The sequence below is a fragment of the Ambystoma mexicanum genome, chromosome 7q, assembly GCF_040938575.1.
Source record: "Ambystoma mexicanum isolate Mex_15411 chromosome 7q, UKY_AmexF1_1, whole genome shotgun sequence".
Lineage (NCBI taxonomy): Eukaryota > Metazoa > Chordata > Amphibia > Caudata > Ambystomatidae > Ambystoma > Ambystoma mexicanum.
In genome coordinates, this window is record NC_090941.1 from 732,944,452 (window position 1) to 733,088,630 (window position 144,179).

The window sequence follows — 144,179 nt, forward strand, 5'->3', positions numbered from 1 at the left end:
ATTGATATCCTTTCAAGCACAAAGGCATTCAGGCGCACATCACACAGGGGTCTACACAAAGTGTATCACCTGCCTCTTGCTCCTACAATTGAATGGGAACCAAGGTTCGAGCCTGGCTAACTCCTCAATTCGCTGGACACTAGCTTTCGATCTGCACATCATTGTTTTATTGACAGTGTATGCAGTAGACACTACAGAGCATACTGTGTTTTGTTTTTATTCGTTGGTATTTTTTATTTTTGTATTTATTATTTGTATTTATTCTCTGCAATGTCAGGTCAATATACCGGTCCTACACATGTAAAGTCATGTAAAACAGTATTTCACCATGTGTGTTTTATCTAAATGTAAGGTTTTTAGGTGCACACAACTCCTGCAGCCTAAAAGGGTATAGGTGCAGTACCCCACTGACTGAATACAAGTCATTTACCACCTAAGCTATCTAAGGATGTGACATAGAAGCACTTTTAAGCACATAGGTAACAAGGCATCAGTTATTCCTGTCACATTAGTAAGCTTGTAGATTGGTCACACATCTGGTAAACACTCAATCAGGTGTCAACTGAGGCCAGTAGATCACTGGGCTTCATTACGAGTCTGTTGGTCTGGAAATAAGGGTGCCGGTAGCAATGTACAGGCACCCTCTCCAGATCGGCAGACTATGGGCCTCATTACGACCCCGGCAGTAGCCATGCCAGTAAAAATTACTCCCCACTTCCATTCGAGTCCCATAGGACTCAATGGGAATCGGGAGGCCGGAAGCACCGGCACCATTAATAACGTTGCCGGTGCTTCCTTCAATGTCGGCGAGCGGGTGCCGTTCTGCCCACCAGGTCAGACCTGGCAGGAGGAACGGCAGCCTCCCGCAGAACTCGCAGTGTGCCGGTCCAGTAACAACGGTGCTAGTAGCTTATCGGCACCGTTGTCACCGGACCGGCATACTCATAATGAGGCTCTATAACTCTGCTTTCCAGGGCCTGTGCGCCCAGCAGGTCTCACCTGTCGGGCGCAATGGGCCCGGAAAGCAGAGTTGTCACAGAAGCACTTGCCATTAGCAACGGTGCCGGTGCTTCCGAGTCCCCATTCCTGTGGAGTTCTATGGGTCTCCATGGCAATGGGGACTTACATTTTCCGCCGCCTGACTCCCCGATCCGCTGGGACTACTAATGTCCCAGTGGCACCGGGATATCATGTGCTGGAAATGGTGCTACAGTCCGGCAGCAACCTGCTGGTAGCACCGGCGAGTTACCGCCGGACTTGCAATGAGGCCCATTGTTTGATTCTCCTCCCTTGCAGCGTCAACACAATTATCACTTATTTTTTGTTAGGTCATGCATTAGGTTGTAACAGAGTTTTTTGAAGAATGCATTTTCAGACAGATATTTATTTGTATTTATTTATTGTTCACTTGTTAGGTGCTTCTACAGGAAGCAAATACTGTTTCAAAGGGCCAACAGGGCAACAGTGAGGGCACAGGGGATGATAGAAAATGTAATAACAACAATAATAAATAAATAAATAAATAAATAAACCAAACAAGATAGTGGGGAGGGGAAGACAAACCTACTATGCCTTGTCAGAGTTCAGAATGTGCAAGTGTAGAGGGGGGGGTGGTATGGGATAGGTGCAGTGGTGCTCATGGTGAGCAGCAGGTGAAGTGCTATGGAGAAAGGGTAAATGCAACCTCAAAGGGGAGGGTGAGCCAAAGCAATTCCAAAGGATGGACAGCAGATGAGATGATAAGAAGTGGGAGGTCAGGGCCTCGAGGGTGCATAAGGGCCCTGCACTTCAGTCAAGCTTCTGTGCGATGAGCAGCAGGGAGAGGGAGTGAAGGAAGAGGCGAGAAGGAAGGTCTTGAGGCTTTTCCAAAACTTAAGGAGGTCCTGCTCAAGACAAAGAGGGAGGGGGAGACTATTCCAAAGAAGAGACCCTGCTGAGGAAAGAGAATGACCACCTGTTCTCTGTTTAGCAAACCGCTTCACACGCAAGGAGTTAGTGCCAGAGGAACGCAGGTGTCTAGAGGGGGAGTATTTGGTCAGAAAGAGTTGCAGATAGAATGGTCCCTGGCCCCAGACAGCCTTGTGGATGATGCAGAGGGATTTGAATTTAACCTGTGCTGCTATCGGGAGCCAGTGGAGGCTTTGTAGGGCAGGACAGATGCGGTCCCTGGTCTTGAGGTCAAGGATAAGTCTTGCTGCTCTATTCTGGATTAGCTGGAGTGGTCGCAGAGTGGACAAAGGTAGATTAAGGAGGCTGCTGCAATAGTCAAGCCTGGAGAGAACCAGATCCCGGGTAACATTGAGTCTCTGGGAGAAGGTGAGGAAAGGTCGAATTTCTTTCAGAAGGAAGAGCTGAAAGTGGGACTTTTTGACAATGTCCTGAGTATGAGGGAGGAAGGAGAGAGAGGAGTCGAAGATGACTCTGAGATTCCTGGCTTTCCGAGGAGGGAACCGAGGGAGGACCCATGGATGAAGGCCAGAGAGAAGGGAAGAAGTAGGGTGCAGGGATCCCAATAGTGAGAATGTCAGTTATGCTGGCATTGAGGCAGAGAACATTAGAAGTGCACCAGGCCTGGATGGCAGAGAGGCAGTCAGGGATGAAGGAGGGTGCAAGGGCTTCTGTAGGAAGTTTGAAGAAGAGTTGTGTGCCACACTAGTATGGAATTCTGAACTTTAGCTTGCATCACATCTAGATAGAAATGTTATTCTTAACATGCACCACACCTAGAATTCTGAACCCTAGCTTGCGTCGCATCTGGATAGAAATGTGACCATAGCATGTGCCACACTAGTATGGAATTCTGAACTTTAGCTTGCACCGCATCTAGATAGAAATGTGAATGTCAGCATGACCGCACCTAGATGGAATCCCTAATTGCAAGGACAACAATGCCAACTAACCAACCAACTAACAATTCCATCCCTCTGCATACACCTCTCAAACGCTAACCAAACACAACCACAAGCCTAAAATGCAGCAATCCACACAAACTTCACAACAATGCAACAACAAAACTAACCACACATAGACTTGCACAACAGCACATGACGACTACGGACTGTAAAACACCCCAAGCCCAGCCAACGGACCCACCGGGCTGATGCTGCCAACATCACATCACTGCTCTCTTGCACTTTTCCAGCTTATCCCCACTAACCCACCCCTCTCCTCCCCTTTTTCAGAGCCGCCAGAGCGCCAGGGGACCACACCGGTGGTGATAGTGCGCGGTACAAATGTCCTTTAACATTAACATTAACATCTGCATAGCATTGGAAGTTAGGGGAGAAGGAGGAAATGAGGCGTGCAAGCAGAGTAAGGTATATGTTAAAGAGCCACGGTGAAAGAATGAAGCCCTGGGGGACGCTACTGGTGGAGGAGGAAGTAGGGGAGAAGAAGGAACCCAGTATGACTTTGGAGGAGCGATCGGTTAGGAAAAAGCTAAGCCAGTCCAGTGCCCGCTCCGAGATACCAAGGGTGTTATGGTGCCTTTTTATGAGGATGGAATGGTTCACTGTGTCAAATGTAGAAGAGAGATCAAGGAGGATGAGGACGACAGGGGAGTTGGAGTCAAGGGATGTGAACAGTTCTTCACGGGTGTTCAGGAGAGCAGTGTCCGTGCCTCTGGATGCTCGGAATCTAGACTGATGGTCATGAAGACCATCAACAAGTTCAGTGTGGGAGTTAAGTTGGAGGAGGGCCAACTTCTCAAGCAGTTTCCCCGTGAAGGGGGTGATGGAAATGGGGCGATAGTTGGCCGATCAGGTTCTTCTGATGGTTTTCTGAGGAGGGGACGCACAAGGGAGTGCTTGAGGGAGAATGGAAAAGAACCAGTGGCAAAAGAGTGATTAAAGAGATTGGTGAGAACAGGGGCGAGAGAGGAAATGTTATCTTTGATGGTTCTGGATGAGCAAGGGGCAACCGGTTTGGTAGAGAACTTCATGGAGTTGACTACTCTGGTGACTTTGTCCGGAGAAACTGGGGCGAAGGAGGAGGGTGAGTGGTCAGAGTTTGCAGGGGGGGTGGAATGGGTTCGGAGAGTGCGTGACTAGGCTGATCGGTATGTCCTGGGTTTTGTAAGTTAATTTATTGGCGAGTGCATTACAGAGGGCCTGGGATGGTGTAGGGGCAGAGGATACTGCTGACGGATTGGCAAGTTCCCTGCAGATTATTAAGATTTCAGCCGTGTTGTTGGAAGCACCAGATGCTCGTGCCTGAATGTGAGCTCTTTTTTTTTGCACGGATAGATAGTCTGTATATACAGTAAACACCAGGCTTCATTCTTGTCAATGCATACAAAAATAAAAGTGCACCGTTAGGCAGATTGTCAGTAGTTGAGAGGAACTTGCTGAGTCCTATTTTGCTGAAGCACCTATACTAAAGAACATGCAAAGACATACAGTATATGTTTATGTTGCATCTGTTCTGTAAAAACTGAATTTTGGGCACAGATCCCGTGAGCCAGGGATGAATGGTCATCTACCCCCTCCTTCGGAGGCGGACCTTCTCTGTGAACCCCTTCTGCCAGTGCTGGGAGAACTCCTTAAGGTACGCAGGTTCCCCTCTCACTTGCTCACACTAGACTGACTGAGAGTTATACAGTAGTATCCCTGCACTTCCTTTGCACTTGCCACCTGCTGGCCGTTACTTACTTTGGTATTACTTTCCCTGGTACTGCAATGTCCCTCCCCCCTCCCCTGCACTTACGCGATATAAATGACACCTGGCCTAGTAGGATCGTTGTCTGTCCTCCCTTTGTTCCCCCTCCCTTGCCTCGTCGCGCCTTGAAACACTTGTGAATAGGCGCCTTATAAATGCCATATCATGTCATATCTATCAAGAGTACTTTGCACTGTCCCTGCACCTCGTGCTCCAGAATCGTTTTTAATGGGCTGGACAGCCAGAATTGTCATTTTCTAAAAACGTATGGGTGCCTTTTAGCATAGAGTAACATGTATTCAAATACAAATATTACATACTCATTGCTGCCAATTCCTCGAAGAAGGTTTTGTCTTGAGGAACCCTTCAAGGAGCACCACGAGACCAGGGCGGTTCCTGGAGAGGCCACTGCAAATATTGACTTTTAACAGGTGCTTTGGCTATGGTTAACTGGTGCCTTCTGTTCTGCTTACACCATTCAGGTGCAGCTGATTTCTTGTCTGTGAACAGCATGTCTATAAAGTCCTCACCTGTCACAACACCCGCCTCATCTTATTTACATCATGGATCATTAGTGACAGTCTATAATTTAACAGAGGTACAGTATTACTGTGCTGTACATCTTCAAAAGAGTCAAATCAACACTGCACAAAATATAAGTCTTCTTTTTTGCCCTCTCAGGTTACAGCCCATTACAGTGCACCCCCGCCTTCCACCAGGACACTACTAACTCCTCCCCAAAACACATCGCTACTATACTGTATATATATATATATATATATTCAGTGAAAAAACTTTGTTAAAGGGACGTTATGGTTAAGTTGCGCTACTAAAAACCTATGAAATTCAGTGAAAATAACTTTGTTAAAGGGACGTTATGGTTAAGTTGCGCTACTAAAAACCTATGAAATTCAGTGAAAAAACTTTGTTAAAGGGACGTTATGGTTCCAAGTAAAACTGAAAAACCCTTGAAATTCGCCAGTTATGGTAAGCTAAGCAACCATAACTCGCGCCACCACCGTGCACTGCTAAGACTATCACCCAGGACATCAAAGATGACATCACAAATGTCATTGATGACATCACTGATGACATCTCATGTCTGGCTCACTATTTTTTCTTTTGCTGACTTATCTAGGCCACATGGTTTTCTTCAGTAACAGTCAGAAACTAAGAATTTTATTTTATTTGTAGACGTATCCTTCTAGTAGGTTCTTACAGTAATTCCCTTAGAGTACAGTCACATCATATGAAACATATACATATGGGAAAACACAAGCTTGAAAGACAGCAATCCTTTTTGTGCATAAAGATAATCACTAGACTTATGAGCACTTTCTGATAGTTTTTTTTTTTTTATGGCTGGACTTTCCCTGTATATGGTCATATTTGTATACATTGTACTCACACTACTTTCCTTAGGGTCCAATCACATCAAGTGATACATATACATAGGGTAAATAGCAGCTTTGAAACAGAGCAATCATTTATTTGCATGAAACTAATCAGTTAAGTTATGAATTGTTTCTGCTACTACTTGTGCTTTTTTGCTAACTTCACTTTCCCTGTATATACCCATATTGGTATGTGTTCTTGTGTCTTTGTGTTTTGTCTATAGTAATGCAATTATGTAATACATGGGTTTTATTAGCTACTTATTACATATTTCACAGTACACAAAAATCTATTAAGAAAACAATTATCATTTCATTATTCAACATATTAACATTATGAATATCATACCTTCATCTTGTACGCTGCACACAATGTTATGTTTCTGTATGAGTAGCTTAGTATACTAGATAGAACCCCATAATAGGATGCTATTTATATCAATGCATCGTTCAATGCACTTATTAGGGTATATTTCTTGCAATGATTCTTGACACTTTTTTCGCAACATAATAAGAATCCCTTCTACACATATTTCATGAGAAGTACATACACATGTGATGTCATCAGTGATGTCATCAATGACATTTGTGATGTCATCTTTGATGTCCTGGGTGTTAGTCTTAGCAGTGCACGGTGGTGGCGCGAGTTATGGTTGCTTAGCTTACCATAACTGGCGAATTTCAAGGGTTTTTCGGTTTTACTTGGAACCATAACGTCCCTTTAACAAAGTTTTTTCACTGAATTTCATAGGTTTTTAGTAGCGCAACTTAACAATAACGTCCCTTTAACAACGTTTTTTTCACTGAATTTCATAGGTTTTTAGTAGCGCAACTTAACCATAACGTCCCTTTAACAAAGTTTTTTCACTGAATTTCATAGTTTTTTAGTAGCACAACTTAACAATAATGACTTTGACTTTATATACATGTCATATGGAACTGACTAGATCTCTTCTTATGAACTTGATGTCCGCGAACGTATTTAATGTTCGCGGACATGTTCGGAGAACAGTACCACTACCTAAAAACTGTGGGGGGGGTGGTGGGGTATGTTTGATTGTTATATCATAATATAGGAATATTTAACAAATTCAAAAAGCAGCACACAAACACATTATATATAGTAATACATAAGAAATGTAACCCATATATGTAACACACTAACCATTCATTTAAATACAATATGTTCTGAAATGGAATATACCACAAGAAGATAAATTGGCTTCCAACATAATTACCTCACAGACACAACAGAACTGAGAACAAGACCAGACCCACTGAATACATAGGACTTATCTTACCAGAAATAGTAAGTGTACTTCATTTTACTCATATATTTATAAACTTTCTGTATTAGATTAAAAAATATATTATCTTTTTTTTTTTTCTCACAGAAATGTCTAGTACTCTGGAATGGCTAGAGGACAATTTCCCACGTGACGAAATGTCACAAGATAGTGAAACTAATGGTAAACACTTTATAATATAAACCATTTATTTATTATTTTTTTTATATACATTTAACATATATATTATTTTTTTGTACAGAGCATACCAAAATAGAAAAAACTTCAGAAAACCCTGTTATGGATAACAGTCTTCACAATATAGAAGAAAAAATGGATGTATTGTTGGTTGATTTTAATAATTTAAAAACTTTTGTAGAAAATCATTTCAAACCAAAAACCTCGTACCATTGCCCCACATGTACTTGTCCCTCCTCACCATATCCCAGTCAATTATCCCCAAACCCTCTCCATAATCCAAAACGTTTTGATGAGACTTCCATCCCTTCTTCACCTAATACCAATCATGTTGAAACCCCAAATTCTCCTGTTTTTGTTTCTGTTTCTGCCTCACCTTCTCTGTCATAAATTATTAATATATGTTAAATAAAGTTTAATTTTTATATTGTATTGTGAATAGTTTCCGTTTTTTTTTTTAAAAACAATAAAAGTGTCCGCGGACAGTGCGAGTGTTCTGAAATGTTCGTACATAAACGAAAATGGAGGTGTCCTGAAGAACACCACACCTGTTCGTACTGTTCGCTAGCAAGTTGAAACTGTTCTAAGAACACACGTGGTGTCCTGAAATGTTCGTAAAGAAACAAAAATTAAAGTGGTCTAAAGAACACTATATCTGTCCGTAATGTTCGCTATCAACTTAAAACTGTCCTAAGAACACAATTGGTGTCCTGAAATGTTCGTAAATAAACGAAAATGATGTGTCCTGAACAACAGTACAACTGTTCGTAGTGTTCGCTAGCAACATGATACTGTACTAAGAACACACGCGGTGTCCTGAATTGTTCGTAAACAAACAAAAATTAAAGTGTCCTAAAGAACACTATACCTGTCCGGTACTGTTCGCTAGCAAGTTCAAACTGTTCTAAGAACGCTATTGGTGTCCTGAAATGTTCGTACGTAAACGAAAATGGAGGTGTCCTGAAGAACACTATACCTGTTCGTAGTGTTCGCTACCCAATTGAAACTGTTCTAAGAACACAATTGGTGTCCTGAAATGTTCATACATAAACGAAATTACACGTGTCCTGAAGAACACTATATCTGTCCTTACTGTTCGCTACCAAGTTTAAACTGTTCTAAGAACACACGCGATGTCCTGAAATGTTCGTTTCACGTGTGACGCACTTTTAATTACTTCAGAACCCGAACAGTGTCCGTAGGACATCAATGCGCATGCGCTTACCAATCTCCGTGCACTTGGTGTCCTGCGGACAGGCGCTTCCTTCGCGGACTAGTTCGCGAACGGATCATATGACCGCACCCACGCTCATCGTGTGTCCTGAAATGCGGACACTGTTCGTGTCCCCGAACAATTTAAAAGTACATTTTCAGTTAATCCATAATATTTTTCAATAAAATCTCACCATGGCACAAGTCCCACATAGCAATCTTGAGTTTCTATATACCTTTTAAAACTTTCTGATCCTTTTATTTGTGTTCGATCTGTCCGCGGACAGTACGCATGTCCGCGAACAACGCACAAGCACCCCTATAAAAGACCACGCCCAAGAGCGTATTCCCATTGTGTTTCTGGCTATTCTTCAGAACACAGTGATTTTTGCTGCCACCTGCAGACTACACCATCATCGAGATGGCATCCTTGGCTGCTGAACTGCCGCTTGGTGCTGCACCTGCTTCAGCACCACCCCCACCCCCTCCACCACCACCACCTCCCCAAGGGCCTGAAGAGGGGAACAGGAGTGAGGATGTGGAGGAGGAAGAAGAGGATGATGAGAATGAGGTAGAGGAAAACCCTACTACCCGCACTAGGCGTGAGTCTTGGGTGTGGCGGTTATTTACCATTCATGGTAATGTTCCTAAGGCTTGTGCGAACCGTGTTACCTGCAATGAGTGCAAAATGATACTCAGTCACGGGAAGCACGGTAAGTACAGCTTTGGGACCACTGCTATGAAGCGACACCTGAGGTCATTTCACTCTGGGGCTATTCGCAGGGTTGTACCTTGCGAAGAACGTAGCAGGTTGATTTCCTCTACTTCATCCTCTGTTTCTGATCCTGTCACCACAAGGACCACCTCTGTGGGACAGCGTCTTCCTCAAGCTGCCTCACAGGCCATACAGAATGCTGATGACCCTTACCTTTTGAGGGTCACAGTTGTATGTATGTACTGTGCACAGTACTCTGCAGGGGGGAGCGACTTCGGAGTGCTTTTGAGACTATCGTCTCAGAGCACGAGAAGACCTGCTCACTACCCAAATAAAACACACTCTACATCTTCCTCTCTCAGCTCGCCCTTTCTTATCCCTCTGGTTGGTGTCCCCCCCTTTACCCTCCTTTACCCTCCTCTCCTAGTGTGTCGTGTCTGAAAAACCAAAATAAATACAAAATTACAAAAATAAAAAAAAAATAAGGCTCTTTTCAGAGCCGCCTTTCCCAGTTAAAAAATAGAAGTGAAAATAAATGAAGCAGGGCTCTTTGTATTTTTTAGAAGTCCGCGGACAGTTCGCGAACATTAAAAAAATTGGGTTGCTACTCCATCACAAACATTGTAATTTTCTCTTGAAAGAAGTGGTGGCTCTGAAAAGAGCCTTTGGGTGGTGTTTGTAAGTCAAAAATTGTAAATGCTTAACATCTACTTCAAAATCGTTGTTGTAATTCCAAAAAAGGTCGCAATGCATTTTGTACATTTCTCAGAAAAATCTGATTGCCAGCATAAGTAAGATGGACTCCATCTCTGCGAAAAATGTATGTACTACAAAACATAATATTTTCATTGTGAAAAGAAGACATGCCAAAATCTCTTAGAAAGGCACAAACAGCCTTATTAACATTGCGCCTTGCTTTTTCCATTTGTGGACCAAATGAAGAAGAACGAAGCCACATTTGTCCCTGCGCAATCCGTGAAAATATCACTTGAGAATTAGGAAACATGTCCATAACCTTCCTAAGTCCTTCTTTCATAGCAAATTGCAAAACAATTCCAGTCACATGTCCTAAACTGTTCCCTCCACAATGGATTACAATTATGTCTGGATTTTGCTCTGTCTCCAAAGTAGCACAGAGAGGTAGCAAGTCCAACCACTTCATTCCACGTACTCCATGCCAGTGTACTTCCACATGTGGGAATCCAAGATCTACAGCTACTCCACAACTTTCTCCATGCACCTTCAACCAATGTATCCACGAATCTCCTAAAATCCAAACAATCTGTTTTCTGAAACACACAGCCATAGCTATCTTTTGTTCTCTCAGCAAAAAGAGTATCTGAGAAAATCTCTCCTGGCACAACACACCCACCAAACTTTCCTGACCAATCCCTTTCAGTGCTTATTCTCATTTGCATGACTTCTGAACTCAAAAATCCCCGGATGTAACTCCAGATGTCCGCGAACTACCGCCATGTCCGCGGACATATCGTAACATGAACAGCCCTTCTACCATTTCCACTTCACTCTCTCTGCCATTCCCTCATTGGATGTACCTAAAAAATCACATGACTATGCACCAATCACATTCAAGACCTCTACATCTAACGGCATCATCATAGATCAGCACTGCAAATGTACTCTCAATCTCTCTGAGTTCAAGTGTCATATCATTGGCAAGCAGCATCTACCAGAAATACTGTACAAGTCTTCAAGATTTCTACTTGCAGCTCCATGCATATCCATATGCATGAACACAAACTTCAGGTATGCATATTTTCTGTATAGTAGATGAACACATTTTCAAACAGACTTTTACCTTGTAAAATCTGTAAAATGAATTTACTGTACTTTTTTCAATTTCCTAAAATCAACTATCACTTATAAACCTTTATACTATTTACTTTCTTTATACACACACACTCAAATCATGTTAAACTAACATTTTTTAAATGAAATATATAGACTACATATATTCAAACAAAATTGCCTGCAAACACAATCTATGTTTAAACCTTTATAAAAATACTTATACAATTTCATATTTTTTGTTTTTATTTATTTATTTACTTAATTACTTTAAATTAGACATGACATTGAGGCGCTATTACCTAGAACAGTTTACTTACAGAAATAGTGGTATTCACTAATATATTATACATTTCACAAGACATAGTAAAGATATTTTTTTTTGCTACAGTTAGTCATTCAATACAATTTGTTCATTAAGAACATATCATATGTACTGAACTGATGCAATGTATCTTATGTAAATAAATTAGTTTAATGGTTTTACAGAAGGCACTGAGGATTTCAATTAAAAAAATCAATATCTAAATTAAAAACAGTGCTATATACAAACAAAGTTACTAATTTGAAGCTTTTACAATTGCAGTGAAGACCAGTTTCCTGAAAAGAAGCAGCCGAATTCGAAGAAGAAAGAAAAACTAAGAAGTTACCTGTTAATTTAAAAAAAAGTAAGTAAAATATCACCATAATATTTGTATTATTAATCAAATATACTATAACGTTAATACGAGCTATTTCGGTTTCTAAAAATAGAAATTTTGTACCATTTTGTCCAAAAATTTCCATGTCTTAAACAGCGATTTACAGCCAGAATGGCCCACACATTTCTATTTTTGGACACACAAATTACCCAACTGAACCACTACAATTTTCATATTATAGAACAAACAACTGTTTAATTGTATACATTAGATTTACTATTTGTACTTTTCCACACCACTAGCTTACTTTTTTTTTATCATCTGAACCCCAGTTTAGTAACACATAAATTCAAGAATACCTATCCCTACTAGTTTTAGTTCCCAATGCACAATCACACACCATTACATACATCTTTATCATCTTACTCAAACACTCATGCACACAGCACACATACATTCCAGAACACCCCAACCCATATCTTCTTTATTTTTTTCAACAGACCCTAAAGAATGCCTACCAAAAGTCAAGTCCGTAGAAAGCAATGCAAAAGTAGAGCAAATTAAAATAAAGGTATCCAATATAAGCATCCATCTCTAGCAGAATTTGTAACAAAAAGTTGAAACAAAACAGCTAATACAATCATTTAGTGAAACACAAGAAGTTTCAAGTACAACAACTTCGCTTCCTCTATCAAAATGTAAAACAAACCAAAAAACAATTAACAGAAAATCAGCTATCAGTACAGATAAAACTACTTCTTCAAATTTTAATATAGTGCAAAGGAAGCATACCAAGAAAAGTATTTTAGCCAAAATATACCGTCACAAAGTCCTTCAAAATCTTATAAAAACAGGAGAGAAATCAGGTTCAAAGCTTAAAACCTATCGTAGGAAATTAATCTTAGAAGCATTGATGGACAGTGCAATTCTTCTCAAAAGAAATTTATTTATTTTACTGTTAAACAAAATGAAACCACTAACAAAACTAATAACTAAATTACAAAAAAGACTTCTCAATAAGCGAAATATCAACAGAAAGAACTTCTTAAGTATCAGCGGAGGTGAATGGAATCACACTACAAGCACAGAACCTTATTTTAATGAAGAAGCGTACAAACAAAAGCAAACAAATACAATTGCCATACATAGCAGTGGTCGAGGTTATGAAAAAGTGAATAATACCATAATGGAACAAGAAGTACTTCTTACAAAAATATGCCCTGAAAACTGAGAATTACCCCTCCATTCAACTGAATCAGAACGTCTAGTGTAGAAATGGCCATGCACGTCAATGTGTAACATTCCCAAACAATGTTTCAAATCTTTACGCCAATTCCTCAATAAATATGTAAAAAGCAAAGACAAAATCAAAATTAAATTACTGCAAAATATAGATACCTGTCTAGTGCGCAAGTACACAGGACTACAAGGACATTCATTGGCCTGCATTACAGGACCTACTTGTAAAACCACTTTCCATGATATCAAAAGGATATCAACACATCATTCAACTATAAGAAATCTAGTCTATAAACTGTACTATGCTAAAAGTCCTGCTTTAGCACTAGCAAAGTTAAATAACATCCTTCTACATGGTACAGCAAAAGACCTACTTGAAGAAATTCACTATATCCCGAAAAAATATTTTGGAAGTGAAAGCCATTTACAGAATGAAATAGCTTTAAACCAATTAAGCAACAATTCTACACATGGCAACCTTTTGCTAAACACATACAAAAAAGAAATACTAAAATTTAAAAGTACATCAGCTGAAGTACCAAACCATGTATGTGTATGTTGCCGTAGAATTTTTTATAAAAGTAACAGAAAAACTGTGGACCTATCATACAAAATAGAAGACAATGGTTTGAATTAGCTCTCTACCTTGTAGCAGAAAACAAATATGAAATAACTGATCCCTTAATACTTTGCAGTTATTGCACTACAAAACTTGACAACAACCAAACTCCTTCACGTTCTATCACAAATAATTTGGAATTATACCCAGTACCAAAACCTCTACAACAACTTAATTTATATGAGAGCATCATAATTCAAACAGTACACCCATTTCAAGCAATAATACGCCTTCAACCAAAAACAGCAAAATTACCTCCCTCTGAATTGGTAAAAGGCATTTGTGGAAAAGTAGTTTATTTACCATTAAATCTAAAAGAAAATGTGCATACTCTAGGAGTGCAACGTCCAATGCAGCAATCTTTAATTATATTAGTAAATGGAGTACCTACAAAAGACAAAAAAATATGGCAACAGCTGGTAGATTTATATAAAGTTAGACAAGCCTTCCAATATCTTAAAGAGAATAATGAATATTACAAAGAAATTAATATTGAAGAAAACTTGAAAGATACAACTGAAATAATTCAAGAAACACAAGAAGCTGGTCAATTTGAGCTACTAGATCCTGCTACAATATCAAATACTTTAGACCATTATACAATTCATCCTTTGCACTGTAATGACACCGTACAAGATGTACTGGAAACTTACCAAATGCGTCAAACAAAAGGATCGCCAATCAGTATATGGGAAAAAAGTATAGAAGCACGTGCTTTTCCTCTACTCTTTCCTACTAGCAAAGGAGGAAGGTATGATGATAGACCTATTCAAATATCAGCTTCAGAATACCGCTCATTACAGATGTATTCTGAAGATCCCAGATTTAGACAAAATGTGGAATACATATTCCACCTACTCTTTGAAAGTGAACTAGCAACTTTATGTTACGGAGTTGCACACATATTAAAATCAGGATCACACTTTCAAAATATGACAGCTACACAATTATTAGAGTAAGTGCAACAAAAGGATGAGGTTTTACAATCAAATATTAGAAATCTATTAGCAAATATGCGTGGTACTAAAGAGTACTGGTTTCGACGTCATGGAGATGTACGTTGTATGATCAGAAACCTTGGCCCACCCACTTGGTTTGTTACATTAAGTTGTGCAGAATATGCATGGGAAGATTTACATGATTTCCTACGCATATCAAATAAAAACAAAACAAACATAGATATTCTAACACCTGGAGAACTTTGTTCTTTGGATCCTGTTAATGTTTCAAGATATTTTCACCATCGCTTCATTGCTATGCTACATTTTATTTGTAATAAAACTGTTCCTCCCCTTGGAGAAGTGCAACACTTCTTTTGGAGAAAAGAATACCAAGCCAGAGGAGCGCCACATATCCACATGCTTTTATGGATTGAAGATGCTCCTAAATTTGTTCAAGACAGTGATGCCACTGTTTTACAGTTTATTGAAAAATATGTCACTTGTGAAATTCCATCAGAAGCCACAAATAGTGATCTTCATGCACAAAGTTTACAATTTCAAAGACACAAATGTGGAAAATATTGTCGTCGCAAATACAAAAACAAAGGCAAATACTACACCAAATGCCGATTTGGTTTCCCTAGACCAGTTACAAATACAGGTCAAGTAAACAACCTCATGTCTTCAGTTAGACATAGTGTTAAAGGTAAGTTACCTAAAAATACATATTACATAAAAAGAAAAGAAGAAGAAAAATAAATCAATGATTATAATGCAATCATTGCCCACTTATGGAATGCAAACATAGATGTGCAGTACACATTGCAGACAATTCTACTGCAGTTGCCCGATATGTCACAGCATACTTAACTAATGCAGAAACGACAGAGCTCCAAGACCTCTGGAATGACCTGTCATCAGATAAAACAGTATCACAGAAATTATACAGCTTGGGCATATAAATGCTCACCCATAGAGAATGTGGATCTTATGAAGCAGCTGATCGTTTAACTGGTACTTCATTGTATGGTAAATCTGAAAATATAGTATGGCTAAGTCTTGGTCCAGCTAAATCTAGAAAAAGAGTTCTAAAATCATATGAAGATATAGAAACAACAGCCAACCATGATCCCAACAGCCAAGAAATTTTAATAAACAATTTATTGGACACATACTACCCAAACAGAAGTAATACTTTGGAAAACATGTGTTTATACCAAATAGCCCACAACTACACATACAAAAATAATATGAAACCTGATGAAAAAAAAGGTAAATATAGAGTGACAGACTGTGAAGGCAGCTTAGTTAAACTCACTAAACCAAATTTAATTAATCATATCAAATTGTCATTGAAGACTCCTCAACATAAAGAAGTATATTACATGTCCCCGCTACAACTCTTCAAACCATGGAGAAAAGAAGAACAATTACTAGTTAACTATGACTCATATGAGGATGCTTTCAAATCAAATGAAAGCACTATAACTGATGTAAACTTTACACAGTACAAAACAATGTTGCACAATGAACAGCAACATGAAGAAGAACTCCAAGCCCAACTAGATAAGGATACTCCTGACAGTAGTCAACCTTCTGTAACAGGAAGCCAAGAACCACTGGGAGAACCACTAATAACAAATGAGGCAGAATTAGCTATGATAGAAGTAGAAAACACCATGTGTCAGTATGAAGATAAGGAAGACTTACCTATACTACAATCAAAACTAAACAATGAGAAAAGTAGCATTTTTCAAGAAGTAACAAAACAAATTGCACATGGTGTAAAGCATGAAAATAAAGAATGTTCCTGCCATAATTATAAACCTATACTACTGTACGTCAGTGGCGAAGCTGGTTCTGGCAAAACATTCCTAATCAAAATCATTAGTAAGTTCCTTCAACAATTGACAAACAACAAACTGTCAGCTGTTGTCACTGCCCCCACAGGTTTAGCTGCCTACAACATAGGTGGTGTTACATTACACCGATTACTACTATTACCAGTAGAACACCAGAACAAATTAGACTATTACAAACTTTCTGCAGAAGCTGCAATGGAATTACGCAGAGTATTGAAACAAATGAAAATGCTACTAATAGATGAAGTGAGCATGGTCTCCAACCTGATGTTAGCTTTGATTCACCTCAGATTACAAGAAGTACTCAAAACAGACTATGAAGAGCTCTTTGCACGAAAACACATTATTGTTTTTGGAGATCTGCTTCAATTAACACCAGTAAAAGGTGAACCTATTTTTAAAACATTAGGGCACAAACTCTGCCGTAAAACTGTTGGCAGCATTGGAAATGTCAACCTTTGGCAACATTTCCAATACAGAGAATTAACAGAAAACATGCGCCAATCTGCAGATCTAACTTATGCCAACATTTTCAAAAGTTTGAGAGTTGGTATACTTTCTAAAGAAGCAGAAGCAACATTGAAAACCCGGCACATTAATGCACTTTATGGCGATAATGCATGTGCTACAGATGTTATGGAACAATTAGCCCACAAAAATGTCAATTGTATGGCCTTAATGCCAACTCTTGCAAGCTGTCTCAAATTCAATGAAATAATGTTAAGTAAAGAAATGCAACCAATATTGGAAATTAGCGCCACAGACAAACTAGATGTACATGGTATGACACTACCCATGTGTGACCAAGCCACAACAAGACTAAATAATTTAGAAAAATCAATCTCAAACACAGCAGGCTTAGAAAAGATGTTAAGATTTTCCTTAAATTGCAGAGTAATGCTCAAACGTAACCTTGACATGGACCAAGGACTAGTTAATGGAGCACTGGGTACAGTTGTTGGCTTTCAAACATACCCACGTGACAACAAAATTCAGTTTGTCAATATACTCTTTGACAAACTTTCAGAAGTAAAACGGATAGGACGCTCAACAGCTAGATTCCTTCTCTTCAAAGATATGTATGTACACAGAAAACAATTTTCTCTAACTCTTGCATACGCAGTCACGATTCATAAATCACAAGGTCTTACCCTAGACAAAGCAATGATAGATATTGGTAACACAGTCTTTAAAGACGGCATGAGCTACGTAGCACTATCACGCTTACGTACACTTGACGGTCTATTTCTAATCAACTTTGATGCAAGTAAAGTAAACGCTGATATTCCTTGCATTTTAGAATATAATAGACTTCGCTCACTATACACTCCCCATCTAAACACATATTCTGTTCCACAAAAACTAAAACGTTGTAAAAGAAAACTAAATCAAACAGAAATGCAACAGGACGTCACTGCAAATCCTCCAAAGAGAGTAAAAGAAACTAATACTTCATCAAGTACCACAAACAAAAAAGAATCAATTAGAGAAAGAAACCAGGTACTTCTTTAAAGAAGGAAGACAAACTCCAAAAAAAGCAGTTAGATACAGAACTACCTGGACCATTTAAATTCTCAAATATAGTTGGTGTAAGTTGCTATGCAAATGTAGCAATGAATATTCTATTTCAATTACCACCAATTGTTGACAACATGTACTTACACAGTACAGGCCCTTTGTGTTTGCAAATGTTAGTACTTCACAGAAATGCAGCAAACAATTCTGACAACACATATAGTGTTTTTGGAATAAGACCACAATTGGACTACTGTGCTGGAATGGTGAAATTCACTATAAACTCACAGGAAGATCCACAAGAATTTCTAATGTACTTACTATTAGTACTGGAAAACAAAAACATACCTATAAATGAAATCTTCCAGATTTCATACATGTGGAAACATACATGCACTCTGTGCAACAATGTGACACAAGAAGAAATTCCCAATGAACGCTTCATATATATATCAATACCAAATTGTGAATCCATTCCATTTCAGCAACTTGTACAAAATGCAAACCATGGTAGATTATGCTGTACCTGCAATTCAGATAATCGCTTCACGTTAGTAATACAAACACATAGTAAATACGTAATGCTAATGCTTCTGCGTTACAATGCAGATGGTACCAAAAACAACTGCAAGCTGACTGGATTCACACATAGTCAAATATCACTTGGTAAGAAAACCTTCACAACAATAGGTATAATCTACCACGCAGGAGCCACAACCAATTCAGGGCACTACACGGCATATATAAAAAAGAAATGTGGATGGTTTGAATGTAATGATAGTACCATTACTCTAAAGCAGAGATTACCAGCAAATCTTACAAACGCTTATTTGATGTTCTTAAAACCAAAATTTGATAAATAAACTGTATTTAAACCTTTAAGTAAATTTGTGTTAAAAAAATATAAACTGTTAGAATACTGCAAAAGCTATCTAACTGCTCAAAGATTCTACAACAACTAATCAGATAAATGAATACCACTAAATTAGACCAAAAAATACACAGTTAGAATACGCCAATTGGTATCTAACTGTCCCAAAATTATAAATTTGTGTTAAAATAATATAAACTGTTAGAATACTCCAAAAGCTATCTAACAGCTCAAAGATTCTACAACAACTAATCAGATAAATGAATACCACTAAATTAGGCCAAAAAATACACAGTTAGAATACGCCAATTGGTATCTAACTGTCCCAAAATTTAACAATATCCAAATAGATAAATCAAAACCACTAAAATATATTAAAATAATAAACAGTTATAATACGCCAATTGGTATCTAACTGCTCCAAAATTTTATAATATCAAAACAAATGAAGAATTTGTTACTGCTCCAAAAAAATACAACAAAGCAAAGTATAAAGCATTAGCCAGAAACAACAAGTGAACACTGAAAACAAACAAACAAATAAACTGTAGCATAACAGAAAAAGGGTTTTGTTTTAATCCAACATGGATTTTTTTTTCTCCCACAGACCCAATGATTTTAGCAACAAATACAGAAACTGAGCAAATTGCACAGTACTCTGATTTGTACTCTACTAAATATGAGGGTCGAAAAAAAAATAAAAGTATATTGCTTATACAATGTAATAAGTCATTACAAAATACTAATACTAACATGCTATTTTCTTTTATCACAGAAATGAAGAAGAAAAACATGGACTCCCATTACTAGACCAAACAGTAAGTATACAATAATAAGGACAACCATAGCAGCATATCACATCCATAGTATCTAATACCTTTGTTCCTTATATATTTGTTTTTCACCCAAAGTTATAAGCAAATATGAATGTGATATGCTGCGGTGGTTGTTGCCAGGGCATAGAGTCTTGGGTGCATGGCCAAATGGCCATGCACCCAAGACTCTATGCCCTGGCAACAACCACTGCAGCATATCACATCCATAGAGTCAAACATTTCAACTATGATCTATGGGAAACTTTTTATGTCTGCGAACAATGTGAGTGTTCTTAGAACACTTTGAACTTGCCAGCGACACAATAATAAGGACAACCATAGCAGCATATCACATCCATAGTATCTAATACCTTTGTTCCTTATACATTTGTTTTTCACCCAAAGTTATAAGCAAATATGAATGTGATATGCTGCGGTGGTTGTTGCCAGGGCATACAGTCTTGGGTGCATGGCCAAATGGCCATGCTCCCAAGACTCTATGCCCTGGCAACAACCACCGCAGCATATCACATCCAAAGAGTCAAATATTTCACCTATGATCTATGGGAAACTTTTAATGTCCGCGAACAATGTGAGTGTTCTTAGAACACTTTGAACTTGCCAGCGAACAATACGGACACCGTTTTCAGGACACCCCCTACGAACATTTCAGAACAACGCAATAGTTCTTAGAACACTTTCAACTTAACAACGAACAATACGGACAGCGTCCTAAGGACACCCCCTACGAACATTCCAGGACACCGGGAGTGTTCTCAAAAACGTCTTCAGAACACCCCCATTTTGTTTATTTGCAAACATTTCAGGACACCGCGGGTGTTCTTAGAACACATTCAACTTGACAGAGAACAATACGGACAGCGTCCTCAGGACACCCCCTACGAACACTCCCCGGACACCGCAAGTGTTCTTAGAAGCGTCTTCAGAACACCACCATCTTGTTTATTTGCGAACATTTCAGGACACCGCGAGTGTTCTTAGGACACTTTCAACTTGACAGAGAACAATACGGACAGCGTCCTCAGGACACCCCCTACGAACATTCCAGGACACCGGGAGTGTTCTTAGAAGCTTCTTCAGAACACCACCATCTTGTTTATTTGCGAACATTTGAGGACACCGCGAGTGTTCTTAGGACACATTCAACTTGACAGAGAACAATACGGACAGCGTCCTCAGGACACCCCCTACGAACACTCCCCGGACACCGCAAGTGTTCTTAGAAGCGTCTTCAGAACACCACCATCTTGTTTATTTGCGAACATTTCAGGACACCGCGAGTGTTCTTAGGACACATACAACTTGACAGAGAACAATACGGACAGCGTCCTCAGGACACCCCCTACGAACACTCCCCGGACACCGCGAGTGTTCTTAGAAGCATCTTCAGAACACCCCCATTTTGTTTATTTGCGAACATTTCAGGACACCGCGGGTGTTCTTAGAACACATTCAACTTGACAGAGAACAATACGGACAGCGTCCTCAGGACACCCCCTACGAACATTCCAGGACACCGGGAGTCTTCTTAGAAGCGTCTTCAGAACACCACCATCTTGTTTATTTGCGAACACTCCCCGGACACCGCGAGTGTTCTTAGAACAGTTTCACTTTGCTTGCGAACAAAACGGACACATATTGAGTCCTTAGAACACCCCCCCAGTCAGTTTATTTAGAACATTTCAGAACACCCGTGATGTCCGCAAACAAATCGAACACAAAAAGAATGTCTAACACATAAAAAACACAACTTTCATCCTATCTCATACACTGCCACCCTCCCCAAACACTCCTACACACCAACACACTCTACAAAATACACATTTTGAACAAAGTTTCACCGCGCTGTCCGCGAATGTCCGCGAATCCAAGATGGCGGGCGCTACCGAAAAATCTGACGCGCTTCACGCTCCACGCCGTCCAATCAGCGAACACGTTGCATGTCCGCGAACATCACGCAAGACCATTGGCCAATCAGGACACTGTCCGCGGAGCGAACAGGGAAGTGTGTCCGCAAACCGAACACAGATATCACTAATTTTTTTTTACCTACTTTTTGGTCATTTTAAAAAAAACTACTGGACGGATTTTCACCAAATTTGCAAAAGCACGCTTTCGGGACCAAGCCGCTGCTCCTGGTCCAAATTTGGTGGAAATCCGTCCAGCGGTTTGGGCTGTAGGCGCGAGCAAAATTTATTTCCCATTCAGTCTATGGGAAAAAAAAAAGTTTTGGGACCCTCCCTGTAACTTTGCCCCCCCTGGACGAATCCTCACCAAACTTTGCAAAAAAATTCAGAGTGACCCAAATACTTTTTTGCAAAGTTTGGTGAGGATCCGTCCAGGGAGAGCGAAGTTATTAGCCACCCAAAAAGTGCTCTTCCTATGGAAACAGCAACTTAACCATAACTACATGGCCACTACCATGGCCATGTAATAAAATGCCTAACAACACTGCACAAAATGTAAGGAAAGCTGTTTTGTACCCCTTCACATTACAATGTTTTGCTGTTTTGGTGGGTGATCCAATTGGAGTCAGGTTCAGCCTTCACCCACATGCGGGTGAGTTGAAAGACATTCTTTGTTGTACTGTAGACACATTCGCTACAAGCACAGCACATAACTCCTCCCCACCCCCACCATCCCTAGTTCACTGCAACTGTAAAGCCTAACTCATATTGCAGGATGCTTTTTCCAACTCAAAACCTGCAGAGCACGTGGATGACTTAGTTTGCAATTTTACCCCTGTACAAGAGGATATCAGAGATTCCAGCTGGGATAATGTTTTCTCATCATCTTCTTAAATCAGTGATCTCACACAGGGGCCTGCAAATAGAACACCAAAGTAAAGTGAAAGGGAATGAAAGGGAGGGTTCATGTTCAGAACTATGCGAACAAACACCGAAAACCACACAAGAAAAAGAAATGAAAGAACTGAATCTGCCCATAGCCTTGCATTAGAATAACTGATATTTTGGAAGGAAGAAAGTAAACATCTATAGAAAACAATAACACCATTGTCTGAAATGCTTTTGAGTCTCCCCTTCTGAATAGAAAGGGTTTGCATGTACAGGTCCCCCCCGAGCCCCCCATCCCACAGTATAGAGTGAAATACTGAACTGCCCCCAAAGCACTTACTTATAATGATGCTTAATTATCCTCTTCTGTGGGTGTGGTAGTAGAAGGCAGACTGCGTGGGGGAAATTCATATAGTTACAAGTCATTGCTAGATTTCTGTAGTGGGATACCCAGAACCAAAAACCGTACTTTAGCTTGACATTAATATATGGCCAATGGTTTTAGGCATTGTTGAGTGCAAGAAAAGTAGAGGGTACATCAGGTGATGTAGTTCACATGTTTCAATGCAAATTTAATACATTTATAGTAATCTTCAAAACAGGCCCTTTTCAATTAGATTGGACTGGAGGAGCGGTACACATGGTGTGTAAAAGTCTGGAGTTTAATTGTTTCATAGAATACATGTAAGTACAGCCATACTGCTCCGTGCTTCAACAAGGGCCTATTGCCATTTTCATCTCAAGTATATAGAAATTGCGCATATGAAAAGATTAAGTTCTCTCAATTTTCTTGTGTGGTTTGAGGTGTTTGTTTGCTTAGAGCTGCACATTAACATTCCTTTTGCAAGACGCCAGAGGCAACATACAGCACTTTGTAGGAGGTTAACATCTTCACATAAGTGGGACAACCTAGCCCAAGGACTGTACCCTTTGCCAAGTTGAGCATACAAACCACAGTAGAACATACACATTGTATTATAAATGTTATTCTGCATTCTTTAAAATCTGCAAGGAGCTGGCCAACCCTGCTGCAGTCTCCACCTCTCCTGTCCCCTCTCAGGCCCTCTGCACGGCACTGGCCTCTCACTTCATTTCAAAAACTCAGGACATCCTGTCCTCACTCTCCTCCTATCACCTCCCCCCTCTATTCCCTGCTCTCGCTCTGGCCCTTCTGCAGCCACCCCTCCTCCCTCCTTCTCTGCCTTTCCCCTCTTTTCTGCTGACGAGGTTTCGAGACAAGTCCGATCTATGAAAGTCTCGTCAAAACAGGTCCACCCCTGTTCCTCCAAAACTATCAAGGACCACATCCACTCCCTGGCTCCTGCCCTGGCTGACTTCTGCAATCACTCCTTCGCCTCAGGAGTCTTCCCTTCCCCCCTCAAGCACTCCCTTGTGCACCCCCTTCTTAAGAAACCCTCCTCCGACCCCTCCTGCCCAGCTATCGCCCAATTTCTATCACTCCCTTTCTGGGCAAGCTCCTGGAGAAACTGGCCATCTCCCAACTTAATCTCCATGCTGAATCTGTTGGTAGTCTTCATGACCACCAGTCTGGCTTCAGAGCTGCTAGAAGCACGGAAACTGCACTCCTGAACATCCGTGAGGACCTGCTCTCTAACCTTGACTCTAACACCCCTGTGTTCTCATTTTGCTCGACCACTCTTCTGCCTTTGACACTGTCAACCACACCATCCTGCTCAACTGTCTCCGTGATAACCTGGGTATCACTGGTCAGGCTCTGGCGTGGCTGACCTCCTTCCTCTCCAATCGACCCTGCCAGGTCCAACTGGGTTCCTTCCTCTCTGACATCTTTTTCTCTACCTGTGGTGTCCCCCAGGGTTCTAACCTCTCCCCCTGGCTGTTCAACCAATATCTGGCACTTCTTGCTCACCGCATCGCCGCTCTCTGTCCCTACTTTCAGTGCTACACGGATGATACCCAGCTCATTTTCAGCCTATCCTCGGCCTCCTCTTCCCCCTCCCTCATCTCTGACTGTCTGTCTGTTATCCAGGAGTGGTGTGCCACCAATGACCTCTGCCTTAATGCCAGTAAGACTGAGATTCTACTTATCAGCACACCCACTCCCTCCTTCCCTGCAGCTCTCTGGCCGGCCTCCCTTGGCCCTCTTCCTGCGCCTACCTGCAAGGCAAAAAACCTTGGGGTCATCTTCGACTCCACACTCTCTTTCTCTCCTCACATATCTGACATCTCCAAGAAGTCACACTACCAGCTGCACCTCCTCAGAGGGATCCTTCCCTCCCTCTCCTTCCCCCAGAAGCTCACTGTCTCTAGAGCCCTGGTTCTCTCGAAGCTGGACTACTGTAACAGCCTCTATCTAAATCTTCCTGCATCTACACTCCGCCCTTTGCAACTTATCCAGAAGAGGACTGCGAGACTTGACCTTGGCCTCAAGCCCAAGGACTGTATCTCTCCAGGACTGAAATCACTGCACTGGCTCCCAGTGGCTGCGAGGATTAAGTTCAAAACCCTCTGTATTGTCCACAAGGCCTTCTGGGGCCTTGGGCCAAAATACCTTCAACTCTCTCTTCCTAAATATCTTCCTTCTCGAGCTCTTCACTCATCCACCTCCAACTACCTCAGGGTCAGACGCTTCTCCAAGCAACAAGCTGGGGGTAGATCTCTCTCCGCAGCAGGGGCCTCCCTCTGGAACAGCCTTCCTGCCTCCCTGAAAGTTGAGGAGAACCATCTCCGGTTCCGGAAGCACCTCAAAACCTTCCTCTTTGTCTCCGCTTTCTCTCCCTCTCTCCCCTGCTAATAACCACTGAACCTGCACCGAATCTGCTACTGGACCACTCACCGATCTCGGTCCTTGGCCCAGCCACTCTTCCCTTGCACTGCCTACCTGCACCACGGGACTGTCTCTGTATCCCACAGCCCCTTCTCCCGGCACTTACCTTGCACTTGCCACCAGCTGGCCCTATTATTTATCTTGTATTCTACTAACCTTTACTGCACTTTCCTTGCACTTGCCACCAGCTGGCCCTATTATTTATCTTGTATTCAACTTACCAGGTACAGCACTTTCCCCCTCTCCCCTTCCCCCTGCACTTTTCCCAGTCCCCTCTACCCATGCACTTGCGCGGTCTGAATGACAACTGGCCTAGTAGGATCGTTGTCTGTCTCCCCGTGTTCCCCCCCGCGCCTCATCGCGCCTTGAAACACTTGTGTATAGGCGCGTTACAAATGCCATATCATATCATATCATAATGTTAATGTTAAAGATATTTATAATGCGCACTGTGACCACTGCTGTGGTCCCCAGGCGCTCTGAGTACTGTCACAAAGCCAATTGGACCCCCCAAAGGACACAACTCAAGGATTTGTTCCACAAGATATATTTGGGACTATGTATAATTAATGGCAACTTAAAATGTGTCTGAATGGCAAAAAGCTTTCTTAATTCAACATGGTTCCCCAAAGGTCTCTTCTCTGCCTCCCTCACAGTCTCTCTTGGTGGACAATATCTTGGTGGGTGAATGCCCCTCACTGAGTTGCCATTAGTTGGATAGATTGCCAAGGTATCTCCGGTATCTCAGGTATCTCAGGTATCTCCGGTATCTCAGGTATCTCCGGTATCTCAGGTATCTCAGGTATCTCCGGTATCTCAGGTATCTCCGGTATCTCAGGTATCTCAGGTATCTCCAGTATCTCAGGTATCTCAGGTATCTCAGGTATCTCAGGTATCTCCAGTATCTCAGGTATCTCAGGTATTCTTGTTGCAGCTCTACGTTATTATTGAGAAGATTCCTCAGCATCTGCATGAGGTGTGGTTGGCCCAGAGGGTGTATAGGTGCCTGATTGGGGTCTGATTCACATCCATACCTTAGGGTCCTGAACCTATGATCTCCAAGCCCATTTTACTCCCCTTCTCACCATGGAGGAAAGATACCTCAGGGGCAACGCGTTTGTCTTGGAAGCAAGACAGCGTGGAGCAACACAGGTTTGAATCCTGATCCCGCACTTAGAAACCGCTCGCTGTTATTAAGTGCATTATAAATTAACAATAAATAAGCTGGTGCTAATTAATGACTATGGGTCTGGCACTAGACCTCTTATCTACCCCCACAAGGTAGCCACCATCTAACCTCCTCGACACTCAACCAAATGCTTGTTTCTCCTCCCACCTTTCCCAGAAATAAAATAGGCTTGGGTTGTCTTACTCGCTGTCTATCACTCTCCCTATTCCCCAAGGGGCTTCCCATGGATCCCCCACTTTCACATTCTATTTCTTATTCTCCCCTCCAATGTCTCTCCTTCCCCCTTCCACCAGAAGAGAGGAAAGTAGAAAAATGGGGTTTATATTCCCACTCTTTACCTCCTAAAACCTCGCTTGCTTCCTTCCCCCTCTTGACTAACTCCTTCATACTCTTCCAGTGTCTCTCCTCCTCCTGCATTTACAGCTATAGCATCACCTCCAAATCCTCCTTCACGGAGCTATATATTTATTCACCCCTAATAATGTCACCTGTCTTAAAAATCATCTGAAAATGATCACCTACCTAAATCTCGACCCCATAAACTCACACCAGACTTCACCAAAAATGTGAGACCCAAATCCACCAGTAATGAAAGAAATGCCTCAGCATTGTGAATGTGGCTTTGAAAAGGGGCAAACCCCCCTTCACCACCACATGAACCGGAACTCCCTCAAACGCCCGAAAATACTCATTTCAATCCTAAATATGAACACACCGCATTACTCTGCACATATATTTATCTAATCGATTACCATTCACGTGTATTTGGATGTAGATGCCAATGACCACTAGAGGGCAGTAAAGCCACACGAGAAAGGCAAGCACTCACAAGTAGAACGGAGCAGGACATTTCGGCGCGGCCGGTTCGGCGCGGGCCGATTTGCCGCACCCAGTTCGGCGCAGGAGCCGGTTCGCGCGCCGAACCGGCCTCATCGAAATTAAAGGATTAGAAGCTGGGTAATACTGCCCTTCCGCCCCTCTGCATGTCTTTTCTTCCTTCTTGCCACAACCAGCAAACACATTACATTTTACACTTAGAACTTGCACAATCTGGTCAAACGGGAAAAGTATGATATTAGCACTCTATGAAGACGTATAAGAATTGTGCACTATTCCTTCAGTTATTTAGGGATATTGGTAGAACGATTGTATGATTTACACCATCATTCTACAGCACTGCAAAGAGGATGGATGGGTTTAACTCCTTTAGCCTTATGTTAAGATAAAAACCTTGGCATGTGTGATGAGAATCAGAGGATTAAAGAAGCCTGGGTGTTGCTTAAAATGATGGGGAGCAGTGCACATTAACACATGAAAATAATAGCATCTGTGCTAAATGAGATCACTAATACCAGGGCCAGAGAAGCAGACCGGCAATCGTGACATTTACTAGTGGTGCCGGAGAAGACTCTGTTTGCAAGCAAAGGTACCAACTACCAGGGGCGTTGCTAGGGGGGGGCTGAGGGGGCTATAGCCCCGGATCTTTTGGCTGTAGCCCCGGATAGAAGTTCAGGAGCTACACCCAAAAGAATAGCTAGCCCCGAGTCCTGACAGCCTGGACATTAGCTTAGCCCCGGATCTTTTCCAGACCTAGCAACTCCCCTGCCAACTACCTTTATCTTGTGCTCTTTGTTGCATAGCATAGAGGACACAGAACTAGATAACCGCCGACAAAGATGTTGATCCATTATATTCAACGCCCAATGCATTTTCTTTCATTGCACCAGTCTGACAAAAGTATTTGTTGATGTGGTTTTAAATAGAGGAAGCACAGCATGGGCAACAAAGCAATGAAACTTAAAGCAGCGGTCTTTGACAGAGAGGCCGACCGAGGGTGTGGAAGGCGCCGTACTGTGGGCAAGTTCTCATGGGCAGGCATGTACTGCCGCGCCAAAACATCCGAGCGCCAAAACGTCTCGTCGCCAAACTGGCCCCGCCACACTGGTTGCGGCAAATCGGCCTGCGCCGAACCGGCGGTGCCGAAATGGGGTGTACCGCAAGTAGAAATCTCAGTAGGCCAAGCTGCTTAGTTTTCATGGCTTAAGTCTGTTTTTATATTTCTAGTGTTACCTTACCCTCTACCCAAATACGTAAAGTGTAAAACTGGAAGAGCGAAAGCCAAACTTTGTTTTCAATAATAATGGCACCTTAAAATCGGGAAACACCTACTTTGTTTCTGATAAAAAGTGACAAATTCAGGGTTGTGTTCGCTATCATTGACAGCCGAGATAATGAGCTAATGAGAACAAGGGGCGACCTTCAATCCTAACGACACTGTTACGGGCAAACAAGGGACTGGATATCTCTTGCGCCTCCAATTCCTCCTGCACCTCCAAACCCTCCTGCACCTTCAGCACCCCCTCACCTTCATCCCCTCCTGCACTTCCAATTCTTCCATCACCTCAAACTCTTCTGCTCCTCCACCCGTTGCTCCACTACTACAAACTCCCCCCCACCCTCTAACCTGCGTCGGTTGATAGTGGCACCCACCCCCCTCTGGCCTGCAGCAGGGTGCAATTAATGTTACCTATTCAGGGAGTGGTTGGGCCCGCTGGGCTTCACATTCAAGTGTAAATAATTTGATTTGACTGGCTTCTCATGGTCTATTTTTGGCAAACCTCTTTTGGCCAATTCCCTCTCCCAAGACAGTTTCATGCGTCACCTGGAGGTGTGTGATAGGTTCCCTTACTGTCTTGTTATTCCAACTAATCCTGGACTTCCATTTCCATTTAATTCCATTTAATAGTATACATCTTAGAAGGTGCCAAGTGAATCACTCTTGAGTCTCAATTCCACTTTGCAACAAGGGTGTTGTATGAATCTATGTTAGGGTGACATGCTTCTGAGAGATGAGCAGCCTGTTTCCACCCAAGACCCGCCATATTACTCCATCGCAAGGGAGCTCCACCTGCCAACTGTGTCTACCATCATTAACCGCCTCATCAAGAACCGTGACCTAGGATTAGGTGAATGGAATTCCCTTGGATTTGAGCCCTACAGTACATTTGCAGGTACCACGTAATAATATCCCTTTAAATAATTTCGTTGTACAAAATATTGCTTTGAATGTATCCGGCTGCTGCTCCATACGTCACGCAGTACCTGGCTGCTTGTCAAGTGAAGACAGGAGAGAGTCCCTACACTAAAGTTCACCCGCTGACGCAGGGGAGTACCTCTTTCCTGGTCGTTAGACCGATTAGCCTAATTAAGTTCTCAGTAATGCCTCTGCTATGAGGCAGTCAGAAACCGACGGGGAGAGCCGGATGAGCTGGAACAAGAGAGCCTCATCGGGTTCATTGGGTCAATTTATCAGAAAAGAACGATCCGGGGACATAGAACTGCAAATAAACGTTTTGGTTTAAACGTGTTCGCTGCTGGCTTAAATCTTTCTTATTCTCTGCTTCCCTTAATGAACACCTTCGCATTAGAAATGACGTGTGACAGGCTCACCTTTCATTTGAAATAGCCTCGTCTTCTGTGCCAATCCTGCACCTCGTCAGTTTCTTGCCTTCAATGCTGCTGTTCTCACACTTGGCTGCTCGCGCTGAGACCTGCGTCGTGTTTACATAACAGTTTATTGTTACACTGAAAGATGTACAACAGTTAGTTTAAAACATCAGTTAGTTAAAACGTTCCTATTTTTTTTTATACTGCACGACATTAGTGTGATGCTGCCCCTTTAACGGCTGCACGCACGTGGCAGAGTGATGTTGCACTCCGCCACGTGCTGTATAAATAAACGGGGCATTTCCCAGCCGCACAGGGCAACCTGGCAGCCCAAACTGAATAGACGTGTCCGGTGTGTGTCTGTGACAGGGAGGGGCTCACGGTCACCCGCATTGGGGGGAACACCTACAACAGAGGCGACGAGTCAGGAGGCAACCCAAGCACGTCGGTGACATCGCAGTGATCTGTTTATTTGTTTAATGACAGTTTCACCGTCCGAAAATGCTGCGGAAAGGGGGGCAGACCATGCGGTTGGTGGCCATTTTGTAAACCGGGCCTAGGAAAGTCGCAGCTTCGTTTTGAAGTTACGGTGTGCCATCCAATGCCAATTTTTGGGCCCTTTAGCAGCAGAGGGCTGCTAATTTCACACAATGGGTTTTTGATGATAATTTCACTAGTTTTCACTGAATTTCATCAAGCTTGAGGTGAGGAACCAGGGGAGGCCTGCTGTAATACTGGGGTGATCTCTGGGCCCACCCAGCTCAATTTCTGGGACATCCACTCATCCCAATTGAGTGGCCTGCACATAGTGGGTGGCATCTTCTGGTGGGTGCTGGCTGGATTTTTCTGGGTTCATCAGTTCCTGGCATTGGTGGAGGCTCCAGTGTTTTGTCTTCTGTGGAAGAGGAGGTACATCTACGCTGCAAGAAAGGTGGTGTGAGTTGCTGCCCTTGTGTGACCTGAGAAGGGTGCTCGTGCGCTCGCTGCCATGAAGGGTGATGGACAAGCAGCGGCCCAGCAACCTCCAGTGCCAGTTCTTCAGCCTCCGGCGCAGCCACCTGCAGTAGCTGCTCAGCCTCACGTGCAGCCCCCTGCACTGGCTGCTCAACCTCTGGTACAGACCCCTGCATTGGCTGCTCAACCTCTGCTGCAGCCCCCTGCAATGGCTGCAACCACCTGGGATGAGACCTCCATGTGTGCTTCAACCAATGCCAGAGTTTGACATCTCAGGGGTATCATCCAGTCTGGGGCCCCGCTGGAAGATGTGGATGGACAGACTTGAAATGTACTTCAGGGCCTCGAAGGAGACAAACAATGACAGTAATGTGGTGACTTTGTTGTACTGTGCTGGACCGTGGGTGCATGAAGTGTTTCTGTCCCTCCAACCTCTTGACAACTCCTATGCTGCTGCGAAGGATGCTCTTCATGAATACTTCCTTACTCTTGCAAATGTCGATTATGAGTGGTTCATAATGGGTGCATCTTGCCAGAAGGACAAGGAAATGCTGGACACTTTTTATGGGAGGTTGCGCAGGCTGGCGGTACCGTGTGCGTGGGATAATCCAGAGACAATGATTAGCAACCAACTGATCCAGGGGTGCGCATCTGGAAAACTGCACAAGCAGATCCTGAGTGATCCAGGCATCACCCTCCCTCGCATCCTGGAGCTGGGACGATGCCAAGAGGTAACTGAACGGCGTGCATCCCGCATGTAAGCAGGGCTGCGACCCAGCAAAACGGAGGACATCTGTGCGGTGGCCCACGGCAGAGGGGCGAAACGTCCGAGTGGTGGTCCCCGTGAGAGAGGGTCGGCGCCAGTCAACTCATGCCCGAAGTGTGGGTATGACCTACCTCACCCTGCGCAGTGCCCAGCCAAGGGAAAGACCTGCGGCAGCTGTGGCGTTGCTGATCATTACACCCGGATGTGCCCCGCTTCCACTGATAGTCCAAAGAGGTCCAGTCAGGGCGGGTGTCTTCAGGCAGCAGCGCCTAATTCAATTAAATTAGCATTATTTATGACACATTTATATGGCTGCATTTTGTCTTTAAAATACCATCTTTATGTTTAACAACAAATAAAAGGCACTGCTATGGGATCAATGTTTGCACCTGGTTATGCCAGCAGCGCCTAATTCAATTAAATTAGCATTATTTATGACACATTTATATGGCTGCATTTTGTCTTTAAAATACCATCTTTATGTTTAACAACAAATAAAAGGCACTGCTATGGGATCAATGTTTGCACCTGGTTATGCCAACTGTTCAATGTGGTGAAAGCAGCACCTGGAAGTATGGTCACACGACTGACAAAGCCATCAACATCATCATGCATAGGTATGGTTACACTACATTGATGATTTATTGCTAAAAGTGTGTGACACTAAGTGAATACATCAATCTGTTGAACAGGAAAAGTGTGGATTTGAATTGTATATATTATTGAAGCACTAATATAATTTGATTTCTTGGTATGGATATTAACCACTAGGGTGTTGCAGCTTTTCTTTTTGCAGTGCCACAGATGCTTTCAAAATCAAAATCATTGCAGCAAGGATGTGGCATTCCACAACCTCAGCAGCAGAACAGCTTAGCCCAGGACACATGTGGGCACTTCCTGTCCATTTAAGTGGTTAAGGTTATACAGAATAAATTACCACCACAGTGAAAGTCTCAACCTTGCAGTGGAGTAACTTTGCGGAAAATGTTGGAGGGCAATGGGCATGACATCTAAAGGAAAGGGGCTGCAGCCAAATGATGTGGACAGAATGGTGTGCCGCTAAAGTTGGGGGGACAAACACCCTTGTCCCCCCCAGAAATTACACCCATGCAACCGTGTCTTTAAAGTGCCTCACTTGCCCATCAGAGCTTCTAAGAACTGAAGATTCTGTGTGGAGAGATGTTTCCAATGAGAAGGAACCACTCAGGTGATTGGAATGTTTTTAAGGTGACCTTATAATGAAGAAATTCACAGTTTCATGTTCATGAATGAATGAATGAATGAATGAATGAATGAATGATAAGGAAAGCCATAGGAAAAATAAAATGATTTGTAAGATACATTGCAAATAAATAAACCTTGCTTAGCACCTCAGGAGAGCCGGCCAACTAATGTATTTATTTATTCATTCATTTATTTATTTCATTTGTTACACGGCCAGGCCCTGGGGTATCACGGCGTAGTTACAGACATCATTGGCATTGATTTGATTTAGAAATATTACTTACCTTCTTGTGTATTTTGGTTTAGGATCCCACGATAAGAATCTCTGTCTTCTCATTGTTAAGACAGAGACTGTTCAGCGTCATCCAATATTGGATAATAGCATAGATTTTGTTAATGGTCAAGGTGTCATGGTCATAGTTCCCTGCGATTGGTATAAGGTTCTGGGTGACACCCATGTCATCTAATGCTGAGAAGAGAAGCTTTGTGTGTGCATTATATAGGGTTGGTGAGAGGCAGGATCCTTGGGGTACCCCAATGGCGACTGATATGGGATCAGCAGCGTCTTTGCTGACGGAGACTCTGGATGTGCGTTCAGCTAGAAAGAATTTCGCCCAAAGGGTAGCATTTTTGGAGAAACTGAAGTCATTGACTAGGGTGGTACATAATTTATCATGATCTAAGACAGGGGTGCACAACTGATTATGACAAAGGTCCGAAAGTACCTTACATGATGGCTATAGTGGGCTGAAAAGTAAATGTGCCTGGGGCGGTAGTTGGGGCGTGGCAGGAGGCTTTTTCAACCACCAATTTGTATTAAACACATGGAAAAAGAATACGTTTTTGAGGTGTAGCGATTTTTATTTGTATTTCTAACTTACATTTTGTACTATACATTTTCCATTGTTATAATTTATTTCTATTTAGTTATTGTATATTGTCTGTTTAATTAAATGATATATATTTTATTGACCCTTGATTGGACATTCCGTTAATTTGGACTGCTATACTTTGCTGTTTGGGTTGCCCAAAAGGAGTATGGGCTTCGTTGAGTCAGGTTTCCTCAAAATGCTAAGGATGTACATCTCCTAACTGTGCCTGTTTTAGCTTTATTATTGTGTTCACTCTTGGAGAGCAACACTATGCCCCATGGCCCCCACCCCTCAAGCAAACACTATGCCCCAATGGCTCCCACCCCCAACCAAACACTACGCCCCATGGCTCCCACCCACAACCACACACTATGCCCCATGTCCCTCACCCCAACCAAATACTATCCCCCATGGCTCTCACCCCCAACCAAACACTGTGCCCCATGACTCCAACTCCCAACCAAACACTATGCCCCATGGCCCCCACCCCTCAAGCAAACACTATGCCCCATGGCTCCAACCCCTCAAGCAAACACTATGCCCCATGGCTCCCACCCCCAACCAAACACAATGCCCCATGGCTCCCACCTCTCAACCAAACACTATGCCCCATGGCTCCCACCCCCAAACAAACACTATACCCCATGGCTCCCACCCCCAACCAAACAGTATGCCCCATGGCTCCCACCCCTCAACCAAACACTATGCCCCATGGCTCCCACCCCCAACCAAACACTATGCCCATTGGCTCCCACTCCCAACCAAACACTATGCCCCATGGCCCCCTCACCCCCAACCAAACACTATGCCCCATGGCCCCCATCCCTCAAGCAAACACTATGCCCCATGGCTCCCACCCCCAACCAAAAACTATGCCCAATGGCCCCACTCCTCAAGCAAACACTATGCCCCATGGCCCCCACCCCTCAAGCAAACACTATGCCCCATGGCTCCCACCCCCAATCAAACACTATGCCCCATGGCTCCCAGCCCCAAACAAACACTATGCCACATGGCCCCACCCCTCAACCAAACACTATGCCCCTTGGCTCCCACCCCCAACCAAACATTATGCCCATGGCTCCCACTCCCAACCAAACACTATGCCCCATGGCCCCACCCCTCAACCAAACACTATGGCCCATGGCTCCCACCCCCAACCAAACACTATGCCCCATGGGTCCCTCCCCCAACCAAACACTATGCCCCATGGCTCCCATCCCCAAACCAAAGACTATGCCCCATGGCTCCCACCCCAACCAAACACTATGCCCCATGGCCCCCACCCCTCAAGCAAACACTATGGCCCATGGTTCCCAACCCCAACCAAACACTGTGCCCCATTGCTCCCACCCCTCAAGCAAACATTATGCCCCATTGCCCCCACCCCTCAAACAAACACTATGCCCCATGGCTCCCAACCCCAACCAAACACTATGCCCAATGGCCCCACTCCTCAAGCAAACACTATGCCCCATGGCACCCACCCCAACCAAACACTATGCCCCATGGCTCCCACTCCCAACCAAACACTATGCCCCATGGCTCCCAATCCCAACCAAACACTATGCCCCATGGCTTCCACCCCTCAACCAAACACTATGCCCCATGCCCCCCACTCCACGAGCAAACACTATGCCCCATGGCTCCCACCCCCAACCAAACACTATGCCCCATGGCTCCCACCCCCAACCAAACACTATGCCCCATGGACCCCATCCCTCAAGCAAACACTATGCCCCATGGCTCCCACCCCCACCCAAACACTATGCCCCATGGCCCCCACCCCTCAAACAAACACTATGCCCCATGACTCCCACCCCCAACCATACACTATGCCCCATGGCTCCCACCCCTCCAGCAAACACTATGCCCCATGGCCCCCATCCCTCAAGCAAACACTATGCCCCATGGATCCCACCCCCAACCAAATACTATGCCCCATGGCTCCCACCCCTCAACCAAACACTATGCCCCATGGCTCCCACCCCAACCAAAGACTATGCCCCATGGCTCCCACTACCAACCAAACACTATGCCCCATGCTTCCACCCCTCAACCAAACGCTATGCCACATGGCCCCCACCCCACAAGCAAACACTATGCCCCATGGCTCCCACCCCCAACCAAACACTATGCCCCATGGCTCCCACCCCCAACCAAACACTATGCCTCATGGCTCCCACCCCCAACCAAACACTATGCCCCATGTCTCCCACCCCTCAACCAAACACTATGCCCCATGGCCCCACCCCTCAAGCAAACACTGTGCCCCATGGCTCCCACCCCCAACCAAACACTTTGCCCCATGGCTCCCACACCTCAACCAAACACTATGCCCCATGGCTCCCATCCCCAACCAAACACTATGCCCCATGGCTCCCAATACCAACCAAACACTATGCCCCATGCTTCCACCCCTCAACCAAACACTATGCCACATGGCCCCCATCCCACAAGCAAACACTATGCCCCATGGCTCCCACCCCCAACCAAACACTATGCCCCATGGCTCCCACCCCCAACCAAACACTATGCCTCATGGCTGCCACCCCCAACCAAACACTATGCCACATGTCTCCCACCCCTCAAGCAAACACTATGCCCCATGGCCCCACCCCTCAAGCAAACACTATGCCCCATGGCTCCCACCCCCAACCAAACACTGTGCCCCATGGCTCCCACACCTCAACCAAACACTATGCCCCATGGCTCCCACCCCAAACCAAACACTATGCCCCATGGCTCCCATCCCCAACCAAACGCTATGCCCCATGGCTCCCACCCCCAACCAAACACTATGTCCCATGGCTTCCACTCCCAACCAAACACTATGCCCCATGGCCCCCTCACCCCAACCAAACATTATGTCCCATGGCCCCCAGCCCTCAAGCAAACACTATGCCCCATGGCTCCCACCCCCAACCAAACACTATGCCCCATGGCCCCCACCCCTCAAGCAAACACTATGCCCCATGGGTCCCATCCCCAATAAAACACTATGCCCCATGGCTCGCCCCCCTCAAGCAAACACTATGCCCCATGGCCCCCACCCCTCAAGCAAACACTATGCCCCATGGCTCCCACCCCAACCAAACACTATGCTCCATGGCTCCCACCCCTCAACCAAACACTGTGCCCCATGGCTCCCACCCCCAACCAAACACTATGCCCCAAGGCTCCCACCCCTCAACCAAACACTATGCCCCATGGCTCCCACCCCCAACCAAACACTATGCCCATGGGTCCCATCCCAACCAAACACTATACCCCATGGTTCCCATCTCCAAACCAAACACTATGCCCCATGGCTCCCACTCCCAACCAAACATTATGCCCCATAGCCCAATCACCCCCAACCAAACACTATGCCCCATGGACCCCACTCTTCAAGCAAACACTATGCCCCATGGCTACCACCCCTCAAGCAAACACTATGTCCCATGGCTCCCACCCCCAACCAAACACTATGCCCCATGGCTCCCACCCCTCAAGCAAACACTATGCCCCATGGCCCCCACCCCTCAAGCAAACACTATGCCCCATGGCTCCCACCCCCAACCAAACACTATGCCCCATGGCTCCCACCCCTCAACCAAACACTATGCCCCATGGCTCCCACCCCAACCAAACACTGTGCCCCATGGCTCCCACTCCCAACCAAACCCTATGCCCCATGGCTCCCACCCCAACCAAACACTATGCCCCATGGCTCCCACTCCCAACCAAACACTATGCCCCATGGCTTCCACCCCCAACCAAACACTATGCCCCATGGCTCCCACCCCTCAACCAAACACTATGCCCCATGGCTCCCATCCCCAAACCAAACACTATGCCCCATGGCTCCAACTCCGAACCAAACACTATGCCCCATGGCCCCCTCACCCCAACAAAACACTATGCCCCATGGACCCCACCCCTCAAGCAAACACTATGCCCCATGGCTCCCACCCCCAACCAAACACTATTCCCCATGGCTCCCACCCCTCAACCAAACACTATGCCTCATGGCTCCCACCCCAACCAAACACTATGCCCCATGGCTCCCACTCCCAACCAAACACTATGCCCCATGGCTTCCACCCCTCAACCAAACACTATGCCCCATGGCCCCCACCCCACAAGCAGATACGATGCCCCATGGCTCCCACCCCCAACCAAACACTATGCCCCATGGCTCCCACCCCCAACCAAACACTATGCCCCATGGCCCCTACCTCTCAAGCAAACACTATGCCCCATGGCTCCCAGCCCCAACCAAACACTATGCCCATGGCTCCGACCCCTCAAGCAAACACTATGCCCCATGGCCCCCACCCCTCAAGCAAACACTATGCCCCATGGCTTCCACCCCTCAACCAAACACTATGCCACATGGCCCCCACCCCACAAGCAAACACTATTCCCCATGGCTCCCACCCCCAACCAAACACTATGCCCATGGCTCCCACCCCCAACCAAACACTATGCCCCTTGGCCCCCACCCCTCAAGCAAACACTATGCCCCATGGCTCCCATCCCCAACCAAACGCATTGCCCCATGGCTCCCACCCCTCAAGCAAACACTATGCCCCATGGTCCCCACCCCTCAAGCAAACACTATGCCCCAGGGCTCCCACCCCAACCAAACACTATGCCCCATGGCTCCCACCCCTCAACCAAACACTAAGGCCCATGGCTCCCACCCCCAACCAAACACTATGCCCCATTGCTCCCACTCCCAACCAAACACTATGCCCCATGGCTTCCACCCCAACCAAACACTATGTACCTTACATGCCGCCTATACAGGGCCAAAAAGTAAATGTGGGAGGGGCGGGGGCAAGGCGGGTCCCAACTCAGCACACAAACTCTCAAGCATGCACCCATATAGGCCCAAAGCCCCCACCCCCAACTCAGCATACAAACTCTCAAGCATGCACCCATACAGGCCCAAAGCCCCCACACCCCAACTCAGCACACAAACTCTCAAGCATGCATCCATATAGACCCAAAGCCCCCACCCCCAACTCAGCATACACAATCTCAAGCATGCACCCATACAGACCTGAACCCCCCCAACCTCCCAACTCAGCACACAAAAGCTCAAGCATGCACCCATACAGACCCAAAGCCTCCACCCCCAACTCAGCACACAAACTCTCAAGCATGCACCCATACAGACCCGTACCCCCACCCCCAACTCAGCACAAACACTCTCAAGCATACACCCATACAGACCCATACCCCCCACACCCCAACTCAGCATACAAACTCTCAAGCATGCACCCATACAGACCAAAAACCCCCACCCCCCAACTCAGCATGCAAACTCTCAAGCATGCACCCATACAGACCTATACCCCCCACCCCCCAACTCAGCACACACAGACTCTCAAGCATGCACCCATACAGACCCATACCCCACACCCCCCAACTCAGCACACACACTCTCAAGCATGAACCCATACAGACCTGTATGCCGCACCCCCCAACTCAGCACACACACTCTCCAGCATGCACCCATACAGACCCAATGCCCCACCCCCCAACTCAGCACAAGCACTCTCAAGCATGCACCCATAAAGACCCATACCCCCACCCCCCAACTCAGCACACACACTCTCAAGCATGCACCCATACAGACCCGTACCCCCAACCCCCAACTCAGCACACAAACTCTCCAGCATGGACCCATACAGACCCAAAGACCCCACCTCTCAACTCAGCATACACACTCTCAAGCATGCACCCATACAGACCCAAACCCCCACCCCCCAACTCAGCACACGCACTCTCAAGCATGCACCCATAAAGAACCATACCCCCCAGCCCCCAACTCAGCACACACACTCTCAAGCATGCACCCATACAGACCCGTACACCCAACCCCCAACTCAGCACACAAACTCTCCAGCATGGACCCATACAGACCCAAAGACCCCACCTCTCAACTCAGCATACACACTCTCAAGCATGCACCCATACAGACCCAAACCCCCACCCCCCAACTCAGCACACGCACTCTCAAGCATGCACCCATAAAGAACCATACTCCCCAGCCCCCAACTCAGCACACACACTCTCAAGCATGCACCCATACAGACCCGTACCCCCAAACCCCAACTCAGCATACAAACTCTCAAGCATGCACCCATACAGACCAAAAAACCCCACCCCCTAACTCAGCATACAAACTCTCAAGCATGCACCCATACAGACCTGTACCCCCCACCCCCAACTCAGCACACACAGACTCTCAAGAATTCACCCATACAGACCCATACCCCCCACCCCCCAACTCAGCACACACACTCTCAAGCATGAACCCATACAGACCTGTATGCCGCACCCCCCAACTCAGCACACACACTCTCCAGCATGCACCCATACAGACCCAAAGCCCCCACCCCCCAACTCAGCATACACACTCTCAAGCATGCACCCATACGACCCAAACCCCCACCCCCAACTCAGCACAAGCACTCTCAAGCATGCACCCATAAAGACCCATACCCCCACCCCCCAACTCAGCACACACACTCTCAAGCATGCACCCATACAGACCCGTACCCCCAACCCCCAACTCAGCACATAAACTCACAAGCATGCACCCATAGAGACCTAAACCCCCAAACCCCCAACTCAGCACACACACTCTCAAGCATGCACCCATAAAGACCTGTACCCACCACCCCCAACTCAGTACACAAACTCTCAAGCATGCACCCATACAGACCCGTACCCCCACCCCCAACTCAGCACACAAACTCTCAAGCATGCACCCATACAGACCCAAAGCCCCCGCTCCCCAACTCAGCATACAAACTCTCAAGCATGCACCCCATACAGACCCAAACCCCCCACTCCCAACTCAGCATACAAACTCTCAAGCATGCACCCATACAGACCTGTACCCCCCACCCCCAACTCAGCACACAAACTCTCAAGCATGCACCCATACAGACCCAAACCCCCACCCCCAACTCAGCACACAAACTCTCAAGCATGCACCCATACAGACCCAAACCCCCCACCCCCAACTCAGCATACAAACTCTCAAGCAATCACCCATACAGATGCGTACTCCCCACCCCCAATCTCAGCACACAAACTCTCAAGCATGCACCCATACAGACCTGAACCCCCCAACCTCCCAACTCAGCACACAAACTCTCAAACATGCACCCATACAGACCCGAACCCCCACCCCTGAATCTCAACATACACCGCACTTACACTCCAAAACAAACATTCAGGCTAACCCGACCGCCCCGCCCCCACATCTCAACATATACCGCACTTACACTCAAAAACAAACATTCAGGCAAACACAACACCCCCGAATCTCAACATACACTGCATTTGCACTCAAAAACAAACATTCAAGCAGACCCGACACCCCCCCCACTGCTGCATCTCAACATACACCACACTCACACTTAAAAACAAACATTCATGCAGACCCGACACCCTCCCGCACCGCCGCATCTCAATATACATCACACTCAGATTAAAAACAAACATTCATGCAGACCCGACAACCCCCACCCCCGCATCTCAACATACACCACACTCACACTTAAAAACAAACATTCATGCAGACCTGACACCCTCCCCAACCTTGCATCTTAACATACACCACACTCATACTTAAAAACAAACATTCATGCAGACCCAACACCACACCCACCCCCGCATCTCAACATACACCACACTCACACTTAAAAACAAACATTCATGCAGACCCGACACCCCCCACCCCTGCATCTCAACATACACCACACTCACACTTAAAAACAAACATTCATGCAAACCCGACACTCCCACCCCTGCATCTCAACATACACCGCACAAACATACAAAAACAAACATTCGTGCAGACCCGACACCCTCCTACCCCCGCATCTCAACATACATCACACTCACACTTAAAAACAAACATTCATGCAGACCCGACACCCCACACCCCCGCATCTCAACATATACCACACAAACATACAAAAACAAACATTCATGCAGACACGACGCCCCCCCCCCACTTCCACATCTCAACATACACCCCACAAACATACAGGCATAACAGACCCAACACACAAACACAAACAAACAGACCACTTACCAGACGTGCTGGAAGGCATGCTAGCTGGAACGGTGGCGAGGTCTCTGGCACTACGGCTGGCGTGGGCGTGGCAAGGCTGAAATGCCTTCCATCATCAAGGCTTACTGGCCACGCCAGCCGTAGTGCTGGCCCTCCATTGGTGCAGCACACACGCACTACGTGGCTCGTAGGAGTGGCCAGTGTTTTGTCCTGCCCGGAAGAGTTTCAAAGACTTTCCTAATGGAGGGCGGCGGATGCTGCTTGCGGGCCGCACTCCAATAGGAAAGTCTTTGCACCTCGCGGGCTGGCCAAAACAGCATGGCGGGCCGCAACTGGCCCACGGGCCGTATGTTGTGCACCCGTGATCTAAGAGGTCAAATGCTGCATTTAGGTCTAACAGCAGTAGTATACAGAGTTTCCCTAAGTCTATAATGGTGTCCATCTGCATTTTCAAGTCAATGAGGGTCGTTTCCGTACTATGGTTAGGCCTGAATCCGGATTGCCTGGCTCCCAGGAGCTGGTTTTGTTTGAAATGGGTTTGGATTTGTGAGTATGCTATTGTATCTATGATTTTAAGTAAGAATGGAACCGTGGTTATTGGTCAGTAGTTATTGGGCGCAGAGGGATCAAGGGTGTTTTTTTTCGAAGTGGGGTGACCCAGGCTTCTTTGATACTGGCCGGGACCATGTTAGTGTTGAAGGAGGCGTTGACAAAATTGGTGATAATAGGGGAGAGGGTAGATACACATGTTTTAACTAAATGGGCTTGCAAGATATCTCCTTTGCAATTAGACGCTTTAAGTTTGACGATGGTATTGGTCACAAGCTCTTGGGTCACTGTGGTGAAATGGAATAGAGAGGTAACATTATCATTAGAGTTTGTAGGGGTGTTATACGGGGTATTTTTTTCAGCTAGTATTTTTCTTTTAGTGGGTATTTTCTTTTGCAGCAGATCCATTTTGGCGGCTAATGCATCTTGGATCGTAGTGCACCATTCTTTGCTAGTGTTAGCTGGGGTAGTGGCCGGGATAGGGTTTTCCTGCTCTCTGAGAATGAAGAACAGCTCTTTTGAGTCAAAGGAGGCATTGCTAATGTGGGTGTTGTATGCATTTGCTTTATGAGTAATAATAGCAGCTTTGTACATTTTATTTGCAGTATTGAACGCAATAGCGGAGTCTGTAGTGTGAGATTTTTTATGGATATGTTCAAGTGAACGTTTAGTTCGCCTTAGCGACACTAACTCATCATTGAACCAGAAGGGTGTTCTTTTATCGGCACGTTGCGTTTTAGTTGTTAGTGGTGCTAAGAAATCATTAGTAGCAGTAAGGCACTTGTGAGAGGTATCTGCCAGAAAGCACATCTTATCACAAGAGGCCAAGTTAGTTGCTAAGGCTTGACTAAAGATGGGGTTTAAGTTCTCCGCTGTGAGCTTACGAATGTTTCTTGTTTCGTAAGTGGCCATTGTCTTGGTCTTGGGAGGACATATTTTGTTGCACGTAAGGGTGAAGTTTACACTATGATGGTCTGTCCAGTCAAGGGGTGTGATTGACTCAATGGTTAATGTAACGTTGAGTGAGAGTATCCAATCCAGTGTTCTGCCTTTGATATGGGTAGGGGCATTCACAAGTTGTGTGAAATGCATATCTTTGAGGGAAGTGTGCAGGGCTTCGGCTTTGTGGTCTTGACTATAATATTAGGGAAACCTGGATGGTACCTTTCTGTGACATGATTCTAAAGAGCCTCTCCCGCAGGTGCCTGCATCACGCCCTGGGAAATGATCAAACCTAAATAGCACACTAGATTCAAGTCATTTCACATGCAGAGGAAGAGGGGCATTTCCTAGATTAGAAAATTATTCTGTACACGCACATACTGTTCACATTGTCAGTATACCATGAATAGTGACCCACACTGTGCATATTCAGGGGGTGTACACAGATTTCAGGGAAACAGGGAAACAGTTATCATTTAGGAGAGTGGGGACACTGTGTATTTAACTGAATGCTGCTGCAGATCTAAAAATATTCGAGATCGTTACGAGTTGATGATCACTCTGGAAGAATTACCACCAAACTCCATTACTAACGCTGCCACTTGCAATAGTAAATCAATCCACCTGATTACAAGCTACAAAATAGTGGTGTTAATCTCCATTTTCAGTGTCCATAGGACTCAATGGTGGTACTTCCACCGAGGTAATTCCTCCAAAGTGTGGCATTAATCTGGAGGAAATACCTTCAGAATGGTGTTGGAGGTATCTCTTCCACGTTACTGTCAAACTTGTAAAACTGCAGTCCTGTAAAAGGGGCAGTAATACTGTTAATGCAATTTTTTTTTACCACAATGCGATACTCCCAATGAGCTCCATTGATAGTACACTGAGAAAATGTAAAACACGTATGCACGAGCACATACTTACAATTGAAAATTAGTACCAGTCGAGGATCAATGAGCTTGTAAAACGCAAGCTCATTGGCCGTCGCCCGGGCATTACCTGCCCGAGAAGTCTCTGAGCCTGCGTGACATCCAGAGTGCTTTCCGCGACTGGCCGCCAGGGTAAGCGAGAAGGGACTGTGTGTAGTCCCTTTGCCAGTTCCATGGTGGCCATTTTTTTTGTTTACTTTTTTTTGCATTGGTTTTAATGGCCGCCATGGAACGGGAGAAGGGACTACGTGTAGGTCCTTCTCCCTGATCCCTGGTGGCCATTTTGTTTTCTTTTTTTTCTCGAGTTGAGAAAAATTGCAACTAATAGCCTGGTACGACGTGTCGAAGTACTAATGGCCATATGACCCTCAGAGGGGGGCCATTACCGGCTGGGTAATGATTATGCAACCGGCAATGGCCCCCCTCCTCGGATCATATTGCATAAATAATGCCCAGAACTATGTGTGACCACTAATCTTGAAAAGTCTAATCCTATGTTCTTTTAGCTAGATTGAGAGAGGGAAAAAATACTAACGGTGGATTAATTATAAAAACCGAATGGGCGTCATGCTTAATGATGATTTATCATTATGGTTATTTCTGTGGTTGCTAGTAACCACAAAGAACGTCTAAACCAATTCAATTAAAACACGCCCTGCGGTTGAAGAACAATTGGTTTTGACTGCCATCTAGTGGTATATACTATGATGATCATTTAGGATAGGCCGAAAAGCATTCGATCGAGGAATGAACGATGGAATACAGGAACTAAATTGGATAGTTGGATTAAAGCTTTAATTTGACGACTATAAATTCGGTGACAATTTCAGAATGTTTGTTGATTTTGTTAAATTCGGAGATTGCTTGAATATAGATATGAGGTATTTTCCAGATTATGCCAGCATGATGTTGTTTGTGCATTTTATAGCCCTGCGAGTCTTGCGGAAATACACTACATATACGCATTCTAAAAACCAAAACCTAACCTACCACAAACACAACCCCAAAGGTAAGACTTTCCAATTGTTCGTCTGCCATATAAAATGAGAAAAAAACTCGTTTCAAGAAGCAATTTAGAGTCAGCCCCTGGGTGCAGGCAATGCACAGTAGGATCACGATGAACGTTGAAAAACAGACACAATAAAAAACCAACAACAACAGCACAATCAAGAAAGGGCACGCGCTGTGGATTTAGCACAGGAACACCTGCATGAAGCACACTAAACCAATATATGTCACGTGCTTTACTTATGAAACAATATACACAATGGCGTGATGATCAACACACTGTGTCACAAGTAGACATGGGCCGATTCTGTAGGCAAAATCATGCACGCACTATGGCAAACAAAGGCTGGAGCTGTCAAAGCAAACATGTCACACACAATGAGACAGAGTGTCAGGCTCTGAGGGGCCTCTTACAAGCTGTGTGTGGTAGCCGTGTGGGTAGAGAAGTCGTTAGATCTAATCTTCGTCACTTAGGTTTATTCCATGCTCCAGAGAACCAGGAAAGTGCCAACAAGTAAGTTATTATGCTGACAGACACTGCCCCATCCAACACTGACCAGTTCCCAGATCTAACTGACTCACAACGAACAGTCAGACCACTGCATTCCACGTGACCTCACTACATCCCACGCACAGTGTAATGCATCCCAGGGCAAGTCTAGAACACTATGTTTAAAAAAATCCTTCCTTTAAAAGCAAGTATTCAGCGGGAAAAGACTTTGACCTGGGAGCCAAGACTAGAGGGGGCCAAGCCAGTTCAAATCACAGAACGTCAAGTTGGGGGAAAGTGGCCACTCTCTTGAATGGGTGCGAGGTTGCTCTGAATGGTGCTCTCAATGGGAAGGTTCATGTTTGAGGAAATGCTTGGAGCAGGGCCAGGCTGGGAAAGGCCGAATCCAGCCAAAAGGTCCGCGGATCGACTCTGCGCTTGTTTGTGGATACAGAAATCCCTGAAAGCACTCGCTGCTGCAGGGAACATCTGACAAAGCCAGGACTGCTAAAGTGGGTTCCGCGATGCCCTCTTGGTGGGAAATGAGGGACCCCCAGAGTTGATTTTTAGTTGACATGTTCTTAAATGCCTGTACCATTCAACAGTAGCTCTTTAAGAATTCCTCTAGTTTTGTATTCTAGAGACACTTGGAAATATCACTGCCTTTAGCTGTGGCATGATGGATACACAATGCTACGGTTCTGGATACGCCCTCCTCCCACACACCCCACTAAAAGAACATTTCTGTTGCCAAAGTGATTGATAGTACTTTACCTGGATCACACTCTGTTTGTGGTTAGTGCTTAGAGGTGCCAGTTAAAGTACTTCAAATGTGCCTTTTCAACAATGGAGACCCCCCCCCCCTTCTCAGAGATCTCTGTGTAATCTGCATTCACAGGCGAAGTGAGTGTAGTTGACTCAGCCCCTCATTCTTCTGTGGCTGGCAAATGGCGTACCATAAACATGGCGTATAATAACCCCTATTAATAGAGTGCTTAGAAGTGGGAGTGGGCATTTCGCTCTAGTTAATCCGGTTCATGCCGGAGATTCAATGAGTTAAATTTAAATAATGACGCAAACAGCATTTCACTGTATTGAACAAGCTTCCTCTCCACCCCAGTAACTGCTTGGCTTCCCTGATTGCATGGCGGCCATTAATAGACAATGGCCGCCATGTCCATGGCCACGGCAGCTCTTACAGTGCCGCATAGCTTCACCGCAGCACTGAAGTACGAGAGGATGGCCAGCCCCCGGAGGGGGGGCTACCGTGCTAGAGGGACAGCCTGCATAGCTGGCCAGCCCTCTGGTCACCCCCCAGCAGTACACAACGCCTCGCCTCGCCTCTCCTTAGGGAGGCGGAAATCGGCTCTGGGCCCAGGGGAACGCTTAAAAGTCCGGGGGCTGCAGGGACAGCTTCACTTTTTTGCAGCCTCAGACGAAGTCCTTCCCACCCACTCCCTTGTTCATGCAGTCTGCAGCAGGTTTGATTTGGGTACAATAATATGGGTCTGGACAGATACTGTAAGGGGCAGGTGCTGGAGGGTGGGTGCGGCATAAAAGGGTTAACACGAGGAATGGCTAATCCCCCACACTAACGTGAGAGGGGGTTTAGATTCTATTAAAGACAAGGAGGCGATTATTATGCATTCTAATCTTTACTCTGAAACCACAGCAGCAAAGAAAAAACTTTACAAACAAAAAAGTTTAAAACAGAACTAAACAGAGTTCAATGTCAATGCAAGGGGGGACTCCCCAATCCATCATGGAGGACAGGTCATGCCCTGCAGGAAGCCAATGAGCAGGGACCCTTCCTTATATAAGTCCATTACTCGAAACCCAACCCCTCTTTCTGTAGCTGTCTTGAACCAGACGTCCACTGCACAGGTCAGATGAGAACGATGAAGGCAAATCCGGCGAAGCTCTCGTACCACACCCTCCATAACTTGAAGCTGTGAGCCACCCTCCTGCTCAAAATCTCAACTCGTAGCTGTAAAACAAGCAAGAAGGGTGGGTGGATGGGAAGACCAACAAACCAAAGACTGATCTTTCTTAAAACATCTGAGTACATGCGTGTCATAACTGTCATATCATATCATACCCAGGGTGGGTGGGTGGGATAATAATCGCCTCCTTGTCTTTAATAGAATCTAAACCCCCTCTCACGTTAGTGTGGGGGATTAGCCATTCTATGACAAGACAGGAGGCTCATATTGTCAGGACCCCCACTGCCTCAGCTGTGTCCAGCGTGGGGATTAGGTCCAGCAGGAGCCATAAAGTACTATATTTCAGAACACTGTTGTGTCCTCGTTGCAGAACATTGGCTGCAGATGACAGAAAACGCCATCCGGTAGCCAGAACTACAAGTCCCAGCAAGCTCGCGTGCTCGCAAGCAGTGGAACTACGTGGGACAACGCCCGACGGTCCGCGCATGCGCGCGACGAGCGCACGGATCCCCGCTTGCGCTGACAGACTCGGATGGGAGCGGACGTGTAAGCTGAGGGCTCCTGCAGGCAGCGACCCGCGGGGCCATTCCCCGCCTGTGACCTCTGCAGGCCCCGCGCCTCCGGCAAGATAAGTGCATTTCTCTGCTTTTACGAACCGCTGGTTCACAGACAAAAACAATAGTGCATGCAACGTTGTGGGATTCTAGCCGGTATGAGCGCCGGGCTGAGGAAAGCTCCGGTGATACTAGTTAAGGCCAAGTGGCCACCTCGTAACTCAGTTTAACTATTTCGTTGCCGTGTGAAGCAACACGGCCTTGGCAGATTCTTGGGGCGATCGTAACCCAGTTTGCACTATTTGTTGCCGTGTGAAGCAACACGGCCCTTGCAGATTCTTGGGGGAACACATCAGCGTGTGAGAGTAAAGTGACGGGCCCAGTTCGCGACCTGAGCTCATTCTTGTTTTTGATTTCCTTGTAACGGCATCCCACTGTATCAGTGGCCAGAACCCGCTGCGCCGCCGTAGTCTAACGGCACGAACTCTGGCAGTCGCCTGGCACGCCACCCGGTACCATCAAACGAAGCTAAGTGCTCATTTGGTTACTTTTAAGGTGTTGGGTGTTATAGATAATGCTAACCTTGTGGGTTGGTAGATGAAACTGCCAACTCTATATCAGAAACTGTAGCGTGTTCATAATGTCCTTTCCCATGATGTTTCCATACTGTAAGTGAACCGTGTATAGAAGTCACAGAGTTTTGGGGGCAAGTTAGTTGTGAGTGTGGAAGCGTGCATGGGCGGAGTACCGTCGATCTCAGGAGTCCCAGGCAGAACACCAAGGCGGACCTTTCCTAAAATCCCTTCTTATCCATAACCCATTCCTACCCTTCCTCCCCTTTTACCCGGTTAACCAACAACCCTCTACCTATCCAATTCAACGGACCCTAACCCTCTTTCCCCGGCGGGTCGCGGTGACCCGTGTTGTCTACCTAACCGGGTGCCAAGACCCAACGGGGAGGTAGGTGTACGTGCTGCCCCTGCGCAAGATTGAGCTCTTGACAGTAGCGCAAGCCCAAGGATCGTCAAGCGTCTGGGTAGCACGACACCATGGAGGAGGTACTAGCGGCCCTGCGAGATTTAAAAGGGGAGTTACAGGCTACTCGCCAGGACTATGTAAATCTGGCAGGGCAGGTACACACACTTACTCTGCAAAGTACCGCTCAAGCTACCCCCTTGCCTAGGGATCCCGTGCCACCCACCCCAGTCCAAGTACATGTGTCAACGGAACCTCCTTTACCATTAGCAGCTCCAGAAAGGTATCATGGGGACCCTCAACGATACAACCAGTTCATCATGCAGTGTCAATTGCATTTTATCACCAAGCCAAACATTTTTCGCAACGCCCAGTCTCGGACTGCATTTGTGATATCGTATCTGGGTGGAGACGCAGCGTCTTGGGCCACCCCCCTTGTGTCTAAGGATGATCTTATACTGTATGATTGGGACGTTTTTCTTGATGCATTTGGAAAGATCTTTAACCGCAAAGCTGCAACTTTAATCAAGGATAGGGAGTTGCTTTCTCTGCGTCAGGGTGGAAAGGATCTCGTGACTTATGTAACCACGTTTAACCGCTTAGCTGTGGAGACAGATTGGCCGGAAGAAAAACGTTTAGCCCTCTTTTATCAAGGGTTACGTGATGAGATGAAAGATCTCATTGTGCAAGTGGATCCTCAACCGGACAATTGTTCCTCAATGATTGATCTTGCGTTGCGACTGGATCAACGGCAAAGCGAAAGGAGGCAGGACAAAAGAAAATGGGATGTAAGGCCTGTGGCTAGGTTAGATCAACAACCTAAGGCATTAAGACCCGAGAAATCAATTGAAGAACCCATGCAGATAGGAACAGTACGTGGGCCTCTGACTAAAGAGGAAAAAGACAAGAGGCGCAGAGAAAAACTCTGCCTGTATTGTGGTAAGGGGGGACACTTCGTTAAAGAATGTCCAAACAAACCCAAGAAAGACTTGCCGGGAAACGAGAGAGCTCGCCAGTGAGGGTGGCCCGGGCGAGCCAACTTGAAAACACCCCGAGACTTTTGGCAAATACCCATCATGCGCTGGTAACTCATGTGACACTTTCTGGTCAGGTTAGTTGGGCAAACCAACAAGTGCCCGTAACCCTAATGGTGGACTCTGGAGCAACAGGCAATTTTATTGATCAAGACTTAGCATCACAATTACGAATACCTCTTAGCAACAAGGAGTGTCCGGAGGAGGTCAAATCGGTGGACGGATCACCGCTCACGTCGGGTCCTATAACCAAGCAGACCAGGTGGGTACATTTAGAATGCACCTCTGGACATCATGAGGACATACGATTCGATGTAATTGCGGCACCACAATTTGGAATGATTTTAGGATTGCCCTGGTTAAGAACTCATAATCCGGAAGTGCACTGGACTCAGGGCTCAGTGCGTTTTACATCCAGTTATTGCTCAGAACATTGCTGTCGACCCTCCGCCGGAATCCCGGAAATCCAGCCAGTGTCAAACCAAGGGCATGTGGTTGGGGGCATGGAAGCCCTACCAACTGTCTATCAAGCTTAGAGGGATGTTTTCAGTAAGGCCGCTGCAGAAACCCTACCGCCTCATCGGACGTTTGACTGCAGGATTGATTTGGAGCCTGGAGCAGCGTTGGCATGTAGTCGGATCTATGCTTTAACGGAGGCTGAAAACGAACACCTCCGGAAATACATTGAGACTAATCTGGCTAACGGGTTTATTCGACACTCAATGTCACCGGTTTCGTCGCCCTTGTTCTTCGTCCCAAAAAAGACCAGGGACTTGAGGACTTGTATTGACTATAGGGCAATCAACAGGATAACGATCAAGAACCGGTACCCTCTGCCCTTAATACCCACTCTATTAGACCAGGTGCGGAATGCAAAGATGTACACCAAGCTCGACCTAAGAGGGGCTTACCACTTGGTGCGGGTGCGTGAGGGAGACGAATGGAAGACTGCCTTTAGAACCAAGTACGGGCTCTACGAATATCAGGTTATGCCATTCGGCCTCTGTAACGCACCCGCCGCCTTTCAGCATTTCCTGGATGAGGTTCTGCGGGGATATTTGGACATCTTTGCTATCGTCTACATCGATGATATCCTCATCTACTCTCGGAACCTGGAAGAGCATCAAGGGCATGTAAAAGCCGTACTACAACGTTTGAGGGAACACAAATTATATGCAAAACTTGAGAAATGTGTTTTTCATCAAACAACGGTGGAATTCCTAGGATTCATCCTTTCACCAGAAGGAGTAACCATGGACCAAAACAAAGTACGGGCTATAATTGATTGGCCGTCACCAACATCAGTTAAGGATGTGCAGACAGTACTGGGGTTTGCAAACTTTTATCGCCGATTTATTGATGGGTTCGCGAGTAAAGTACAACCAATCACTCGCCTGTTGAAGAAAGGAGTAGTGTTCCAATGGGATACCGCCGCAGAAACAAGTTTTCAAGGTTTAAAGAAGGCATTCACTACAGCTCCAGTGTTATCACATGCGGACCCTACTCGCCCCTATGTCATCGAAACCGACGCTTCAAGTTACGCTCTAGGAGCCATTTTGTCCCAACGGAATAACACCGGCCAGTTGCACCCAGTAGCGTATTACTCTCGTACCCTCTTACCAGCAGAACGTAACTATGTCATAGCGGACAGAGAATTACTAGCCATAAAAGCGGCATTCAGTGAATGGCGTCACTATCTGATGGGGGCCCAACACACTATAACAATCCTGACTGATCACAGAAATCTGCAATTCCTGAAATCCGCCAAGGCGCTTAGTCCCCGACAATTGCGATGGGCCATGTACTTCGCGGACTTCGATTTTGTAGTTACATTCCGCCCTGGAGTGGAGAACAGGAAGGCTGATATTTTGTCTCGCTATCCAGAACCAGACTCGAAAACCGATCAATCGGAAGAGCCAAAGCCTATCGTGCCACCAACTCGTATAATTGGATCTATAGTGGTAGATGACATGTTCTCTGAAATCAGGAAAGCATTAACCGCACAGGAGTTGGCCCAGTGGAACGACCCAAGCAAGAAGAAAACCGTGAAGGATGGGTTACCCTTTTTTGGAACAGCCTTATATCTACCCACACCAGTTGTCCGTCAACAAGCCATCAGGTGGTGTCATGATTCTCCTTTTGTGGGGCACCCCGGCAATGCAAAAACCTGTGAATTGTTAACTCGACATTTCTGGTGGCCAGGTCTCAAGCAAGATGTTCAACAGTATATACAAACATGCGAATGTTGTTTGAGGAACAAATCAGACCATCGAAAACCAGCTGGACACCTGCGCCCTTTACCCACTCCGCCAGTACCATGGCACACCATATCATTGGATTTTATAGTGGACCTGCCATTAAGTCAGGGATACACCACTGTACTGGTGGTGGTGGATTCTTTAACCAAATTGGCTCATTTCATACCCAGCAAAGGAATCCCTACGGCTCGGGCATTGGTTCACCTTTTCCTTCAACATATTGTCCGCTTACATGGCATGCCATTACATGTTGTTTCAGATCGAGGAGCGCAGTTCACTTCACGTTTCTGGCAGGCCTTTTGTGCCACTGTAGGGATGCGATTGAAATTATCCACGAGTTATCATCCCGAAACAGACGGGCAAACGGAAAGGGTGAACCAGACCTTGGAGCAGTACATCCGCTGTATGACATACAATAACGAATCCACGTGGGCGGATGTTCTTTGGCTGGCGGAACTAGCGTATAATAACGCTGTACAGTACATAGTTCTACTAGGGTGACTCCTTTTTATGGGACTTATGGTTTTCATCCCCGTTTCCAACCAGTGCCACATTTGCCCAATATTGATGTACCCGCTGTGACCCAGCTCAAAACACATTTAGAGAATGTCTGGCGTGGTATCATAGTCAATCTAGACATGGCTAAAGCTTCCTATAAGAAATATGCAGATACACACAGAGAACCCGCTCCAACATATAGGGTTGGGGACAAGGTATGGTTAAACACGCATAACCTGCATTTGATAGGCCCACGCAAATTCCAACCCAGGTTTATAGGCCCGTTCCCTGTAGAAAAAATCATTAATCCATTAGCAGTCCGTCTCACCTTACCAACACAAATGAAAATCCACCCTGTGTTCCATGTAGCACTACTCAAACCCGCCCCGGCTTCCATACGTTCCAAAAGACCTCCCCCGATTACTGTGAATGGGGTTCCTGAGTTCGAGGTGAAAGCGATTCTGGATTCTCGCTTGCATCTGGGACAATTGTATTATCTGGTGGACTGGTTGGGTTATGGGCCCGAGGAACGCTCATGGGAGCCAGCGTTAAATGTACATGCACCCCGACTAGTGCGCTTGTTTCATAGAAACAATCCTGCAAAAGCAGGACCTGTTGGGGGGGGGGGAGTACTGTCAGGACCCCCACTGCCTCAGCTGTGTCCAGCGTGGGGATTAGGTCCAGCAGGAGCCATAAAGTACTATATTTCAGAACACTGTTGTGTCCTCGTTGCAGAACATTGGCTGCAGATGGCAGAAAACGCCATCCGGTAGCCAGAACTACAAGTCCCAGCAAGCTCGCGTGCTCGCAAGCAGTGGAACTACGTGGGACAACGCCCGACGGTCCGCGCATGCGCGCGACGAGCGCACGGATCCCCGCTTGCGCTAACAGACTCGGATGGGAGCGGACGTGTAAGCTGAGGGCTCCTGCAGGCAGCGACCCGCGGGGCCATTCCCCGCCTGTGACCTCTGCAGGCCCCGCGCCTCCGGCAAGATAAGTGCATTTCTCTGCTTTTACGAACCGCTGGTTCACAGACAAAAACAATAGTGCATGCAACGTTGTGGGATTCTAGCCGGTATGAGCGCCGGGCTGAGGAAAGCTCCGGTGATACTAGTTAAGGCCAAGTGGCCACCTCGTAACTCAGTTTAACTATTTCGTTGCCGTGTGAAGCAACACGGCCTTGGCAGATTCTTGGGGCGATCGTAACCCAGTTTGCACTATTTGTTGCCGTGTGAAGCAACACGGCCCTTGCAGATTCTTGGGGGAACACATCAGCGTGTGAGAGTAAAGTGACGGGCCCAGTTCGCGACCTGAGCTCATTCTTGTTTTTGATTTCCTTGTAGCGGCATCCCACTGTATCAGTGGCCAGAACCCGCTGCGCCGCCGTAGTCTAACGGCACGAACTCTGGCAGTCGCCTGGCACGCCACCCGGTACCATCAAACGAAGCTAAGTGCTCATTTGGTTACTTTTAAGGTGTTGGGTGTTATAGATAATGCTAACCTTGTGGGTTGGTAGATGAAACTGCCAACTCTATATCAGAAACTGTAGCGTGTTCATAATGTCCTTTCCCATGATGTTTCCATACTGTAAGTGAACCGTGTATAGAAGTCACAGAGTTTTGGGGGCAAGTTAGTTGTGAGTGTGTAAGCGTGCATGGGCGGAGTACCGTCGATCTCAGGAGTCCCAGGCAGAACACCAAGGCGGACCTTTCCTAAAATCCCTTCTTATCCATAACCCATTCCTACCCTTCCTCCCCTTTTACCCGGTTAACCAACAACCCTCTACCTATCCAATTCAACGGACCCTAACCCTCTTTCCCCGGCGGGTCGCGGTGACCCGTGTTGTCTACCTAACCGGGTGCCAAGACCCAACGGGGAGGTAGGTGTACGTGCTGCCCCTGCGCAAGATTGAGCTCTTGACACATATTATGCAAGTTCAAAGCCCTTGCATCTTACTAGCACAACATCATCAATACCATAGACAATATAATAAAATAATAGGAGAAGAAAATTCATTAAATACTTTCATTAGATCAACCAACTGGCCACCCGAGAATTGCCCAAGACTAGGCTGCTTTAATAACTGTCATATAAGGCATAGCCAAATCCCCTGCAGACCAACTGGAAGATGTGCCAATTCCAGCTTTCCTTACAGGTCACCAAACCCAACTGGTTAAAAGAGGGGAAACACTGAACCAAGTTTTCTACACTAGTAGGATGGGCCATCTCATGCGTTAAAGGAAGATATCGCATAAAAGACAGGGCATGTTACATAACTACACTGGGGAACAAGTGGGAAGACAAACCTTCATAAAAAGGTAAAATGGGAGTAAAAAGGTCATTTATTAATCTGTAATAGGACGACCCATCCTGAGCGGAGATGAAAAGCAATAGACTTAACCCACAATTGTCTACAGACATATGAATATAATAAAGAAGGCATGTCTTCTGGAGGCGGAAGCAGAATGGAAGATCAGGCCCCATCTGACCGCTAACATGCCAAATTACCCAAAACGGAGACCAACAGACCACCCAAGCTATTGAAGAAGGACTTTGCTACCATGACAAAGGCAGATATTTACAAACCTGACCTATAAGAGTCCAAACTTGGCAAAGAGAAAAATGTATCTTATATCCAACCACTACCATTATAGTGAAATCTGAACCCCTGTACAGATGTGCCCGATGCTTGATCTTGTACCCTCCTCCATGGTATGACTCCACTAGAGGATCATAAACTAACCGAAGGAGGACCCTCTAAATTCCAAAGTCTCAACAAGTACTCTAAACTGTAAAGAACTGATCCTAAAGCAGTTAAAATGAAGTCGCTCCCCAGAAGAGAACTATCCTCTACCTTATGCAATTTGAAGAACCTTGAAGCTCCCAGCACCCAGAGCTGGCACCTTATTGCAACCAACAATCTCCTGTGAAAACCTAATAGGTCTACCTGCCAAGTCATTAACTAAATATATATATATATATATATATCCCAGCCCTCTGGGAAACGCACTGACAGACATGGATGGGAGAGTAGTAGCGCTTCAAAAACCCCTCTATCCCACCAAGGGAAATTGAACCTCCCCAAAGGAGGAGAACCCTTCCCCACTTATCTAAGGAAACCCTTGCAACCCCAAAAGAAGGCTACCCCGAGGACCACGCTAAAGCCTCGCTTTACACCCTTAAAATAAATACACTCTTGCACTTCCAACCAACTCCCTGACCATGAAATGGGCTCAAATGAACTTATGGAAATAACAGGCATTAGCGCAAAGGAAGTAAACTGACGGGAGGGAAATGCTCAGTGCGAGTCTGCACTGGTCACGAGTCAGAATTCCTGTAAAGGAAAAACAGAAACCATCGGGTATACTCCAAGAGGTGTAATATCCTGATGCAACCCTCCCCAAGGATGGCGGGAAGGGGAATGAGGGGGAAAGCACTCTGGGGAAATATCATGCCCCGTAAATGAAAAGGTTGTGAAAGCATATTGGGACCACTGCCCCTCAGACCCTGAGGTCAGAGTCTCTGCGTGTTTTGTGAGGCAGAGCTGGCCACTAAGGTAATCAGGGAAGGAATATTAAGCACATTACCCATAGCAAAATAGCCCTTGTATAGTGCTACGAACTCTCAGGTATACTAGAATTACTCATCACTACTACCACCAGTGTGGTGTGAGGTGTTTATTCATCGATTGCAGCGGGATAAACGACTGATTTATACCCTTCCAAGATAGGAACCTGCATCAGTAGGCTGATCACGGGTGTGAAGCCAGCACTCCATTCGCTGCACCGTAGAAAATATATATACATAACAAAAGAGGCTAAACAACTCTCCTGAGTATATCGAAGCCTTGCTATACTCCTCGAGCAGAGGAGAAATTGTAACACGCTGCCAGACAGACAGCTGAACAATAGGCCAAGCTTTGGGAGGAAGCCCATGGGGCAGGCGCCAGAAAGTTATTATTTGGCAACTCACCCACCTGAAATCAGCAAGTGTTTCCAAACATTTCATCCAAGCAGAACATGGTTGTCCAACGTGTCTTGCAACAAACTGAACAGTTACCCTCGAGCTGGCTTGTCTCCACCAATAGTTCAAATAGTAAAAGAATGTCCAAATGGGACAAATAGTAAGGGAACACTTCCCCACTAAAGAGAGCGTCAAGCCCTGCAGACCTCAAAAGGGGCATAAAGTATCATTTTCTCCCCTCATGTCGAGAGAAAACTCTCTGCAGCTTAATCAGCACGAGCATTGGGTGGAGCAATTGTTATTGGGGAAAGCAAAAACCTAAGGAAAGGACTGAGTTGTCCCACATCTAACTAAGGTAAAGGGCATCAGAATTTTTACTAAGACGAAGGTTAACACCATAGTGATGGCTAGAGGGAAGGTACAACCCCCACATGAGTCTGTTATAACCACCTCCTCGCAGTCTTTTCTTTAAAGAACTTAACAAATAAATATAAAATATAAAAAATATTTAAAATATTGAAAATATTTAAAATATCCAAAGAAGAGGGGTTACGCCCTCCCAAGGGTCCGAACCCCCGGCCCTTATAGAAGGTGATACTTACTGAACTATCCGGGTTACTGACAATTCTGGAAACGCAAAAGTGCTCCAGTCAACCCTTAAACATATTGTTTAGCAAAGAGTACACTGAGTAAGTGCACCTCAACTGCTCGCCCCAGCAGGGCGTGGCAACCAGCAGTACACGAGGGAGTACCTCGCAATAGAAACCAGGCAAAGCCTGAAACCGAGCAGGATACGGCATGTTTACAGAAAAAATACAATGACAACTGCCATATGCAGCACCAAAACAAAACTGGCGACCTTAAGGGAGGGATACACTGAGCAAGTGCACCTCCAATTGCATCGCCCGAGTAGGGCGTGACACTCAGCAGTACACGAGGGGGTACCTCGCATAAAAAAACTCAGGCAGAACCTGAACCGAGCAGGTTATTGCACACACCGGTAAAGGTAATTACCAAAGACACCGACATTAAGGGAGGAAAACACTGAGTAAGTGCAGCTCAAACTGCTCACCCAAACAGGGTGTGGAACCAGCAGTACACGAGGGGTAACCTCGCATTAGAACTCAGGCAGAACCTGAAACCGAGCAGGATATGGCACTCACCGGTTAGGGTTATTACCAAGTTGCCGACTTTAAGGGAGGAAACACTGAGTAAGTGTATCTGAAACCGTACACCCAAGCAGGGTGTGGACCCAGCCGTATACGAGGGGTCACCTCGCAGAAACCACATAGGCCACCTCGCCGCCGAGCAGGTGGCTGCACCTATCCAGGGAAGATACTGACATCTGCCAACAGCAGCCCTTAAACAAAAACTCTGCCAGGTTTAAGGGAGGGGTGCCCTGAGCATGTGAACCTGAAACTGCGCATCCCAGCAGAATGAGGCAACCATCAGTACACGAGGGCTAACCTCAAATTAGAACTCAAGCAGAACCTGAAACTGAACAGGCTATGGCAGCTACAGTGAAGGCAAATCCCCTATGCCCTGTGCAGTGTTTAATAAATAAATAAGTAAATAAATAAATAAATAGCAGCAGATTGGCATCACATGAGGCTCTTCAGTAGGCTAACTAGTGTTAGTATAAGCTGAAATATCAATTCAAACACAAAATAAAAATCAATTCTTAAATATATATATATATATATCCACAAGTAAAGACATATACATAAATATAAACACATACACACATACATATGTGTATACCGCCAATGGGGGTCTCGAACCCAGGGCTTTCTGCATGGGAAACCTGCAACCCTCTTATTGAGCTATGTCGCTTGAGCTGCAACAGAAGTCTTCCTGAACTCATATGCACATTATATAAAAAGTAAACCTAATAAACATATTAAACAGAAATAAACCCCAAACAAAGAAAACATGGCGTTCAACTGAAAAATAAAGAGGACAGCTGCACGCTGTAGAAGTGCTCACTAAAGAGCTTCACCAACTACAATAAGGCCCTAGCGAGCCGCCTCCCAGCCGGGTCCCAAAGCAGGCAAAGCCTGTAATCTCCTGACTTCATACGCGAGCAGCGTATAAAATGGAAACAACACACACGCGACGCGTGTGAACTGATTGACCTGCAAGGCCAGTCTTAACCGCCGTGACGTGCGCCGGAAGAAGCTGAGCTTCTTGAACAGACCGCGCGCGTCACAAAACAAACTGAGGGAACGAGCATGCTGGCTCCGGGGAGACCGCTGCTTAACAAATAAACAAACCCTCTCTTGAGGGAAAAACATTTCGCGCGTCGCCGCCCAGTTGCGACTTAATTAAAGTAAACAAGGCGCGAACGCCGTTATAGAAAGGCATTAACGAGCGGAATGCTCCATACGGAGCACCGCTACAATGTAACACTCTGGACTGGAGGAAAGCGTTCGAGCGCGAACGCGACTTTCAGTAAAGTAATGCAAACACACATGAAATGCCCATTTCTCCAGCACAGTGTTATAAATCACCAAAGCTCTTTCAATATTATTCAAAGAAAACACTCCAAACTCCATAATTTCACACTAAGGCAACAACTAGGAGGAGTAGACTTAGCTGTGGATTTCAGCAGCAAAGAAAGAGGGGTTGGGTTTCGAGTAATGGACTTATATAAGGAAGGGTCCCTGCTCATTGGCCTCCTGCAGGGCATGACCTGTCCTCCATGATGGATTGGGGAGTCCCCCCTTACATTGACATTGAACTCTGTTTAGTTCTGTTTTAAACTTTTTTGTTTGTAAAGTTTTTTCTTTGCTGCTGTGGTTTCAGAGTAAAGATTAGAATGCATAATATGAGCCTCCTGTCTTGTCATAGAATTAATGTTCTGTATTACTATCTGCTAATTTCTTCAGTCGATAGGTTGTTTTTATTGTTGCTAACTTTTTTATCTGTCACAGTTATGGGGTGGTCCTAGCGGGGGAGGAGTTCTTAGCATGATAAGTGTTGTTACGTGGATAGTCACATTTTGGTGCAGCGAGTTTAGCCATTTCTTGCTGTAGCCTGACATTATGTATTGGGCATCTTTGTGAGGAATGTGGGTGTTGGTGTTGGAGCCTGCGCCGGGAAATGGCAATGCTGGCACAGGACTTCAACTCCGAGCAGGCTGAGGGGAAGCAGAGGTACGCACTCAAGGAAATAAAGGCAGGAGGTGTGCTTTCACAGGTGCTTGTGATTTCCACCGGAAATAATGAACGCCTGGAAGGAGTTTTCTCGCCCACGCGGGAGAGCCGGCACTGAGCGCGCTGTAAGCATGTAGTGGCTGAAAGGAGACTTCAGGCACTTGTGAAGGCCATTGCAGTCTAGCCGCAGTAGTGACTGTGCTGACGCTGGCTGATGGTACGCTTGCCGATCATCTGCCTATGAACTCGCACGCGGGCTCAGAGGCTTCAGATAAGTGACATATCATTGCAAATGCAGTATTTTCTTTCATTCCTCCAGGTGTCAAGACTTACAGCCTTTGGGGTTTTCTTTGTTATCGTTGTGACTAGAAAAACGAACTGCATCAAACCTCTCTAATTTTCAGATGTATGAGAAGAGGGGAATACTGGAACAAACGTTGGACTGTGCAAAAGAAAGACCCATGAGTCAGGAGTTTGATGCTTAATGTGCATTCTGTGACAGAAGGAGGGTTAATGTTACAGAATCAAATGTCAAAGAGTGTTTCACGTGGGCAAATGGCAAATAATGATGTTCTTGCAGGAGTACATGTCAAGGAGTGTTTGTGCATCGACAAATGGCAAGCAGTGCAATACGTTTTTTCAGGAGTAAAGGTTCAGGAGTGTTCTTACATGGGCAAATGGCAAGTAAGGAGATTCTTACTTGAGTAAAGGGAGATATACATGGGCAAATGGCAAGTAAGGAGATTCTTACTGGAGTAAAGGGAGATATACATGGGCAAATGGCAAGTAAGGAGATTCTTACTGGAGTAAAGGGAGATCTACATGGGCAAATGGCAAGTAAGGAGATTCTTACTGGAGTAAAGGGAGATATACATGGGCAAATTGCAAGTAAGAAGATTCTTACTGGAATAAAGGGAGATATACATGGGCAAATGGCAAGTAAGGAGATTCTTACTGGAGTAAAGGGTGATCTACATGGGCAAATGACAAGTAAGGAGATTCTTACTGGAGTAAATGGTGATCTACATGGGCAAATGACAAGTAAGGAGATTCTTACTGGATTAAAGGGAGCTATACATGGGCAAATGGCAAGTAAGGAGATTCTTACTGGAGTAAAGGGAGATATACATGGGCAAATGGCAAGTAAGGAGATTCTTACTGGAATAAAGGGAGATATACATGGACAAATGGCAATTAGGGAGATTCTTACTGGAGTAAAGGGAGATATACATGGGCAAATGACAAGTAAGGAGATTCTTACTGGAGTAAATGGTGATCTACATGGGCAAATGACAAGTAAGGAGATTCTTACTGGAGTAAAGGGAGATATACATGGGCAAATGGCAAGTAAGGAGATTCTTACTGGAGTAAAGGGAGATATACATGGGCAAATGGCAAGTAAGGAGATTCTTACTGGAGTAAATGGTGATCTACATGGGCAAATGACAAGTAAGAAGATTCTTACTGGAGTAAATGGTGATCTACATGGGCAAATGACAAGTAAGAAGATTCTTACTGGAGTAAATGGTGATCTACATGGGCAAATGACAAGTAAGAAGATTCTTACTGGAGTAAATGGTGATCTACATGGGCAAATGACAAATAATTGTGTATGCACCAGAGCGAGGGCCACGTAGCATTCATTGGTTTTTTCATGAGTTACCCTCAAAACCAATCGCTGTTTGGCTTTTTAGCCAATTTTTATAAATAAATGTGCTGTAAAATGCGGGGAAACCCTCTCCCCCACCCCTAACCCTTGTTGATTGTTTAGGGCTCCCTCGCTATTTGGGGGAAATATGTACACCCCTCCAATAAAAAAAAAATCCCCAGACACGACAGGGATGTGCAGCCAGAAACTGAAAACTATAAACAATTCTATGAGGACAAAGTGAGAATCCTGCAAACACTGCCAAAGAATCAAAGGAGCAGTTGCCTCCTTCCTCCCTGTATCCGCCTCCTGCATGTGATATTTCATCAGTTAAACAGACTGCCTTTGACTGTCATTTGAAACTGAGGTATGAGTGATATCTGATAAACTGTTGTTTTTTGACTGAGCTGGAAGGGATGTCTCTTCTGCTAAATAGCACCTCTAACTAAACATTATTTGAAGCTCTGCGGGGAGTGATGTCTATTTGTGCTAAAAGAATATAGGGCCTAATTACACGGATGGCGGCAAGGGTTTACCGTTACTGGTATTTTACCGGTACCGGTAAATCTTTACCGCCTTACTACGAGGTCCCTTTGCGGGTTGGGGTATTTAACGCCTGCTTTTTGCAGGCGTTAAAAACCAACCGCAAAGGGACCAGGGAGCTAATTACGGTACCGCAATTTGCGGTACCGTAATTAGCGCCTTCCCCATTCCCATAGAGCCCTATGGGGCAAAAATGGGAATGGGGAAGGGCAATGGGGGAAGGGGGAATTACCACCCCGCCAACCTTGGAATAGAGCGGTAATTCCCCTTTCCACCAAGGCGGTGCCGGTATTTTACCGGCATGAACCATGGCGCTAATAGCACCATGGTTCACCGGCATCAGTGTAATGAGGCCCATAGTCTCTTGCTGAGCGCATAGGGCATTTTCTTATAGCGCATTTTTGCAACTGTTAAACATGAGTCAACTTTTTAGGATGTATATTAACTCGACACAAAATATTTATTGTCGTAAACCTACTCAGAACATGCTTAATGTCAATTATTTTGAAAGAGCTTTGTAAAATATAGGGCGGGCCACTTAACCCAGTATGGCCTGTTGACGCTTATTTGATGTGCCACCACCCCGGCCCCCTTTGTGGTATTTGTACCCCCGTGCTTTCCCCCCTAAAATTGATTTCTAGTGACACCACTGCTGGTGACCCATGATCGCCGATATAGTGTCCTTTCATCGACACCCGTTTTTGCATGCGGTCTCCCTCTCCCCACAGCCTGTGCTTCATCCAACAACATGGTGGGCAGCGCAAAGCCCCAAAACATAATTCCCCTACTGTGGTGACTGAGTGAATGTCATCTTGTCCTGCTGGCCATCCATGTATGATGATGGGATGCTAATTCATGTGTATGCCAGCAGCTCAGGAGAATGTTGATGAGTGCTTGGTGTGTGAGTGTTCTGAACTAGAACCCTGAAGAAATGTACATACGTATAACAAAGCTACCTGAAAATGTCCACAAAGAACCTCATGCACGTCTGTGTGTAGGGAAGCCCACACCCAGTTAAAATATCCACAAACAGCAGAGGGAAGAAAAGGGGCAAAAGTAGGACCATATAGGGGAGCAGGGCTTTAAGTGGGCCGGGGCTAGGCAGAGCAGAACCCTGCCAGGCTCCAACAATTGTATCTAAGATGGGGCTATGACGGGGCACCCTAACTTCCCCTTATAAGCCCAACCCACAAGAAGCTAAGGATTTTTTTTTGAAAGCCTGAAGCTCTCACTTATATGGGAGAGCTTCAGGCTTAAGAAAAAAAGCCTTACTCCCTTTTTCATTGCAGCATCGGCCCCCTGCAAGGCACACCTTTCTTTAGAAGGGTGATGATAGATGCAAGTTGGTGCTTGCAGGGGGTCGGTGTCGCAATTAGGCAGCAACACTTACCTGATTCGGATGCCTCTTGTTAGGTCACTGCCCTTTTGCAAAAAACGAGCTGGGGATCTTGCGGGTGCGTGGCCTAGCAGGCGGCAAGTGTTGCCTCTTAATTGTGGTACTGACCCCTGCCAGGCGGACCCCCATTATTCCAAACGCTCATCAATTCTTCTTATTGTATAGACATCAAAGTGTGACAAAGAATTGAGCTATTGGAAGTCCATGGAAAAGCTGATGGTTCCATCTGGTTTGAGTACCAAAACAAAGGTGGAGTAAAAAGGTTCCAAGACTGCTCAATGATAGCCAGTCGCTGCATCTCTGTTATTTCGTGCTTCACTGTTTCACTGTGTGCTTCTGGTATCCTATAAGGTCTAAGATGTATGAGGGCACTGACATGTGTGGATATGGCATGTTCTACCAGTGTAGTCTAGCCAGATAGTGAGGAAAATGTGTTTTTGGTAAGTGTTCAGATGGCTCATCTTCAATCTTTGTTGTTCCGGGATAAGGTTTGTTCCAGATTTAACTTCATTCTGGCTGACAGGTGTGTAGCTAACAAGGAGGGGCTGGTCCGGAGAGTCTGAGATTATCAAGTCTACGGATACTGCTGGGTCATGTCATTTTTAAAGTAGTTTGATGTGGTATATCTGCTCTGAAGCGCATCTTCCCAGGAGGGCTACCTTATATGTAACGGGCGCAGTGCAAAGGAGGGGGCCCTTTGCAGAACTGATATGAATTGAAAAGCAAATAAAGGCTGCTGGAAGTAACGCTCTTTGTTTATAAAAGTGACAAGCACTGATGTGGGCCACTACTACATCACAGTGGCACACGTTTAAAGAGCACGATTTCATCAAAATACAATTTTATGAGTGCAAATGTGATGCATGAAACGCACCTGGATTCCGGAAGCCATTGCAACAAAAGTATATGCTGGAAGAAATCTGAACTGACAAATGCTGCCTCACGCTCAAATGGCACTGGGAGCAACACATTGGTTGCTGAGATATGCTCAGCTGAGATATGTGGTTATTAGGTGGACAAAGACGGTGGTGTGGCTGCAGTATTTGTGCGTACTGAACTAATTCGCCGATCCCTGCACAGGTGACAACCATGGGTGGTGAATGCAGGCAGACTTTGTTACAGCACAATAGGTCGTGCCGCAACCTTTACCGTGGTGACTGGGGCAGCTGAATTGCAGAAGGGGAGTGCATTGCACATGATATAAACATTGTAACATAGCGTGTGTTATGCTGTGTTATGTGTGGTAAGCCCGTAGCCCCTTCCATGCACAGCTGGAGGCATTGCACCGACAACAATGGGCCCTGGTTGCAAGAAGGTTTGACATTGTTGCCTTCTGTGTGTGGTTTGTCAACATTGCATATATTGTGGGGGGCGTGGCCAGCAGCCATCCGATGAGGACGTGAGCCCGTGCTGCTCCCGCGCCACTGGCCTTATCCTGCTAAAATATATATCGGAGCTGAACCCTGAAATACTCCAGCGGTGTGTGAGACTCTCCTGCACCGAATCGCAGTGCTCTGACGCAAATCCGTATAAAGAATCGCCGTCCAGATCGAGTGGAAGTTGCATGAACTGTGACAAATGCGGAGCCCAAGATGGCCGCCATAACTGCGAGCGCACACTAACTGTCGGCCGGCGGGAACAGCTCCACCGGGCTCTGCAGTCAATATCCTGATCGCAGGTCCAGCCCGCCTGGCGAACGCCTCTGCCTGCGCGAGAACCCCTTCGTACCGGGGGCCTGAAGAGGGCCCGGAGCGGGAAGCCTGGCGTGTCAGTGTTGGCGCGGAAGAAGACGCACGGCGCACCGGCAGGTGATCCGACTAGCGCGCCCCCTACAACCGGAGACGTGGACCCGCTACTCGAGGCCTGGAACATCCGGCGATGTGGTAAGGAGTGGGGAAGGTGGGTTAGAGCGCGCTCGCGATCCGCCTTCCCTCCCCCCACGGGCGAAGGACCTCCAGATGGAGCTGCGATCCCTACCGGCGCCTGCTGACAACTTGGGCCGCGAACCCCCTCTCATTTCTGGGACACAACAGGCGCCCCCACAGCGACGTGCAGCCCAGTGCGTGTGGCCGCTACCAGGGGACAGAACCACAGGGCCCCGGTGGGTGCTATAAAGCGGTGACCGACTCGCATATCACGCACCCACACCGCCTTGGCCCCCAGAGCTGCTGAAAGTGTGGCTAATAGACATTGTTTGGACAAGGGAACTGTAAAGCTAGCACAAGCATAAATACCCGCCGGTCGCAACGTGCCCGGAACCACCATCAATAACTTACCAATAGTGCCTACCCCCAGCACCTGCCGGATCCCCCTCCCCCGGGACCAGACTTCAGAACACTGCAACAGTACCACAACAAGCAGAGAATGGGTAAGGAGAAGCCCAGGAAAACATCCACACAGAGCAGGATCGAGCAGTATGCAGCTATGCCAGCACCCCGCTCACCAGAGAGGCCACCGTCGGTCGACCCGGATCATGTGGACAATATTTCTCTAAGAGATATCATGAGCACCATCACCAACTCCAGGACCTCGATGGAAAAAAAGATGGACAGTATTGGTGCAGACGTGTCCCTGCTACGCCATGATCTGCAAAAGCTGACCTCCCGTACGGGAGAGGCAGAAGCACGAATCTCTGAAACCGAGGATGGCCTGCGAGGTCTAAATCGGCAAGTGGCAAGTATGCTAGCACGGAAAAAGACCCTGGAAGCAAGAGTGGACGATAGCGAGGGTAGATCCCGGCGCAATAATATCTGCATAATCGGCCTGCCGGAAAAAGTCGAAGGGGAATGCATGGAACTCTTCCTTGAGGACTGGTTGAGGAATATCTATGACGGAGAGGCATTCTCTAAATTCTTCTCTATCAAGCGGGCCCACCGCATCCCAGCTGGCAAAGTGACACCAGGAGCTCCACCACGCACAGTAATTGCCAAATTTTTGAACTATAGAGATAGGGACACGGTACTCCAACTGGCAAGATCGAAGGGCACCGACACATTCAACGGATCCAAAATAGCCTTCTTCCCCGATTTCACCAGAGAGGTACAGAAAGCACGACAGTCATTTGACCCGCTCAAGAAACGTCTACAATCAATGGGTGTCAAATATGGACTGCTCTTCCCTGCCCAACTAAAGATATTCCATGGGGGCACAACCGTGCACTTCACCGACCCCAGAGAGGCGTGGAACTGGGCCGAACGGCACATAGAAGGGGGCTGGAAAACGGAGGGAAGAAGGAGGGATAGACGCAATAGTCCTCGCCCAGAACGTCCACCAGAACAGGGCCAAAAGCAGCGGCCACAACCAGGAAATCCACTGTGGGAAGAAATATGAAATGGGAGCAGTTTTGGGCAGAATGCCAATGCTACTAAGCCTAGGAGCACCACAAATCTCACCCCCCACGCCAATCTACGCATGGAATACTACCAGGCCAGTGGCCGAACAGCCACCCGCCCCACGAGCTAAGACTAAAGTAAAGAAGTCCGCGACAGCACCACGGACAGGTGCTGTGAAATCTACGAAGTTCATGTGCCACTGAGGGTGGCTTAGTTAAGGTTTGCTTGTTCTGTTCAAATTTCGGGCGACAGATACTCCAGGTTGGGTGGGAGTATAGGGAGGGGGGGTTAGGTAACACTACCGGGGCAGTAGATGCCTCCAGGGGAACGAGGGTTGGAGTTGGGGGGAGGGGGAGTTCTTATTCTTGCTTTGGGTTTTGTCTTTATTATTGTTTATGTATGGTCCAACAACACTAAATATTCACCCCTACGAACCCGCACCACACGGTGAAACAACAGACCGTGCATCTTCCCGGAATCCTACATATACTGCCCAACAGTAACCCGCCCCCCAACCAGATGACGAATGCTAGATCTAATACAAAATCATTACGTCTCATGACATGGAATTTCAATGGGTTGGGTAGTGGGATAAAACGCAGACTGGTCACCCAAGCGTTAAACAGGCAAACGCCGGATGTGGCGTTGCTCACAGAAACACACCTGGCGTGCACCACATGCAACCTATTTAAACGTGGTAACTATCGCACAGCACTACACTCGGGTTTTACTTCAGGCTCCAGAGGGGTCCTCATACTGATCCATAAGAAACTGCTGGTCACACTTTCCAGTGTGTCACAGGACACAGGAGGCAGATTCGTGCATATGACAGGAACCCTATGGAATCGAACCATAACAATACTAGCTGTTTATGCACCACCTGCACTGTTGCCAAATCTCATAGAAGAGATAACTCCCCTGATAGTACAGGACTCCACAGACACACTAATTCTTGGTGGCGACTTTAATGATGTTATGAACCTGGGTATGGACCGTACACACCTAAGGGGCAGGAATCCCGACACGCACACAAGGCTAGCCACCTTCACATCAGCACTGGGACTGAGGGATGTATGGCGTGACCTTCACCCAAGAATCGAGAATACTCTTTCCACTCGGGCGCCCATGCATCCCTCTCTAGACTGGACTATTTTTTCGTTCCAACCACGGAGGTGCATAGAGTACTTAACCCCACCCTACTCCCACGTGGCATCTCTGAAAACTCGCCCCTACTAATAGAACTATCTACGTCAAGGTCAATCCCTCCACCTTCAAGGCGCCTTAACAACTATTACTTAGGCTTCCCGGAGCTTGTAGAACGTATTCAAGAAACCACAACCAATTACTTTGAACTAAACGCAGGGTCAATTGATAACCCAGGATTGTTGTGGGAAGCGTATAAGCCGGTATTGCGGGGAGAGATTATCTCCTGGACAACGGCGCACAAAAAGGCTCAAACACAAAAAGTAAAAGAGGCTGAAGAACAGGTGGAACGTGCAGAGCGTGCACATCTGGCGCGAGACCTGCCTGAAACGAACCGAGCACTGGTCCTTGCCCAAAAAAAAATGCATAATGTAGCCCTAGACAACGCTAAACAGGTGCACACCACGATGCTCGCCAGATTATATGAGACTGGAGATAAGGCGGGTAAAATGTTAGCCTGGCTGGAGCGCAGGGATGAAGGGCACAAACAGGTCAGGATGATCAAACCCGACAATTCAGAACCGCTGTGGACAGATCAGGCTATTGCAGAAGGCTTTGCAGCCTACTATGCAACGCTCTATGGGTCACCGGAAGCCCCCACTGACCTCTCCATGTTAAACGGGATCACCCTTCCTACCCTAACAGGCACACAGAGAGATCTACTGGAGGCAACCATTACTGAAGAGGAACTAGGGTTGGCCATGAAACAATTACATCCCGGGAAAACACCGGGGCCGAACGGCTTCCCGGTGGAGACATGGAAAAGGATAGAACCAAGTGCGATACTCCCACATCTCCTGCAGATGAACACACACTCGAGGGAGCAAGGACAGCTCCCCCCAGACCTAAAGAGGGCAACTATAATAGTGATCCCCAAACCAGATAGGCCTCCAGAGAAATGTGGTTCGTAGAGGCCGATTTCGCTAATCAACACTGAAACCAAAATCCTGGCGAAAGCATTAGCAAATCGACTGCAGAATGTTATCCTGTCACTTATACATCCAGACCAGTGTGGCTTTATGCCCCAGAGGTCTACGCGCATGAATATACACAGACTGCATGCTGCACTCGAAAACTCCTCCCTCCTGCCGGGTCCCTTGGCGCTATTAGCAATAGACTTTGAGAAAGCCTTCGACTCGGTGCACTGGCCAGCACTGTAGGAAATAATGCATCGAATGGGTTTCGGTGACCAATTCCTGGGATGGGTGCAGTTGCTATACAAGTCCCCAGAGGCCATGACCAGAGTAAATGGGTGGCTCTCGCAGCCATTCAAATTGGGCAAGGGGACACGACAGGGCTGCCCCTTGTCTGCAATGCTTTTTGCGCTTGCCATAGAGCTGTTGGCGATTCTGCTAAGAGAATCACAAATGTGGAAGGGCTTCCGGTGGACAGATGATTGGGAGGATAAGGTCTCACTATATGCGGACGACCTGCTCCTGTATCTATCAGACCCCATAACCTCTTGTCCTGCAGTGATACGCTTACTGAAGGAATATGAATACTTTAGTGGTTTGAAGGTAAACTGGTCGAAATCCACACTGTTTCCACTGAGAGAGATGGGTAACGTAGGGATACAGAATTGCCTCTTTCGTATAGAAGTTGACCAGTTAAGGGGCCAAGGCTGTGCGGAGGTACAAAGAGGTCCAGGGTCTGGCCTGTCAACGAACCCAGGAATGAGGCTCTAAGGCCTAAACAATCCCACGCACTGCGAGCTGAAATCGATCAAGGGCATAAAAGCTCACACAAAGTCCCCTTGTCACCCACATTTACCCCATTTCGGCCCACCAGGGCTAAACTAATCGCTGTCCTCACCCCAGAATCCCTCCCCTGACCTGTTGTTGTTATGACTGTTGTTCTGTTATGAAGGACATTGTCCTTGTTGATTTAACACTTGCACAACTGAACTCAAGCGCGCGGCGCGCAGCGCCCAGCGCTATTTATGTACCTGCAAACATCCAATGCAATGCATGTATAAAACCAATAAAAATATATTTGGAAAAAAAAAAAAAAAGAAGTTGACCAGTTTTGCTACCTGGGGGTTCAGATAACAACGAACTTAAACGATTACGTAGAAAAAAAAAAAAAAACTCCACCCAATCATAAACCGCTTTGCAGAGGACGTCAAACACTGGAACGCCCTGCCACTGACCCTACTGGGGAGAGCAGCACTATTTAAGATGATGGCACTACCCAGATTCCTGTACATACTCCAAAATCCCCCGTTACACATCCCCAGACGGGAGTTTCACAAAATCGACAGAACCCTCCGGAAACTCCTGTGGAACAACGGACACCCGAGAATAGCGCTCCACATCCTGCAGCGCTCCATCTGGGAGGGAGGCATAGGATTGCTGCATACTATTGGGCGAGTCAGATGGCAGCAATAAACGACCTATTACAGGGCAACCCCTCTCTACCTCACATTAATCTGATACCCTGGATGGAGCGAGCATAACCCCATTAGAGTCCCTATACCAGAAAACTAATATCAACACTACCAAAACAATGGCTGCTCACCGGGCATTAATCTGGGCAGAGGCGCATAAACATATAAACTGGGAAGGGAAAACCACACCGGTACAGCCACTGTGGGTAAATAAACACATCCCTGAGCTGGACAGGCTCCCAAAATGGCGGAACTGGATAACTGCGGGAATAACAAAAGTGGGGGATGTGATTCGGGACGGGGGAATTGTGCCATTTGAGAGGTTGGTGGAGGAGTTCAACCTCCCTGTCACTGACCGATACCGGCATATGCAATTAAGTCATGCCATACAGCTGTACTTGCCTGACCTGCGGGACATGGCGGACTGCACCCTCATAGAGAGGAACCTGGTCCTAGACAGCATAGATGCCAAAATCACCTCGGTGATGTATAATGTTCTCACCTCGTTTGCCACACCGGAGCTATCGAGTCTAAAGTCTAAATGGGAAAGGGATGTGGGAGAAATACTGCCTGAAGACTGGTTAACAATTCTAATGTACCCGAGAGAAACCGCCATTTCGGCCAGATTACGCCTTGTCCAGCTCAAAATCCTGCATAGAGTCTACTATCCAAGGGTCGCATTGTACCAATGGGGTAAAACCACAGACCCGAATTGCCTGCGCTGCCACCAGGAAGAGGGCACCTTTTTCCACATCATATGGGGCTGTCCGCACATCACGCTATACTGGTAACGCTGCTGCGACACACTTAGCAAGGTACTGGGTCGAACTGTGCCCAGAGATCCGAAATTGATGTTGCTGGGTGTCGAGGACGAGGGTGAGATGTCTCGCACTGATAAGCTACTGTTTGCAACCACCACGGCACTGATCAAGCGCAACATTGCCAAGCTATGGGGTTCAGATGTAACCCCTGAGCATGCACAATGGATAGACGATGTAGAAGCATGCATTGCGATGGAGCGGCCAGAGGATGTCCTGGGAAAGCGGGGAAAATCTGGGAAAAGTGGCAGAACACACAATAAGACTTTTGTATGACACAGGCCGATGGCCAGAATGTAAATTCAATACAAGAGTGTACAAGTAATTGTTAACATATCCTTACGTTGTTGGAAGACGGACCTTATTTTCTTTTGTGATGTTATTGGTTGTTGGACCCTTTTTGTGTATTATGCAATAAAATCAATAAAAGTGTTTAATCAAAAAAAGCATGTAAAAACTGTTTTTGAAATAAATTCACACCATATGACTCTGGAAAAAAAAAAAAAAAACATTGCACATATTGTTGATTCGATGGCTGGAGTGGTGCAGTGCCAAGTCCTGCAGTGTGCACACTGGGTGCAGTGTTGTAATACTGTCAGTGTAGAAGAGGGTAGGGGTCAAGTGCATCTTGTATGTGCTTGGATACTGCAGTGTGTCAACTGGGTGCAATGTTCTAATAGTGTGTGCATAGAAGTGGATAGGGTTGAAGTGCATATTTTATGGGCCTGGTTAGTGTCGATTGCGCGGAGTGCTGACTACTGTACTGCACTGTAAAGTATTGGTTTTGTGGACTGAACAGACTGTTGGGAGCAGGGCCACTGTTGTGAACAATAATTTCGGTTGGTTGGCAGAAACAACATAGTATGGTAATAAAAGTGGGTTGGGGTAGAATCTGCTAACTGTTGCATGTTTCCATGTATAGCTTAACACGGTGCAGAGTTTGGGTAGGAGTTCCAATGGCTGTGGTACGTTTGTGGATGCTGGTACTTGGTCACATGTTGGCATGCATGGCTGCATTACGTTGCGGTGGGTGTATGCCCAGGGCCTAGACTCTTGGGTGCATGACCAAAGGCCGTAGGCCATGCACCCAAGAGCCAAGGCCTTGACCACATCCACTGCAGCAATGCAGTTTGGACTCTGCATCAGTCACAGGGTGGTGACCTGTAAAGAATGGTTTTGGAGCACATTTTAGACTTGATAGAGCACCAGAAGTGAGCTGACCTGCGTACATTGTTGGTTTCATGGGTGTGGTCATTGTTAGAACATCCTACAGTTTTCGGTGTATGGCTGAAGATGGTGCAGAGACAAGTCCTGCAGTGTGGACACTGGGTGCAGTGTTGGAACACTGTCAGTATAGAAGAGGGTACGGTTGAAGTGAATCTTCTATGTCCTTGGATACTCTGCTTTGTGGGGATTGGTGGGAGTAGGGCCAATGTTGTGAAGATTTTGTGGTTTGGTTGACAGTGACACAATACTTAGTGAATGGAAGTGGATAGGGGTGCTGGAGGCTGTGGTATGTTTGTGGATTCTGCTAACTGTTACATGTTTGTATGCATCGCTGTGTTATGGTGCGGAGGTTGGGTAGAAGTGCTGCTGCTGGTTATGTTACGTTTGTGGATTGTGGTATCTGGCCAAATGTTCACATGCATGGCTCCATTATCTTGTGCTGGGTGTGGGCAAGGCCTAGATTCTTGTGTGCATGGCCTAAGTTGTGATGGGTGCCGCTCTGGATGAATTTGGATGCGGAAAACTTGGATTCTTTGCAGAAGTTTCTACTGGAGGTGCTTTGGAAGCATACGCGACGGGCACTCGAAGTGTGTAATGGTAAATATGGAGTGCTGTACAGAAATTATAGTGTTGGATGCAGAGGTCTTGGCTGTCATTGGTGCATGAGTGTGTGAATATTTCACAGTTCCCAATGAGGGAGTGCTGGAAAAAGAACAGTGGAAAGGGAAGATGTACTGTCCCTGCTTTACTGCGCCGCGGCCCTCACTGTAGCTGGGAAAGTGCACGTGACACATCCTGCCATTCTGAGCAAGGTGGGCATGGAAATGGAACTGTGGGGATTATCCAATCAGGTGTTCAGTGTGTGGCTGACAGGAAGGGGTGGTTTTAATTTTTCCCAATACTCTGTGTAGTGAGGTTGGTGGAGATAGAGCGATGCACAGTGCTGATCGTGGGAGATACCTTTGTGCAGCATCTGCACAGGTGTGCCGTGCAAAGAGGCGTTGCTGCAAATTTTGGGTTGGAAGAAGTGGACGCTTTGTGGGGCAGTCTCTATGAGTGCATTTTCCACGGGATGGTTCGCCTTTGCAGATATGTGGCCTCTATGGCTACCGTTAATGTAGTTATCATGCATTATGGTAGTCTATATTTGGGTTACATGTCGTGTGGACATTTGCTCCGTCACCTGAAGAAGTTGCTGAATGCAGTCATTCAGATTTTTCCCACTGCCAAGGTCCTTTTCTCATGCATAACACCAAGAGTAATATGAGACCTTGCCGGTGTAATTAGTCCCCAGCCAGAGCTCGGAAGGTGTCTTATAAACAGAAGCATGTGTGAATGTATGCGCACTGCTGGGATGCTCTCCAGCCCCTATGAGATCATGAGGTTGCAAAATATGCAGTGGTTCCATAGAAATGGCATTGGCAATGCCATTTTCTTATACACTGTGCAAGAAGAGTTGACCAGAAATTGGTACAAATGTAAGGAGGAGAAGCAATCAGAAACATATATAAAGAGAAAAAAAAATGAGATTGCAAAATATGCAGTGGTTGCATAGAAATGGCATTTATTTGACCGCCATTGGCAATGCCATTTTCTTTTACACTGTGCAGGAAGCATTGACCAGAATTTGGTAAAAATGTAAGGAGGAGAAGCAATCAGAAACATATGTAAAGAGAAGAAAAAAAAGTTGTTTGCAAACACGTAAAAAAAACACGAAACAAATACAAAAGAAATTATTTTCAGAGACACCGCTACAGACCCAGTCCCCTACCCTGTTTCACATTTCTTTCCACCCCCTCTCCTTCCTAGCACGATAACGCAGTGAAATCCGCGGTAGTTTCAGGATTACACGTGCCACATCAGCCCTTTTCAGGATGGCAGGCATAGAAATGGGACTGTGGAGACTAATGCATTGCTCAATAAGGTTTGTGGTTGTGGTGTGTATGCAAAAACAGTGGTAGAAGGTCTATTTTTACAGAGGCTTGGAGAAGGCTATGGTTGAAGTGTGCACGGTAAGGGGCATCCTGTTTGTATGCATGCACTGTATGTACTTGATGTACGTTGCTAAAAAACATTGAATACTGCTTTTCTGCAATATTTTTACGAATTTTGTGGGAGATGTGTAAGTGTGGAACACAATTTGTAGCATTGTGGGAAGGCAATAAAACAGTTACTGTTTGGATATTGGAATGGCTAATATGGGTAAATTAAAATGTTGAAAGCATATTCCATTGCAGTGGCACTAGATGGTAGGCGATGGGAGAAAGAACAGTGCGTCTTGTGTGTACGTTGCGGACATTCAGTGGCAGAGAGCCTGCTCAGAGGTACCTATAACAGAATTGTAAAAATAGTGTACAGAAACTATTTCTACCTGTAATTTGCGGTGATGGTTGACCATCTGGAGGAATGCGGATGCAGAAATCTTGGATAGTTTTACAGAATGTGCTTTCAAATCACACGGCACTTGCACTCTGATTGTGTACCGGTACATATGAAGTGTTGTACAGCACTGACAGTATTACATGCTAACATCTTTGATATGATTGGTGGATGCATGTGTGACTATTTAACAGTATCCAATGGGGTAGTGCTGGACAAAACATAGTAGAAAGGGAAGAAGGACTGGTCCTGTTTTACTGGGGCGCAGCCCTCACGGTACTGGGAGAAGCGCACGTGCCACAGTCTGCACTTCTCACCATGCGGGCCAATGGAAATGGGACTGTGGGGATTATCCAATAAGGTACTGAGGGTGTGGTTCACAGGAAGGGGCGGTAATACTATTTTTCATTACTGTGTGTAGTGAAGAGGCCTGACATCGAGAAACGCATTATATTGATTTTGGGTGATGCCTTTGTGGTAGATCGGCACAAGTATGCCCAGGAAAGGCACGTTGATGGCGATTTCGGTTTGGAAGGAGTGGACGCAGTGTGGTGCACTGTCGATGTCCGCAGTTTGGGCATTAATCTTGACCTTTGCAGACAAGTGGCCAGTTTTGCTATGGTGCACGTTGTCATCTTGCATTATGGCGGCATGCATTTGGGTTACATGACTTGTTCACGTGTGTTCCATGAACTGAGGGGACTGATGAAGGCAGTGAAGAGGCTTTTTCCTGCAGCACAGGTGGTTTTCTCTGCCATAACACCAAGAAGAGTATGGGACTATCCAAACGTATGCTGTGCCCAGCCAGAGGATGGAAGGGGTCTCACCAATAGAAGCATGTGTGAATTTTTGTCCGCTCGTGGGATGTTCTTCTGCAACCATGACAGCATTAATTCTCAAAATACGGTGTGCTTCCATGCAAATGGCATTTCTTTGTCCAGCATTGATGATGCTCTTTTGTTTTCCTATATACAGGAGGCATTGAAAAGTTTAATGTAAAAAAGTGAGGAGGCGAAGAAAATAGAAAACCATATAAAAACGGAAAATAAAGGTGTTTCTCTAGAAGCATCTAAAAAAAAACACTAAAATCATCAGTACCGAGGGTGTGCTTCACAGGAAGGGACGTTAATACTCGTCACAAGTTCCTTTGCCTATGCTGGACAGGGGTGGTGTTACCAGGAGATAGAGGAAGAGATGCGCATGCGAGTACTTGTGCAACGGACAAAAGTCTGCTCCTACAACTAGTTGTAGATGGTTCACAAGTTGTAGATATGCGGTTCGTACTGGTGTGGTACAGTTGCCTCAATTGTGATTGCAGATAGGCTGGGCAGGTGCAGTGTCAGTAGGACACCTCCCTTTTCCTTAATTGTGGTTATTCCCACCAGTACTGTGTGCCGGTGAGTCATAACAGCATTTTAAAACCAAAGGAAAAGCACATGTACACTCAGCAACAACTTACATATCAATGTTTACTTCCACACATTCATACATGCCATTAGGATAGGGAGGGGGTAGTAGAAGTGGATACTTGATGTGGGGAATTGGGGATTTGCAAAAGTTGGTCGTGAGGGGAGGAAGGATTGAGGTAGCAGCATAACATCTCGAATCACACAGATTTTGATGGGATGGCGGGCTGTGAAATGTGGAAGGGGTACACGTGCAGGTTGGACAGTGGTATTTTATTTTGACCATATTATGTCCTTGTACGTCATCTTTCCAGGCGGCAAAATTGTTCACCAATTGCTCCATTTTGCCTTACAGGCTATCTAATTTGCTATTTACAGACTTTCTTTCCTTTCCTGTGACGTATGCTGTTGTCAAAAGGGTGGCGCTTGTGCTGCTTTGCTTTCCTTTCCAATATGTTCTCTTAAAGAAGAAAAATCTGTCAGGTGAACATGAAGCAATAGATTTTACATATTTTAAGTTTCAGACTGCGGTGCGTACCAATGGCATTACTATCATAAGTCATTGCATCATGAGGGAAATTTTCTTGCAGCACTCTAAGGTGCTTGCCATTGCTGCATAAAAAAATAAACGTCATGCTTCTCAACTGTTGTACACTGCACCACCTGTGCAATTATCAGACAAATTTCAGTGTGCTTACTACGTTGTAGTGACGTACTGGCCTTAGTACTTTCCAGTCCTTACTCTGCCCATTCGTTCTTTGTTACCATGTAAAGTAGCTGCGCGGTAAGATTGTTGACAGCAGATGTCACTTCTCTTGTTGGTGCATCCCGTTATGGTGTACTCCCTATGCCTTTGTGCTGTTTGCTTCATAAGTACACATTTTGCAGACCTACTCTATTTTCCCTTGCAATTCATGTGCATCGTGCTGTTTGTATATATTCCTTGTGTTTGCTCAATGGTACCACTACGTAAGAGAGCCCCTGCCTTTCTGAGCAGGTTAGATGGCAACCGAAGTCCGCAACCAGACACATAGTCCGCGACTGCTGTGTGCATTCACATGGTGCCAGCAGGTTCAGTATGTTGTACAGTACATCTTAACAAACTAAGGGTATCCCGGTAAAAACCTATGAAATTCAGTGAAAAAAAACACATGGCCTACATATGTCAGTGAACAAAAAAAAGAGGGAGCCAGACATGTGATGTCAATGACATTTGTGATGTCATGGGTGTTAGTCCTTGCAGTGCACAGTGGTAGCACGAGTTAGGGTTGCTTAGCTTACCATAACTGCCGAATTTCTGGGGGGTTTCGGTTTTACCTGTAACCATAAAGTCCCTGTAACAATGTATTTCCATTTTTCACTGAATATATATATATATATATATAATATAGGTAGGGAGGGTGAGTTGCAGAGGCGACCAAGTGCGTGTCGTGATGCATGCATGCTATGGCTTTGGCTGCTTGCTTCCAGGTGCAGTGGTGATGTCAGGAGATGCTGGGAGATCCGGAGGCCTGGGTGAGCCTTGTCGACGATGATTACATTGACATGTCATCCCGAAAGGACTCTCACATCTTGCATTTGTTGCGATTCGTTGTTAGCTGTGCTCCAGTCCATAGTAGAGCGAGGCTGAAGTAAGTGTATTTCAGCTTTGGCCCCGGTCTTTACCAGTCTGGTGAAATATTTTAATTTAACTTGTCGGCACCCGCACCTCTTCATAAATTGCAAATCCCTGTTAGGGTTTCTTATGTGTTTCTACAAGCTCCATTACATATTCTTCCAGATTTCCTGAAATGCAGGGAGAGCAAAAGAGGCTCTTTTTTATTATTTGTTGGAGGTGCAAAGTGTTCGTAGTTGGCGATAATTCCGGAATGTGTAAAGGGATTGGCCAGTGTCTTTCCCCAGAAACTAGAATTCAAACTGAGCGAACGTTAACAGACGGGGTGTGCATATTGAAAACCTTATTGCAAATACCTCTTACAAGGCTTCATTTACTTCACTCTTTACCAGAAACGTCTCCATAGAGTGCTGATGAGGAACACACGGGAGCAAAGGAGGCTGGAAGAAAAGAAAGAGAAAGAGGAGGGGATACCCACAAGCCCCACATGTTGCCTTTACCCCTGTGGAGCAGAACGCTTCATAAATTAACACAATGGTACAGAGAGGAATTGAAGCACACCTTGGTGCAGTTTTGTCTTCACCAGGGTCAAACCTTTGCTTTAGTAAATGCATCAATAGGATCTAATGCTCCCCCTGTGCTAAGTACAATGGTCTGACCCAGCGATAACCCCAATGAAAATTTCCTGTCAACTACCCAGAAATTCTGAGGAAAAAAATCAAGTTCAACACCTAGAGAACCTAAACTAGGATTACATCAAAATCAGGTTAAAGGGAAAAGTGGAAAACTGGAAAATAGCACCATATTTTCAGAGACTTCTGGTTATTAATGGAGGTTCGGAGTAATTCACCTAAAAGCGTGGATTGCCCAGAGCCTAGTCACAAGCAGGAGATCTGGTAGCAAAGCAATAAGCATTCCCAAACCACTCTAATCTACAATAGGTGTCCAGTGGGGAGCAGATCACACACTTGCGAGGAAAAACTGTTTATGGGGTAAAATCCGGCAGTGAGCCTGGCACCATATCCAATCTGGAAATGTTTTTTATTTATTTATTTTATTGTGCATTTGTAAGGCACTCATACATCAAGTAAATTGTGTTTCAAAGCGCCCACAGGGCAACGGGGAGGGGACATGGGAACGGAAGGCAATTATAATAACAATGAATAAAGAGAGGCGGTCCTAATAGGCCTTGTGAGCATTCAGAACGTGCAAGTGCAGAGAGAAGAAAGGGGGCAAGGGAGAAGGGGGGGCGTAGGTGCTAGGAGTGCCACAAAGGGAAGTACTAGGGAATAAGTTGCAAACAGCTGTAAGTGCCTGGCAGCGATCACTTGGTAAGAGTGGTCAACTACCAATACGATAAGTGCAGGCCTGTGAGACAGCACAGGCCAGTTGGAGCCAAATGGTAAGTGCTAGGGGTGGGTGTAGGCTGGAGGCTATTGGGGGTCAGAGGCCAGGACTAGGAGGGACAGATAAGGGCCCTGGTCCCCAATCTCAGTGACTGTAGGATTTAGCAAAGGAGGGAGATGGGAAAGAAGGAGGGTAAAAGGAAAGTCTTGAGGAGCTTCCAGAATTTGAGGAGATCCGGAGCCAGAGGAGCATAAAGATTTGGAGGGGAGTATTTGGTGAGAACCAGTTGTAGATAGCATGGTCCCTGGCTCCAGACAGCCTTATGAATGATGCAGATGGATATGAATTTGATCCATGCTGCAACCAGGAGACAATGAAGAGATTTTAGAGGTGGAGAGAGGCTTTCCCTGGGCTTCAGGCCAAGGATAAGTCTTGTAGCCCTATTCTGAATACACTGGAGGGGATGTAGAGAGGAAGAGGGTAGATTGAGGAAGAGGCTGTTACAATAGACCAGCCAAGAGAGTACCAGAGCTCTAGAGACATTGAGCTTCTGGAGGAAAGTGAGGAAAGGAAGGATTCCTTTGAGGAGGTAGTGTGAAAGTGGGCCTTTCTAGCAAGATCCTGCATGTGAGGGAGGAAGGAAAGAGAGGAGTCGGAGATGACTCCAAGATTTCTGGCTACAGATGAAGGAGAAGGGGGAGAACCCATAGAGGGTGGCCAGAGTTAGTGGAAGAAATAGGGAGCCGGGGTCCCAATGGGTAGGATCTCAGTCTTGCTGGCGTCAAGGCAGAGATCATCCAGAACTGTAGGGCAGATAGGCAGTCTGGAATGATGGAGGAAGAAAGTAGAGGATCAGAGGGTAGTTTGAAGAAGAGTAGTGTGTCATCTGAATAACACTGGAAGTAAGGGGAGAAGGTGGAAATTAGGTGTGCAAGCGGAGCAAGATAGATGTTAAAGAGTCAGGGAGAAATGTTGGAGCCCTGGGGGACGCCACAGGTGGAGATAGAGGTGGAAGAGGAGAAAGAGCCAAGGATAACCTGGGAGGGACGGTCATTGAGAAGTAGGTCATCCTGTGTTACTCATCCGGGAAAGTCCAAATAGAACCTGAAGGTCATGTACCAGTGGGGAATATCCAGCAGGAAGTACATTCACAGGGGAAGATCCTGAAACATGTGTCGATCATTGAAAATATACAAGATTTGTGTATAACACAATGAATGTTCTCATATCTGATGTGGAAAATCCATCTAGAAGGGAACCCAGACATGTAGTAATGAATGAAGTACTGTCATGGTTACAGAATAAAGTGGGGCGTGGGATTACACGACCAGATGATCTATAAATCAGCTAAATGAATGGGACGCTTTAAAAGATAGAGACTGGACACTTGTTGTTGTGGACAGAGTACATAAAACACAGCTAACTCTCTGTTGAAGATACTTGTATAGTAAAATCACACAAAACCAAAACATATGCAGTCCATTAAGGGAACGATAATAAAGCTTAGTTATTGAATAGTAGAAGCGTGGAGTGCTTTTTCTATGTTAGCATCATCTGATGTAATAAAGTTTATTTTCGTTGACAAAACTTTCACCATCTCTTTTACACTGATTTGGATTACTTCTATTTTGTGATCTCCCAATTCCCTGTCTTTTTCAGGTATGTGTTATGTGTCTGTATACACTTTTGGTCAGATTGCTAAGATGTGTTTAATAAAAACAAGACACCCTCTGCTTTGGACATGGTTTTCCAGATCTGCGTGTTCCCCGATTTGCAGGCAACCAAGTATGTGGCCAGCCAAACACTTTTCCGTCACATTCCACCAGCAGATCACCCATACTTTTTCCTCTTTTGCTCAATCTCTCTCCCTGATTTTACTTCCATTTCTCTTTAGTCTATCCCCCATACCCTTACCCCCTCACTTACATACCCTCCAATGCGGTTACATACTCATCCTTATCTCTCAATGGGGGGGGCTCTGCCCCCGTGCCTCTACCCCGTTCCTGGCATCATAACCACACCCATTTCCCCCTTCCCTGTCCATCCTATCTAATACACCCCATGCCCACCTTAACTCCCCTTGAGCGGTACCTTCTTAATTTGTTGTGTCATTGTACCCGGACCCCCCTTCCTGAATCTGAACAACATATGATGGACATGGAACGTGGACCATGATTTCTATGTCTCTGCATTCGCCCTGCAGTGAAGCTGTCAGGCAGGGAATGTGGCAACACGCGTTCCACTCATAGGGCCTCATTACGACCCTGGCGCTCCTGTACGGGACAGGCACCGTTCATTACGGGATGCCCTATTACGAGGTCCCCTTGCGGGACCCGCTCTGGACGTCTGTTTTTACCAGACGTCCTTAGCGGGACCTTCAAGGGGGCCAGCATGCTAACAACGAGCCTGTCATTAACGGGCCCGTTGTTAGCATGCTCGCCATTCCCATTGAGCCCTATTGGGCTCAATGGGAATGGGGATTGATTTTTTACCGGGTCCAAGAAAAGGGCAATTACCGGGTCTACCAAGGTCCTTTCTGTAATTTATCCAATACCATTAACAATGGTATTAGATCAATTGGCTTTCTGACGTCATTGCACACTATGCCTGTGCACAATGATGTCATCCCGCACACATAAAACAATGGCCGCCATCTTAGAACGCCCACGAAATGGTGATGGAGGACAATCACATTCATCCTGAGTCCTAAAAGTAATTGCTCGAAAATATTTCCATATTTCTTTTCCATTCATGAAGGAGTTGGCTTGTAATGCCTCGAATTCCCTCTATTTCGCAAAGGCACTTGTTGGAAAAGCAGGATCCATAACCAAACAACACCAAATACACTGTGTATCCCTCCTCAAATGTCATCTCCATTGAAAAGCATTACAGACCCTCATTCAAAGGCCATATTTGAAGCTCTTGTGTTAATGACAATAGTTTTTGCTTAAAGGTAGTGCTTTCAGCACCACCTAATAACTAAAAATGTGTATACATTTTGAAAATTATGTTTTTGTGAAGGAAGACAGTTTACAAGGTGAAGTGCTGAATGGGACTAATGATGTGACCGATGGAATGGGTAGAGCAAATGAAGAAGTGAGGTGGAGTGTAAGGAGTGAAAGGGTGCCAAACAGATGCCAGGATTTTGTATGGGGCAGTGCATTGATCCTAGGTGTAGCACATTAACAAAGGTGGCAAACGCTGTGTCATAGAGTCTTTCGGGGGACCCTCTTGCTGTTTGTCTAATGTAAAACACCAAAGGGGAACATCCAAATATAAACATTACCAAGTACTTGGAACTGGACAAATAAAAAAAATCATAGACCTTAGCGCAGCTGCTAAACGTGTGTTAGACTTTTGTTCTTAAGTATTGCTTTATTTTGTTTTCTTTGCAACAAAAATGCCAATTAGTAATGGCAATTAATAGCCCACCTAACAGTGGGATAAGGATATGTTTAACAAACCCACAGGAATGAACACGTCACTTGTTCATTCATTCATTCAAAGCAGGCAAACAACCCACAAGAACCCATTCTAAGCAAAATCTGCATAATACAACGGGCACAACGCAGCCTGTAGAGTTGCTTCTTCTCTTGATAAGGCTCGACTTCCTCCAATTCACAAGCGACTTGGTGGAGGCAAAGAGTGTTTGAAATGGTTATGATGATCAGGGGGTCAAGGCCATCGAATATGAGGTGGGGACAATATCTCTTCATAAGAATATAAATCAGGTAGAGACAGTCATCCTGGGGAGCTGCTGTAGCTGCATGGTTCCTTGGGTGTCTCCCTACTGAGGTTATCTGTCATCTCACTTCTTCTTTCTATAGGTATTCACTCCCTCAGTCTCTGCACATTGCAACTTTGTCACTCCCTTCAATGTCTACGGATACCTCCCACAGAGGCCTTCTGTTCCTCCATCTTCTGTGCCGCTGAGAAGACCTCCCATTTGCTACCCTATAGCTTTATTTAGCACATACATGTTCTTTTAAAGAGCACACTGCCATTCAAATCACTTCTAGAAGCGTCCTATATTCACATTTAAACTTTAGCAATGCACTGCAATACAGAACAATACAACATGGTAGAATGCAATCATGCTATATTCGCCTAGCTAAGGATATAATTTTTGCCAAAGCTCGGGTGGGGTGTGTTTTTGTGAGGAGTGACCAGTGGGAGGGGGATGTGCATGTTCATATGTGTAGTGCATATCCTCAGCACATCCTGTCCTCTCTCTCTTTCTCTTCCTCTCTCCCTCCTCTCTCTACTCCCTGCTCTTCTTCTGGCCCTTCTTCGGTCGCCTTTCATCCCTCTTTCTCTGCCTTTCCCCTATTCTCCCCAGACCAGGTCTCTAGACAAGTCCGATCTATGAAAGTCTCGTAAAAACAGGTTCACCCCTGTTCCTCCAAAACCATCAAGGACGACATTGACACCCTGGCTCCTGCTCTGGCCGACTTCTGCAACCACTCCAATGCCACTGGAGTCTTCCCTTCCCCGTGAAGCACTTCCTTATGCACCCTCTTCTTAAGAAACCCTCTCCCGACACGTCCTGCCAGGCTAACTATTGCCCAATCTCCATCACTACTTTCCTGGGCAAACTCCTGAAAATGCTGGCCATCTCCCAGCTTAATCTTCACTCTGAATCTATTGGTTGTCTTCATCACCATCAGTCTGGCTTCAGAGCTGCCAGAGCATGGAAACAGCTCTCCTGAACATCCGTGAAGACCTGCCCTCCAACCTTGATCCCAACACCCCGTGTCCTCATCTTACTTGATCTCTCTTCTGCCTTTGACACGGTCAACCATGCCATCCTGCTCAACCGTCTCCATGATAACATGGCTATTACCGATCAGGCCCTGGCTTGGCTCACTTCTTTCCTCTCCGATCAACCCTCCCAGGTCCAACTTGGGTCCTTCCTCCCCTCTATCTCTATCTCTACCTGTGTTGTTCGCTGGGGGTCTAACCTCTCTCCCTGGCTGTTCAACCAATACCTAGCACTTCTTGCCCACCGCATTGCCACTCTCTGCCCCAACATTCAGTGCTATGCAGATGACACTCATTTTCAGGCTCCCTTCAGCCACCTCTTCTCCTGAGAGTCTCCTCATCGGCACACCGCTACCTCCTTTCCTGTCACTTTCTGGCCGGCCTCTCTTGGCCCTCTTCCTGCTCCCACCTTTGGGGTTAAAAACCTTGGGGTCATCTTCGACTCCACAGTCTTCTCTCCTCACATCTCTGATGTCTCTAAGAAGTCACACTACCAGCTGCCCCTCCTCAGAGGTATTCTACATTTCCTCTCCTTCCCCCAGATGCTCACTGTCTCCATTTCTCTGGTCCTCTCAAGGGTGGTCTACTGCATCAGCCTCTTTCTAAATCTGCCTGCCTCTACTCTCTGCCCTCTGCAACTCATCCAAAACAGGACTGAGAGACTTGTCCATGGCCTTAAGCCCAGGGATCATATCTCTCCAGGACTGAAATCTCTGCATTGGCTCCTAGTGGCTGCAAGGATTAATTTCAAAACCCTATGCATTGTCCACAAGGCCTTCTGGGGCCCGGAGCCTCAATACTTTCAACTCTCTCTTCCTAAATATCTTCCTTCTCGAGCTCTTCGTTCATCCGCCTCCAACTCCCTCAGAGTGTGTCGCTTCTCCAAGCAACGACTTGGTGGTAGATCTCTTTCTTCGGCTGGCGCCTCCCTCTGGATAAAGCCTCCCTGCCTCTCTGAAAATTGAGGAGAACCATCGCTGGTTCCGGAAGCACCCAAGGCCTTCCTCTTTGCTTCTTTTTTTCTCCTCCTCTCCCCTGCTGAACTCCTGACTGAAACTGCACTGGTCACCTGGCTACCCTCTGCTCTCAAGCCCAGGTCCCCTCCCCGCCAGTTGCACACCTGCACTGCCCCCCTGGAAACCCTTGCACTCTGGGTCTGTTTCTGTATCCCTACAGCCCCCTACCAGCACTTGACACCTGATGTCTGCACTTACCCTTGCACCTGCCACCAGCTGGCTGCACTTCTTATTTATTGTTCTTATTTATTGTTTTTATTTATTTACTGTTTATCCTATGTACTGCACTACCCCTCCCTCTACCCCCTGCACTTTTTCCCTTCCCCCCTGCACTTGCTCGATCTCAATGTCACCTGGCCTAGTAAGATCGCTGTCTCTGTCTTCCCTCTGTTCAACTCCCTTGCCTCATCACGCCTTGAAACATTTGTGTATAGGTGCGTTATAAATGCCATATCATATCATATTAATTAACAAATCACGCAGAAGAGTGGTTAAGGACCTGTGTTTTATCTGCAGTTTCTCCTGAGCTTGGTCTTGGCAGGCATTACCTCCATATCCCTCTAGCTCGTTCCAGTACTTACTCTAAGAAGTCATCCTACTTTCCCAACAGCCTTACCAATTAAACTCCTGCACCAGTGCAACTAAGCATTTGATTATTTGCTATACTTTATAGGGTAAGGTCTAACACTAGGAAGCAGAACATGAAAGAAATGTCTGCATTACTTACCAGTAAACTTAATTACTTTTAGTCCTACTATTCTTCGTCCCAGTACTTATGCCATGCCTCCCTTCCCTGGGCCGAGTTGCATCTGGAGGCTTTGGTATACCAGAATGTGGGCTCAGTGGGATTGGCTCTTATTGGTATAGGGGGGTAAAGGATAGAGATTTAAGATTAGTATTTTAATTGGTAAAAACTGTGGGTAAGGCAAGATGCTTTCATTGAGTACGTATTGGCAGGAGGAGTGATGAAGATTTCCAGGAAGTTATCAGGGATTTCTGCAAAGCAGGACAAGGCCATCGTCAGCCAGATTCACATATAATCACCCTCCCCATCAGAGGTTTTAAGTGCCATTGTATTTCTTCTAACGTTCAACTGGAGAGTCTGAGGAATCCTCTGGGGTGGAGCTTAGATGTCCAGCACAGACTGGCTAGTGACTGGCATCTTCGGCAGTGCATCGGCTCTACGATTTTACACACAATTTATATTTAATAGTTGTTTCGCTTCTGTACATCTTTATTTGAAGTCTCAAAAAGTTGCCAGTCTTAGACATGGCAATATTTTAAGTATGTTGTTAAGAACTGTGTTTAAAGGTAAGTAACGTATTCTTTGGATGATGTCATGTCCTATGAAGTCACTTCCTGTAAATTTACCACATGCAAATTAAGGGCCCCCGAACTTAATTTTCTGCACTTGGCCCCACAAATGCTCTGCCATGGATAGTTGGAACATGGCCCAGCTACCATTGTATTAATTAGTAATGAATATTGCACCAACTAATGAATGAGTGGAGAGAAATTAAACTCCTGAGCATTTATGCTGTCATTGCTTACGATAAAGTCACAACTTGATCATCTGTAACATGTATATATATATATATAGTATTTTACGCTACAAGATATTGTCATGCAAAAGAGTTCAACTAGTTGAATTGCGTGTATGTATCAACAATGCCTATATAGACGCTGCCAAAGTTTATTTGTGTGCGGGCGCGTGGAGGCTCATTAAGGTTTGGAATTTGAATGCCCTTGTGTAACTCGCTACACTGGATCAAGGTCATCTAATGTGATTGATTTAAAGCACTTTCATCTGCCGCCATAATTCCCTTGCCAACAATTGTGTTTTCAATCCCGTGTAAATGTATACGGTCCGGCTTTGCTATCCACGGATTTCGTAACTTTTTCTTTTTCAATTTGATGTCCTGCTGCTGGAAGCCATTACAGATGCCCCCTTGATCTTGAAATGGAGGAGGCCTGTTACACTGGGTTCTGTGCCAAAGCACATGGCAAACGGCAACAAATGGTACCGCTCTGTCAGTCTTGCAGAACGCACGCACTGGCCCACGTGATCAGCAGAAACATGCAGTCATGTTTAGTTAGTTCTACTTCAGATAAAGCTTAACCATGAAAATTAAAAACACGAATGCGGTTTTTAATGCGCCCGTTATTTGAGGTATGTAGTAATCAAATCAAACAATAAATTAGGAAACTAGAATCAACGCAAAGTATTTGCTCGGAGAAGGTCAAGCAGGTTAAACAGCACTACTTGCATCACAACAACAGTCTCGCTTGGGGAGTGTTGGCGGTTACAGGCGCCCCCCCCCCCAGCGCTGTCCGCAAGCCCCGGATCCCCCAAGGACTCAGCCGCACACGTCCTTGTGGTTTGGGCTTCCCGGTCGCTCTCGCGCCAGGAAACGCCCCGTCATCGGGCAGCGCCACACTCCTCCTTTTTCTGGAGGACAAACAACAAACATTGAAAAACTATACACTGAAAATGAAAACACTATAGGGCCTCATTACACGGTAGGTAAACCCTTACCGCCTTACTACGAGGTCCCTTTGCGGGTTGGAGAATTTAACGGCTGCTTTTTGCAGGTGTTAAAAACCAACCTGCAAAGGGACCTGGGAGCTAATTACGGTACCGCAATTTGCGGTGCCGTAATTAGAACCTTTCCCATTCCCATTATGCCCTTTGGGGCAAAAATGGGAATGGGGAAGGGCAATGGGGGAAGGGGGAATTACCGCCCCACCAACCTTGGAATAGGGCGGTAATTCCCCTTTCCACCAAGGCAGTGCCGGTATTTTACCGGCATGGACCAAGGTGCTAATATAGCACCTTGGTCCACCGCCGTCCGTGTAATGAGGCCCTATATGTCTATAACACTTCAAATGTCCCGTTCTGAAAACCCCTTTATTAACATCCACCCGGGTCCCCTTACTTAACCGTTCCCATTGTCAGGATGATCAGACACCTGTCCCAGAACGTAGTCGCTGAGGTGAGCAGGTTTCCCTCGCCCAGTCCTCTGGGGGTACCTCCTACTCACCTCCGGCACGGGTGATCGGTCCATAGGCATTCCCCGGACCGGGGACTCGGGCAGAGATGGTGGTTCTCCTTCGTCCTCAGGGACGACCTCCAAGTCCGGATCAGGGTTGGATCAGTCCTGGGATCCCACAACTTCTTAAAGAAGCTCACGTTGCGAGTTACCTCAGACCGGCCATCCGATGCAGTCACCATGGATCCCTTGACCGCAACAACGTCCAATGGCTCCGGCTCGTACGGTAGGGAGAGCATCCCATGGGGATGTCTATTTCACACGAGGACCTCATCACCCGGCTCCAGCCGCTGTGGGCGAAGTCCCCTCCGAAGGTTCTCTTGTTCAATCCTTTTTTGCCGGTCAGCCTCGATTTGTTGATTGTCAATCACCCCCGGTTCTTTCTCTCCCACCTCAGGTAACAGCCCCCGAGGACACTGCTTGAACAACGCCTCTGCTGGGGCCACTCCTGTGGATGCATGCGGTGTGGTACGGTACACCTTCAAGAACTGATAGAGGGCTCTTTGGAGGGACTGTCCTTGGCCCTGGGTGATCCGAAAGGTCTTATTTAAGGTTCTCATCATCCGTTCTGCTTCACCATTTGCCCTTGGCCAGAGAGGCGAGATCTTCCTGTGCACCACCCCATAGCTCTCCATCAGTTCGGCGAACTGTTCACTCTGGAACGGCGCCCCGTTGTCTGAGCACACCGTATGTGGGAAACCATGGGCCGCAAACACCTTTTCCACGGCCACCACGACATGTTCAAACGCCACTGACACTACGAACTCCACCTCGGGGTACCTCGAGTATTCGTCAACCAGCACGAGGAAGTGGGTGCCCATCGTGGTGGAGCCAAAGTCTGCATGAACGACTTCCCACGGTGCGTCCCTTGAGGCATCGCCTCTATGACAGGTTCTCGCTGCAGGGGTGACGCCGCCTGACACCAAACGCAGGCTGCCACGAAATCGTCCACCTTCCGCTCCAATTCCGGGAACCACACTTTCAGCCTTAAGCGTGCTTTGGTCTTAGCCGCGCCCTGGTGGCCACGGTGTGCAAGGGCAATCACATCCCCCACCTTTGACAGGGGCACCACAATTCGATCTCCCCGGAGTAGAAGGCCTGATGTTGAGAATGACAGCTCATCCCGGACCTTCCACAACTGCTCCAGTCCAGTTCTGGCCTCCTGGGTACGCCCCACTAGGGCCTCCAGCACCGACTTCCAGGTTCCCTGCTGCATGGATTGTCTTAGTATCCTGAAACACTCGTGATCTGCTGCAGCTGTCTCAAGTTCCTTTAAGGGCATGGCATTCGGGGTGGCCGCCTCCACCACCACCCGGACCTGCTACTTGGCCTCCTCTGCACGGTTGTCATAGTCCTCCGCGCCAGGCGCCCCCAGTGTCTAGAGAGATAGTCTGCCGCATTTTTCGCCCCCCGCCGATACACCAGGGTGACTCCATATTCCAGGAGGGCGAGCATCCATCTCTCAATTCGTGCTGGCGGCTTGGAGGATGAACCCGCCAGGATGGGAATCAGCGGTTTGTGATCCGTCACCACCGTCACCGGGCGTCCAAGAACGTAGAGCCGGAAGTGTCTGCAGCCCCAGAGTACGGCCAGCGCCTCGCGCTCAATCTGCAAGTATCGTTGCTCCGCCTCCGATAGCGCCTTGCTGGCGTATGCCACCGGGCGGACACCTCCATCATGGTCGATCTGTGTCAGCACGGCACCCAAACCAAACGGACTGGCATCAACAATGATCTCCGATGGTAACACAGGATCAAAGAAGGCCATGGTGTCCTCTACTGCCAGGGCACCCCTGATGTCGTCAAAGGCCACTTGTTCAAGTGGGCCCCAGTTCCAGATGGTGTCTTTTCTTGTCAGCGCCCTGAGCGGTTCGGACCTGGAGGCAAGGTTCTGGATGAATCGTCCACAGTAAGTAACCATGCCCAGGAAACTCCGCACATCCGACACGGATTCTGGAGGCTGCGCCTTTCTGATGTCCTGGACCTTCTTAGGATCAGGTGACACCCCCCCTCCTAAAACACAAAGCCAAAGAATTTTATTGATGGTCGCAGAAATTCACACTTCTCTTTGTGGAGGGTGAGGCCCAGGGACTGCAGTCTCTCAAACGTCTTTGCCAGGCGTCTCAGGTGGTCTACCTCCGTTCTGGCAAACACCAGGATGTCATTGCTGATATTCAGGACGCCCTCCAGTTCTGCTAGGGTGCCCCTGATGATGTTTTGAAACACCTCTGCCACCGAGGACACCCCGAAACTCAGTCTCTTGTAACGGTACAGACCTCGGTGGGTGGTAACGGTAGTAATACACCTCAACTCAGGGTTGAGGACGACCTGGTGATAACCCGCTCGGAGGTCCAACTTCGAGAAGAAGCGAGCGCCTTGTACCTCAGCAATGATGTCATCTATCGTCGGGGTGAGGTGTCTTTCTCTTTTGATTGCTTTGTTCGGCAACCTCATGTCCACACAGATCCGGACGGCATCAGGTTGTTTGGGTTTTCGTGCCACCACGATTGGGGATACCCAGGGAGTCGGACCCTCCACCTTCTCAATGATGTCGAGATTGACCAAGTTGTCCAGCTCCTTATCGACATGTTCACAAAGGTGAAACGGTACCCTGCGATGTTTCAGGGCGATGTGCTGCACGGATTCGTCAATGTGCAGCCTCACTGGATCGCCAGCCATCTGTCCAATCCCTTTGAATAGTGTGGCATATTTCTCCAGCAAGTCATTGATGTCTTCTAGACAGACGGAGTACGCAAAGCTGACAATGCCAAGGGCCTCCGCTGCTGCACAGCTCAGCAAGGTATTGGTGCTCACTGGTGTCACATAGAACCGTGCAGGGATTTGGGATCCATCGTGCTCCACTTTCGACACAAAGACTCCGTCTAATGGGATAGAGTCTATGCCACCAAGCGCAAAGATGCGGGCCTTGGGTACGACCAATTTGGGAGGCCGGTCCATGGCGTCATAGTGTCCATGGGCCATCACGTTGACAGACGCCCCTGTGTCTACCAGGACCGGGACTGGAGAATGGTTTACCTCCACCACACATCTTGGCTGTCTCCTGTTCTTTCCTTTCAGGACCTCCACACTTGAGACAAAGAAGATGTTCTCTTCCTCATCTTCGTCAGCCTCCTCTGCCTGAACATCCTCTTCGCCCTGGTCCACTTGAGCGACGTTGGGCGGTCGACCCTGGCAATGAAGATGGGTCGGGGGGGGGCCTCGCGGCACAGGCATCGCCGCCTTTCACACTCTTGAGAAATGGTCTGGTAGCCCACACCGTCCACAGGTCTTTCCGGCCGCAGGGCATTCCATTTGGTGGGGCAGGTCATAGCCACACTTCTGGCAAGACTCACCTGCCCTCCCAGCTCTGCCTCGGGGGCCACCGCCAGGTCTTCTGGTTCCCCTGCTGCCGCGCCACATCGCACACACCTCCTTGGTTTTGATGGAGCGCCACCCAGCCTCCATTCTCGCTGCCCTCACCTCGGACACCTCATGGCACCTCCCCAGTTCAAGGATGCGTGGGAGTGTGCTCCCGGGCTCCCTTAGCACTTGTCGCCTGAGCTTTCCTGAAGAACACACCTGTATGAGCATGGTCCTGATCATATCTTCAGCATCACCCCAAGCGCAAACCAACGACAGGCGCCTCAGGCGTCCATAGAAAGTGTCCAGGGTCTCGTCCTCTTTCTGTATGGCGGATAGCATCACGAAGCGCTCATAGTCCGCGTTGGCTAGAGGTAGAAAATGAGCTTGAAGGGCGGCCTTCGCCTGACCGTAGGACCCATCCCCCAGCGGAAGCGATTCAAAAATTTCCTGAACTGAGGGCCCTGCTGAATATAACATGGTCACCAGTCTGGAGTCATCATCAGCCACTTGATCTGCTCGAAAGTACATGTCCAGGCAGTCGACCCACCTCTTCCACCTGGGCCCCAAGCTGGAAGGTGGGCCCGAAACATCAAACTCCAGAATTGCCTGCAGGGCCACCTGTGCACGAGGCTGGGCCATAGCTGGAGGAATCTGTTGGCGAACGGGTACCACTGCCGGATGCACAGGAGGTAGCAGACCTGGAGGACCTGCCTGCCCAACCCAGAGGCTGCTGCACTTGCTATCCTGCTGCTGCTGCTGGTGCACCATCTTGATCCTCAGTGTCACTCATGAGCTCGAACGCACAGGCACCCCCAGTGTGGGAAATGGGAGCTGCAACTCGGACTCAAGCCACCTCCATGGAGGAAAAACAGTCACTGCAACACACCTCTTTGATGATGAAGAGGATGAAGATGGTTCCAGCCTGATGAAGAAACATTAAAGTCACTGCAGCACACATCTGTGATGATGAAGAGGATGAAGATGGTTCCAGCCTGATGAAGAAATATTAAAGTCACTGCGGCACACCTCTGGGATGATGAGGAGGATGAAGAAGGCTCCAGCCCTCGACTGTTCCAAAAATGGAGGCAAGAAGAACAATGAGCTATGCAGGCCCAGCCATGTTAGCCCTCCTCCTTGCTTGCACTCGACCCAAGAAAATGAAAAAGTCACAAATTGGGCACATGTGTATGCAGGTATAGCTGCCTGCTGACAGAAGTTCCAGAAATTAGGCCTGGATTCACTTCAGAGCTCAAATCGGAGCTTCGTGAAGTTCCACGGCCTGATAGACAAAATGGCTGCCATCCGCGTGGGTATTACGCATTACCCGAGGCCTGAAACGAAGTCTTAATCCGACCTCGTTTCGGTGAAAACATTTTATATAAATAATCACGGCCGGGCCCAGGCATCGTCTCCCCCAATCGTTGCTACTGTTGGGGGTTACTGGCGCCCCCCCCAGCGCTGTCCTCAAGCCCCGGATCCCCCAAGGACTCAGCCGCATACGTCCTTGTGGTTCGGGCTTCCCAGTCGCTCTGCGCGGCCGGGAACGCCCCGTTTATTTATGCTGCACGCGGCCCGTCATCGGGGAGCGCCACAGGGAGTTCAGTAACACCACTGGTCACAGCATTGCTCTCGCTCACCAACTGATCTGCACTGTTAACCCCTCCCAAAACTGCCCGTTCGTGTTGTCCACTCAATCACGTCCCTAGGGCAACCTTTTCCCTGTCGCAAAATTGCTTTGAAAGTGCCTGTTTTTTTTTGCACTAGAGGAATTTTTGCTCTAGTGTTTCAGCCATGAAAAATGGCACTTGTCACGGTGCAAATGTCTTTGAATATGGCCCCATTGTTTTTTGCGCTAGGACAATACGGTGCAACTTTGCACCTCCACCAGTGCAAAATGTCTGTAATCTAGTCTCAGGTGTTTTGGACTAGAATTCCCATCAGACCTTGTCTGCAAAGTCAAGGGTGAGGAATAATGGTAGCTGTCATCCAAAATACCCAGAGAGACACAGGCTGCAGACCCTTGACCAAAGCATAATGGCAACCTGCCCTTGCACCATCCTCTAGTGCCCATGCTGCAAGCACCTTTAATCAATGTAGGGGGATTTTCAAAGATTTGCAGTGGAGTATATCCGGATATTTACACTTGTTACTCTTAGACCCTTTTCATAAAGCCCATCACTGGAGCTAATCTGGAGGTGCCTGGAGAATCTTTGAGATACTCAAGTGCTTTTTGCTCAAGGACATCTCAGAGATGTTTCAGTCATCTTCAGATTTACACCAGGTTTAGGTTTTGTGAATCCAGTATGAGGTAGAAGGTGCAAATCTGTGATTCTCAAAGGCCTCTCCTGATTTGCTCCAGTGCAAATCTTTGAGAATCAAGCCCCAGGCCTTCTTATAGCCTTTACTAAGTGTGACGTCTCTAGACATTATTGCCCAGTATGCAGTGAAGTGTGTTCCCCTGTGGTAAATTTATTCCGGTAAATGATCTTTGCAATATTGCATGCCGAGCGATCCACAGCACTTCCTGTGTGCATGCATCGAGGGATTGGTGGTGTCTTAGTCAATAGGTTTCGCAAGACCACCATAACATTCTAGCGTCTCATGCCATCCATCGACTAATTTGCAAGATTCAATTACTGCAGAAGAAGACCTTGCAATTACTTGAGTATGTATCGGGTTTTGAATTTCAGTGAAAGAGATCTGACATCCTATTTCATCCTATTTTATTGACAAATAACATTCTCTTTCTTCATGGGGGTTCATTATGCGTTCGGTAGTAACAGAAACAATTTTGGATGGCTGACAAAAGCGATAGGAACCTCCCACCCAGCCGGATGTCTAACAGCGCTTTCGTTACGGGATTGACGTTATTTCAGTTCAATGGTCCTGAAAATGAATGCTGCATAACCGGATCACAGCTCACACACAGTGCTTAAGGGTGCAGAACTGGCACCAAACAGGACACTTATGAGGGATTTCTTTTTTGTTCTACTCAAAACATTACTAGAAATAGGGACCTGTGGACATCTCAAAACACACTTGTGTAACAACATCCTCGCTAGCGCTTGTGGGTCAGCTACATGTCAAGCACAGAGACCCCTCCAACCCCGTTCATGGGGTGGTGCATCCCAGAAGGGATAGCCTGTAAGGAGATACGCATTTCCGGGTCTGTAGAACCGCCCACCTGCAAGTCCAATTGCATCTAAAAAAATGTGGGCTGTAAAACCATCCCCCTTATTAACCCTAAAAGGAGTAAGTGAAGAAATGACCTCTGCTCTGCAATAAAAGCAGACCTGTGAACTGGCCCAGCAGCCGCTGGCATTCTCACAATTGCTGCTCAGTAAGGTACGATGAGATATGGACTTCCTCTAGAGAACCATCAGTGGTCTCAGTGTGTAAGACGTCTGGGAGGGGATCTGTCTCCTCCTCAATCTCATCCTCAGTGGTCAGAGCCATCACTAAGTCTTCCCGGCTGCAATGGGGTTTCAGCCAGCTGAATGGAAGACACAATGCATCTGCCTCGGGGGCTCAGTCCACTTATGATGAAGGGTACATGGCTTAACTGGTAACCAAACCATTTGTCCTGGCGTGTACTCAGTTATAATGGTCTTCTGGTCATGCAAATGCTTCATGAGCTCCTGACTGACTTTCATATTTTTGGTACTCTGTAATTGGCCATTTTGGATTTGAGGCTAAGTACATAGTCCACTATGTTGTAGGAAAGAGTTTGGGGACTGCCCACACATCCTTCCCATGCCAGCCTTAGGGGACCCCTAACAGGAAGGCCAAACAGGAGCTCAAAGGGACTGAAACCTACACTGCTCTGTGGCAATGCCCGGTAGGTGAACAGAAGGCATGGCAGGAGTCAGAATATCCTTTTGAGAGACAGATGAATACGCCTCCCATAGCCACTGCCCCTCCCCCCACCCTACAACGCACAGGTGAAAAAGGTTATTTTCTAAGACAGCCGTACCGTTCATATCCCAGACAGGTACAGCAGAATATGAATATGATCTAAACTAAAGATGGCAAGAATAAACAAACGTATACATAAAGAATATCAATTGCATCCATTTAGACAGTAAGGGCCTGATTCACAGAGTTATTTCAATGGGATTGCACCATTATAAAACACTTCTGTGAATCAGGCCCTAAGAATACTAACATAAGCAATATATAACCTGAATGCAGCATGGACAACATGCCTATATAGTTTAGTAATATAAAAATGTGGCAGCAATGGACAGCCTTCTTTTCCAAAATGGAAGACGCAGCCCGCACTTAAGTGAATGAAAGGCCTCAAGGTTTCATGAAAAATCAGAATGCTGAATTTACTGAAATTAAGAACCGTGGAGAGCCCAGGCAAATAGCTATGCAGTCCAATCCAAGGTTACTGAGAAAATAAGGAGGGCCCAGACAGATCAGAGAGAACCCAAGATAACAATTCCCAAGGCACAAGCCATTTATTCTTAGACTAATTAATAAAACGGACAGTTTTTGAAAGCCAGGTGCAGAATAATTATAAGCAAAAGACTTCATTGGGAATGGATCAAGAAATTCCCCAGTGGTAGAGAAAACCATGACACTCGAATTAAAATTAGCTAACATCCCCAAAAATGCAGGGTGAAATAATTCCAGACACAGTCTCATTACACATGACTCACAATTGAAGAACAACTTCTATTCATTAGCAGCAGACACAGATAAGGCATCTGCCTCACTCCGTACGCATATTCCCAGACATGAGTCCCCATGCAAGGCCAACTACAGAGTAATCACCCATGCCCATGACCTAGGAATAAGGGATTGTATCTTTTTTAATTGGAAGGAAAGCAGTCCATGGACCTCTCTCGCCCTACTCCCGTTTGGCTCATGTTTTGATGACCTGTCAATTGTCCAAGGTTGGTCAGTAGAATGCCAACCAATCAGGAACCTCAATGCTTGGCCACCCAGTACCAATTGTGCCAACCAATAGTCAATTGTAATGATGATGTATTTTTTTTCATCAATGTATAGGTGGTTTTAGGAGGAGCCATCAGTTAAGCATTATCCAATTACAAGTTTAACCCATATAGAAAATGTATGTAGTCTCCTTACCCCTTAAGTTTCATTTCATTATGTTGTCATTCTGACGTGATTTTGATATAAAAGATGTTATTTTGTATGAAAAGCTCTGGGAGAAACATTTCTTTGTTTTTATGCTGTCCCTGGTTTATTTTTAATGTTAATAAAGCTGGGTTTTGCCTTTCACTTTGTCTATTCCCGTGACTGAGTGAGTTTTTCTGACTCCTGAACCTCTGCATAAATCTGGGGTTTTCCAGGCCATCGTTACAGATGGTAGCAGAGGTAATGGTTGGCTATGCGGTCGGATTGTCGAGGGTTCCCTGCCGTGGCCCGACGACAACGAGGTGAACTGTGGAGAGTGGCATCATGTGTGAACAAAGAGAGGTCGACAGGAGCCCCCTTGGAGAAAATTCCTGTTCGGTCCCTGTGGGGCGGAGTGCGATTGGCAAAGACTTAATACCAAAAACCCTCAGCTGATCCATGGAAGTAATTATAGCATCAGTCTGGCAAAACAAGAAGGGGGAGGGAGGCTTGTATATTGGGGGAATTGCAATAAAGATGATGACATAGCCTCTGACAAGGTTAGAGAAAACTTTGCAGTAAACCTCGTATGAGTTATTGATATGAGAGATAACGTCTGACAAGGTCAAGGAAAACTGCTTAGTAAACCTCATTGTGAGGTAATACATGATAAAAGAAGAGTACCTCAACAGGAGTTGGGAAGAGGGCTGTATTGTATTGTGCTGTATTGTATTTATTTGTGTAGTGATTGCTCGTGCCAGCTTCAGGGTGTAAGGTAGCTTGGATTTTGTGAACAGTGGATTTTTGTGTATAATGGTGTAGATTGTGAAGGACATGAAGTTGTGGTGTGGACCAAAGGGTGTGATCCCGTGCTGGGGCATTGAAGTGACACTGCTTGAGGCATGAGCTGCGTAGGTGGTGTCGCTCAGGAACTTTGTTGTGACGCAAAAGGCTCTTGTGTGGGCTCTTGTGTGCCCTCCGCTTGCCAAACAAGAGGACAACATATCCCCTAGCATGACATTGAGACGACAGAAGCCTCGTCTGCAAAAAAGAGAGCCTCTTCACATGAAAAGAATCCATAAGAAATTGAATAGTTTCTGTTTAATAAGAATCATCAAGACAAGCCAAAATCTTTGATGAGGAAAACTGCACATCCCAGACAGAAGCAACCAGTTCTGTATTTATAGCCCAGGTCCACGTGCTCTAAAACTGAGTGTCAAGAAACAGAGAACACCTATGGGTTTTTTGAGATTTAATCATGATGTCAAGAAATACTTTGTCCTAACGAAGTCCTGAGAAATAACAGTTAATAGGCATTAAGGATAACACCTAAAAATCTATAGGGGCTGAAACATATGTCAGCTATCTGTGAGGCCACACTCAACAGCTTTAAGCACCTCTGAGGCCATATGAAAAAGGCCTCCTACACAAAAAACAGGTTACTTCTTTAACTACATTTTTCTTGTGCCACTATCTGTAAATAAGAAGTGCCCTAGATAAAGGAAGGCGTTTGCGTATTTCTGCTTTCCGCTTTTCATGATCAACAAAAATATTGCACATGAGATACAAGGATCACAGTCACTTACTAACCCCACTACATAAACTTGTGTTATATATTTTAAAACAGCAAAAGTGAACAGTATTCGTTTGCCTGTTTTTGATGTTAAAGAATGTGTTTTTTACGTATTATTTGTTTTTTACATATGAATTGTTTATTTAAAATGGAATAAAATATTGTTGACTAGCAAAAGTTTTTGCTGAAATACAGTGTGTAAAATATTAATTAGTTTAGTTTAGTTTGTTTATTTGTATGGCGCTCCAAGCCCAAGGGCATCTGAGCGCATTTCTTACAAAGAAGGTTACAGAAAGTACAAAGGCATTAATGTTGCAGAATATGTTTACACTAGACATTGATATAAACATCCAATTACATAATTACAGGGTGCAAGAATACACATTTTCGCAATCTCATGACTGCGATTATTATGTAAGCAATAAAAAGTACATAAGCTAGGATATGCAGCAATTATACATGAGTTCATAAATTTACAGAAATAAAGCAGATATGCTAGCATTATGGTTGTGAATCAGAGGCAGAGAGGGCTAAGGTTAATTCGCAATAAGCCAGGTTTTGGCGTTTCTTCTGAATGGGTGGAAGGCTGGTTCAGATCTTAGAAAAAGGGGTAGTGAGTTCCATAACTTAGCTGCAAGTACTGGGAAACTGTTCCCTCCTGCCTTTTGCAGTTTGTAGCCAGGGACTTCGAGGCAATGTGCCTGGGCCGGTCGGTCTGACATATTTCGTATAATGTTTTTAGACAGACATGTAGTAGCTAGTTTGGCAAGACATTTGTGAGTCAGAGAGAGGGTTTTGTGGGCGATCCTTTGCTTAATCGAGAACCAGTTCATGCTGCGTCTAGTCTCTGAGATGTGATGAGATCTGGGGATATTTAACGCTGCCCTGATGGCATTATTTTGAAGAACTTGCATTTTTTTCAAGTTCTGTTGACTAGTTCCAAGATAAAGTGCATTACAGTAATCTAACTTGGAGATTACTAACGCTCTGGCTATGGTAATGCAGTTAGGTGTGGTGAGAAAGGGTCTGCAGGTGGTAATTAGCTTGCAGGTGTAGGCTGTAGATGATGCAGATGCATTGACCTGTCTTGATAAGTTTAGTGAGGAGTCGATGTATAGGCCAAGAGTTTTCAACTTGTTGGAAACCTTGATGGAGTTACCTTCGATGGTGAAACCGTCAAACTGCTTGCTAAGTTTGTTTAGTTTGAGTTTAGATCCTAGAAGGAGGAGCTCTGTCTTCTTGTCGGTGAGTCCATGTTTTGCCATCCAGGCTTGGATGATGCTGTATATCTCATTAAGCAATTTGGTGCCTGTGTCGTAGTCACCAGTGACAGGTATGAGTATCTGGGTGTCATCTGCATAGTTAGTGTAGGTGACACCCAGACGGTCAAGCTCATCAAACAAAGGCTTAGTGAATACATTGTGAAGGGTGGGGGACATGCAGGAGCCTTGTGGGACACCGCACATGACTGGTGGAGGGTTAGCTGATGCTGTTTGAGAGAAAACTCTCATTGTTCTGTTGTCTAGGAACGATTGGATCCACGTTGTGGCTTTGTGAGAGAAATGTGCTGATGTCTTGAGATGTGAGCAGAGGATTTTATGATCTACTAAGTCGAACGCTGCCGACAGATCTAGGAGTAGGAGGAGTGCTAGTTTACCCTGGTCTTTGAGCTCCTCTATTTGAGTCTTTAGGTCAATTAGGGCAGTTTCAGTGCCATGCCTTGGCCTGAAACCCAATTGCCTGAGACCAAGAAGGTTGTTGATATCTAAGTGCTCCTGAATTTGCAGATAAACTGCTCTATCACTGATTTTTAGAAGAAAAGTGACTGTGGTGATTGGCCTGTAGTTCGTGGGAATAGCAGGGTCTAGGGTAGGCTTTTTAAGAAGCAGGACGACCCATGCGTCTTTGAGGTTATTAAGCACTATGCCTCATTCAAAGGACTTATTCATGAGGGCTGTGATGAAGGGTGCAAGTCCTTTGGCAGCCTCCTTAATTATGGGTGCCAGGCAGATGTCACCCTGGCATCTTGAGGGCTTTAGTTTGGATATTATGTCCTCTACCTTTTTAGTGATGGGAGGGGAAAAGTTGAAAGGTTTGCAATGAATTAAGGGCGGTGTTGAGGTAATGGGTTTGGAGACGCTGTTTAGGATAACATGTTTTTTTGAATCAGTTTTGTTTTGCAACATGGTTATTTTGTTTTGTATATTGCTGCCTGTATATTAGAGCACTATGAAGCGTCCTTGATGCATGTGATTGGTGGGGGTGCTGGTCATTCTAGCTCTTTAAGTACATCAAAGAGTTCCTTCGTGTTACATTTAGCATGTACAATGCGGGTGTTATAAGTTTCTATTTTAGATTGTAAGATTGCGTCTTTTTAGGTTAAGGAGGTTGATAGGAAGTTCTCTTTATTAGTAGCAGTCGAGTGACTCTTCCAGAGTGCCTTTGCGCTTCTTTTATCTTTTTGTAATGATCTGGGGTGTGGGGTGAACTACGAATTTAAGTGAGCCAGTGGTTTTGCTTTGCATAATTTAAGTGGGGTAATGGTATTTAAGGCGTTAAGTAGAGTTTGGTTATATAGGTCTACTAAGACGGTAGGGTCTGGGTGTTTAGTATTGGTGGTATTGAGTATCGGCAGAAGTAATGGGAGTACATTTTCCACTGTTATGTTACAGGAGTCCCTGGTTTGAGTGGTTAGGGCGAGGTTGGGAGTGTTGTTCATGTTGCCAGCGTCCTTTATAATGAAGGAGATCAGGTGGTCGTCTGTCCAGGCAAATGGTGTATTAGACAACATATCTATGTTACAATTAAGGTCCATAAGCCAATCTAGAGTCCTACATTTTATATGGGTAGGTTCTGAGATTCGGTGTGTGAAACCTAGTTCGGATATGGAATTAGCGAGAGTAGCGGTTTTAGGGTCTTTAGCATCCTGGAATCCTAGGTTGAGGTCTCCAAGTAAAATAATTTGGGATCCTGGCTTGGTGTTGTTGGATAGGAGAAGAGTGATATCTTCTTCAAATGTGAATATTGGTCCTGGTGGTCTGTACACGAGGTGCATGGTGGTGGTGCGAGAGGCCGATGTGGGTAATTTAACAGATAAGAGTTCGGCTGAGAGGAGAGTTTGGTTAGAGATAGGTCTCAGACCTAATGTCATTTTGGAAATAAAGGTGACACCTCTGCCTTTGGCTCAGTTGGAGTCTCTATCAAGTCGGGTAATAGAGTATTTGTCTGGAATGGCGAGTGAGAGCACAGGCCTGGCCGCAGCATGGAGCCAAGTTTCGGTAACTGCTAGGAAGTCAAGGTATATGGAGGTTATTGTGTCAGAGATGTCAAAGGCGTCGGCTGGCAAGGATCTGGCATTGATCAATGCACCCTTGATAATGGTTGGGGGAGTGAGTATTGGTGGTGGTGGTAGCTGAAGGGTTGCGATGAAGTCTGGATCGTGGAGTACTGTTTTTTGATAAGGGCAAAGAGGGCGAGAATCTAGAGCCTAATCTTTAATTTCTTAGTTAGACTACGCAAGGTTGTTTGGGTGTGGGTTTTTTAGTGAAATGTTGAATCCAAAGGTCTGGTGCATTAAGGTAAGGATTATTGGGACATTCTGGTGTAATTAATGGAGGCGTAGTGGCTGTTGATGGTCTTTGTGGTAAGAATGGGGCAGGTGGTATGCCTGCTTGAGGTTGTGATCCAATTTGAGTAACTAGCGGCCTGTTAGTCGTACTGGGCATGATTCTCTTATTGATGTACTGCAGCGAGTGGAGACACCTGGTGTCACTGTTGGTTGTAGGCAAATGGACTATGGTAGGTGACATGTGGTGAACGGATTATACACTGTATTAAGATTTTGGCTCACACCAATTGTGTGGACCTAAGGGAGGGGTGACCAGCTCACTCTTTTGTTATTAACATTACCCAGGTACAAGGACAAAATCTTTAATTTCCACGTCCAATAGGTGAAAGATATTGTGGGTAAGATGTTAATGCCCTGGCCGCAGGAGGGAGTTCACTCAAAGTCAGTACTGCAACACAGGTCGACATTTTTACACGCTGCACATAAAGGGAAACAGTTGCATAATTGACTAGCCATTCAGGAACTGTGGAAAGTGTATGGAGAGGAGATGGAGAAATAACCTGTAAAAGAATGGATGCTTAATCAGCATGATGGGGGAGGGCACAGTGCCCATGGCCCCTCCCCCTCCTCCCCATTGTAGCGAGCCATCTTCCGAAACGCAGGGATTATGGCCATTATAAGAATTAAAAGCAGCGGCAAGATACACTAACCCCACATATTTGGCTCCCGCGTATAGCAGTGAAAATATTATACAGAGAAAGAAAGTAGGCCAAAACCAGTGTCCACATGTGATGAATGTAACGAATGTTGTGTTTAACAGACAAAATTGACAGAGGATGAGGAGGAGGTCCGGAGACAGAGAGATAGGCAGGGCAATAGGGAGGAGGTAGCAATTGCACAGAATGAGCATGCTCAAATTAGATAGAAGGAGACTGGATGATTTTAAAGAAAAGTAAAAGGAAGTCAGAGAAAGGCAGGAGATAGAAGAAGAAGAGAAAAAAAGTGAAAGGGAAGCGAAAGTGAGGAAGAGAAGGTATGAAGTAGAATAGGAAAGAGAAGAAACAAGAGTCAGACAGAAAAAAAGGAGAGAAAACAAGAAGAAGAGAGAGAGGGAAAGACAAATGGGTGAAGAAAGTTAAGTAGAAAGAATGAGGAAGAAAGGGTTATAGGAAGACAATGAGAAATAGAAAGAAGCAGAGAAAGACAGAGAAAAGAAGCTGATGAGATTATCAGGGGATGTACGCTCCCAGAAAAAGAGAGGAACCAGAGACAGGAAGAGAGAGAAAGAGAGAGGATTTCAGAAAGACACCTCAAGGTGGTAGATGAGATCCTTGGAAAGCCTACCCTTCCAGATGGAGAAGAAGAGGCAATACAAAGGAGGATTAGTAACCTGTACAGGAAAAGAAGGGATGGTACCATCAGCATGACGGAGAGCAGAGGGCCCATGCAGAATGAGGGAAGGAATGTATTGAGGGAAGTAATGAGCGGAACATACATAAAGAGCCCCGTCCAAAAATTAGATTTGGAGGACAGGGGGTGGGTAACGAAGGAGATGAAAGTGACAATTATATGTTTGAAGATGGAGAGAGAGATAAAAGTGGAGAGGAAGAGGCCACACAATCCCCTTCTAAAAGCATGGGGCTAGGGAATGAGATAGCGTGGTTAAGCTTGGAAGAACCAGTGAAGATATCAGAGCCCAGTCTAAATGCCCTAAAAAGTAATCAAGCAGTTCAGAGTATAAAACACCATATGTTAACAAGTTGAGAAGTTTACCGGGGCAAAAGAGAATTAGTATGAAAGACGCAGTGACAAGGTGCAGCTGCGCTTGGACAGAGCAGTGGGTTTACACAGTTCCCTTTATTAGAGAAAGAGGGAGGTGCTTTGCAATATATACCATGGCCACAAAAGGACAAAAACAACCTGGTTTGTAAACTTCCCACACTGACCTCAGGGGCAGGTAAATGGATTTATGAATTAGAGAGAATGACAGCTAGGATGACTTTAGCAGTAGGTGACATAAAAATCTTGCTAGCTACCACAATAGGGGTGAGATCAGATGATGTTTGGACAGGAGCGGGCTACCCTGGAGTGACTGCACAAAATACTGACCAATAAGGGGCACCCTTTAATAATTGTCGTTCTAACGTGTGTAGGGCCCTTACGGTTTAGTACCCATACTCATCAGATATGAGTGCTATTATGATGCGCAAAATGAGAGCAGACGAGGACCCGATAATGTATCTTCAAGAAATTCAAGAACAATGGTGGCTAGAAACAAGAGAATTGTGGGACAAAAACATAAATATTTTTTATCACATATTATGCCGGGGGCTGCCCAAAAAAGTGCAAAAACAATTGAAAATGATGGTGGGAATGGAAAAGAATACTGTACAACATAGGGCTGTCCTAAGAGTTTAGGTTGAGAGCACATTAGTGTGCATTCATTTTTTATTATTCATTGTTTTTTGACATTCAATGTCTCCCGGTTACCAGCGCCGTTAGCAACAATAAAATACATTCACGACTTATGTATTTTTCAACTTATTTTATATGTATAAAAGTATAGAGCCCTGTCTATCAATCCCCAACCTCTTACCTTTTTAATTTTCTTGTAATTATTTTGAAAGAATTACGTTTTCTTTGAGCTCAAAACATATAGCAGTGCATTGACACAATACGGAACGTTTAACATCTTACGATCTTACAGATACTCCTATGTTCCAAATTTCATATATGGTGGCATATATTTAATTCTAGGTCTAACAGTACATAAGGCATGAATCAAAATGCATAGGTTTGATGTGCATACAGACACATAGTGGGTCCTTTAACCCGACATTACATAAAGAACAATTTGTGATCAGATGTATATGCATTTAACATTGTGTAAGTCTAAAAGTGCATAACACTATATATAATTAAGCCTCTCCTATTCCAGTGTTTACTTTGGGTATATATTCCACGTATTCCAATGGGTTTTATGAGAGAGACCTACGAGTTTCTATGTGGGTCAGGGACTGCCTGAGGAAATACAAAGAAAATTGAGAAAAGTTGTGAGCATGGAAGCGAACATCAGCTAACCAGAGCTGTATTGGCCTCTTTTTAGGGGCCGTATGGGAAAGGACTATAATATATCACACAAAACACAACCCATGTAAACGGCTTCCTCCCTTTAGGGTATAGAGCTGTCTATGACATCAACCTGACACATACACAGTCCACCCTTTCTAACTTCAGGTAGGCACACAAGGTTTTTTAAAAAATATACATATTTTAATATCTATCACATGTCATAAAAACAATCATAAAAAAGATCATACATTTATAAAAAAAAATGGTCCACAAACGAGTATTGTTTTTGTCTCTACTAAACACCATTTCATTGCAATCAGTATGCATTCTAACACATTATGCTGTGTTCTTTACCCGACTCTTGCAAATACCCACAAATCGGTTATATATACAAGATATGATATTCCCCTTTTGTAAGGAACACAGTGTGTCAACACTCAACATGTGTTTCTGGAATCTATACAATTTTTAAATACAATCCAAACCAATTGTCTTTTGTATTTTCATAGATTCTGTCTTCAGGACACATTTTCTTTTATGTCACGCAGCCATGCTGTGTGTGTTGCATACTAAGAACAAGGTTTTCCCCACAGATCTACAAAATTAAAACAGACACACATACATATAAATATCTTGTGTGAACTTTGTGTAATGCATCGACAAGGCAAATATGTCAAATACATGTTCTATCTCATCTTTTTCAAAAGCCATCCAAAGGGACGTATCCCTGACTATAATTTAATCAGAGTACTCTCATCAACAACCTCTTTTGTGTTGAAAATATACTTTTTCTGTGCTTATTTAGGACATCATCCATTTCTTTTTTTACTTAATATTGTGTTGAAAAAATAAAACACTATGGGCCTCATTACAACCTGCCAGTCTGGGACCGTGCAAAATCCGTGACGGCGGTAAAAACGTTTCTGTGTCCGCAAGGTTGCGGAAAAACCGTCCGATTACACGCTGTCGGTCGCGCGCACCAAACGGACTCGGAAACGTTGTTACCGCCGTCACGGAAAACCCCATGGAAATGGAAATAACGCAGCCACAAGTGACGCAAAACCCGTGTCCGCCTCCGCCGCCACGGACACGGAACCGGAAATACCATGATCGCCAAAACAGGAAACAGAGAGGCGACCATCATATAAAAGCACAATCCATTGCCATGCAGAGTCAGCACAAGCACAATCCTAACTCTGAGAAGCCAAAAGGGACCACCAGCATGTCTGCCAGGATTCCTGCTCAGAGGCAGCGCAAACAGCGCTTCAGCGAGGCGGAGCTAACCGTCTTGGTGGAGCACATTGTGGACAATGCGGAGATGCTGTTCAGCGCCGACCAACGGCGTGCCACACAGCAGCGGAGGAAGGAGGTGTGGGCCGAAGCTGCACGCAAGTGCACCGCTGTGGGCGTGACAGTGAGGAGCGTGAAGGACTGCCACAAGCGGTGGGACGACCTGAGGCTGAGGGTACGCAACCTCATTTCCACGCACTGCCAACGCAGCAGTGGGACAGGCGGAGGACCCCCTTCCCCACTTAGGCTGCAAGCATGGGAGGAGCGTTGCAGCAGCATCCTCCACCTTGAGGCAATCCATGGGATCGGGGAGGCTGAGGCAGGAGTGAGCCCACCTGCAGATGCCGGTAAGTGCCTAAACATGAATTCCACATGAAAACATGCAGTTGTGAGTACTGGGCCAAAGGACCCATTAACAACCCCCCCCAGGCAGTGCATGTGTGGGCCAAAGGACCCATTAACAACCCCCCCAGGCAGTGCATGTGTGGGCCAAAGGACCCATTAACAACCCCCCCCCAGGCAGTGCATGTGTGGGCCAAAGGACCCATTAACAACCCCCCCCAGGCAGTGCATGTGTGGGCCAAAGGACCCATTAACAACCCCCCCCAGGCAGTGCATGCGTGGGCCAAAGGACCCATTAACAACCCCCCCACCCCCCAGGCAGTGCATGTGTGGGCCAAAGGACCCATTAACAACCCCCCCCAGGCAGTGCATGTGTGGGCCAAAGGACCCATTAACAACCCCCCCCCCAGGAGGTGCATGTGTGGGCCAAAGGACCCATTAACAACCCCCCCCCCCTCCCAGGCAGTGCATGTGTGGGCCAAAGGACCCATTAACAACCCCCCCAGGCAGTGCATGAGTGGGCCAAAGGACCTATCATGATCCGTATGGCAACCAATATCACAGAATGCATACACCAGCAATCAGATGCATGTGACTAACACTATTCAATGTACAATCTTAATGACGCATGTGATGCACCCATCTGCCACCACAACAACACTAATTGCATGCCCTTTGTGTCCCCACAGCTGTTTCAAGTGACAGTGATACTGCACAACAGGCCAGCCAATCTGCACCGGCAAGTACACAAGCCACCGCCACCACACAGGAGGATGCTGCCAGCAGTTCTGCACCTCTGGCCACATTACCAGCCACTACAGATGTGCCGCCCACCACCACCACCGACATCCCCACCGTCTCCACACTGCCTGAGTCTAGACAGGTGCCACGGGAACCTATCATGGCCACCCAACACAACACCGAAGGCAGCAGCACTGCAGAGGGGGTGGCCTGCAATGATTACAGTGCCCCACAAGAGCACTCGGAAACGGGGCCACAGGGGGAGATGCCCACATTGGAAGACCTGGGCTCCTTCCATGAGCTGGAGTTCAGCCCCACATCCCTGAGGAGTCCCATGAGGTCGCCCACCCCATCCATGGCCGAACTGAATGCCCGCATGCAGCGGATGGAGGAGCAGCAGGCTACCCTCACCCAGCTGGTGGAGAGGCAGCTAGAGGAATCCAGGCTGCAGAGGGAGAGCTACAGCGCCTCAGTGCGTCGCGTGTCGAGGTCCATCGGACGCTTTGCAAGCACTATAGTAACCCTTGCACGCCATGTGCGGGAGGGCAACGACCACACCTCCAGGCTTGTAGAGGCCATGTTGGTTGGCCAACAGGCAAATCTGGCACGGATGCCCTCAATCCCAGATTCTGCGCAATCAAACACAACCACCCCATCCAGCTCCACTACTGCCAGTCCAAGGAGGCGCTCGAGTAGGCTAACGGGTCCCTCGGGCAAGGTTGCACAGGCACAGAAGCACACACGGAAGTGATGGCATGTGTGTGGGGCAGTGCAGGACACATGTGGACTACAAGGGTGTGAGAGGGGTGGGCACTTTTGGGTGGTGGGGTAGGTAGTTTTGGGGGTTTGAACAATGGGGCCTGGGTGGGGGTGGGCACGTTTGGGTGGTGGGGTAGGTAGTTTTGGGGGTTTGAACAATGGGGCCTGGGTGGGGGTGGGCATGTTTGGGTGGTGGGGTATGTAGTTTTGGGGGTTTGAACAATGGGGCCTGGGTGGGGGTGGGCACGTTTGGGTGGTGGGGTAGGTAGTTTTGGGGGTTTGAACAATGGGGCCTGGGTGGGGGTGGGCACGTTTGGGTGGTGGGTGGCCCCGGGTGTACAGCTTCCCTAACCAATGCACCTCCTTCCCTGTTGTTACTACATCAATACATCACCATTTCGAATCAAGACATATATGTGTGGACATTGATCATTTATTTTGCAGTGCAACTATTAATTCATTGTCGTCACCATGTTCGTGCATTTCTGTGAATATGCTGTGACTCAAAAGTAAATGTGAATCAGGGCATCCCGTGCTCTCTGGCCATCATGTGGACCCCAGGGGGAGGCGGTGCCATCCCATCCCCATCTCCATCCCCATCTCCATCCCCATCCCCATCTTCCTCATCTGCGTCTGGTGGCATTGGGATGTTCCTGCGCAGGCATATATTGTGCAGCATGGCACATACAAGCGTGATTTTACCCGTCTTCACTGGGCTGTACAGCAGTGATCCGCCAGATCTGCTCAGACAGCGGAAACGGGCCTTCAGCAGTCCAAATGTCCTCTCAATCATTCCACGTGTGCGGATATGTGCCCTATTGTATGCCTCTTCATGCCTGTTCCTTGGTCTCCGTACAGGTGTCATCATCCATGGCGTGAGTGCATATCCCCCATCACCTACATGGGATGTAGATGGGGGAACATGTCAGTGTTTGTGGCATCATGTCCTCATCTGCTGCTGTGCAATCTTGTATCATCATTCATTCATGCATATGTACCATGCAGTGTATGGAGGTATGTTTTGGGCATCACGATGTATGTCGCTAACTGGATATGGGCCTACACATTAACTTGCATGTTTACTGTGCCCTGCGGGTGACATTTGATTGTGTGCATGTCACGGTGCAGTGCTGGCCACACATGGCAGAGTGACTCCACTGTACGGAAGTAGTAAATACATGTTGTCTCATTTACACGCCTCTCGTGCCTTTTGAGGCAGTGTTTCAATTGAGGGTGGGTGTCTGCAGTGGCACAAGGTTCATGGGACAGTGACGGGATTGGCTGTGCCAGCGTGTGCACGGGCACATTGTGGTGCCCTGTCATGTCTTCCTTCATGATGTTTGGCATCCGCTGTGTATTTGGTAGATGGAAGGGGGGTGATGCATGTGCGGTCACAGCGGCACACTCACAATGCTCATTGGCCTGGACACACACACACCACTTCAGCAGGGTTGTAGCATTGTCAGCTGTACTCACCCAATAGCCATGTGCTTTGTCCGGCATAGCGTTCCATGTACCGTGGCAACGTGGAATTACGCAGCACCATTGAGTCATGTGATGAGCCTGGGAAACGTGCGCAGCAGTATGTAATCAGTTGCATGGCATCACAAACCATCTGGACATTCAAAGAGTGATACTGTTTCCTATTGCGGAACACCGCCTCAATTGCACGTGGTACTGTCAGCTCAACGTGGGTGCAGTCAACTGCGCCTATGCAATTTGGCATGCCTGCTATGGCATGGAAGGCCAACTTGGTGGCAATGACCTCGGGGAGGGTGCAGGGTAGGGCTATGTGTTCCGACACATGGCGCAACAGGGCATCCAGTACCTGTACCAGGATTTTTGAGAAACAGGGTTGTGATATGCCGTGCAGCTCACCAACCGTGTGTTGATAGGTGCCAGTGCCAAGGAAATGCAGTAGTGAGACAACCTTCAAGAGGGGGGGATGGCGGTGGGGGTGTCAATTTGGCTGCTGATGTTGTCCTCAATCATGGCGGTGATGTGCAGGATTGTTGCACGGTCCAGCCGGTATAGTGTGTGGATCTGTCCTAGGGTGAGGTTCCAGGGTGAGGCCCTGATGCGTGGTATTGCTGGCTGGCGGCGGGGTCGGGCTGGCTGGGCAATGGGGTTTGCCATAGCTGCAGGGTTGGCTGGTTGCCGCCTGCGCCTCCTCCGCCTACGCCTCCTCCTCTGCGCCATTACTGCCACCATGTGCAGTGCTGCCTGTTGGTTGAGTCTGCCCAGTCCCAGTGCTACTAGACCTGCTGCCTGCATGGTTCTGTGTTGTGTTGGGCTGGGTGTGGCCCTTTTGTAGGATCCCAGTGGCCTGCTAGGTCCAGCTGGGCTGATTTGGTGCAACTGAGCCCTGATTCAGTTCAGCAGGCAGTGTATAACGCCATGTTCGCGGTGGCGGCGGTTCCGCAACCGTGATCACGGTATTTATGCCATTGTTTTGCTGGTATTTCCATGTCCGCGCTAGTTGCGATGCTCACAGTGTTTCGTGTTGACGGTAACGGAGGGGTTTCCGTGCAGACGGACTTAACGGGACCCCTATTTCCGCGGTGGCGGTTGAGGGTGGTGCTATTACCGGGGCCGTGGGTCATGATTGGGCGGACATGGAAACGGTGCCGGAATGGTTTTACCGGAAGTGTTAATTCCGGACCGGAGTACTTGTAATGAGGCCCTATGTCTTCTCATAACGTATTGTCATCATCAGCACTTATAGTACAACAGCCCCAGGCATCTATCTCTACAAGGCTGATATCAAGTACCTCTTATTTTCACTTTCCCCTTGAAAAATTCTTCTCAGCTTCAGGGGTCTGGAAGCGAAGCCATGGGCACAGATTCAGCTGACAATCGTTCACCATTCTCGGTTATACCAAGAGAAAGACAAAGTTGAAAGCAGGAAGATGGAGGAAGCAAAATTACTTCAGAAAAAATTGTGAAAGCTCTCAGTGGAAGGGGCAGTATTGACAAGTGGAGAAGGGTTTCATACACAAGGGGCACAACTGGTACAACCACCAGCTAATGGGAATTTCACAGGAAGGGGAGAGTATAGCTATTTCCCAGGAGGACGAGGGGGGCAGCCCAGAGGTAGAGGGTGCAGGTTTCAGCTCCACAGGGAGGAGGATTTAATTGAGGTGAACCCAGGTTTGCAGGGCAGACGCAGCAATGTTGGACATGTGGTAAAATGGGGCACATTTTGTGCGTATGGAGAAGCAGAGGAATATTATGCCCAAGAACACGCAGTAAAAAACACAAGTGCCACCAACACAACCTACACAAGGAATGCCTACCCAAATGCAAGCAACACAAGCACAAATGCAAACACAGCAGATATGGATGCAGATGCAAGCACCTGTACAACAGAATGCAGTGGGGCCATGGAACGCAAACTTATTCCCTCAGACACCCGCACGGAGGTTAGGAGGGGTGACAGTGGGAGGGAAACCCTTGAACGGGACAGGACTTGATTTATATCTGCAAAAGGACAGCCCACAGAAAGAGTTCATAAGTTCTATCCTATGAGTTACACCAGACCCACAAGAGGAACCGAGGGTTGGAGTGAACATAGGTGACAAAACATTCTCCTTCCTAGTAGATACATGTGTGACTCGATCTTGTGTTAGAGAGGGAAAATACCCAATGTCAGGCATTGCCATGAACGCACAAGATTTTTCTGGTATGACAAGTTCCTTTTACTGATGACCTACTTATCACCATAGGAGAACACAACATTTCCATGCCATTATTATATTCCCGCAAGACACCAGTTAACATATTGGGGAGAGATTTGATGAGCAAACTGAACATGATGATATAATTCACTGTCCAGGGAATAATATGTTCCACCCCAGGGATTTATTAAGTAAATGCACAAGAATTCATAACAGCATTCTATGGTCAGAAAGTACAAAGGGGTGTGTCACTAGACCCAGAAGCATTCCTTTATGGGGTACACATATTATTAACATGGCTTCCGAGAACACAGGGCAGACCATTATGACACCCTATAGAATTTTTGTTCAGACCAGAAATGCCCATGGATGAGGAGGAAGGGCAGGTGATTGCAATAGAACTAGAATCAGCAATAGTAAGGGAAGACCTATTCCTTTTGCATGGAGTTGGTGAAGAAGGGATACATTGGAGAACAGTGAAACCTCTTGGTGAAGGACATAGGGCCTCATTACGAGTGCAGCGGTAAGGGGTTAACGGCACCGGTAAGGATGCCGGTGCCATTAACCTCTTACCGCCGTGTTCCGAGGTCCCTTAGCGGGTCCCACTAAGGCCGGTACGCTAAGGGACCAGGCAGCTAATAACGGGCCGCTATTTGCGGGCCCATTACTAGCTCCTTCCCCATTCCCATTGAGCCCTATGGGGACTCGAATGGGAATGGGGAATGGTTTTCAGAATGGGGACTTACCGGGTCCTCCAAGGTTGGAATGACCCGGTAAGTCCCCATACCGAGAACCCGGACCCGGTATGCGGTATGGGGGTAGCCATGGTGCTAATAGCACCTTGGCTACCTCCACACTCATATTGAGGCCCATAGACTGACTGACCTATCAGATGAAGACTCATTTACAGACGATGACTCAGATGACCAAGTGATGTTTAATATAAGTCTTACGTATCAGCTACAAATTGAAAACAGGGTAATACCTCAGAGAATGTCATTAGTAAAAAGATACTGATCTTCCTCCAGGAAGATTTGACACACGTGCTTTCTTTCCAATCCCACTCCATCGGGAGTCCTAAAATTTGACCTTGTTTCCCTATCGCAGGATCAAGCTAAAGCATACTAATTTGCCCCAGGGGTACTGTGAGTCCCCCTCAGTCTTCAACCGAGTGCTTCAGATGGACCTGCGAAATCTACAACTTGGCAGTAAAGTGATACAACATGTAGACAATTTTTTGGTGTGCAGCGAGACAGAAGAAGGGTGCAGAAAAGACTCAATACAGTTGACAGTATTGGCAGAGAAGGGATATAAGGTTGACAAAGAGAAGATGCAATTTTGTCAGGAAGAAGTTCTATCGATAGGCCTGCTAATATCACAGGAAGGATGGAGAGTTACACCTGAAAGGGCAGAAGCGATTATGAAGACACCCAAGCTAGATACAGTTAAAGGACTGCAACAATATCTAGGCATTTTTAGTTATTTGACTACAGCACATACATGGGCCACTTTTTAAAACACTAAAAGCACAGAAAGAAAACAGTGGCATTGCCTGGACAGGCGAAATGATAGATGCTTTTGACAAATTGAAATAAGCAATCAGCCCAGCACCCGTGTTAGGGATCCCTGATTATAATGAAGAATTCTTTCTATTTTCTCATTCAAACAGAGTAGTAATGTGATTAATCAGATTTTGGGGTATTAGTGGTCCAGGGGTGAAAATCGATTTCTAAACCATCACACAGCCCCACACCTCGAATACACCAGAATGGATCCAAACAGATTTAAATAAACAAGCATACAAATAAAATTATGAACCTCCTACAGCAGGCTTATCTTCTCTTCTCTTCTCTTTCTGTGCTATGCGGATGATACCAAGCTCATTTTCAGGCTACCCTCGGTCTTCTCTTCCCTTTCCCTCATCTCTGACTGTCTTTCTGCTATCCATGAATGGTGTGCCGCCAACGACCTCTGCCTTAATGCCAGTAAGACTGAGATTCTACTCATCGGCACACCCACTCCTTCCCTCCCTGCAGCTCTCTGGCCGGCCTCTCTTGGCCCTCTTCCTGCTCCTACCTGCAAGGCAAAAAACTTCGTGGTCATCTTTGACTCCACACTTTCTTTCTCTCCTCACATATTGGACGTCTCTAAGAAGTCACACTACCAGCTACACCTCCTCAGAGGTATCCTTCCTTTCCTCTCTTTCCCCCAGAAGCTCACTGTCTCTAGAGCCCTGGTTCTCTCGAAGCTGGACTACGGTAACAGCCTCTATCTAAATATGCCTGCCTCTACTCTCCGCCCTCTGCAACTCATCCAGAACAGGACTGCAAGACTTGTCCTTGGCCTCAAGCCCAGGGACCGTATCTCTCCAGGACTGAAATCACTACACTGGCTCCCAGTGGCTGTGAGGATTAAGTTCAAAACCCTCTGCATTGTCCACAAGGCCTTCTGGGGCCTTGGCCCAAAATACCTCCAACTCTCTCTTCCTAAATATCTTCCTTCTCAAGCTCTTCGCTCATCCGCCTCCAACTCCCTCAGGGTCAGCCGCTTCTCCAAGAAACGAGTTGGGGGTAGATCTCGCTCCGCAGTAGGGGCCTCCCTCTGGAACAGCCTTCCTGCCTCCCTGAAACTTGAGGAGAACCATCTCCGGTTCCGGAAGCACATCAAAACCTTCCTCTTTGCCTCCGCTTTCTCTCCCCCTCTTCCCTAGCTAAAATCACTGAACCTGTACCGAATCTGCAACTGGGCCACTCATCGATCTCGGTCCTTGGCCCAGCCACTCTTCCCTGCACTGCCTCCCTGGCAACCCCTGCACTGCGGGACTGTCTCTGTATCCCTTCAGCCCCTCCTCCCGGCATTTACCTTGCACTTGCCACCAGCTGGCCCTTATTATTTATCTTGTATTCTACTAACCCTGTACTGCACTTTCCCCTCTCCCTTTCCCCTTGCACTTTTTCCCTTCCCCTCTACCCTTGCACTTGCGTGATCTGAATGACACCTGGCCTAGTAGGATCGTTGTCTGTCTCCCATTGTTCCCCCCCGCCTCGTTGCGCCTTGAAACACTTGTGTATAGGCGCATTACAAATGCTATATCATATCATCATATCATATCATATCATAAAGGTTGTGGATCGTTGGTTAATTGTAGCACAGAGAAAATACAATAATTACCCAATGATAAAAGTAGTGTCCAGTTAAAGTTGTATACGAATCTCTACTTTATTATTATAGCAACAGACAATCTAATAACACTACTACTACAACCAGCCCTGTAAAGGAATGCAAAGACAGACAGTTTATACAAAGGAAAAAGGGATGCACTCTGGATACTGACAGGACGGTGGTTGGTGTGGTTAATAACCACAACAGTTTAAGTCTTCTTGGTTTCAGCAGAAAGTACAAAAAGGGTGTTAAAATGGCTCTAGGGGCCTTCTGGAAAGGGTCAGGGAGACAGAACCACATTTTACCTTTTTCTGTAGATGTTCTTGGTGGTCGACAGTTTGAGTCGGCTTCAGGGTACTCTGCAGGCTCCTGTGACAGAGTTCGAGAGGGGAGTCAGCTGCGGTTATCAGGCAGCAAGATGGTTCGGCAAGCGCAGCTAGATGATGGAACCCATGATAGACAGGGCACACAAAGCAGGGGGCAGAGCTGGTGACCCCCGCTCCATCCTTGTGTGCTTCCACTACTACACAGAAAAAAGGTAAATCCTGGAGGAAGACAAGAAAGCCCATAACATCACATACAACAACGCAAGAATATCAATCTTCCAAGATCTGTCTGCATTCACGCTGGCCAGACGACTGTTGCCCCCTGACTCAATGTCTACGGGAAAAAGGGGTCCGGTACCGGTGGTGCTACTCCTTCTCTCTTTCCTTTCAATATTTAAATACATGGGCCAAAGATCACGCCTGGTCACCAAAGACGACATCAGGGGAAAGATCCAGGAATATGTGGACACCGTTGTTGGCCAGAGACGGCCCACCGGGGAGGCAACAGGTGGGAAAGGGAACGCGAGGGACAGAAGACAAATCCCAGGGTCCAGAAAATTCAAGAAACTGAACACTGCCCCACCACCCCACGACGACAGCCTGGAAAGTTCTAAAGGGTGATAGTGAGTACATCCTGGGCCTAGGAGGCAGGCCTGAGTCTGGAACAAAGAGAGAGCAAGCTTCCCCAGTGAATAGCGAGCAATGAGGGAGCTCTCACAAGAGCGTAATATTGGAAAAACTTTGATCAAGTTGGGGGGAACATGGGGGCTCAAGGCACAAAGCACATCTACTGAAAGGCCCCGCTGAAGCAGGCACAATGGTGGTCCAGTCAAGCACTAGGTATGGTGGGTTAATTTGGCTGGATGCCAGGGTGCAGGGAGGGGGGGCACAGGCGGGAGGTATAAAGGGCATGGTAGGAGGTGAGGGGGCAGTTGGGGTTAAGCTCCTTTCAGAGGGGATGGGGTAGGTGAGGGAAGGGGGGAGAGGGGAACAAAGGGGGCAGTGGTTTCAAATATATGTCAAATCCCACTAGTTGGGCAAAGGCAGGGTGAAAGAGGTCAAGGGGACATCCCAAGGATACCCACTGGAGACAACCTTACACTCAGGAATGGATGATCACTTACCAGTGCTGGAAATAGGCTCCATTAATGGCAGGGGAATGAACTCGTCCACTAAGAGATCCCTTCTGGGCAGGGAATTCAGATGGGCCAAACTAGACCTCTTCCTCCAAGAGACACACTGAGTGAGGGGCAAAGAACCGGGCATCAGAGGCAGAGGGATAGGGGAGGCCGTCCACGCCTCATACAAAATGAAAAAAAGGGGTGTGGTGATTATAACGGCCAATGATCTGGGATTGAAAACAGAGGCTTTAAGTAAAGACCCAGAGGGTCATTATCTGCTTATTAAAGGAAGGCTACAGGGATCCCAACTGACTCTGGCTGTGATCTATGGGCGAACAAAGGTCAAGCAGTGTTCTGGGAGATGGACAGGGACAAACTAAGACTCTTTGTTGAGGGCACCCTTCTTGTGGGAGGGGATTTCAACATGGTGATAAAGCCCTCGAGGGACAGGAAGAGAATGGCGCCCCATGCCCCTCCAACGGTGGATGACGCCATATCCCAGAGTTTCTGCAGAACCAACCAAGAGCTGGGCCTGGAGGATACACTCCCAGGCACTGCCGAGGGTGATCCCCCATACACATACTATTCCAGAATCCATGACAGCAAAGGGGGAGATGGAAGTGCAACTGCGCCCTGTTGAAGGCCCTCAAACAGTATTATGAAAAGCTATATGCGGAGTTCGGTGCTGAGTTCCAGTCAGCCCAGTCAGTGCCTCAGTGCAGACCCGTTTACCTTTTCTTCCCTGAGAGGAGCTGCAGCGACGAGATTTGGACCCTGTCTCTTTAATTTTGCAACTTGCCTACAAAAAAGAACTTCCGGTGCGGAGCGCGGCACAGAGTTCGGTGCTGTGTTCCAGTCAGCCCAGTCAGTGCCTCAGTGCAGACTCGTTTACCTTTTCTTCCCTGAGAGGAAAAGCAGCAACGAGATTTGGACCCTGTCTCTTTAATTTTGCAACTTGCCTACAAAAAAGAACTTGCGGAGCGCGGCGCAGAGTTTGGTGCTGAATTCCAGTCAGCCCAGTCCGCCTGCGGATGCCACAGAACACGCAATGGAACCCGTTTCCAACGACTTTGAAGTGTCACTAACGAGGGTCGGCCCACACACGCAAAACCGGTTGTTGCAGCTGCGACGGCTGCAATCCAAAACCTCATCCAAACCGAAGGTAAGCGTATTGTGTGTACCGTTAGATGCTCCCCATCTAGTATCAAGCACCAGGAGACTGCTACTGCTACAAACGATGACAGTTTGTCAGGCGCTGCGGTCGTTGCGTTTGCTGAGCAACAAAATCATGTTGAGCAAGGGTGTATTTCTATTCCAACACCGAACACACCAAGCGAATCGACGTCGAAAAGTGAAAATCACATGCAGGGATTAGCCAAGGCATCAGATCCAGTTCGGTCACGTATAGAAACTTTGACCCCAATTTCCCTGTCTATAACAAGTGATCATCCATCGAGGCAATGTGAAAGTCCAGGTGAAAGTACATAAAAACTAGAAAAGCAAATAATTCAAGAAAAAAGTACACCACCTCCACCTACGGTGTACCTAGATGCCTCAGAGACAACATTTTCCTTTGACATAACTGATGCAGACATATTAGCGATAAGGTCTCCTCCTGATGAGGTGCCGTCCTCGTCGGTTCTACATTTGAGCCTCGACCAGCATCAGAACCAGTCGAGTTCAGTAGAAGAGCTTCAGAGAAACTGCATAACACTAGAGAAACTGAAATCAGCTGAGCTAGTCCAATCTGCTCAAGTTGCGAACGAGGAAATGCATCAGCAACTGCATTTACAAACCTATCTGAAAGAGAAAGATGGTCTTAATACTCGCCGTCGACTCAAGAGCAATCATCACAGATAGTGAGCATAATCGCAAGAAGAAAAGAAAAGAACGGAACCCGCAGAGTTGGCAAACGCTCCCCTACCAAGGACTAAGCTGAGCACTGCTGCAAATGCTGCGGCAAACTTCGATGTAGCGGCCCGTGAAGCACGGCTCACCAAAAGGTTAAAGGCCGACTTTATTGTAATGAGAGAGCGACTAAACAAAAGTTTTGTCAATAAAAAGGACATGAAACGCACGAATAGGCGAAACGAGAGTACATTGACAAAAGAATCAACACGTGTGAACAATAAAGCTATCACATTACAGAACCCGTCGATCACAGTGAGACCCATCAACCTAGATACTTCAGATGGTTGTCAGGAAACCGATGACAGTAACCTCGTAATGACCACTGAAAAAGGCGCCGAAGATCCTATGGCATGGGGAGAATCGCAAATGCCAAGCTCTAACGGAACTAAGCAGACCGCCAATAACCATCCTGAAGGCACACCAAACTCCAAAGGAAACATTTCTATAGCCGCATGCATCCAGATTTATAACAACGTCTTAGTGGCCACTTCCATTGCTCTAATGCCGTTTATGAAACTGTATGAATCTGTGAATGACGCATTGCGAGACCAGAATTCTGTTCTTGCAACTTTGAACAGTAAAGTCTCAGCCATGGAAAAACTAAACGAACACCTAATCACTCGACTTGACTTGGAAGCAGCAACTTCACGGCAATGGCAATCGTGCCTCAATGAAATAACTAAGCGCGAGGCCCATGAAAAACGTGACCTTGCTGAAGCCATTGTCGAATCCACAAAGTGGATCAGACACAATGTTGCGGTACAGCCGTTAGGTGGCTACGAGAGCACTAGCTGCACTTGTCAGCAACACCGTAGCAACTTAGAATTAGCCAATCAATCAAGAAAACCATCAGCACAATCCACAATTGGTGTTACCACAAAAGAATTAACGACTCTAAAAGTGATCCACAGAGGCACAGAGATCAGGGATTTAACAGCCAAAACCATTGAGGAAGGATCCACTGCCAAAGCTCCAATAAGTAAAGGGTGCGCGGCTGCTGTAGCTGCGAGTGCCAACATTCTACGTGAATTGCAACAGGAAGATGGGTGCCACGAAGATGGCATCATCCACGCAGGAAAGTAGTTCTTCAAATAAAGACGAAGTTGTCCCTCAGTTGAAGCAAAAGAGCCCAGCCACATCAGAGGAACAAATTGCTTCTTTCGGGATTTTTTCTGGCCTGGCAAAATCAATTAATCCACAACTGTTAAGACAGTGCTGAAAAAGGGCAAACCAGCAAAAGTGAGGCAAACTAAGGGCAAGGGCCCAGCCTTCAAATGCCTTCGCACAAAAGGTGCAAAAAAGTTTATACAAAACTTGACGACGCCTCCTCAACCAGAAAGAATGAGAGGCAGCAAAGAGGCTATGATAACTGAGAAACAAGGCAAGGATACAAATCCCTTATTAACTATTCCGAAGGCAACAGTGGAAACCCGACACTACACCCTGCCTCAAAACGTGCACGTGAAGATACAATGTACTCAGACGATCCTGCTGCAAACAACTCAATAGATCTATGTGATCTATCAACCTACACAATCGACAAAAATGCCAACCCGGAAAATACGACAACTGAGGGTGACGAGTGTGAAATACCCAGCGAAGAAAAGTCAGTTAACGACTCTATAAGAAAAACCATGTGGCGCAGTCGATATCCGCATAGACAGCCAGAAGTGCGACCAGCAGCTGGTGAGAAGAGATACTCTACCACTACCGATGCTCGGCCAAAGGCAAGCAGTAAACTACATGCAGCACGGGAAAATGCTCCTCTAAAGTTAAATCCAAAATGCACAACAGCCCAATCACAAAAACAAAAGCAACAAAGAACAAGTGAAAAGTCTGTGTCGCAATTACAAGCAAAAGCCGGATGGTGGAAACTGGAACTGGAAAACATATTATAAGACAACAGCGATGTAAACCTAAACAGAGGCAATGTAATGAGGCTGCTACATTATGTTCCAACACTACGCAACATAAGATCAGACGACATAGCAATTGTCGAATATAAATCCGAAGTAAGATCAGATTGGGTTGTTCTTCATATGAAATCAAAGAATCTAGCCAGACCACTCATAGAGGCAAAAGAAGATCTATTGTTCTTTGGGTTCGATCTCACAGCATGCGATGATCAACAATCTGCTGCTGATGGTTAAAATAAGCATAAGCAGAAGGAATCAACAAACAACATAAAAAGAGACGTGTTATGGAAACAGATGAAACATCAATCTGCCCACTCAACTGAAACACAAGTTTTTGAGAGCCATGTATAGGATCACGCAGGGTCAAGAGGTATGACCCAACTATTAACATCCTGGAACACCCGTGGATTTGTTCACCTATTTCAAGATGGCGACACACAAGATTTAAAAAGCACCTTTATCTGCTTACAAGAAACGTGGCTACGTGAATTACCATCATGTGATGGATACACAGTATTTTTAAACGCAGCAAGCAAAAATATGTTTGGACGGCCTTTTTCTGGCCTGTTATCTAAGGTAAATAATTCTTCCGGATGGGAAGTGTTAAACATCCAAAACCCGAACTTGTTCGTCCAGGCCTTAACTCTGCAAACAGTAGTAGACGTCCAGGATGAAAAACCACTTAAACAACAACTACTGCTAATAAACACGTATTGGAATCCTGCGATGATCCCGGAGTCAGTCTTTTTAGACTCAGTAACAACGAAATAGACAAATGCCACGCAGCTTTTGTCGATCCATTTATAATAGTATGTGGAGATCTAAATTACACATGGTTCGATAAATCAAAAAGACGAAATCCATGTGAGATGTTCAAAATTCCATCAAATCTTGCAGACCGAGGTACCAAATGGGAGTATCAACTAATGTTGCAACACTGTGTAATGGTGAACGGCTCTGCCAGTGCCAATATCCCCGCAGCTGATACGTGGCACCGAGGGGAAACCTCAAAAACCCTTGATTATATTTGGGCTTTGGAAAATCTCCATTCCTATATTTCCAATCTCTCGATAATGAAGTCGATTAAAAGCAATCACGACCCGTTAGTACTATCGTGGGAGAACCCATACAAAAATCGTCTACGAAATTATACATTCCCATTAAGCATCAACAATGCTCAAAATCGACTACGAATAAATAGCGAGCAGATCGACAATTTAACAACTGACTATGCTCAAATACAGAAGCGGAACATGCAAGTAGAATATGTATCTTTATAAGAAATTCACTTGCACAAATAAGTCAAAGGGAAGAATCATCTCTAACAAGCACCCATTCAGCCCAATATTACATGATGCAAAGAAACTGCTACATAAGGATCTGAAGCAGTTAAAGAAATCAGGTGGAAAAAATCTAAAGCTGTTGATGATGGAAAGACGTCAGCGCTACCGCAATTGGATGAAATCAATTAATAGTATACGAGCACAAGAACAAGCAGAATTGATGCTTTGTTTACTAATTCAAAAAGATAGTCAGAACATCTGGGAAATCATAAATTCTGGGAAGTTAAACCAGATGAGTGCACTATCAAATGGAGTGAATGCTGCTAGCTGGGTAAAGCACTACTCAGCAGTCTTTAACAATCATGATGCCAACAAACTAGTTGACCCTATAGTAGAGGCGAGCAATTGGAATGTGATCGAAACTGTCGAGGACATTGAATTCGCTATTCAGAAACGGACAACTTCACAAGCCGCAGGACCAGACGGTATTTCAAATCATATGCAAAAAGCAAACAAAGAAAACTGGGCACAATTTATTAAAGTATTATTCGAGCACATAGCCTTGACAAAAAAGATCCCTGTCTCATGGACTAGCTCTGTGGTGGTACCAGTTTTCAAAAAGGGAAGCCGCGACGACCCGGAGAATTACCGACCCATTGCTTTGTTAGACACCATGGGGAAAATATTTAGCACCTTTCTCCAAAAAAAAATTGCTAGATGGGCGAAGGCGCACAGTTATCTGATAACAGACAAACAGGCTTTACCAAAGGGGTTGGAGTGGAACTAAATCTAGTGCTCCTAAACTTGGCGAAACTGAACGCAATAAAACAGAAGAAAAGACTGTTTGGCATTTGTCAACTTAAAACTAGCATTCGACAGCATCAACCGCCAGCTCCTTTGGAAAAAAACTAAAAGACTGGGGCTGTCCAAATCAGCTTTTGGCTCCCCAAATGCATTATATGCTAAAACTAGCATTCAAGTGTGTTTAAACGCAGAAGGGGACCTAACCGAAGAAATACAAACTACAAAGGGAGTGAAACAAGGCTGTCCCCTGGCTGCCTTACTTTTAAATTTTTTTATAGCAGATCTCCCAGTAGCACTAGCACAAACAAGGTCCTTCTGCCCGAAAGTTAATGGAAACCATCTAAGCCATGTAATTTATGCAGACGACGTGGTACTATTAGACAGCACAGAAATTGGCCTGCAAAGACTGCTGTTTTCTCTACAAACATATTTATCAGACAACCAGATGTCGATAAATGTGAAGAAGTCGCAAGTCATTGCTTCGGGTCCAAAAACAAACACTAAGAATAAAGTATTCACGTGGAAAGTGAAGAACGAATCCCTGTTCAAATCAGACACAATCTGCTATTTGCGGGTTGTATTTAATATCTCGATAAGTGAGTGGAGCTGGACAAATGAAGTATCTTCTCGTATGAAAATTCTTTCATTACAAGGAGCAAAACTGCAAGCAAAATACAGGAAGTTTTCTCTACAGCCAGTAATTACTTTCTATACCCAAAAAGTGATTCCAATAGTATGTTTTGGCAGTGAATCATGCTAGAATATCCACACCAAATTTTGGACCCAATTGGAAGGCAAATTTTGGCGCAAAGTACTTAAATTACCACAGTGTGTCTCAATGGTGGCAATTCATCATGAGCTGGGACTCAACTCCTTATACTCCTTAGTACTGTGGAAATCAATAACTTTGCTGCGAAAAATGAGATTAACACCAGGAGCAAAACCCTACTTAATTTTAAATAACAAAAGCAACGACCCATCAGCCTCCTTGCTAAATAGATGGGAAAAGAAACTGTTGTCTATTCTAGCAGCTGCGGATGTAAATATGTCATTGGTGTTGCACATTCCTCAACTGGCGAAGGTCAAGTTCAGTCAATGGAATTGGATAAGCAACATTAATTCAAGAGCTTCATTATCGACTGCTTTAGACCTGGGAATGTCATCGCAAAAAGCAGGTGAACTACCAAAATATCTTACCAAATTCCATCGCAATACCATAGAAATCAGTTCCTGAGCCTGCGACTGAACCTTTACCACACACGAGAGATTCTGATGAAAAGAAATGATCCGGCGACAAAGAGTGACATCTGTCGTTTCTGTCAGACAGAGACGGAATCAATAAAGCACTTGATAATTGAATGCTCGAATATCGCTAACCAGCGTTCATTGCATTTAGCGCGCTTTGCTCCAAAGAATGGAAACATGGCTAAATAGTGGAGTTATTTAATATCGGGGATAAATACCAACATTAACCTGTGCAATCATCAACTTCGTCGATATGATCCTTCCAAGTTCAGCGGAGATGATCGATATCTGCCCGTGAGGTGACAAACTTAAAATGCAAGGTTTAAGTCAAAGGCAAAGGAAAAGAAGATGGGAAACGAGATTCAAGAAACAAACAGTGGTGACTCTATTGATAATAGGAGAGGACAAAGACTGTCTGCGGCACTAAAGAGGAGACGTGTGAAAGTGGCCTCAGACTATGTCTGTTTAAGTCTGTCTCTTTGCTTCTTTCTTTCTCTTTATCTCTATCTCTATCTCTATTTCTACTTCTTTTCGTTCTTTGCCTTTCCTCTTTTCTTGGAAGTCGGAAGTAATGATGAAAGTCTGTGACAAAAAAGTTTGTTTTTCCTATCAAACTAAAGTCAATAAAAAAAAAAAAAAAAGAAAAGCTATACACATCGGAATTTGATGGTAATGATGTTTTAATTGATGACTTCCTAGAAAATTTACCTATAGCAGGTCTAGTGAGCGAGGTTGCGGACCCTTTAGAGGCCCCAATAGTGGAGGAAGAAATTGTCCGGGTGATAAAAGCAATGAAGGGAGGCAGTACACCGGGGGAGGATGGGTTCTCGGTAAAATGTTATAAACTGTTCCGCTCTACCCTCACCCCACACTTACCTAAATGTATCAATGAAGTCCTCAGGGGGGAGACCCTGCCGGAGACAATGATGGGGCCTATCATAGTGGTGCTACCAAAGGAGGGGAAGGTTAGACTGTCAGAACTGAAGATTCTTTGCAGACTGGACCTTAGTGACTGGTGCACACAACCAAACAGTGACTGTGTACTACTGGGTTGTGGGGACAGCTCCCTACCTGCTTTTTTAAGATGGTGCAAATATCTTCCTAAAGGATCATCTAATTGCAATTTGAAAATTTGATATGCCTCGCTTTAGGGGGTTCCCCTCTTTTGCTCTACTCTTATGTTTAACTGTTCCTTTTAGCTACCTGTCATTTATTTATGGTGAGATATTGTCGGCTGTGTTTCTTATTTCCATGCGGACATATTTTGGTATATCCAATTTTTATGTTTTTGTTGTTTGTATTGTATGCACCCTCACGCCTCCGGGTCTATTGGTGTGCATTATAAGTGCAGTAAAGTAAAGGACCCGACTGAGTGCTCTTCCTACCGCCCAATATCCTTGTTCAACACAGACGTCAAGATACTAGCTAAGGTTCTTGGTAAAAGGATGGAGAAGATTATGCCCTCCTTGGTCCACGGGGACCAAGTGGGCTTCATTAGGGGAAACCAGGGATCGGATGATATTCGGAAGACCATAGACCTGGTACACTATACACGAGTATCAGATCTCAATGCCAGCCTGCTTTCCCTCAACTCAGAGAAAACCTTTGACAGAGTGGAATGGAGGTACATGATGGCCCTCCTTCAGAAAATTGGATTTGGGGAGCACATGAGAAAATGGATAGCTGCTCTGTACAGGGCTCCCACAGCGAAAGTACAAGTAAATGGGGAACTCACTGTCTCTTTTAATCTTACCCGGGGCACGAGTCAGGGATGTCCCTTGTCCCCCCTGATATACGCCCTCACAATGGAACCCCTAGCGATAGCAGTGAGGACACATCCAGGGATACAGGGGATTCAAAGGGATTTGGTGGAACTTAAACTCTCCTTATTTGCAGACGACATCTTGGGCTATTTAGTAAACCGGCACCTGTCGCTCCCCCCCCCCCTCTCTTCTCTTTGATCGACACCTTCGGGGGTCTTTTCGGGGTTGACAATTAACAAATTGAAATCCATGTTGTTACCCCTTCAGGCTCATGACCCAATCTTAGATCCTGTAGACACTTTTCTGGGAGTCAGGGTTGAAAAGACTGCATTTCAATATCTGCGGGTGCGTGTTACCAGGAACCTCTCAACGCTAGCTGCAGCTAATTATGACCCATTATTGGCCAACATCAAGACAGATCTAAAAAGATGGGGCAATATGATTCTGTCATGGTACGGCCGTATGACAGCGGTGAAGCTTAATGTTTTGCCGAGACTATTATACTTGTTCACGGCCCTGCCCACAAAAGTATCCGAAAAGACCTTTAAAGAACTCCATAAAGCAGTGCACAAATTAATCTGGCAAGGCAAACCCCCGAGGACCAAGTGATCCACTCTCACCATCCCCAGAGAAGAGGTGGGCTTCGGTCTACCCGACTTCCGCCCCTATTACAGAGCAGCCCAGCTCTGGGTCCTCCTGGAACATATGAAGGATGAAAAGGGTACATGCTGAACCTACCTAGAAGACGTGGAAACACCCCCCTTCAAAGTGAGGGATCTCCTCTGAGCCCCATGAAAGGACATTCCAGGTAGACTACTAGATCACCCTACCCTAGGGGTACTGTGGTCCCTGTGGAGAGAGGGTATACAAACAGAGTATTTATCAACATGGCCCTCCCCAATGGTCTCGTTATGGGGCCCCATACTCAGATTGGGAGACAGGGGATTCCGGAATGCCCAGAACTGGTCAGAGAAAGGCATGGAAAGGGCAGGCCAATCATTCCAGGAAGGAGAATTCCTACCATATGAGGAAGTGGTTGAAGCATATTGGGAGAACCTATGGGGGTGGATGGCCGAGATTACGGGGGGAATCACTCCCACAGGATCAGCTGACAATGTTACTGGGTCTGCCATCGAGGAACTCGGACATATACAGATACCCCAGAATGTGGGAGACAATGTTGCGGGTGGGGAGGGTAGCCCTGGTGCATAACTGGAAAAGCCCAACGGTCCCGAACAAAAAAGATTGGCTGATTAAAGTGAAAAACATGTTTTTAATGGATAAATTAACGGCCATGGTGTACGATGAACTAAGCTCCTTCCTGGTAGATTGGGACAGTGTATGACAGAAATGGGGATGGGAAGTGCATTGAGGGAATGAGGCTTTGCGCATGGCAAGTAAGAGGGTGAAGCAGACACTAAAAAAGGGCTATGGAGAGGGGGGCGAGTTCTCCTCTCGAGATGGGAGAAAGCAAAGGAGGAAGTGAGTGAACAGGGAGCACACAACAGCAAGCTCGCCATAATGAGCCACGTGGACACAGTAAGACGATTTATAACTCTGGTACCCTTGTTCCCGGAATAAAGTTCCCCCGTAGGGGACATGGGACTCATTCTGATCTTTTCACCAAACATGTCTGATTTTCATTGCATAAGAAACCACTGCAACGTTTAATGTTTATGGGGGGAGGGCGAGAAGGAGGGTAGACTGTTATGTATATCAAAGATAGTAAGATGTTTATGAGAATTGTACCAATGGTCAAGATTTTGTTTTGTCTAAATGCTAATAAAAATCTAAAGTAAAAAAAAACACAATTGTCGGGTGCAGAACAGTGAACTCAGCCAGATTCATAGCAGAACCTGTGAAGGAGGGAGACAACATGCATGATTGCACTAAGTATACTGAGTATTATGATGAGATACCACACGGTAAAGAGGGGGGACAATTCTCTTCATTGGTGGGTCCTCATCGTTAGACCAGAGCACAGGTGAGCGGCACAGTGGGACAGCAGTGATGAAGGCCAAACTGACTGAAAACCTGGAGAGAGTGGTAAGTGCCAGATTTCCAGCGCATTTCTCGGCACAAGCAGCAGAATTGGTAGCTTTGATTTTGGCACTTGAAACGCATGAAGACAAGGCGGTAACATTGTACTCCGACTTTGTGATGTCAACAGTACATGCAGGACATTCACGTTGGAAGAGGCGTGGCTTCATACGCGTAGACAGCACACCGGTGCAGCATGCGCTACTTTTAAACAGATTCAAACACACTTCAACTCCCATCGGCCATCCCTGTGGTGAAGTGCAGAGCACACACTAAAGGTGCAGATTGAATTTCAGGCAGAAAAAAGGTTGCCGATTTAAAAGCAAAGTAGCAGCATTTTTACCCGAAACATCTGAATTTGAGACTGCACCGAATAAACACATATGTGTATGCAATATAGTAATGAAGGAATACACGGCCATAGCTCAAATTACAGAACTACAAGGAAGGGCACCACCAGAACAACAAGAACAATGGAAGTGAAGGGGGTTCTCATTGGCCCCCACAGATGCAATGTGGTGGCAGGACAGCACCAGGAAACCAATCATGCTATTAGGCTTACTCAAAGTAGCATTAAACCAATTGCACCACCCAGCACACACATCAAGAGAGTGTCTTGCAGTAACAGTTTTGGAGGACTGGTTCATTCCTAATCTGGCCGGACATGTCACAGAATTTTTCATGAACTACTTAACCTGCCAGCAGTTCACTGCCAGGCATATCTTGCAAACAGCGAGAGGAGCATTACCCCATCCTACGGACTATTTTAGCATTTGCATATCGACTATGTAGATATGGTCCAAATTTGTAGTGGCTACAGGTATATGTTAGTAGTCGTATGTCCCTTTTCCCAATGGATTGAAGCAGGTTCATGCACAACACATTTAGATGCCACATGTGCTGCAAACTTCCACATACTTGAGGTATTTCCAAGGTGGGGAGTGTGCAAAGTACTTTGATCCAACAATGGAAGCCATTTTGTAAAAAAAAAGTATTTGAGCACATTACAATCCTATTGGCTATTAAGCATACATTTTCATCCACTTATCACCCGCAAGCAAATAGCACTTGCAAATGCCTCAACAGCCTCCTAAAGGAGCACATTGCCAAGCTAAAAGTGACGCTGAAAAAGGCCTGGCTACATTCTCTTCCTTTAGTACTTTTAGCATTACACAATCAGCCCGACTCTGACCATTATCTGTCACCAGATGAGCTGGTGACAGGACGCTGCATACGGACACCCCTTGCTCATCCAACTGAAGCTCTCACTGATGCATAAAGTGTATCTTCTGTATTGGGTACTGAGTTGCATGATGCAATGCTTATGCGAGATTCAAGCTAAAACAACATGGCGCTGGTGCACAGCCATCTTTGACATTCACCTTCCATCACTGTAATAAAGCCTATGTTTTTCGTGAGCTCAGCGAGCTTAGTAGAGTAGACATGCATCTCAGCAGTGAAGGCAAAGCAAGGTCACATAAATATTGTGGCTGAATGGACTTACTGTGGAGAATAGTTATGGTACTGTCCGCTGAAGGATGAACTGAAAAGGGAGTCGGAGCACTCTTCAGGTTCAGTGATAAGGGGTCCTGGGAATGAATGTGAGGAGACGGAAGCTGGGTTTTTCCACTTCTGGCTGTTTTTTCCACTCTTGCCCCTTCCACTTGTGATCTGCTCTTCGGCCGAGGGCAGCCATAACTGATATTTCCCCATAAAAGAGAAGAGGCTTGTACACAAAAAAGTCAGTCAGCACTTGGATCCTCAGGTGATGTAGTCTCGCTGGTTGGGAGGCCGCTCGGCTCCAGACCCCGTTATTGTGCGTGATCTCTTTGCATACCTGCTCTGGGACTAAGCAGTGTCGTAGTGGCCAAGATGAAGGTGTCTTCTGCTGCCGCATTAACAGTGATTTTGTTTTCTTTCCATGTTCTTGTATAACTAACTATATGTTTATTTGGTGTTTTGTATTCATTACACAGCCACAGTAGTGGCTGTGTAGTTATGGTTAAGTTGCTGTTTCCATAGGAAGAGCACTTTTTGGGCGGCTTATAACTCTGCTCCACTTGGACGAATCCTCACCAAACTTTGCAAAAAAAGTATATGGGCCACTCCGAATTCTTTTGCGAAGTTTGGAGATGTCTGGTCCAGGGGGGGCAAAGTTATAGGGGGGTCCCAAAACATCTTTTTTCCCATAGATTGAATGGGGGAAAACTTTGCGCACGGCTACAGGCCAAACCACTGGACGGATTTCAACCAAATTTGCGGCAGTCGCAGGGGCTTGGTCGCGAAAGCGTGCTTTTGTAAGTTTTGTGACAATCCATCCAGTAGTTCCCTTAAAAACGATCAACAAGTAAGTCTCTACAAATTAGTGATATCTATGTCCGCTCCGCGGTAACACTTCCCTGTTCGCTCCATGGAGAAAATTGCAATTGGCTATTCCGTGGCGTGCTGGCCGTGACCATGTTGCCCTTTCACTGATTGGTTGTGGCACAGCGTGAAGTGCGTTTTAATCTTTCGATACGTCCGCCATGTTTACTTTGTTTTCTGTTGAACGCGGACATCTCCGCTAATATACCTAAATGAAGGAGACACCAATGCACTTGTTACACTTATGTAACACTGTTTCGAAGGGTGAGCGTTAATGAGACTTGGTAGTAGAAAGTGAAACATTGAAGTATTCTTGTAAGCACTGTCGTACGGTACAGTGAAACTTGCTACTCATTGTACAAAATGAACTTACAGCGTCCATTTTACAATACATAAACAACATTACTGCGGTCAGACTGGCGGGAATCTGAGGCAGCCACCTGCTCTATTTCGTACACACAGGAGTTCCGCGTGTGTACGGGAGACATAAACATACTACTTGTATGGAAATGTGCATAGGGCAATCATTTTGCACAGTTCATTGTGAAACACAACTACTTTACTAATTGCTTAGGGCGATGATTTCGCTCAGTTTATTGTGAAAAAAAACTACTGTACTAATTTTGAAATGTCAGTGTATTTTTTACAAATTTACTCTCTGCTTTCACAATGTGGCATGCTACGTTGCATGTTGTAATGTGTTCTTTTGTAGGTGCTACATCACGACACGTACGTCAATATGGACGCATTTGTTTAAGCTGCCAAGGAACGTTATGGAGAAAGGTACTGCATACCCCACTTGCTTTGGCTACGGGAGGGTCAGGCCCATATCATATGCTTTAGTGCCGTCAGGACAATTTCTGTCACCGTCGGACCAATTTCTGTCACCCAGATGCCCTATTAACCAACATTAGTTCAGAATACTTACTATCTTCTTAAAAGCGGGAAAATGAGGTAAGGTGCACTGGAAGTGTTTGGTGCACAGAAATGTTTGTAAATTAATACATGGTTACACCCTCCCCATACACATATCTTCACACCTTTCGACCTGTGCCACTTACGAAATTATGTGTCGAACGGTGAGTGGTAATGGTGTTGCTTCCAGTATTTCTAACGTCATTGCGCTTCCCATCACAGAGTTTGTTTCAGATTTTATGTAAAAGTAAGTAGACTACTCCTTTGCATTTTGTAAGCACATTTTTACAGAAAAGAATGATTACATTTACAACACATGTAAGTAAAGGTCATTGCCAACACCCAAAAAGGTTTATGTTGTGTATGTGATAGTGTTTTGATATTTAACAAGTGTACTCATGTACATAACAAATCAACGGTACAGCTTCCGTCTCTGAGGGGTAACATCTATGTATGGTTAGTGGCCACAATGTCGGGGATGTGGCTACTGGCCATTACTGGAAGGGACAAAACATTGCATTAAGGTCGCCATGTCCACCAGGGACTGCCTTTCTGGTAAAGGTGTTGCTTATAACCATATATTTTTCAAGGAATACAAATATGGTGCTGCTTTTACGGTCACACAGTTTCATTTTTGCTTTCTGTAGCCTGTAATGGAAAGCGAAGAAGGGTTTCTATCCAAACAACAGTCTTCCCTTTCTATGGTGGCCATCTTGAAAAAGGATTTGTTTTCTTCAGCCGGGAACGCCGGAGGCGTTCCGGTTGAAGACAAAAAATCCTCTTTCTTGGTAGCACGGGTTACTGCTGTAAAATCTCGATTGCTTATGGCATTCATCCCTCACTCTTTGGGGAGGAATGGGGGTTAATGATCCAGATACGTTGGTATGCACTCTTGCTTATATTGTGTTGCACGCTTGCCTTGTGGAGTTCTGTGCCGGAAATTTTCCATTTTCAAGTTTGTACAAGAATATACAATGTACTTCTCCACTATCGCCCAGTTACACATGTCATTGTGAAGTGCATATGCCTTTTCGAACACGCCCCCATGCTGTGCGCCAGCATATGATAATGTGGAATTCTTCGGAAGGTGAGCAGTTACTTCAAATGTTCCTTTACAGTAGTATGCTTATGTGTTACTATTAGAACCCTGATAAATATAGTACAACATTTTTGTTAGCATACTGTTATGATGTATTTACACTACTAAAAACCTATGGCATTCAGTTAAAAAAACGTTGTTAAAGGGACGTTATGGTTACGTTGCTTTCCCAAAAACCTGTAAAATTCAATACAAAAAAAACTTTGTTGAGGGGACGTTATGGTTAAGTTGCTCTACGAAAAACCTGTGCACTTCACTAAAAAAAATGTTTTGCCCTCCCCATTATGGTTAAAATTAAAACCAAAAAACCCCTGAAATTCGCCAGTTATGGCAGACTGAGCCCCCATACTTGCGATCACCACTGTGCACTGCTAACAGTCACACCCAGAACATGAAAGATGTATCTCAAATGTAACTGATGACATCACTGACCACATCACATGTTTATCCCCTTTGTTTTCGTTCCCTGCTCTATATATATATATATGTAAATTCAGTAAAAAAACGTTGTTAAAGGGATGGTATACTTCACAGTGAAACCAAAAAACACTGCACATTCCCCCATTATGGTAAACTCAGCAACCATAACTCGCAGCATCTACGTGCATTGCTAAGACTAACATGCAGGACATCAAAGATGACATCACAAATATCATTGATGACATCACTGATGACATCACATGTCTGCCTCACTTATTTTGGTGCATTGCAAAATCTAGGCCAGGTGTTTTTAGTCACTGACAATCACAATATAAAAATTGAAAAGGTGCTGTATATCAAAACGGTAACCTTGTCGCATGTTCTTAAAGTACTTTCCTTAGGGTCTGGTCTGAGCTCATGAAGCATATGCATAGGGCAATAGCAGGCCTCAAACTCACAATTAATTTGTATACAGGAAGATAAACTTTCTGATGATGCTGTTTCTTTCTTCCTTACTTGAGTATCCCTGTATGTGCCTTTGATTTGTATGCATTGGGTCTTCATATGTGTTGTTTGTACTAGTACAAGTGTGTATTAAGTCTTGAATTGTTTGCTAGTTATTACTTATTTAACATTACACAATCACCCCTGACATCTTGCTACCAACATAATAGAAAGAACCCCTTGTAGGTTGGGACTTTTCGTCAACATTATTTTCACATGTGATGTCATCAGTGATGTCATCAATGATATTTGTGATGTCATCTTTGATGTTCTGTTTGTTAGTCTTAGAAATGCACGTAGATGCTGCGAGTTATGGTTGCTGAGCTTACCATAATGGGGGAATGTGCAGTGTTTTTTGGTTTCACTGTGAAGTATAACATCCCTTTAACAAAGTTTTTTTTACTGAATTTACATATATATATATATATATATATAGAGAGAGAGAGAGAGAGCAGGGAACGAAACCAAAGGGGCTAAACATGTGATGTGCTCAGTGATGTCATCAGTTACATTTGAGACACATTTTTCATGTTCTGGGTGTGACTGTTAGCAGTGCACAGTGGTGATGGCAAGTATGGGGGCTCAGTCTGTCATAACTGGCGAATTTCAGGGGTTTTTCGGTTTTAATTTGAACCATAATGGGGAGGGCGAACATTTTTTTTTAGTGAAGTGCACAGGTTTTTCGTAGGGCAACTTAACCATAACATCCCCTCAACAAAGTTTTTTTTGTAGTGAATATACATATATCCACCTATGTCGAGTAAATAAACTGCCTATAACGAGCCTTTTATCATTTTTACCGCAGCTATTGGTTGTTATGCGTCTTATTTTTGCCTGTCTGAGTCCAATAGCTTATTGTGTGAGTGGGGCCGGTACAGGTAAGTCTAAGGTATTCCCCTACGTGGCCCGACATAACCACAACAAATGATTATTTGATGGCTATGACGGAAAATGTTAAATTCATGTCTCGACAGCTTCGAGCACGGCAGGGTGGGTCAAGGAAGATTGATGAAGCTACTGAATAAATTGATCCAGCAACATTGCTAAAGCCCTTTGTTTTATTCCCAGGGAACAAAGTCCTCTGTAAAAGGTTTTGTAGACGATGGCACCAGCCTCGCTTCAACTGACCATTTGTGGTGGAAGCAGTTACTCCAACAGCAGTGAAGCTCCAGGGAAGAAGAGCTTTGATCCACCTTGGTGACGTAACAATCTACAAAGGATAGACCCCCCCCCCTGCCTGCCAACCCAGAGCGCGAGGTGAAGAAAAAACAAGAAGAGTCCAGACGAGGTCCATCATGAGGGCTAATCAGCAACAAGAAGAATAAAAGGAGAGATACACACAGACCGAGCAAACATTTCGATAAGGATACTTGTGCGAAACAGAAAGTGACATTCAACCTTTGAAGAAAATAAAATATATAACCAATGCTTCCTTTCACAATTATATCTTTTATGGCTTTATCTTATTTAGAGAACACTTATCCTTCTTTAGGAGTGTAGAACATCAACCTTGCTGTGCATTGAATGCAAAAGCTTACTTTATTTTTAAAGAATCTTTCTTTCCATATTAACACAATCCTTCTTGTGGGCACTGACTTTTTGAAGAGACTGAAAATAAATTTCTGGGGTGAAAACAATGGGATTATTCAATACTGTTAGATATTCGCTTTTGGTACGTAGAAGATATAGCACTTCTTGCTATTTGCAAAAGATAGACACGTTAGAAATAATGCTTATAGCAAACAATTGTTTACATTGTGTAGCCTTTATTTTATTATCTTTATGGCACTGGGAGAATTGGTCCTTTATAATGTGGCCACACCAGTATGTAACAATATAACTCCTATCATGATGACAAATGAAATGATTACCCAATAATTCCATGTAGTAACTAAGCAGATGAAGAGACTAAAATGAAATTCAGTAAATGGCTTTGAGCACATGACCATGTTTTTTACCTAATCCGCTCAAGTCACTAATAAGTTGTGGTATCAGCACATGAGCCGAGTAGGAAGTGAGTCGTCTGATGAGAGCTGTTATATGTGTTCTCTTATCCCCTACGCCATGAGCGCTTCCAGAGTTTTTATTGCAACAGATGTACCTGCCGACAGAGCACACTGACTAACGCACCTTGCACTTTGTATGACTAGAGGGCAATTTCAGGGTCAGGCGGCTTAATTTATCTGGGTCAAAAAAGCAAAGTCCTCACGGGAGGATAATTACATACAAGAGTTGAAAATGTTGATAAAGACCGAGACAGTACACAAAGTGATCAAATATATGCCATCTGAGACAAATGGAGCAGGGATTTGAATCGAAGAAAACCAAATGTTGCAGTGCAACGATAAGAAAGGGAAAGAAATACTTGGATGTTGGGAAAGATGCAAGTTACAAATAAAAGGGACTGCACTTATACCTCAGAGATGATCCGAAGGATTAGTGGTGTGCAAAGCACTAGCACTTTTGGAGCAGTGGGAAGAGGTATTGCTAAATGCAAATAAAGCATGTCTTGGCAATTGGCCTAAAATTACAAAGTTACTAACAAAGGTCAATAATGAGGGGAGCACCTGCACAGCTATTAACCCTGCAAAATGCTACCCTGTGCTTCTGAAATAATGGCACAGTGCACATTTTTCGATGTACCAAGCATAAAAGAAGGAACAGAAGTACTGATGGACCACTATTGGGTTTGTGGCTCCAAGACTTATATGAAATTTCCCACTAACTGGGGAGGCCCATGTTGCACAGTACTGATAAATACTCTAGCTCTAGTAGTACCCCAGAGTGAAGTACTAATTGATGGATGCACACCTAATAAAAAAAGGTGCCACCAACGCAGTAAAAGAGAAAACCAGATGAGCATAAGCTATTCACCAGGACGGCAGTGTTCTTTACATCCTTCTTTACTCCCAGTTTTCAGGCATCAACGAATGCAAAATGGTTTCAAATAACCAGATGGGAGCTGTTACAAACCATAAATGCAACTGTGAAACGATTTAATGGCATAAAAAAGGAAATGAGGGCCATAAGGACCCTCCAGAAGAGATCTGTCCTTGATTTGCTAATGGCCATGGAGGGTGGCAAATGCGCAAACAGCAGGCCTTCTTGATGGACGTATACACCCACCCACGGTGGGGAAAAATGGAACCCTCACAGAGGCCATAGCCACCTTAACAGAACTGCCCACAAAAATGGTGGATGAACCTGATAATGATGATTGGTTTAGTTACCTGTTCTCTTGGATACCCACCTGGCTAGCAAATGCATTTAAGATACTAATAGTCATAGTAGTATTCATACTACTGGCCTTCTGTGTTTTAAGAATAGCACTAAGCGGTTGCAAAAAGGCTTCCAAAGGGGGCAGTTGGAATGGACATAGTAATAAACCTGAATGCCCAGGTTCATGAACACACACAAACCAACAACCTACCTCATATTCACTATTACCCGTCCAGGATCAAAATTTACTTATCCCCAAGACCCTTGGAATTATGTTGGATGGTGGCTATATTGCAATTTCAATGGGGAGTGCTGCTATATGGCCTGGGACATGGATGAACACATAAGACGTGCAAGCAACCTGAGGGGGGGTGACTAAAATATTGACCCCAAAAATACCTCATGCTGGGCAAGGCATGAACAAGGGTGTAGTCTAGGACTTGACCAGAGGAGGGAATGTTGTGTGACAGAGGAATATGTCCCCATAGCCACTGTCCCTTCCCCAACCCTATATTGCACAGGTGAGAAATGTTACTCACTAAGACAGCCGTACCGCACATATCTCAGTCAGGTACAGAAAAATATGAATATGATATAAACTAAAGATAGAGAGAATAAATAAACGTACAGTGAAATAATACATGTGCATGCATTAGGCACAAAGCAAATATGCACCCATCCTGAAGAACATGAACTCCAGGTCAAATATGCACCTATACACAAAGAATATCAATTGCATCCATTTAGACATGAAGAATGCTAGCATAAGCAGTATATAAGATGAATGCAACATGAACAACATGACTATATAGTTTACTAACATACAAACATAGCAGCAATGGGCAGCCATCTTTTCCAAAATGGAAGACTCAGCACGAATGAAAGGCCGCGAGGCGTCACGAAAACTCAGAATGCTGAATTTACCGAAATATAGAAACGTGTAGGGCCCATGCAAGTAGCTATACAGAACAAGCCAATGTTACTGAGAAAATAATGAGGTTCCAGACGGTTCAGAGAGAACACAACATATCAATTCCCAAAGCACAAGCCATATATTCTTAGATTAATTAAAAGAACAAACAGTCTTTGAAAGCCAGATTCAGAAAAATTATAAGCCAAAGTCTCCATGTGGAATGGATCAAAAAAGTCCACCATGACACTTGCTTTAAAATGAGCTAAAATCCCCACAAATGCAGGGTAAAATAATTCCAAATGCAGTCTGGTATCTTTTTAATTGAAAGGAAAGCAGTCCGTGGACACCTCTCCCCCTACTCCCATTTTGGCTCATGTGTTGATGACCTGTCGGTTGTCTAAGGTTGGTCAGTCGAATGCCAACCAGTCAGGACCCTCAGTGCTCGGCCGCCCAGTACTTATTGTGCCAACCAATAGTCATTTGTAATGATGATGCATTTTTGTTGTTATCAATGCAGAGGTGGTCGTAGGAGGAACCATCCGTTAAGCGTTATCCAATTGAAAGTCTAACCCATATAGAAAACTAGCATTGTGCCCGTGCTTCACACGGTAATTCCTACACAAAATAAACTAGACAAAGGTTTATTTATATTTTATACTTTTTTTACATTGTATACACCATGTAACTGACCCACATGCCAAATTTCAGGTTTGTAGCATGTTGGGAAGTATGCTAACCATTTCGAACAGGCACACACACATATCCACGAATTTCCCTTTTATATATAGAGATATAGATGTACGCGTCCCCTTACCCCTTAGGCTTCATATCATTATGTTATCATAATGACGTGTTTTTGATATATTAGATGTTGTTTTATTTGAAGCGCTCTGAGAGCGACATTTATTTGCATGCTGTCCCTGCTTTATTTTGGATGTTAATAAAGCTGGGTTTTGTCTTTTACTTTGTCTATTCATGTGACTAAGTCGGAGCTTTTCGTGCTCCTGATCCTGTGCATAAATCTGGGGTTTTCCAGGCCATCGTTACAATCCCACTTTTTCCTCAGGAGCTCATCAAGTTGCCTAACAAGTGCTTTAGGGTCTTGTTGAACTACTCAACAAACCCATTGGTGTGTGGGTGAAAGGCTATGGAGAACTTGTAAGTTACTTCTCCCCACATGGCCTTCATATACGCAGATATGAAAGAGAGGCACAGAGAGAAACAAGATGGTGGAATCCTTCCCCACCTATGCGGACCTCAATCTGACTGCACTAACACTGCCCCTTCCCAGACCCATAGCATCAAAGGCCTTTTTGTATGCACCACCCTGGTTTGAGGCTAGTCCTTTTTTGTGTAGGGTGTGCCCTTTGATTCATATTACGCAGGGTACCTTCTGCTTCTCACTGTCTTGCTTGTGAGAGGTGTTAAGAGAGTCAGCCCCCACTGACTATGCTCCTGCTGGGTGCAGCAGAGACAGCCAGTCTAGGGAGAATACAGTCTGTCCATGGTTGGCCTGGTTCACAGCATTTACACACGTATGATACAGATCAGAAATGGCTTTAATAATTATGTGAAACACCAGCCACCACACCCCAAACTCAGGTCTGGATTATATTTAAAAATGAAACTGCCACCAGGGTGGAAATCCCATATAATGATGTCGTTTTGGAACAGAGGTACATATTGTAAATGCATTTTCTGTGCTGAAGTGACTTTGCTGTCACCCCAGATGTCAAGAGGGTACCTATGTCCTTTGAACATGCTCTGTGCCACTGGAGAGTGTGTGCTGCTGATCAGGATACTGATGCATTAGGTCACAGGTGTACAGTATGCTTTTGGCATGGAGTTTGATTAAAGGTGTGTGTTAAGGGGTGTGTGGGTAACAGACCATCCAGAGATAGCATTATACACATTATTTTATTAATAATTAACAAGCAGAGCTTTCACAACCTTACCAGAAGGAAATCCTTCACAGTTAGGGGGCCTGTGGACCTGCACATTCTGCGCTCTTAAGATTTAGGGGTTGATTTAGTAGCTTACGAATCCTCACCCACTGAGAACATGTACCATGCATCCAATGGCTTCAGGACACTATGAACTAACAGACCTTCACACTCTCTGCTGATCATACCCATTGATAGCTCAGTAATCTTGCCAGTCATTCTGTAAAGCCATATCTCACGGGTGCCTCGTACCAAAGTCCTGCAAATTCTCTACCCGATCTAGCCCTCAGGTAGTCCTGCTTAAGGGTGTCTAACTTCAGGGAACTGTGAACACACACAATCCAATCAGTGTCTGTGATTAGTCCTGGGACACTTTCAGATCCTGCAAGATTAGACTACAGCCAAATGCTTGAATATACATAATGAGTTGATTTAACCAAGATTAATAGTAATGGTAATGTTAAATGCTTCTTAAATAACCTTCTCCAAGTAACAATTTCCTATTTCTTGGGCAAACATATTGTGTTCCAATGCATTTCGGCTCATTATGATGAATATGTCAATGTCACGAAAATGGCCTACTCAATGTCATTATGCAAATTTAATATGGTTAACAGTACAATCTAGTAACATGTTTAAACGCGCCTGCCCAAAAGAAAATAACTGACGTTTTTATCTGACCTACCTCACAATGGCAACATCATTAGCAGGCAGGTGTCAGATGCATGTGAGAGACTAGATAACTGACAATTTGCAGAAAACAGTAGTGCTGCAGCTGCCTTTCCAAGGCACCAGACCTTTTGGGGATCAATTACAAGAGAAGGTAGATTGATCCCACAAGCAGAACAAGCATGCTAGTGCATACAGAAAAGGAGATCATCATAGCCTCAGAAGTAAAGGCCTTCACAGACATAATGCAAGGCCAGCGCCGGTTCAGGTAGGCCTTGGTTCAAAGGCAGATGTAGCACCCCAATACTCCAAACGGTCAGGAAAGCACAGTTATTGTCAAAAACACAGAAGTTGAAGAGGCCTGGGATCCACCAGTGCTGTCAGTGGAAGATGACTCTGACCAATCCCTGGGGCTGGATATCATAACACGCAGACACAGTACAGAGCTCACAGTAAACCTGCCTGGCACATGCACCATTTTCATACTTTTCTATACCCAGGAACACAGAAAAGAGGCGCACACACTTCAGATGCAAATGCAGGATCTTCTTCGGAAGGGTTCCATGACCACAGTGCCTTCGAAGGAGCAGGGCTTAGGATGCTACTTCATAGTCTTTTTGGTGCCCAAGATTCTGGGAGTGTACCAGTTTATCCTAATCCCAAAAGAAGTCAACATCGTCAATAAATACACCATCAAGATAGAAACCCCATAGAGGGTCAGTCTCTCATCTCTGTGTGACTGGCTGGCTTTCCTGCACTTGCTGGATGTATATCGCCTTGCACCTGTAAACCTTGTGCATCAGCAGTACCTGTGATTTGTCTTTGGAAGAATGCATTTTCAGGTCACTGTAGTGCCTTTCAGGCTATGCTCGGCCTCAGGGATATTAATATAGAAGTTGGCTGCCTGGTGGGACTGCCTCATGAGAATGGAGTAGCATTGTTCCTGTAGCAGTGTTTGGCGTGCTGAAACTGATACATTGGTAAATTAAAATAGTACAAAAGAACAGTAACATTACATAACATATATTTTGTTTTTTTTTGGTTAAAAGACAGTTAACCTTTAACATTGTCACCACTGTCAGTTTCGTCGCTTATGTTGAACAAGAAGCCTCCCTGCTCACCTGAATCTCCTGAGCTGGTGTCGGACTCCTTCTTCCTTCCCTTCTTTCGGCCGTAGCTCTCTTCTTCTTGTAGAGATAGGGCTTGCCTCGGATCGAAGCCACTATGCATGCCTGTTGAACTGGTGGGCTAGTGGCCTCTTCCCCGAAGCAGCCAAGTGGGGGAAAAAGCCTTGTGAAACCCCCCCTGAGTTAGTAGCACAGTCTTGAGTGGGCTTCAGGACCTTGTGGATGACCGTGGAAGAGCAGGAATCCTGGCGAGAAGCAGGACTTTGGGAGTCCAAGCTGGCGTGGATAAGCAGGGAACCCAGAGGCAATGGTGAGTGGAAAGCAGGACGTACCGGGAGTGCAATAGCATGAAGCACGGCAAGGAGATCCAGAGGAAATGTTAGGACTTGATTACAGGGAAAGGGGGGAAGAGAACCATAGGGAGAGTAGCAGCACTGGAGAAGCACAGCACTGCTGCTACCGTGGGTGGAAGGAAAGGGAGGAGCCACTGTAGCCAGCAGAGAAGGAAAGCAATAGGGGAAGCAGTGAGGTGGAGAGCCAAGCACGGTAAGCAGAAGCACTCAAGCGGAGTGAAGAAACCTACTGACAGCGTCTCACCTTGGAGGAAAGCGCATGGGTTACCATGCGCCGGCTGCCGGGCTGGGAATGCATAGGTAAGAAGGGCGGTGGCCATCTTGGAAAAGACTAGACCAGCATATTGCATTGCAAACTAACGTGATGTGCTGATCAATGGCAGCAGAGAGTCCATCGATTCCACAAGAGTCAGGAACAGTCGCGCGTGACAGTGTGCCGCCTTATAGTTCGGGAGGTGCCGGGTTTCCCTCTGTGTAAATGGTGGAATTTCAGCAGCAGTTTAGGTGTGTGGATATATGAACTAGGTTCCCACAAGTTTTCAGAGCTGGGATATCCTTTCTATTGCACCAAGTATTCCAACCTGCCCTTCCTGTATCTTGAGTCACAGATGCATGACACCTCTTATTATTTGGGTTGGATGACGTTGGGAACTCGCTGTCTGGTATGTGAACGAACGTAAGGGTCCACAACATATGTCCGTAACAGAGAGGAATGAAAGACTGGGTGGAGACGAATGTGTGTCTTTGGCAACTTGAGCCTGAAAGCCACTGGGTTTATTCTTGCTACAATTTCGTATGGCCCCATATAGCGAGAAGATAACTTAGACGGGTGAACTCATCTAGGTAAATACTTGGTCGAGAGCCAGACCTTGGATTCCACTTCACAATTGGGTACTTCTCTCCGATGGCGATCAGACTGAGCTTGGTTCCTCTTCTTGCTGTCTTCTAGGCTTTGTTGGGCAGTCTTCTGTGCTTCAGTGATGTCCGACAGCACTGTCTCAATGAATGGTAAATTGGAGGATGGAGCTACCATGGGAAGAAGACTGCGGGGATATTGTCTGTATGTGCAATAGAAGGGGCTGAGTCCTGTAGCGGAATGGATGGTGTCGTTATAAGAGAGCTCAGCAGTGGGTAGGAGGTCCACCCAGTTGTTCTGTTGATTGTTAATGAAGCATTGCAGGTATTGCTCCAGGGTTCACTTTAATTGTTATGTTTGCCCATTGGTCTGTGGATGGTAACTGGAAGATAAAGGCCTCTGGATGACTAGATTCTGATGCAGGGCATTCCAGAACTTGGGCGTGTATTAGGAACCACGATCGGACACTATGGTCTCTGGTAGACCATGTAACCGGAAGTTGTCCCTCACAAAAACCATGGCCATGTCCGAGACTGTTGGTAGACCTGGTAGCGGGGTGAAATTAGCCATTTTGGAAAAGGAATCCACCATGACCATGATGCTGGTGCAACCCCGAGAAAGGGGAAGTTTGACAATAAAGTCAGTGAATAGATTGCTTCAGGGTCTGGTGGGTACCGGGCTTTGTTCTTATCGACCACCAGGTTTCTGCATACTGTACTTGTCTTGGGCACAAATTGGGCAGGGAACCCAGAGGCAATGGTGAGTGGAAAGCAGGACGTTCCAGGAGTGCAAAAGCGCGAAGCGCAGCAAGGAGATCCAGAGGAAATGGTAGGACTTCATTACAGGGAAAAGGGGGAAGAGAACCAGAGGGAGAGTAGCAGCCAAGGGCTCCATTGTGGGAACCGGAGAAGCACAGCACCGCTGCTATGGCGAGTGAAAGGAAACGGAGGGACCGCCATAGCTAGCGGAGAAGAAAAGCAAAAGTTGAAGCAACGAGGCAGAGAGCCAAGCAAGGTAAGCAGAAGAGCTCAAGCGGAGCAAAGAAACCTACTGACAGCGTCTCACCTTGGAGGCAAGTGCCTGGGTTGCAACGCGCCATCTGCCGGGCTAGGAATGCATATGTAAGAAGTGGCGGCGGCCATCTTGGAAAACACTAGACCAGCACATCACGTTGTAGACTAACGTGCGTGATGTTCTGATGAATGGCGGCGGAGAATGCATCAATTCCACAAGTGCCAGGAGCAGCAGCGTGTGACAAACATTCACCAGATAAATAGCAAGATAAGCAACAAAGAAAAGAATAGTGGTCCAAATAAACAAGAAAAAAAGAAAAAAGAGGGAAGAAAAAAGAAAAAGGGGATATACAAAACATTTCCACAACATAATTATTCAGTACAATAGTTAAATAAATTGAGGTAAAAGGAAGAGGAAACATTAACCATTAGAATTCCTATCCATAGTCAAAGCTCTAAAAAATTATACAACTGCATTAACAACAGAAGTAGTTGATCCTGACAATGTTTCCACATAACCTCGGAACCTCTACTATTAAACATGTGAACATGCTTTCTGAAGCCATTCACGCTAAGTCCTTGGACAGCAGTGCAATGGAGCAACAGATGTTTTATTGATTCTCTCTGCTGCCTGTCTTGGCAAAACCTACAAAAAAGTAACTCCTCGTTAACCAACCCATATCGAACCAAAATCTTTTTTGTGTGGATTAAGTTCCACCGAAACCGTAGAAAGAGAAGAAGAGTACTTTTATAGGGATAAACCAACAGGAAGGGTGCCAATGTACCACACTTTTTATGAGCGCCCCTCAGATGACCCATTGAGGGATATTTTGGTATTCATCCACTGTATTAATCCAATCTAGATCATAAAGTGCATGTTTTACCTTGCATGGGTTCCCAATCAATTCTGCAAAGTCAGACCCACATTTGGCCATTAAAGCAGGGATATTTTCTAAGGTCCTCATACAATGTTTTATCACTAGGTGCCAAGATTATCCTGTATAGTGAGAGGTATCTCCAATATGCCCTAGCTTTCAATGAAGTTAAGCCCAGGTACAACAAGAAGCCATTCAGGAACTGAGGTACATCACTGCTGTCTTCAGTATCTTCTCAGGATTTAGTCATCTCCCCATGCACAGATGCCTCACTCTGTAGGAAGAAGTTGAGAAACAATGTATGGTGCCAGAATCACCAGCAATCTCTAGGTCCCAGGAATGATGGTAGCTAGAGGGATCACTAAGATTTGGAATGTGATTCACCCCAGGCCACTGCTGGCACAACTCCATTGACTATTATTTCCAAGCTCTTAGGATTACCAAACAATCTTTTCAATTACCAACTTCTTCAGAATGCACTTTCAATGATGGGAGTTTCAAGAACCTGATG